This window comes from Lepidochelys kempii, chromosome 24 (genome assembly GCF_965140285.1).
Source record: "Lepidochelys kempii isolate rLepKem1 chromosome 24, rLepKem1.hap1, whole genome shotgun sequence".
NCBI classification, from domain to species: Eukaryota; Metazoa; Chordata; order Testudines; family Cheloniidae; genus Lepidochelys; species Lepidochelys kempii.
Window position 1 is genome coordinate 7,186,086 of NC_136403.1, and position 129,898 is coordinate 7,315,983.

At 55.4% G+C, this 129,898-nt stretch overlaps 2 protein-coding genes across 5 annotated transcripts; one reads left to right on the forward strand and one right to left on the reverse strand.

Moving 5' to 3' along the window:
* The first annotated feature begins 12,660 nt into the window (after positions 1–12,660).
* ADAMTSL4 (ADAMTS like 4) lies at positions 12,661–72,619 on the forward strand. 4 transcript variants are annotated; one of them, XM_073322868.2, is made up of 19 exons: positions 12,661–12,704; positions 13,538–13,647; positions 29,144–29,292; positions 37,295–37,364; positions 41,568–42,373; positions 43,091–44,417; positions 46,108–46,210; positions 57,710–57,846; positions 59,253–59,457; positions 61,760–61,938; positions 62,257–62,362; positions 62,785–63,027; positions 63,769–63,898; positions 65,003–65,207; positions 65,593–65,766; positions 66,602–66,775; positions 68,587–68,766; positions 69,464–69,608; positions 70,705–72,619. In XM_073322868.2, exons 3-19 carry the CDS (start codon positions 29,261–29,263, stop codon positions 70,842–70,844), a joined length of 4,356 nt encoding a protein of 1,451 aa, XP_073178969.1. In that variant the 5' UTR covers positions 12,661–12,704; positions 13,538–13,647; positions 29,144–29,260; the 3' UTR covers positions 70,845–72,619. The 4 variants fall into 4 exon arrangements, with proteins under 4 accessions (XP_073178969.1, XP_073178970.1, XP_073178968.1 ...); XM_073322869.2 differs by lacking the exon at positions 12,661–12,704 and adding an exon at positions 22,846–22,962 and having other exon boundaries at positions 12,842–13,647; XM_073322867.2 differs by lacking the exon at positions 12,661–12,704 and adding an exon at positions 12,842–13,086.
* Positions 72,620–111,385: 38,766 nt separating this feature from the next.
* MCL1 (MCL1 apoptosis regulator, BCL2 family member) lies at positions 111,386–117,830 on the reverse strand. The gene is made up of 3 exons (XM_073323497.2): positions 117,161–117,830; positions 114,761–115,008; positions 111,386–114,150 (listed from the first exon to the last, which is right to left on the reverse strand). Exons 1-3 carry the CDS (start codon positions 117,789–117,791, stop codon positions 114,034–114,036), a joined length of 996 nt encoding a protein of 331 aa, XP_073179598.1. The 5' UTR covers positions 117,792–117,830; the 3' UTR covers positions 111,386–114,033.
* Between the last annotated feature and the right edge of the window lie 12,068 nt (positions 117,831–129,898).

Below are 129,898 nucleotides of genomic sequence, written 5' to 3' on the forward strand. Positions count from 1 at the left end.
AGCGTGGGGCACAGGTCACGTGCAGGTTTAAACTAGAATAAATAGTGGATTCTCTGTCACTTGAAGTCTTTAAGCCATGATTTGAGGACTTCAGTGACTCAGCCGGAGGCCAGGGGTCTGTTACAGGAGTGGGTGGGGGAGGCTCTGCGGCCTGCCGTGTGCAGCGGTCAGACTAGATGATCGTGATGGTCCCTTCTGACCTTAAAGTCTATGAGACAAACCCATGCTAGCTCAGGGGACAGTGGGTGGCTAATTTGCACAGAGCTGTCTCCTCCACCGGTGGACCACAGGGAGAGCTTGCAGTGCACATGGCCGGGGGGAAGGATTCATCACCAGCACATCGCCTGGTGCCTGCCTGGGAGCCTGGCGTGGAAGGGGAGGGCAGGAGAAGCAGAAACCTTCTCTCCACTTTTCTCGGTCCAGCCCAGCCCTACGTCCACAGGACCGTACCTCCAACGCCGGCCCCAGCCCACGGGCTGTGTATTTTGGCCGAGCCCCTTTCGGGGGCTGGAAGCCACTTGCTGAATGAAGCTGCCGTGGGCACACAAGGGCGCACTGTTCCCAGCCCTGCACAAACACAGGCCGTCCGCGCCCCCGCAAGCCGCCCGTGCTGGATGCAGTGCCGCAGCAGTATGACCTCCCTCGGGGGATGAAGGGTCAGGAAGCCGCTGGAGATAGAAGAGACCAGCTGACCAACCAGGCTGGGTGCAAATCAAGGTGGCTCCCGCTGCTGCGCCGTGGCCTAGTGGGTGGAGTGCTAGCCTGGGAGTCAAAAGACCTGGGTTCAGAGGCAGATTACAGTTTTGTGGGGTGCTGGGCCAGAGCAAGTGGGGCCCCTCCCCACCTCTTCCGCCTGCAGTCCCCCCCGTCCCCTCCCCGGCGCTCCTGCCCAGGAGTGGGGTCAGGTGCTTCCCCTGCCCACCCAGCGCTCCAACCCTGCTCCCCGGCAGGAGCGCCAGGCAGGCGGAGCGGGTCGGGGCTCCCCTTTTTCCCATCGCCCCGCAATTGGCCAGGGCCCCTGGGCACAGGTCCCCTTGACCCAGGGGTTAATCTGCCACTGGTTCTACTCCTTCCCTGCTCTGTGCCTCAGTTTCCTGGTCTCTTTAGATGGCAAGTTCACAGAGACAGGGGCTGTGTTTGTGCAGCAGCCAGCCCCCCGGGGCCTCGATGGTTTCTGAGGGTTGCTGGGGATGCTACTACTAGCTAATCAGCCCAAGAGACAGAATTCCCATTGCTGGGATGTTTCTGCCTTTTCTCCCCTCTGAGCCACAGGGAGAAATAGTCCAAAAGAGAAAAAAGGAAAAAAAATAAGCCCCAGGCAGCCGCTAACCTCAGCTCCCTGCATGCCCAGACCACAGTGGCTCGAGGGTTTTACTCAACACAGCAATCCCAAGCCCTTCTCCATGTGCTACTGATTACGTGCAACCCCCGGAGCCTGGCCGCAGAGCTGGCAAAGGCATGCGAGTGCCAGCGGGCAGGTTGGTCAGCCGCCCTGTTACTCTGTGGCCTACCCCTAATCCCACCACTAATTCAATGACCGGAGTTGGCTGCCAGGATCCTGCTCTGCTAACCCCAACTATTCGACTGTGGGGGGAGGAGGAGGAAAGTGGGGGGTGCTTCCTTAAAGGCAGGAAACCCAGAGGCCTCTTTAAAACGCTCCAGAGAATTTAGCGCTGGTGAAAGGTGCTGGGTCGTCAGCCCCGGAACCTGGATCCTTTGGTGAGCCAGGGAATAGCTACAGGGCAGGCGGGGCCAGCTGCCCACCCGCTGGCCCGCGCCCAATGCACCTGCCATGGGATGAGGGAGGTGGATCAGTCGGCCTGGATCATTCAGCCCTTGGTCTCTCTCCTCAGGAGTCCAGCGCCTTAGCACACTGGGGTCCTGGTCTGTGATTTTGGATCCCAGGTGCTACCATAATACACCTAATAGCCATAAAAATATACAGCACCTAACACACTGGGGTCCTGGTCTCTGATTGTGGCGCCCAGGTGCTACCATAATAAACCTAATAGCCACAAAAATATACAGCACCTAACACATTGGGGTTCTCATTACTGAGGTGCCCAGGTGCTACCGTAATACACCTACTAGCAATAAAATGTACAGCGCCTAGCACACTAGGGTGCTGCTACAATACAAATAAATAGTATTAGATAATAACGATAGTGAATCCAGCTCCTCGCCCCCAGGTAGATACGTTCCCACTGGGGAATGGCCACTCAAGCCCCAGGTCCCGGGGAGCCTGCAGGTGGGGATATTGTCATTTAGATTGTCAAAAGGGGGGATTGGTGATGGAGGGGGGGCACTGACTTCATCTGAGATGCCTTTAAAAGGGCCTGAGTTTTGGAAAGGGCGGAGCCACCACCCTCCGAGAGCCAGGCCCCTGTAGGGACCCATAATACAGAGACACCCAGAGTCATTTCTGAATGGCCTGGCCTCGGCTGACAGCCAGCAGTGCTGGATTCAAACCAAGCGGCCTGCTCTTGGTCTCCTGAGCCAGTCAGGCCCCTCACTCACTATCTGCCAAGGCATTTTTGCCTGGGCCTCCCGTGCGGCAAAAGCCCCAGGAGGGACATGCTCTGAGACCTCGTCCCACGTCCCCGGGGTCCCTAGAGCACCAAGCCCTGGGGGCTGGGTTCTGTGGGGGTTGGCGCATTACAGATGCCAGATTAGTTAAGAATAGATCTGGACCGCCAGGACAAGCCGTAGCTGGGGGACTCGGCTGAGGTCTTGGGGTTTTCTCTTCCCCAGAGAAACGGCCCCTTCAGTGCGAGATTGATATTCGGGGTCTCAGGGAGGCCACCAGGGTAGCACAATCCAGCTGCCCTTTGAAGAGTCTCTGTCTTTTTTTATCCTACATTCTCTGGCCCCAGATCAAAGTGCGATAAGCTCAAACTTTGTCAAATAATAAAAAATCCCCTTTTTTCCCTCAGGTCTCTGTGACTCACTCGCTTTCTGTTTCCTCTGGATGGGCGCAGGAAACCAGCCCTGCCAGAAAAGTGCTAATTTTAGCCCCATCGTGCTCACATCTTCGCTGAGGGAGCGTTATTTATACGCTGCGGAGAGGCTAGTGTCTGGCTTATCAGAAGCATGCTACCTCCATCCTCTCCACATGTCCCCTGGACCCCTGGGGTGCCCTCTCGCTGCATGTCGGACCCAACGACTCGGGGGCAGCAGGACAGTCTCTAGAGAGGCAGAGTTGTTTAGTGGTTAGAACAACACGCTGGGAATCAGGCGCCCTCGGTTCTATTCCCAGCTGTGCCAAGTCACTTCCCTTCCGCGTACCTCAGTTTCCACTCCCAGTCTTTGTCTGTTTAGATTGCAAGCCTTTCAAAGCGGGAATTGTCCTGGCACAACAGGGCCCCGATCTCTGTTCGTGCTACCGTTAATGCAAATAGGCACCAACAAACCAGGACACCTGACCCATTTCATCCAGGACAACTCCCTCACAAAAGGGACGATGCTGGGAAAACCTGGACAGGTGCCAGCCCTAAATACAAATGCTCCTCACTAAGAGTGAGGTCGACTACAGCAAACACATTCGAGAAAGGGTCCCGCTAACGCATCAGCTTAAGGAGGGATTCCCCCCCGCCCCCCCCCCAACAGCGGTCAGGTTTGCATGCCTGCCGTCACATCTGGTTGCAGCAAACCTCAAGCCGAGGTGGGTGGCCTGGGCGTTCTCGCTGCATGGCCTGGTCTGTGCTGAGCCTGCCAGTTGGTGGAAGCTAGTCTTTGGACCAAGCCTGGTCAAACCACTGCCCATCAGCTATCAGGTGAGAACTGGAGAGACTTGCCCTACACCTGGGCTGGATTCAGACCTGTGGCTTTGGGTTCCACCACCACCGTTCAGGTCTCCATCTGGCTCTGGTTCAACCAGCAGGTTCCCATTAGACCAAAGCACCAAATTGTGCTGGGCTTGTTTTCCCATCAGTAACGGGACCCTTCCCCACACTCCGTAACACGCCGTGGAACCCAGGAAGGGAAAAGAGTTGGCTAGTGTGATTACCCAAAGCCAGCTTGACTTTCAGATGCTGAGCACTCTCTCCAGTCTGAGGAGAGGGCTGCTCAGGGGTGTCTGGGTCCATCCTGACCTGTGGAGGGGGACAAAGCAGGGATCCATAAATCAGGGATGAAATATTCACTCTCTTCTTCCTCCCTACCGGCCATGATCCAGTCCCAAATCCAGAGAGGACCAAGCAACCCCTGGAATCCCATTTAGCGCCCTTCTCAGAGAGCAGCTCTACAGTGCTCTAGCAAAGCAGATGGCAACAGCAGGACGGGGTGTTAAGAACGAAGCCGGACCGGCTGCCATGACATCTATGCAATGGGCCAGCTGGGGGGACAGGCTCGGACAGTACGCAGAATGGGAAAGCATATGGGACTTCTTAATGACAGAGAGGACATGCTAAGAGCAGCCCAGGGTAGACGGGTGGCAGACCCTGCTTTGTGTCCAAATCCTTTGTGTTCCTTAAAAGAACTCTGTGAAACTGGGGAATCCCGGTGGGAACAGCCCTCCCCCAGGACTTCTGGCCCAGGGCCCCAGGACTTGGGATGGAGGGAGGCCTCGCTGCCCACAGAGGAAGAGCCCCAGGCAGGGGCAGGGCAAGCTGTCCTCCCAGGGCACCACAATATGCCACCAGCACAATATGCTATAACACCAGGGTCCGCTACACCGCGTGATCATGACCCCACTGCCCGGCTTTATTCCAGGCGTCTGAAAGCACCACAGGGTTATTGCTAATCTGCTGCAGTCAGGTTAATCTCAGCTGACCGCGGGACCGCCGCCAGTCCATGACCAGGCAGCGTCCCCTCCTGACCTCAAGTCCGGCTTGACGTGTGAGCTCTCTGCAGCCGAGGTGGGCAACGTGACCCAAAAGATCCGGCCAACAGCAGCCAGTGATGAGTTCCGGCCTCTTGAGGCCAGTTCTCAGTGGTACGTCCCTATTCCTGACATCATCAACCCGTCTCGTGCTCAGTGTCACCTCTGGCAGCGGATGTGAAATGCCCCCAGCCTCCCGATGTCTTGCTGAAGCAGGGTCCAGGTTGCAGACCCATGGAAGCAGCTCTGAAACACGCAGGCTTGACAAAGCCCTACTCATGTATCTAGTGGTAACTTCTTTTGGCTCTACACCCTAGGCAGGTGGTCTGTGGCTGAGGCTGCTAAACAAACTCCCCTTAGGATGTTTGGCAGACAGCCCCGTTGGAGGACAGTTTCCTGCCTGGAGAGATGAGGACATCCCCTGCTGCCGTGGTGTGGCCGGAAGCACGGATATCTGCATCATGCTTTTTGCACCGACGGGCTGGGGTTTTTTTGGTTTCGTCCAGAAACCTTTAGCCCCAAGTCAGCTGCCTTGTGCTGGAAGCTCTCTGCAGCGTCTTTGAGATCACCTGTGTCCTGAGCAAAGAGGACACCAGCGTCTGCATAATCCAGGCTGGTAAAAGAGGTCGAACCAGCGGTTATCTCGGTATTTGCAAGGAGTCGTCCAAGGAGCCAATCCATTGCACAACGGACCTGGGCTGCGGCCAGGACACATCCCTGCATCACCCCGGATCGAGCATGAAACTTGTCAGTTCCCCAACGCACCCGGGCCCCTGAGTCATTAGCTAAAGCTTGAACCAGTCCCAGCCAGCTCTCACGACCAAATCGAAGGCTGCCTTTAGGTCTGTGTATGCGGCTGTCAAAGGCCACTTAAATCCACAATGGAGGCAGACAGGGCCCCAGCAGAGGAGAATTCACCTTGGCTTTCCTGCCGGGACCATCCCAAAAGGGTGGCAGCACTGGAGATGCAAACGCCTGTGCACCGAGCACCAACCACGTCGTGCCAGACGGTCACCGCAGTCTGAGCCCAGACAGATGCAAACTACTGACGAACACCAGACGCTGACCCAACCCCTGAGTCACAAGGCGAAGGCTCCACGAGCTCTTCTTCCTGGAGTCGCTGGGTCCCTGGCCTAGGGGCACCTCTCCCACCCCACTGGCCTGTATCCCACCTTTTAGCCCTCGGCCGCACCCTAGTGGGTGGAGGGCTCACGCCCGGGGCTCTGTCTGGGCAGGTCAAGCAGCTGCCTGCAGCCCACAGCCGTAGCAGCCCCGGGGCCAGGGGGAACCCCAGACTGCAGGCCCGGAGCCAAGAACCAGGGGGAGAGGGGGCAGCACAGACAGAAGGGGAGCGAACCTTCGGAGACCCTGACTCCCAGCGGGCAGGGAGGGGGCTGGGAGCAGCCTGAGCCAGCTTTTTCAAATGCTTTTAATTGCTCTGTTCTATTTTTGGCAAGGGAATTTGCTGGACGATTTGTGGCTTTGACTTGACATGCAATTACCTGGGGCTAGGGGACCCACGGGTGCGAGAGACTCCCCATCCCTTAGCCCATGCTGCCTCTGGGAGGAGAGATCAGAGGGCCGCCCCAGACCTCACCCGTCTACTCTCCTCTCTAAAACAGTGCTTGGGAGAGGAGTCCCATGCACAGCCCGGGCACAAGGGCTTTATTCTCCTCCCCAAATGCTTCCTGGGAGTAAAAAACCACTCGGTTATAGGGAGAAACGGGGAGAAATTAGGAGGCCCTGCCAGGGGGAGAGGGTTACAGCTGGGGTTGGGAAAGAGATGCAGAGATGCCGGAGCTGGGGAAAGATACAGACAGGCAGCAGCCATTCAGAGGAGAAGGCTCTTGTGCCAGCAGGAGTGGGGGATGCAGAAGAAAGTGGCACTAGGTGCTATGAGAAGAGGAGAGAGAGAGAGACAAAGGGCCTGGTTTCCCAGTGCCCTGCACCTTGTGCGGTTATTTACACTGCCAGCCCGATGGTTGCAGTGCCTTGGAAGAGGGTGGTATCCTTTTAAATAGCTTGTGAACCCCTTGACAGCACTCACCACGTTTTATGTCTCCAAAGGTGCCAGGCACCAGGCAGAGCAGCAGCGTGCGTGCGGAGCGAGGCTTGGCACGCAACGTGTAGTCAGCAAACAGGGCCCTTGTCATGCCGTGGGGTTCCGTCACATTATCCTCATCATTGTGTACAAGAGCAAAAAGACACAACCGTGTTGTAGGGACCCCATTCGCCACTGCCCTGCGAAGAGAAGGTCATTGACAGCAGTGCCAAGTGGGGGGACGCCCTGGCCGTGAATGCACTCTCGTGGCCCTGGTGCAATGGTGCCAGCCCTGAGCTTTTGAAAATCAGGAGTCAAAAATCACGAGACTGACTTAAAATCATGGGATTAAAAAAAATACATGTTTTAGACTCTCTTATTTCCTTTCCGGGTTTAGGGTTCACATTTTTAAGCTTTTTTCCAGAATCACAAGGACTTAGAAACTTGCTTTTTCTTTTTCAAAGGAAAGTCAATGTTCTCCCAAAATCACGGGAATCCGGGAGCTGGGGCTTTCAGAAAAATTTCACAAGAATTGCAATCATTGTACACCAGCCACGATGCCATAAAATGTGACCCAAGGGGCATGATTCTGAGTGGCCCTGATCCTGTGTTGAGGTTTTATAAGTTATTCAGGTAATGATATGTTTTCTAGTACAAGAGTTTTCCCTGGGAAGCATCCCGTTAAAAGCAGAGGTGATTCCCAGCTGCTGCATCAGGTCTTGCCTGTACTAAGTAAATTGGCATTGGTAGAACTGTGTTGAAGTGGTAAGACCAGGCTAAATGTCTCCAGCAGAGGGGGTGGGAAATTTTTCTTGGAAACCTATTTTTAGCCGAAACTGCCGTTTTTATCAAAATCAAGACTTTTTTTTTGGGGGGGGGGGGGGGAGTGTCAGTTTTAATCAAAGTTTGTTTATAAAGAAAAACCCTGCAGCATTTCAGTAACGTCAAAGCTTCCAGTTTCACCATCGCCCGGACAAAAAGTTGTGATTTTTTGCTTAGAAACTAAAGCCAGGGAGTTTTTTTAAAATCTAAATAAACATTTTTTAAAAAAAGTTTAAAAGGCCAAAATCAAAACGAAATGTTTTGCTGGGCCTGCAAGACGAAGCGCATTCAAACAGGAGCCATTTGGGGGAAGACCTGTGGCCTGTATGATACAGGAGGCCAGGCTCCTTCCCCTCCCCGCTGGGAGATCGACCCTTTTGGTCTCAGGCAGCGCCCTGAACGTGTGCAGACTTGCTGCAGGGCCGGAGGGCTTGGATTTCCCTCCTTGCAGAGGATGCAGATCACGTCTCTGAAATACAACAATTCTGCCTCCAGCCGCACCCCGGTAGTGCCAGGGCTGAAGGGCTTTTCGACCCCAAATGCGGGGGTTTTTTTCTATTGTTAACTCTGGCAGCATGGTCTGGTGGTTAGAGCAAGGGGGTGGCACGGGAATCAGGATTCCTGGGTTCTAGTCCCGTTGCTGAGAGGAAGTGGAATGGGTTAGAAGAAGCGGAGGGGATAGGGCCTGTGGGAGTCCGGACTCCTGGGTTCTATTCCTGGCACTGAAAGGAAGTGGAGTCTGGTGGTAGATCAGGGTGACCTGGGAGTCAGGACACCTGGGTTCTCTGCGTATCACTGTATATAAAATGTGTGTGTTCCGTTTATTTGTAGTATTCGGTTAGGATCCTGGGATCAGGTCCTGCTCAACTGCATCTAGGCCAGACCCTGCCCAGTGCAAGCTTGTTCCCTGCAAAGTACTGTCTGCTCTCGTTGTAAGCGGCTGGAGCAATGCGACCTTTACCGCATCCCTGCACAGAGCTGCCCGCGAGGAAATATTTCCAAATTCAGCCTGCTTTTAGCCTCCTCCTGTCCCCTTCTCCTCCTGCTGGCAGGGAGTCATTGACCGCTGAAGTCAATGGAAGCCCGACGGGTTTTGGATCAGACCCTCCTGGCATGCGTCTCGGACGCCCTCCCAGGCTGCAACCGGAGAAAGCCCCAAGCGCGGAGGAGAACGCCTGCGCTAGGAACCTGCCGGAACGCGTTGCGTTCACTGGGTTCTGGGGCTGTAAGTCCTGACAGGGCTTATTCGGGGCCTGGGCGTGATCCAGCCCCCTGGAGAGCAAGAGCAGCGGCGTCCAAATCCGTAACCACAGGGCAGCCAGTGACCCGCCTGGCAAAAGACCGAGTCGTACTGGGGAGAGCGAGGGAGACTCCGTCTCCCTGTGGTATTTGAAGCCTTGTCAGACATAATTGTCACCACGTCTGGCTGGCTCTTACCCGCTCTTGGCCAGCTGCTCCCTGACACACTCCGTCTGTCTAGCTCTGGGCCTGAGCTGGTTCCCGTCACCCGAGTAGCTGAGCTCCTCATAGACCTCAATGGACTTAAAGGAGGCAGGGCAGTGCCATTCCCCACATTGTACGGATGGGGAAACTGAGGCCAGGACCTCCGGCTGGGCCCCTAAATACCTCTGAGGATCTGGGCCCAAGAGACGAAGGGCTAGACCATGAATGGGATTTCGAGTACTAGAGAGGGATGCTTACCCGGGCTGCCAGCATTATATTTGAGAACTACAGGGCAGTTTTCTTAGCACCAGGATCCCCTTTGCCTCCCCAGGTGAGCAGCCCAGAGAGCCTGCTCTGCCCACACATATCCCACTGCAGGCACCAGCACTGGGCACACGCACGAGGCCCAAATGCTGATGCCTCCTGTGCCATTCAGCCGTGTCCCGGGTAGTGTGCGTCCATGTTCAGCCATGCCCTAGCCCCTCCTGTCCCCAGGAGCTCAGCGGCCAAAGGAGAGTGGTAAGAGCTGCAGAGATCAAAGGCATTCTGGGCTGCTTTAGTATGGGGCAGGCAGTATTTTATTTCTAGAAAGGCTCTCCCTGATAATACGGGGCTTCTGGCACCCCTCGGCACCACTGACCTTGTCAAAGCAGCAGTGCACCCCCTCTGGTGCCTAACTCCCCATGGCACCTACATTTCTGCTGGTTGGCAATTTGAAAGCAGCCTGAGTTCTGTGTTCACCCCCAGCTAAGGAGCAACTTGAAGCCAGTGGGGCCCAATCCTGTAGCTGTGCTTTGAGCGCTCCTGACCGCTGATACCTGCTGGCTCCCACAGCAGGAGGGCCGGATTCAGGCCTCCGGTAAGTGTGGGGCCAGGGGAAGGAGCAGCACACCCACAAAAAAGACAGCCAGGGGCATGTAAGGTGAGCTGGAGGGGTGGGACTCACCACTCTCCCTCCTTGGGGTCTGCTCAGAAGAAGAGTCAAAATGAGCCTTTGCCAGCGGTGCATGATTCATCCATCCCAAGGCCAGAAGGGACCCTGGAGACCATCTAGTCCAACCCCTTGTATGACACAGGCCAGAGAACTGCCCTCAAGTCATTCCTAGAGCAGATCTGAGCAGGAGGCCAAACCCTGACAATCTGCAATCTGGACACCTTTGGCTTCACGTTCTCTCTCTGCTCTTGTGGCTCAAACCCGGATTTCCACGTGGCAGTTGGGACAGGAAGCAGGAGCAGAGAAAGCTGTTTCCCTAGCCTGTTCACACGCAGGTAATCTGTGAGGATTGCCAGGCCGGGGGCCAGGGGCAGCCCCGCTAAAATCAGAATCCCGTCCTTGGCCGTGTCCTGGAGCTGATGCACTTTAGCGGGAGATGCAGGATGCCCCTAAAGCAGGGTGGGTTGTTAAGACACTGAGCTGGGCCATAGTCAGAGATCTGGGCTCTCCTCCCAGATCTGCCCCTGATTTCCGATATGACCTTGGGCAAGTCGTTTAGGCCCAGATCTTCAAAGGCATCCCAGTGAAATCAAGAGGCATTGGGTGACTTAAATAGCTCCGAGGATCTGGGCCTTAATCGCTCTGGACCTCAGTTCCTCAGCTGTAGAATGGAGCTAATCCTCTTCCTTCCCCCCGCCTTTGTCCGGCCTGTTCAGACTGCGGGTTAGGCACTCACTCTCACGATGCAGATGTGCAGCGCCCAGCACCAGAGGGCGGCTAATAATAATTAGGCCGGACCCTTGCTGCAGAGGAAGGGTTTTCCAAGCCCCCACCTGTTCGAGGTTGGTTTGTGTCCTGAAGCCCAGATCTGCTGAGGGATTTTGTCCCTTTGCGAGGCTGATCCACTTCCACATACTCAGTCAAAAGCAGCCAAGTGTCCAGGTTTACACTCTAGCTCAGCCCTAGCTGGGGAATTCTGCTTGGCAAATACACATGGTCCAGCCTCTCGGTTGTGAGCTGCAGCCCTCGTAACTCGGGTTATGACCTTGTAAGCCCCACAGGATGGGCTGGGCTGGTGTTTGGAGGGGAGCCTGCCAGGTGCAGCTGGACCTGTGTGTGTGACTCACAGGTGGCACTCCCCAGGGCTGGGTTTGGGGGCTGGCTCTGGCTTGGCTTGAGACATAAAACGCAATTTCGAGGCAGGGTTTATGGTCCTTCCCTCCAGAGCAGGATTTCCCTGTGCCACTCCCAAGTTGGGGATCTAGTTATTATCGCTCCAATTATCCTAGCCATGTGCTGCCAGGGTAAGACCAGCTTTCTGTTTAAAGAGCAACTCGTCTAAGTGCTCTAAAATCCACACGGTTGCTCGGATTGCCTTGAATTTAGGGGTGCCTCGTGGGGGCACTGGCGAGGGTCAGTGCATCACATTTGGGCTAATTTGAGCAAGGGTTTCCCAAGATACTGTTGTTGCTTTACAGCACCCAGAAGAGAGCTGGGTACTTCCCAGAACTGCATGGGCCCTGCTCAGTCTGATGTTAGGGCTGTGGAGATCGGTGGAAAGGGAGTGAGGGTGATGGAGGATGAAGGGCTCTAGCAAGAGGCTCCCAGGGATCCGCGGCGCCTGCCTGTGGCCATTTTGTCGCCTCCAATGGGCTTTTGAGTGGTAAGGTTTATTTGTGTGATGGTGGCAGGCCGAGTCTCCCCAGGGCCGCTGCACCAAAGACAGACAAAGGCTCTTGTAGCCCCGGTTGGCAGCTGGGGAGCTGAAACCCGGAGAGAGTCAATAATCCAGGGTCGCAAAGAAGGGGCTGTAGCAGAGCTGGGCACATACTCCAGGTCTCCATGGCCACTTTTCTGACACTGACAATGGCCAGCTCCTGTCTGGCGCTTTTCAGCCACAGAGCACCAGGCGCCTTCCAAAGCGGGCCAGTGCCATTAGCTTGGCCTTAGAGGTGGGGAAACTGAGGCACCAAGGAGGGGGAGGGACTTGCCCACGCTCACCCTGCAGTCCAGCGACAGAGCCAGGGACAGAACCCAGGTCTCCCAGTCCAGTGCTCTATCCACTAGGCCAGGCAGCCTCCCTAACCACGCAGCTTGGCGCGTCCTGGTCCTGTAGCGCTTAGTGCTGGGGCCTGAGAGTCAGGACACCTGGGTTCCCTTCCGATCGCTGCTGCTGAGTCGCTGTGCCAGCTTGGGCAAAAATAGGGGGACGAGACACCCCGATATTAGGGGCTTTGTCTTGCAACTATACCTACCCCCCCCCCCCGCAAGAAAAAAAATGGTGCTATTTTTCACACTTGCTATGTGGTCACCCTGGGCAAAAGTCCCTCCCTTCTCCGTGCCTCGGTCCGTCCCCCCTCCCGGGAGGGGATAATCACCCCACTTTGGGGGAGGGGATTGTTATTGCCTTTGAATTTCCAGCCCCTGGGGTGCAGGGGTCAGAGGGTGGCTAGGCGGAATGTGTGAATCGCAGCTGGCAATTGGGGGGCGGGCCGGGGAGCGGGGGGGCAGGAGTCCAGAGCGGCTGCTGCTCTGGGGGGGAGGGGGTCTCTCGGCTCGGCTCGGCTCGGCTCGGCTTTTCTCTTCCGTCCTTTTTCAGGCCAGGCGCTGGGAGCCTCTCGCCGGCAGCAACTTCGTGCGGGGAGGTAGGAGGCCGCGGGGGGCCAGGGGAGCCAAGCCCCCGGGCGCAGGGGAGGGAGCGCGGCCGGAGGCGGCGGGGGGAAGCGGGCTGGGGAGGCGGAGCGGCCGGGGATGCATGGGGAAGGAGGCGGAGAAGGGGCAGGAGGAGGCAGGGCTGGCCGGGCGGCCGCTGCTGCGATCCGCGCCCGGGGGGCTGCACCCGGGGACCGGCTGGAACTGACCAGCCAGGCAGCGAGGGCTACCGGGAGCCGGGGCAGCGGTCGGCGGGGTGAGCCGGCCCCGGTGCACCCACCCTTGGGGGCGAAAGGGGCTCCCATCCGGCAGCAAGAAAGTTACAGCCAGGTCCGGAGCGGCCGCTGGACCCCTCTGCCTGCATTGCACTGGGAGGTGGGCGCAGACCAGAAGTGGGGTGAGGGGCTTGCAAACCGCCCAGCGCCCCCGGATCACCAGTACTGGACTGGGGGCATCCGTAGACGCTGGAAAAGCGAGTTTTCTGCCTTGGAAAAGGAACCCAGCTGTTTGAGCCCAAGCAAAATATCTGGCGTTACCAGCTACTTAGTGGATTTCCCTCCCAAAATATTATAGCCGTCTCCCGTTTCTTTCTATCCTTCCATTCCCCCGTTTCTTTCTATCCTTCCATTCCCCCGTTTCTTTCTTTCTTTCTTTCTTTCTTTCTTTCTTTCTTTCTTTCTTTCTTTCTTTCTTTCTTTCTTTCTTTCTTTCTTTCTTTCTTTCTTTCTTTCTACTCTCCATACACCCCATCTATTTATCTATTTATCCCTATACAACCTCTCTCTCTCTCTATCTCATCTTCTTCCCCGCCCCCTTATTTCTCCAGGAGCATATTTCTTTCTCAAAACAAACCCGAGAGCCAAGGGGTTAAACGTCCAGTCTGCAGCCCCCTTGCCCCAACCCCTGGATGTGACTTGGGAGCTCTTCAGAAAGAAGGTAAGTGACGCCGGTTGATTATTCTCTGTAGATAAGTGGATTGCCATGGAAAAGCAGCTCTTCTCCATTCGGCCCCTGTCTATTACTCACTGGAACTGGGTCAGTTGCACTGTAGTTTGAAACCTGTTGCCTGGGTGTGCTGCTGGCTAATTGTCATACACCTGTTGGGTTTTTGAGACTATCTTTTAGCTGCTACTCCCCAGAAAAATGCCAGAAAATTGTGTTGTGTGTGTGTGTGTTAAAATGGGTCTTGTTGTACCAACCTTGGTTGCAAATGAAGCTTTCATCTGCTCGTAATATTTCACCTTGCACTGATGTCTGTCTGAAAGAACCACCGGGTGGATTGTTGTAAAAGCAATGGGGTGGGGCGGGGGTTCATAATATTTCAGACACCAGATGCTTAACAAAAAGTCAATCTGACTTTTTAAAGTTCCCCTTTTTTCTGCCCATCGTGGGTGTGACATAGTTACCAGGATGTGTTTATTTGTGTGCACCGGGGTGTGTTGAAAGCAGTGGCTGGGAAGTGGCAATGAGAGCCGGGGCAATGCTTTAGCAAGCCACACACACAAAACAGCGCCCATCAAGTTTGTTTTAACTTTTATTTCTTGCAGAGACAAAGCTTTGCCCCATCCCTGCCTGGAAAACAGCTCAAAATAAATTGTTATGGAATGTGCAAGTGAAAAATTCTCCCCCCTCCCCAGCGGTTTTCTCCTTCCCAGTTGTGATTCTCACACTTGAAGGCTTTGGTCCTGATCCAAAGCCCCTGTCGAAGTCAATGGCCAGGCTGCCCCATTGATTTTGGGCCTCTCTGTGCAGTAGCAAAGAGCAAAATGCTCCATTCTACTGTTTCACTTTGGCATCCAAAAATACTTCAGATTCTTTCATTTCAAAGGGCTCAGGGAAGGGGGCAGGGAGGGGGATGTTTACAAACAAGGATGGGTTACAGAGGGGAAGAGAAAGGTGCATGCAAAGCTCTGGCCTTTAGCCATTTCTGGGCCCAGCACAGATCCACCCTGAGGGTCCGGGTATTTACTGGGCTGCGTTTTCCTTTTTCTAAGATACTCCAGTGAGGAATCTGGGCAGTGGAAGCCACTGGCAGCTCTGCCGTTATCACTAAAGGGGCAAAGGATTGTGTTGAGAGAAATATAAAAGGACCCTGCATCGCATAAAGGAACCTAGAGAGTGCTGTTGGGTTTTTTTAACCCTGATCTATAGCCACTTTTGGCTGGCACTTCCCTCCCGTGATATATTCGAGAGTTAAAACCTATGACCTCTCTCCCATTTGGTCCTCGGTGCCAGCCTGGGTGGTCCTCGGTGCAAGCATGGGATTGGGTCTTTTCTCTGCGATAGATAGATCCATATTTTTATGGGACACATTGCTTCAAACTCAGCCCAATTTGGTGCCAATCCGTCGCACCCAGCCCAGGACTCTGTTCCCAAACAGACTAAAAACCACCTCTTGATGCGTATCACCCCATTGCAGCAGCTGCTGGGGTGACTGGAACCTCAGTCCTTCCAGGAGTACGTGTGCTGGACTCTGTTTTCATTCACACGGCACGGCTTAATCCCCGAGGGAAAACGTTAGCGGGCCGTAATCCTCTGGGAGGTGGCAAGCGGAACCCACCTGCTGTCAACTCCCAGCAAAATTCCCTTTATAGAGCCATGTGTCGAATAAAGGCCCAGATTGTTTCACTGCATTGCAGTGTGCTGATTGGGAAGCTCCCGTGTGGAGTGGAGTTGCTTGGTGGAAAAAAAATGACTTCACTATAAATGTGTTAGTGGGCTTTCTCTCCGGTGCATATGCACTGTGGTAGCAGCTCGAGCAAGGTGGAGTGTGGGCCACATCGGGACCTCCAGACACTTTTGAACAGACCCCCCAAAATCTTTTTATTTGCTTATTATGATCATTATTGTTGCTGGCTGTTTTTTTATTATTTTCTCTGGAGTCTGGACCTTGGCTATACCTTGACCAAGAAGTTTGGAACTTGACAAAAGAAAATAATTGACTACCCCTGGGATAGACTTTCTAGAGCTAGCTTTCACAGAATCATAGAGTTGGAAGGGACCTCAGGAGATCATCTTGTCCAACCCCCTGCTCAAAGCAGGACCAATCCTCAATTTTTGCCCCAGATCTGCAAATGGTCCCCTCAAGGATTGAACTCATACAACCCTGGGTTTAGCAGGCCAATGCTCAAACCACTGAGCTATCCTTCCCCCCATTTGGAAGAGGAGAGGAAGAGGAGAGTTTGTTTAATCATCAGATCAGGGACCGGGAGTCATGACACCTGGGTTCTTTTCCCCGTTCTTCCATTGTGTTACCTTGTTCAAGTCATTTGCCTGCTCTTCAGTATTGCCAATGACAAGTGTTTGAAAATTATGAGTCATCTCTCCACCCCCACTTGCGGGCAAAAAATAAATAAATAAAATCCACCAGATTGGTTTAGAAATGATGAGATTTCTAAAGAAAAGAATAAATTTTGTGGGCTTCCTGTAAGGCCTCGGGATTCTGAGACTTTGATGTTCATGACTTGCAGCTTTTTTCATAACCATGAGGGCGAGTAATGTACTATAAAAAAAAAAACCCAAACAAACAGGAACCTGAGATTCTGATATATTCACATGACTCCAGCAGCTGGGTCTGCAAGAAAAGCATCAAATAGCTCAAGATTCTCAGTTAAATTAGGAGAGCTGACACTACAGGGTTTGTGCCTCTGTCTTCCTAAGGGGAGAATATTCCTTGCTTTTACAGGGGAGTTGTGAAATATAACTGGTTAGGGTCTCACGGGCTCCCATGGGAAGTTTGCCTGAGTGGGGAGTTCAGATCCTGGCTATCTGTGAAAGGTTTTGACCTCCTCCAATGAAAGGTGATCTATAAGAGCAAAGTATTATTTAACAAGGATATGGGGATATATTGTACGCTTAGAGGAGGTGTATATTTGAGTGGTAATACCAGCATTAACCCCTGCCCACGCATTAACCCTAAATCCTGCCCCCAAGCCCCCAAATCCTCTGTCCGAGTCAGTTTAGAACCAGCACGGAGTACTAGAGACTAAACCTCATATCTAGCCTGATCTCCTGTAATCTAAGGTCAGGAGCAGCCCCAGAAGCTTTGAGCGGTCCCCAAAATAATGTGCAGTGGCATTTGCTAATTGCGGCCTGGAACGGAACAAACTCTGTTTCTAGTGGAAGAGAATGGAAAGCCAAAGCTATTTCAGTGCCCTGCAATGTTCAGATTGCAATCCATGCCTGTGACAGGGCAGGGTGTGTGTGTGTGTGTTATGACTTTGCTGTAGTATAAAATCCCTCCTAATTGATGGTTCCATGCACCTGGATTATTCTGTGTATTCTGGAGCACCACCCTTTGTGCTGGGCACCATCCCAACACATAAGAGATGGTGCCCGAGACATCATTAGATGAGCTGCAAGTAGCATTTCCCTGCCATATTTATCCCTTTGATTGGAGTAAGTGCGCAGCGAGCCTAAATGTCACGTTTAGACGCTTCCTTTTCACACCTCTATCCATGGGAATCAAAGAAAGTAGAGACAGAAGAACCATATGGGTTCATGGCCAGCACTGGATTTTTCCCTATGCACACTGGCGATGCTCTGGTAGCTTTCCCTTGCAGGAGCCGCCACCCCTGCTAACAAGCTGGCTTGTCTCTCTACAAAAGTGTACTCAGCCAGAGATAGTACAGCGGTACAAGCGTCCCCTCGTTATAGAAAGGGGCTTACAGGAAGGGGCAATAAACTATCTCAGCATCAGGCACTTTTATACCAGGACAACAGCTAGGTGTGAACCAGGCTTCAGAATGTTCAGTTGACCGCCCTCTTGAGAAGGGATAATAGACGACCGAGGGTACGTCTACACTGCAGAAAAAACCCTGTGGCAGCAAGTATCAGAGTATCAATTGTCTGGGGTTCACAGGGCTAAACATTGCAATGTTAAGTGTTCCCGCTCAGGCTGGAGTTGGGGCTCTGAAACCCAGAAAGGGGGGGATTGAGTTGACCCAGGCTCTGGGACTCGCTGACGTGGCTTTTGTTTTGCAGTGTGGATGTACCCTTAGGCCCTCATTCTGCAAACACTTAACACAGAGCTGCTGGACTTTATGACCAAGAGAAATCATGCTGAAATCCAGTTTGTGAGGGAAAACCTGGAAAATTTGGGAGAAATGTTTCATGGGGGGGTAAAAATCCCCATTTCCCACTCAGCTCTGGTAGTGACGTTTCTGCCACGGATGCTGATTTGCACCAGTTTGCAGCATGTTCTGCTTGACCGGCCCTTGTCCCCCGGTGGATGGAAGCTGATTCGGTGGATGGAAGCTGATTCGTTACTTGGTACATCTAGTTACAGGTGCTTTCAGCAGCAGTGTGTGATCCTGGCTGTGGGCCTGCAGCTGCAATGACATCCATGCAGGCGGACTCCTGCACCCAGATCTGATTGCAGGATCGGGGTTGGCTGATCTCTGATTTAATGCAGATGGTGAGGTTGTTAATATGAAAGGCTAGATTCTCCCAAGAACGCAGGGCCAGATTTCCAGGGGATCAGCAGTGCACCCCTGATTGGGGCTAGATTCTCCAAAGCACTCAGCACCCAGCAGCTCCCATGGTGAGATTTTGCAAAGATGTTGGCAACCCGCCCCCCACGCTGAGCTCATCTGAAACTCTTGGGCTTTAGGAAGACGCAATCTGTTCTTGTGTTCCAAAACGTGAGCAGCGCTTGGACGCTGGTGTTGAGGAGCCTTGTAAAGCAGATGTGCAACCAAAGGAAGGCAGGGACTTTTAATGGGACTGAACTAAGCGGAGCAGTTTGGCTCCAAGCGGGAGCGTTCTCCTGATGTTGGCTCTTCGTTTCCTCTTGTCTCCGTGTCTCTGCTTTATTTCCCAGCGATTTGCCTCCTTTTCCAGTGTATCTCCAAGAAAAGAGTACGTCATAGTATTAAGGAACATATGTGAGTGTAATGAATTGGAACAGGTCCGGGTCTCCAGGGAGGCGGTGTGGCAATCCGGAGGATCTGGGGCCTAGTCCTAGACCTGACACTTAACGTCTGCCCTTAGGCAGGTTATTCAGGCCCAGATCAATCGATGGAAGGGAAATCGGTGGCCGTCAAGAGCCGAAATCCCTTTGAAGAGCTGGGCCTTAGAGCCTGTGATACTTACGCTTGTCCTCAAGTCTATCCCCGTTGGGCTAAGCCTGTGTTTAAGCGCTTTGATAAATGGTACTCAGGTGTTTTGCTGAATCAGGGCCAAAGTAACTAGTGATTTGGGGGGCCCAACGTGAGACAGGCTACAGGATGCTGGAGAGGCCCAGTTCCTGTTGACTCTGATTGGTGTGGTGGGTGCTCAGTACCTTTGAGGCACTAAAAATCCAAGGCCCCCTCTGGAAATTTGGCTTTGAACTTCTGTGATGTGTTATCACCAGATGGGGAAAATGCCTCCCTGAGTCAATGGGGAGGAGTGGAGGATGGGCTATAAAGCTCAGGCTGCAAAACTGGGTTCCCTTAACCCCTCAAAGTCCCAGGGCGTTTGAGGTGTCAGTCCCGGGCTGCCTCTAGTCATTCCTGGTAGATGAAATGCCTCCTCCCTGGAATGGGCTGCCGATGTGCTAAGTGGCGGTCCTGCTACTTCGGACCCTGCTGTTTTACTGTCAGATGTTGCTGTGGTTTGAAAATCCCACAGAGGAGAAAGTCTCTTTTCAAAGACACTCAGGCCCCTTATATGTGATGGGACAGGCCAGGCAAAAAGAGCTGGGACTGGGTTTTGGTCCCAAGCTACACCCCCTTTTCATCAGTCTCCCATCCAATTGGTCAGTTCTATGCTGACCATAGTCTCGGCAGGGGGCCGATGGAGAGAGGAGGTGGAGCCGTAATACAAAGCACTCCGGCAGTCCTTAGCTGGTGTAAAGATCCTTAGGGGGCGTGTGGCTCAGAGCAGCCCTTAGGCTGCTCTAAGTTGTGGCATGGGTTGGCCCAGCCCTGAGTCAGACCGAAGATCAGGGGAGGAGGGAGATGGCTTAGAACCACTCTTCTTCCCCTCTTAGGGTCCCCTCGCTCTTTGCAAAGATCATGGATCTCCATTTTATTGTGATGACCTGGCTTTTGTTTAAGGACTGAACCACTGCTCTTGTCCAGATATTCGTTACTAGGGAATATGAAACAGCTTGTCCAGTGAGAAAGGGGCAGAAAAGCTATGATGCTGTGTGGGAAATGGCTACAGGCAAACAGTCCTGTTTTGAGCTGGCTAGTTATAATATGGGGTTTTCCTCTCCCTTTTTCTTTATTACTGTCAGGACTATTTGCCTGAAAATGGGGTTTTTGCTGTTCTCTGGGGCTCCCTTTCTCCCTCCTGACATCATGTTTCTCATTTCACTGTTGTAGTGTTGCCAGCTCTTGGCATTTTATCGTGATAGCTGGTGTTTCTTTCCATAAAGCCCCAGCTCCTGGAATCCTTTGACAGTACAAAAATCTCACCTTCAGTGTAAAAGAAAAAGAAGGTTTCTAGCCCTCACAGTGGCAGATAAAAGCTCGTGTCCGGAAGGCTCAAAACCCAGAAAGCAAATAAAAAGAACTCAAAATGCATTATTATTTTTAAATCTCGTTATTTTAAGCCCATCTGATGATTTTGGAGGGCCTGAAGAGTGATTTTAGGATGCTTGCAGTTGGCAGTCCTGTAGCTGGCTGCCACAGAAATGACTCTGATGTTATAACTTCAGGTAGGGAATTTATAGGCTTTGGAGCCAAATTCCTGAGTTCTCATGCAAAAGTTCTCAAATCCCTTAATAATAGAGATCAATAAAAGGAGTGAAGGCAGGATCTTTTCCATACAGAGTGTTCCTGAAAGTTTTTTCCACTAGGCATCAGCTGTCTTGGCATTCAGCATTCGTTTTATTCATTGTTTTTTGTGTGTTATTAAAATGGCTTGCTAGACAGTTAGCTCACAGCATCCAACTTTATCTGCAAATCACCTCCTGTTTTCTGTGTGAAAACATCTGTCTTAGCTTTCTGCTTTCCCCGGACACTTAATTCCTCTAGCATATTTTTTTCCCCTTTGCCCCCTCCCTTCCCCCACCTCCCTGCTGCAAACGACTGGTGGCTCGTATGAGGTTATCAGGAACTTTGTGCTCTTGAATCTGAACAAAACCGAGCAGGGCTGTTTCTTTAACAATGGGGGTTTGGATTCAGTTCATAACCCAGATCTGGGCCCCACCCAGAGAAACTCTTCCAAGCCCTGGTGTGTTTTGGAATCTGGATTTCATGGTTGGCTCTCTTACTATAACAAACCAAATGCAAAATCCCACATCTCAAATTTTGGGGCGTGTGAAATGCACGTTCAGATCGGGTTCCAAATTTTCCAGCTTTCTAGTTGAAAGAGGAAGCATCTGGTAGTTTAGATCGCCAATTTAGGGTTAGGGTGGGATTTTCAAAGGGTCTGGAATAGGAAATATTATTATAATCTCAAAAATTGTGTTCTATCCTAGAAAGGTTCCTATACCAGGCCCATCACCATGGCGCCTGGTCCCTTTGCAGTAGTGCAGTAAGAGATGGGGCTAGCATGTGTCACACTTTTTCTTTAATTTTTCTGTGGGACCAGAGACCCAAACACAATAAACTTGCCTTGACCTATGAGAACCAGAAAGTGAAACTGACTAAAAACATGAAGTGAAATTGACCAGTCTGGTTTTACAGTCAAAAGTGAGCAAAATATTAAATACCCCAATAGCATCAGGGATGAAAGCCGAACTGGACACAGATTGCTAAGTCCTGGCCTTTTGACTCCTGTTTATTCCTGTGGCGAGTGATGGCGCAAATAAGAAGCTCCCATTGTCATTCCTATACAGCCCCTTTATAATATCGTGTCCTCATATTTAACAAGTTCTGGTGAAAGTTTAGCAGCTGGCATTCCAGCACCGACCAGCTGACAAGTGCAGCTATGAGGGTTTCTCGTAGCTCGAAGGACAGTTCAGATTGTGGGGAGAGTCACTGTATGGTCTGAGAAGAGCGAGGTTCTCATCCCAGCTCTGACAAGGATTCCCTGAGTGAGTCACTGCAACGCCCTGCCTCAGTTTCCCCTTCTGTGCGATGGGGAGGATAATGCTGTCCTTGTTCACGGAGGCCTTTGGGAGGGTTAGTTAGTTCATGTCTGAAAAGTGCTGTAAGCGCTAAGCACTGAGAGCTAAGAAGTGGTTAAATAATGTGCTAGGGAGGACATAGGAGGAGAGGCAGGCAGGATACCTTTCTCTGCCTTGCCCTTAAATCCAGGGCCAGATCAGAGGGCCCATGGGCGACCCCTGTTGGGTGGTATCTGATGACGTAACAGGTGAAACATCACTTACAACGTGATCTGATTCCCAACTACCTTCACTTTTCCGATTGGCCTCAGCAGGCCCGCCCTCCGCTCCCCCAGCCCCTTACGGCGTTAGCTCGGTGGAGGGGTGGCCGGGGACAGACATGATCATGGCTTCAAGCCCAGAGATCTGGTTCCAAAGTGATTAGCACTAATTGTGTTCCCCACAGACAAAAACCCGCTGCGAGAAGTCTCCGGGCTTCTTTCCGTCCTTTGCATAATCTCCTCTGAAACCTTGAGGAGGGATTGTCTCCCTCTTGATTCTTAGCTGAACTGGCAGGTTCATAGAGTCATAGACCTTAAGATCTGTAAGAGCCATTAGATCATCCCGTCAGACCCCCTGCTTAACTGTATCCTCAGCATTGCAGGCCCCTGGAGCTCTAGCCCTGGGGATTAGGTGCTGCCGGAACTAGGGGGCTCCCATCAGAGGAGTCTTTTAATGTCCCCTGGTTCCCAGACGTTGTGGTGGCTCAGCTATCTTGGAGATTAGGCCTGGTCGGCCTGAGTGGTGGTGACGGCTGCTGGATTGACGGTGCTGGAGAGCTCTGTGTCTTCAAAGGACAGGGGCTGCGTCCGTGTAGGCCTGATCTGCAGTGTGGCTCAGTCCTACCCCAGAGAGAACTGTCTCAGGAGGGGAGGCAATGAGCCCCTGAGCTCCCCATTCAGGCGTTGACCCCCCAGGCCCACTGGGATGGCAGTGCTCACTGCCGTGAGGAATCGATCTCACCATGCCATACTCTGATCCCATGGATATTTGCAAGGTTAGGCTAGGCTGAGAAGGAACGACGCGGGTAGGGATTACAGGCAGGCTGGGGAGATGCTTCCTGAGGCTAAACGCATTGTCCTCCTTCTCCACAGCAGCATCTGCTCAGGCGATGTGATAGACACGGGCCTTTGAAGTCCAAGGTTCTGGAGTGGATTGCGCCGGGCTTGGGAGTTCCTGGCAGAGGTCGGGCTGATCAGAGAGCTGGCAGGGTGAGCGGTGACTAATTTGCAATGCCAGGGAGTTAGTCCTGCCAGCCTTGGCACAATCATCAGTCAGTGAGGCCTGATTCTCAAGCAGTGTACAGGAAGGTCATGTGGCTTAGTGGACAGATCACTGGGGTCGGGTTCAGGACACTTCCGGTCTATTCCCTCTCACCAAGAGATGTGCCTTGGCTGAGCAGTTGTCCTGCTGCCTGGCCGTGGCTTGGTGAACCCTCCCACACCCTGGAGAGATGGTGCTATTTCTAATCGCCCGCTTGGTCACGACCGATTTGGGAAGCTAAAGGGGAATGCAGGGGGCGCGGCGTATTTAGATCCCACTTGGCCATCTGAGCGAGTGCCACATAACAAGGAGCTGGAGACATCCCAACTAGATAAAAATACCAGAGCGTGGATTAGGGGCTGGTTGGCCAACAGGGGACAGAGCCAAAATCTCACATCTAGCACAACCACCTTAAAGTTAAGAGAGCCTAACTTTCACTAAGGCCCACTGTTGAGGTATCAAGGGAGGCAGTGTGGCCTCGTGGATAGACATGTGGGTTCGATTTCCACCTCGGCCACCGGCCTGCTGGGTGACCATGGCTCTGTGCCTCAGTTTCCCCATCTGTAAAACGGGGATCATCATCGCCACCTCCCTGGTAAAGCGCTTTGAAATCTACCAATGGAAAGTGCTAATTAACAGCCAGGGACTAAGTGTAACTGTAATTCATGCCCACTTTAAGGCCCTCTTGCTCTGCCAGAGTGTTGTAAATGGGAATCAGGCTCTTGTCTTCATGACAGGAAGCTGTGGTTTATCTCAAGATAGGATCTTGGTATAAGATCCTAGTGGACAGGGCAGGAATGGTTTTATCCTGATGGAGCTAATCAGGCTCAATAATATACTCCCCATCTGGAGTTTACCTGGGCTAGCTACATGCAGGTAAAAACCCCTGAGCCCTGTCTCTGCTAGGATTGTACACTGAGACAGCTAGCTCTGTGTCATGAGTGTTTTAAAATATTCCCAGCCAAACTCCGGATGAGACATCGGAATTGCAACAATGTTTACAAACTGAAAACATTTTTGGTTTGTGTCGATTGAAAAATTTAATTTCAATTTGGGCCCTTTTTAACCTTTCTTTAGTATAAATTAAGTTACATTTCGAACCACCAAACCCCAAATTTGGGTTCCAAGAGCAGCAAAATGAGAGATTTTGAAACTTTTCCCCAAGTGTTTTTCATGTCAGGAAATTGGTGGAAATGGACCTTTTCCTGCAGACAGGTTCGGTTTTGGTGAATCAACATTTTTCAACAAAAAAATTGTTTTGTCTCAAAATTCCCAGCCAGCTCAATATAAAAACGCACCTTGTTTTTGCAGTGAAATGGCCAGAGGCCGAGGGGAGCTGGTCTGATTTTACCCGAGAGTAACTGACTGCAGAATCTAAGCCAGCGATGTGGAGTGTCAGCCCCACGTTTGGGGCGTGGATTTACATGGATGACTTTTTAAATAGGGAGTTGAATGCAAATAGAAATGTGACCATGGGGTTTATTTTTAAAAGCAACAAAAACATTTGTGGTTGTTATGGAAACAGTTGCACTCCCCCCTCCCCCTCCCCTCGTCATTTTGGGAACCTAAACATAACAGCACAAGACCCAGGAAGAGAAATTGTCTAATGGGGCTGGATTCTGAATTCCCTTGCACCCCTGGGTGCTAGAGATGGGAAGCCAAAGGACCATCGTCCTCCTACTTCTGAGAACCTGAACTCAGCGGGGTGCAACGGAGGAGGGGGGCAGGTCCCCCTCCTTGGCCCCTGACCACAGCCAGGTGGCATCCCAGCAAAGCCCCTTTGCTTAGCCACATAGGGGTGGCTGGGCCAAATTTATGTGGCATTGTGACCTCATGCACCAGGTTGCAACGCCACTCATTCAGATTTGGCCTGGCCCCGCCTCCACCATAATGGAGGGCCGGCTGAAGCAAACTTGTCCCCCCCCACCACTTTTTCAGTCCTTCCAGAACCGCACCGCCCCCCCACCCCAAAAAAAAACAGAGAGGAAGAACCACACGCAGGACAAAAAGCCAGTCTCTGCCCCAAGGAGCTTGCAATGGCTGGGGACAGCCAGCCGGGTGGGCGAGCACAGGGAAACGACGAGACGATTGTGGTCAGTGTGGCGGCCGGTGGGGATGGCACAGCAGCAGCCTGGCTAGTCTCGGGTGCTTTGGAGTCACCCTGGTTAAGTAGCGTTTTAAGAGGGTTTAGAAGCAGATAATTTTGTGGATGTTGACAGGGAGCTTCCCCGTCGGCGTGAGGAGCAGCAGGGGAGGAAGGACAAAGGGGCTCATTTGCCTGCGCATCACGTGGGCGACAGAGGCTGGGATCGTGGGTCGACATCTCGAGGGCACGGGAGAGATGCTAGGGAGGGAGGGGCCAGGCCGGGAAGGGCCCTGAAAGTGAAGGCAAGTAGCCGACCTTTGATGCGATGGAGAAGAGGCAGCCAGTGGAGGGATGCAGAGTAGGGCCAAGCGACGGGCTAGGAAAACCGTCTTTGCAACAGCCTCGTGAATGGCTCTGAGCGAGGCCAGACTGTATCTGTCCGGGCCAGAGAGGAGAAGGTTGCAGCAATTGAGATGCAAGATAAGAGCCTGCCTGGTCTGGTCCTCGTCGGGGCAGGGACTGTCTCTTGCTCTGTTCATGCAGTGCTCAGCGCGAGGGGCATCTAGGTGCCACCATGCGACAACAGCCGACGGTTGTCTGCAGTGCCGGTCCCGGGATATGAGAGAGACGAGGTGGGTGAGGAGATATCTTTGTTTGGATCCAGCTTCTGATGGTGAAAGAGACAAACTCTCATCTTCTTCAACCCGAACGTTTCTCTCTCTCACCAACAGACGTTGGTCCAATGAAGCCGAGGTTCTCAACCTTATTCTCTCTGAGGGTCCCCCAAGATACTATTAAAAACTCCACTGCTCATCTCTGCCACAACAACTGTACATAAAAGCCAGGGCCAGCATTAGGGGGTAGCAAGCAGGGCAATTGCCTGGGGCCCCATGTCTCCTCGGGCTCCGTGAAGTTAAGTTGCTCAATCTTCGGCTTCAGCCCTGGGTGGCGGCTTCAGCTTTCGGCCCTGGGCCCCAGCAAATCTAATCCTGGCCCTGCTTGGCGGCCCCCCTGACACCTGCTCGTGGCCCCCCAGGGGCCCCTGAACCCCTGGTTGAGAACCACTGCAATAAAGGATATTACCTCCCCCACCTTGTCTCTCTCAACCATCACTAGAGGGAGGAGTTGGTTCACCTGCAATCCAGGGCCTGACCCCACCCTCCCGCGCCCGAGTCCCGTGGGCGACAGTGGTGTTACACTAGTGCCGCTGAAATCAGGATGGGGCCCCGAGTCTGCATCCGGTGCTGAGGAATGCACAACCGCTCAGCCAGAGGACAGGCGCAGGGGGACAGGGCCCTGGACACAGTGCACCCGAGATCTAGTGGGGATCGGTTCTGATCTCCCTGACCCCGGGCGAAATCCAGCGGGACCCTATTGGCTTCAGTGGCGCAGCCATGTAAACAGAGCAGAGCTTATCAGGAAGTGCTCCAGGGACTGACTCGGAGACGTGCTCTTCCCGGATGGGTGCAGAGGGGGGTCATATGGAAGCGGGGGGGGGGGGGGGCAGGTAGTCCCAGTGCCAGCCCATCTGGAGCTCCTCAGCCCAAGGTGATGGAAGATGATTTCAAGGCTGGGTGGTGAAACCTAACAGGAGGGATGGAAGGGGTTAAACTCCTAGTCCTGAGAACGCTGGAGTCTCCGGGGAAGTGATCAAAGCTTATAAATGCCGCCCAGGGAGCCATCTAAAGGAAGGATGGAATTAGCCTGCGTAAGGAGCAATGGCCCCAAGCGGAGGAAGGAACTGTTCGGGCTTTGCAGGGGGAATTCTTTATCAGGACAGTTGAACAGTGCGCAGCCATCCTCCCCCGCAGCCGGGGGACGGGGCCTCGGCCCTGCAGGGACGGGAACTCTGGGGGCGTGCAAGCTGCCGTCCTGCCTGGCGAGCGCCAGAGCCCCCCCACTCTGCACGGGGGGGTGGGAATGGTGACATGGGGCGCAGAGCGTACAAGGCGGGGTGTCCACGCGCGCTGTGTCTCTGGGCTGGGTACGCAGCTCTGTGCGTGGAAGCAGAAGTGGGTCTGCGTGTGCAGTGTGTGTGTGGGGGGGTTGTGTGTGTGTGGGGGGGTGCGCGCACCTCCGCCTGTGGACATCTCGGCTTGCTCTGGGCTGCTGGCTCCCGCTGTGCGGTGACCGACTTTGTCCCACTGGCTGCAGCGTGTTGCCAGCTGCCCAGATTCCTTCCACAAAACACACAGGCCAAGAAAGAAGCCTCCAGCCCGGGCTGACAGCGTCCTGCCTCGAGGGGCTGGGGCCAGGCTTTCCCCCAGGATCCTGACACAGCGGGGATTCTCCTGGCAATTGCTCTGGGTAGAACCAGGGGGCAAAGTCTCAGGGTTGTGCTGAACTTCGATCTAAGAGAAAGTCCTTATTTCAAAGGCTGGTGGGAGAGCCGAGCTTGTGTGTTGCACTGCCCGGTACCTCCCTGGATGGGACCATCTGGGAGAGCAGCAGCCCTGACTTTGGTTTGGACCTCCCCTCTGTATAACACGGTCCTGACGGGCCCTGGCTCTGGGGCAGGGGCTGGGTGGCTCAGTGGGTTGAGAAGGGGCTGCAGTGCCCATCTCCCTAGGTTACCTGTTCGACACCAGCCCAGAGCAGCAGTAGCCAGCAGGAGGGACAGTCAGGTGCCCTTGTTCTCGAACAGGTCGGGTGGGTCCAGTTCCCGGGGAGACGAATGCTGGTGAGGGTGGCTGTTAATTGCCCCCCAGTCTAGTGGCCTCAGTGGAAAGCCCGAGGGCTGAACTGGCCCATGGAGACTGCACACGAGACCTTAGCCCCTGGCCCCCCTTTCTGATGACCTTGTGGGACGTTGACAAGAGGCAACCGATCCACAAGCAGCTGTTCTTGAGCCGGGGTAGGGCAGAAGCTGATCCCGTCCCCAGGAGACCTGCCCGCCCCAGCCTGGGCTTGGATCCTCCGGAGGTGTCTCAATAAAGCCCATGTTTGAGATGGGATGAGCCCGTCCCATCCAGTCTGCCAGGGGGCCTGCACCCTGGAGTGACCCTTGTGGAAGATATTTCCCAGCTGCTGTTCAGTGTTCCTCAGGCGAGCCGTTCTGCCGTCTCAGAGATCTCACAGTCTGGAAGTCGTCCCTGGGATCTAGCCTGGTCTCCGCTTTATCCTGGTGATGCCTCTCCGCCCCTGAGGCATGGGTCACCGTACTCACTGATGGCAATTTAGGCGTGGAATTCCAAAGGAGATTAAGGGAGTCCGGTGCCTAACTCTCACTTCAGTAGGATTTGGGCATTGATTCCTATAGGTTCCTGTGAAAATCCCACGCTTTGTAAGCACCCGTCCCATTGAAACCCTCCCTCCACGAGGGGCAGCTGCACTGAGCGACCCCCGCTGTGCTAAGAGGCGTGACAATGGATAGACGCGTTCCCTCTGAGAATCACAGCCGCCACTGGCGGGGCACCAGTTCTTGGGATTTTACTGGGAGTCTCGCGAGATTTGTCGTTTTCCTCAAAGCCCCAGCTCCTGGAGTCAGGTGATGATGAGCTCTCAGCTTGTATTTCAATAAGAAAAGACATTTCCTAACCTGCACAGTTGGAGAGAAAAGCTGGAACATGTGACCCCCCCCAACAAAGGCTCTAAACCCAGAAAGGAAATAACAAGATCCCCGAGTTCATTATTTTGTTTCAATCTCGTGATTTTTTGAAGGCCTGTCTCCTGGTGTTTGAATGCTTGGGGGCTGGCAATGCTGCATCTGAGATGGCTGGGAACCTCACAACAATCCCATCCTCCTTCTCTGAAAGCACAGGCCTCTGCCACCTGAGCTAATGGAGAATCTTCACTGCAGTGTGGCGTCTAAGACACACAGCGAGCAGTTCCCAGTTCTTTCCAGCAGAGAGCCACATTTGCAATGATGCTTCTCCCATGCAGCTGGTTCTTTGATTATGAAATGTCCCTAAGGGATTCAGTGTTAGGTTTAAGAACAGAGCCACCCTTAAAACCAGAATTGCCTGGACGTGCCGTCAATATTTAAGGTGGAGGTAAAGGGTTTATGTAACAATTGACTTTTGTCTCTTACTATTTTTACGCAGGGAGGCAAGGACGCCTTAAAAAGACTCTCAGGACAGCCCAGATGCTGAGAAGAAGAGGAGGTCATTTGAAGAAGTAAAGCAAGGAGCTTCCACTTCAAAGGAAGGAACTGAGGCAGGATGGGATCTGTGCATGGAGGCTGGATCAGCAGGTAAGGAGGTATAGTCCCTGGGCTTCTCTGTAGGTTTAGATGTTGTGAAGTGGGAAAGAGAAAGACCTGGAATCCAATGCACAGGGACTTCAGTCAATCTGTGGAACTCACTGCTGCAGGCAGTAGAGCCAACCCCTGCTCAGTTTATTTATATGGCTTACTGTGTCCATAGGGGTCCAGCCACCGTCATCCCTCACTTTACAGCTAGAGGGACAGCACTTTGCTCAAGCACACCAAGTGAGTCAAGGGCAGAGCCAGAAATAATCTCTCTGAGCAACTCACAGTCTGCAATGCGTTTATCTCACAATCCCCCAGAGGCAGGGCGGTACTACTATCCCCACTGTACAGATGGGAAACTGCGGCACAGAGCAGCTAAGGGACTTGCCCAAGGTCACACAGAGAGGCTGTGTCAGAGCAGGCAGTCCAGCCCAGCCAACCCAAATCCCATGCTACTGTCCTAATCACTAGACCATCCTTCCTCCTGTGCTCTCTGCCTCCCAGCCCGTGTCCCATTCACTGGCCCATGCATGTAAGCCATGCGAGCTCAGGTAACATGGTTAATCAGATCTCAGGCTTCAGGGTGGCAAGTGACCACCTGCTGGGGTCAGGAGGGAATTCCCTCCTTCCTCACCACCCCACGTTCCACGCTGCACAGTCAGCCAGGTGCAGTGTGGAATGTTTTTTATTTCCTTTGTTTGGAGCATCAGGTCTCGGCCATTGCCGGAGGCAGGGATGCCAGACGTGACGAGCCGACAGTCTGATCTGCTGGGGCAACTCCTCTCTTCTCCCTCACCACGCCCCAGCTCCTACTTCCTGGGCATTACTGGGTGGCCGTGGTCAGAAAAGTGACAACTGATGGCCCCTTCTTATCCAGACATTGGCGTGCGAGTGTGTGCACACGTGTGTGAGCACATGTAGAACCAGAGCTCCTTTAGTGACACAGATTAATATTTATCTTGCTAGCCCCCCAGAGCCATCTCAGCTCTGGGGAAGGGAGCTGGCCTCTGTCTGTTACCATTAGCCCAGCCCAGCTTCAGGATCAGGTGGGTTCAGTTCTGTCTCAGCCCCTCCAGGTCAGGGTTACGTGCGGGATGGCGCGTAAACCACACAGAACGTGGCGTGATTCTTACGAGCCTGGGGGAAGGTGTGGGGATGGTGGGTAGAAAGCCCGTCCTTTTACTTGTCAGCTGAGCCAGCCAGACCGAGGGTCTTTGAGACATGACAAATGTGGGTCCGCCCCCTGTTAAGGCCGTTCCCCCCCAAGAACAGAAAGATGCTCCCAGCTGGCTGGGTCTGCAAGGCAGGGATCCTAGGTGTTCACAGGGAATTTTACAACATTGATTGGACACACAAGCCTGCCGGGTGCTAAATGCCTCTGGTTCAGTCCTGGTCCCACGGAGCATAATGCAAGGGTCATAAACAGACCAAAAACCAGGGTGAAGGGAAGAAGGTAAAGATCAGGGAGGATTAATAGGCTCATGTGGCCACTTAGATCCAAAGCCCACTGAAATCACAACAGATCCGCCAGTCCCTGGGGCTCTGGATTGGCTCTAGGGCATGGACACATGGTGGTGGCTTCCCTTTAAATCTCACTTCTTGTAAGGTTTGCAGGAGTGAGTTTTATGAGGGGGTTGGAAGTGAGGCCAAGGCAGTGGCTTGGCAAACAGTTAGTGTCCTATTATATAGGGGCAGCCTAAAAGACTGGGTACGTGCCCCCATCTCTCCCTCTGGGGGCTGGTGCAGCTAAAGGATAAAAGCCTGCTGTTGTTGCTAGCTAGTGGAGTTGCTGCTATAGCGTAAGACCGTGCTGCAGATCCAAGCTTTGATTTTGCTGCTGACCAGTTCTAGAACGGGACGGGGACGGGAAAGGAGACCGGCCCGCACCAATGTAGTCGCATCGTTGCCGTGACAAGGGCACAAAATGCACCAAAAAAGGGACCACCAGCTACCAGCGTGGGGGTGAAGCAAATTCAGCTCACTTCTGCCTCAGGGATGTGGGAGCTTCCCTGCTGGGACGCAGCCCCGAGCCCCCGGTGCCCAGCACGACGCACGTCCCTGCGAGATGAAATGGGCAGCCGTGCCTCTGGCATCGCTTGGAGCTAAGGGGCCCGTGGAGGGGCCGCAGATTAAACTAGAGCCCACGGGAAACTGCGACGCCGAGCATCCCATGCTCCGTGTCGGGCTGAGATTGAGCGCCACACTGCATGCGGGGACCTGTTTGCTGGCGAACTCCATGCTCAGCACCTGGCCCGTGTGGTCTGATGCTGCTCAAGCTGGGCTGGTCGGCTCCACAATGTCTCCTGGTGCTGAGATGGTGACCCAGAAAGTGTCCGCTGGCCTCCTAGCTTGGGCTGTGTCCTTCCCTGGCTGCATTCCTTCGCCTCTAGCTCCCTTCGCGTTCCTGGTAAATGCCGTGGAACTTGCCCTGACAGCCCAGAGGGCCCAGCTGTAGCCAGGATGGCGAGCAGAACTGGGGCCAGATCCTCAGTAGATCTCTGCTGAATCTGAATCTGCATGGGTGTAAATGACAGCACAGGCTGCCGGGCAGCAGAGAATGAGACCCAGGGAGTTTCTGAGAGCCGCTGTCCAACCCTGAGCCTGACTGATCACATTTACACTGGGGTAAATCAGATTCTTCTAGCTCATGGGATGAGTTCTCCTTAGACCCTGCGCTACCATCCTGAGCTGTTTAACCCAGGAGCAGCCGGATTGCAGGATCGTGTGAGCAGCGGCAGAAGGGCTGGTGCCTGAGTGCGGAGTGGAGGTGCATGGGAAATGTTCTGGCGTTGACTTTCTAGTGGGAGTCCTGCTATGGGACCAGGAGTCAGAGCACGAAGGGAGGCATGTCGTGATACCACATCATCAGCCATTTGGGACCCTTGAATGGTTTGCTGCTCGGGCTCTGAGACGCAGAGATCTCGGCTCCACGTTGGCCTGGGGTGCTTCTCAGGCTGGGAGCAGATGAGACACTGAAGAAGGCGCCCTCTCCAGGGGAGGTCAGGGCCAAGGGCCGCGGCTACTTAATTCCAACCCTGCCGAGGTGGTGGAGCAGCTCCCAGGAGCTCTCTCGAACAAGCCGACCTTTCAGACCATGGCTCGACGCGCCTGCAACTCCCCGTCCAAGGCGGGGGAAACAATAATAAACACAGAGCGCGAGAGAGTTCATCTGTGTCGACAGCGCTTGAAAAGACCAGCAATCTTTAGTCCTCCTGGCTCGCACCCGGCTTCCGGCTGGGGACTGGGCTTTGCCACCAATTCCCTGCCGGAGACCATTGCCCGAAGCTGAATGAGATCTAACAGGGGCACCTCGGAGGAGAAAGAGGGGAGGGTTCGGCTGGGATAAGCGCGCCAGGCGGTCAGTCTGAGGCTCTGAATTTGAGACTTTAATCTGAATCAGAATTAGAATCTGAATCTACTCCGAATCCAGATTTTTAATCTGAACATGAATACATTTCCCAAGGGTGGAGGAGCATTCACCAGCAGTGGCAATTTAAAATTGGCTGTTGTTCTAAAATACACGCTCGAGTTCAAACAGGATTTAATTCAGGGCAGTTCTCTGGCCTGTGTTATGTGGGAGGGCAGACGAAAGTGGTCCCGTCTGGCTTTAGAAGCTAGGAATCTATAATCAAAACCACACATCTTAATTTGAATCTGAATGAATCGAATTTGAATCCTGCATCTTAATTGGAATACATTTAAAATGAATCGTAACTGGAATCAGAACTTGATTCTTAGTCTTAATTTGAATACGTCTCATTTGAATGTTACTTTGAATAAATGTAATCTGAATTCTACTCTGGATTTGGATTTTAGGCCCTGATCCTGGAGAGATGTTCACAAGAGCTTCGTTTTATGTACGTGGGCGTTCCCATTTAAATGAACGAGACTGTAAAGTTAAACAGGCTTAAGGGTTTGCAGGGTCCTCCCTTCATCTTAATTTGAACCTTAATCATTTGAATCAGCGTTTTAATAAACTTGATCTGAATCTTATTCTGAACTGTAATTAGAATCTCAGGATATTTTAATATGAGTTTAGGGCTAAAATGTCAACAGTGCCTAAGTGATTTAGGAGCCTGCATTACATTGGTATTTAGACTCCTAAATCAGTTAGGTTACATCTACACTGCAAAGAAAAACCTGTGGCACTGAATCTCAGAGCCTGGATCAATTGACTTGGGCTTGCGAGACTCGGGCTGCAGGGCTAAAAATAGCCGTGTAGACGCTCCCATTTGGGCTGGAACCCGGGCTCTGAAACCCAGTGAGAGGGGACAATCTCAGAGGCCAGGCTCCAGCCCGAGCAGGAGCGTCTACGCTGCTGTTTTTAGCCATGCAGTGTAAGCCCCACGAGCCTGGGTTGCTTGACTTGGGCTCTGAGGTTTTCCTTTGGAGTGTAGACGTACCCTTAGGTGCTTATCAAAACATTGCCCTGAATCAATTTAATTTACCTCTGCATCACTCCTTGATCAGACTGATTTTAACCCAGCACCCTGAGCTCTGGATCCCACATTTGCTCCGCTCTGGCTGCAGGTGCTTCCCTGAATAATCAAGCAATGCGATCACCTCAGTTCTCTGGGCTGCCTTCGGGGCCCCCGCACTGCCGCCAGCTCTTGCTGGGGGAAAGATGGAGCCTTGAACTCGGGGCTCGGTGGGCGGATGTGCGAATCCTCCTGGAATGTCTGCGTCGGTTTCGTCCACCATCAGAGACCTTGGATGGGGGGGTTGGATTCCCTTGAGGCAGAGCTTTTCCGGTCTTCTTTGGACAACGACTTTTCCCCAAGTGCTGCCCAAGTGTGGCCACTGGCCACATTCCTCCAGTCTGAAAATATCCCGTGCCCTTGACCTGATGGCCTGGCGGAGCAGGGCTGGGCTGGCTTTCCCAGGCTGCTGGCTGAAGGAACGCTGTGGAGGATGTACCCTCTCCAGCTGGTTAACCCCTGGGGCCTCGGCCGGCTCCCGTCCTCAGTGTGTGCGGAGGATCAGGGGTCTCGCCCCTCATTTCCCAGGCCAGGGATTCTGCAGGCAGCTCCGGGCCAGACACCATGGGCAGGCCGCTGGGGCTGTGTCCAACCCTCCCTTGGCTGCAGCAGGAGTCACAAGCACCGACTAGCATTACTCCAGATGCTGGCCGAGAGCTCGATGAGGGCCCCTGATGCATGACGTGGACTGGCCCAGCCCGGGTTTACTCTCCAGTCACCCGCCCAGCTGGCCGCTCTTTACATCCTCTCGCTGTGTTTGCTGCCTCTCCGGTGCCATTTCTGCCACCTGGGTGTGAAACTGCACGCTCCTTTGCTGGCTGCCCCTGAAACCCAGCCTGGTGCTGCAACCTCCCCGCGCGAGTCACCCTGGGCACCGGATTCCCGCTCTGTTCCTGGCCGGGCTGGTGGATCATCTGGCAAGTCCAGGAAAGGGTCAGGAATTCCAGACCCCAAAGAGCAAATAATGGGCTGAGAGGGGCCCTAGCCCTAGATCTTCATCGCTGCCCTGGTAGGTGACTGATCGCTGCCTCCCTGATGCTGCTTCTACCGGGATTTCACTGGGAAAGGCCTCTCCACGGACCCCTCGCTTGCGATCGCACTAGCCCCCGGGACAGACACCGCTGCGTCGACAGAAGGATTCCTCTATTGACTCTCCAGCCTCTCGCAGAGGTGGGGGAAACCTCTTCCCTCGCTGGTGGGATAGTCTAGACTATGGAGCTGTGCCGCTGTGGGGTGGATGTACCACTCATCCTGCTGTCCATGGGGAGGAGACATGGGCTGAGGGGGCTGTCAAGGAGCAGGTGTCTTGGAAGAAGGAGGGGCACTGATTTACCATTCTATTTCCCATGTTCTCATCTAGCTCCTCTATCTCCGGGTCTTTCGTCTAGTCACCGTAATGATGCCTCTCCAGTATTTTATGTCCATAGATCTCCCAAGTTCTTTGCAAAGGAGGGCGATAACCTTAGCCCCATTTTAAAGAGGGGGAAAACTAAGTCATGGAGCAGGGCTGTGACTTGTCCGAGGTCATGCAGCAGTAGAGCTGGGAATAGAAGGCAGGTCTTCTGAGTCCCTAGCTCAGGGGTGGGCAAACTTTTTGGCCCAAGGGCCACATCTGGGTATGGAAATTGTACAGTGGGCCATGAATGCTCATGGTTCCCAGCCAATGAGAGCTGCGGGGGCAGCGCTTGGGGCCGGGGCAGCGTGCGGAACCCTCCAGCTGCCCCTACGCATAGGAGCCGGAGGGAGGACATGCCACTGGGTCTGGGAGCCACATGGAGCCCCAGCATGTGCGGAGCAGGGCAAGCCCTGGACCCTGCTCCCCGTCAGGAGCTTGAGGGCCGGATTAAAACATTTGAAGGGCCGGATACGGCCCCCGGGCCGTAGTTTGCCCACCCCTGCTCTCGCTGGTGCGTTAGCCATGAGGGCACGGTGCACTCCCACTCTCTTGGGAGGAGCGGTTGGCTTTGTAACGTCCAGCCAGCCGGAGACAGGCACTGGGGCAGCTCCTGCCTCATTGCACTGGAGCTGCAGCCCCCTCCTGCAACCCTCAGGCGAAGATGTGCTGTCCAGAGCGGCCCTTGCTCTGTCAGACTGACGCCGTAGCTGCCAGGCTGTCCCAGCCGCCCCCGGCTGACTCAGGGTTCACGAGCAGTTCTGGTTCCCGTTTTTGTGCTGAAAGGAGCGAGGGGGGCTCTTCCTGGAGAGTGGTGGGGGCTTTGAGTGGGGACGAGCGGGTCAGAAAGACAACGAGCAGCTCTTTTGCTGTTTGGAGGAGAAAAAAAAAAAAGAGAGAGAAGATACTTGGCCGATTTGTGTGAACTCATCATCTGGGAGGAGAGTGGATGACTCAGGAGGCAACAATGGAGAATAACTAGGTCACTGGTTCAAATGGGAGCCCCCGTTCAGATAGTTCCGGGGGTCATGGGGTGAGGGTTTGGGGCCCCCTCCAGATTATTCATAGGTCTCTATGCTCCATGGTGGCCCCTGCTTTTTGCCAGCCCCAGACTTTGGACGTGGTTATTAGAAAAGCAAACTTTGCCTTCCCCCCCGTTTGAATTTTTCGGCAGTGACTCCCCTGGGAATTGGGATTACGGGAACTTTTCATCTCCAAGGTGCTGGTTCATCTCTAGTGCTGGTCAAGGAGCGTGGTGGGATTGGGGTAGGGAGCTGCTTGCTACGCGGCCGCCCGTTCGAACCCCGCCTTTCCCCACCCCCAGGCAATGTGGGAATGGGAGGTGGCTCAGGGCTCCGGGTTCAAATCCAACCCAGGTTGCTAGTGACACGAAATTGTCACCAAATTGTTCCTGAGTTGGAGGTGCTTTTCTGAGTGCTGCTTCGAATGCTGGAGTCCTCGAGGGGTTTGTTATTGTAGAGTTGCTCATGGGCATACTGGTTTGTTATTTTCTGGTTGCTCCTGGGCGTTGGGGCTGCCTATGCAGGCTTGTTGTTGGAGGGTTGCCGGTGAGCACAGGGGCAGCATGCGCAGGTTTATTATGGTAGGGTTGCGGTGGCAGGGTGCCTTGCTTTTATAGTTTCACAGACTCCAAGGCCAGTAGGGACCGTTGTGATCCTCTGGTCTGCTTTGTTATTGTAGGGTTGCTGTTGATCACTGGGACGTGGGCACTGGTGCAGAAACAGGGGCTCCTAGCCACAAGGCAAGAAAGCAGCGCTGTGGTTGGTTTGGATAAAATCTGTACAACGGATTACATGGGCCGATAGCAGAGACCCATGGAGACGGGTCTCACCCATTCTGGGCCGTCCAGCCGGGGTGGGGTGGAGCGGGTAGACACCCCTGTGTTACCGTGAAGAGCGGATTTGGGCACCTCTCCTCCTGGATTCGCGTGTGGAACCATCTCTGAACATTAGCAGCTGTGAGGTGTCGGGATAATGGGGGGGCTGGGTGGCCTGGAATCCAGCCCTTCCCAGGAGAGCGAGGGGTTAACAGCGGCCGAAGGGAGCTGGGCATTGGAGCCAGCAGGGTGGGCACCTCCTCTTGCTAACGGCCGCGTCTCTGGTTTTCTCTCCAGGCTTTGCATGGCTGGACTGGCCCTGGCTCTGGTCCTGCTGACGGCCCAGCTCTGCCAAGGCAGCCGGAAGGTGAGTCACCAGACCAAGGACCTTACAGCTGGGCGGGAGGATCGGGGTGGGGGCGGCTTGGGAAGCACAGACGAGTTATCTCGCCAGCCCCAATGTGCATCGCCACCTCCTGGAGTCACAGGCTTCATCACCAGCAGGGAACCTGCCTGGGGCGTCCCTCTTGGGATCTGCTGCTGGGCTAGTGGAGATAGACCTTGGCCCCCTCCCCCGGAGCCGGGCTGGCCCGCAGGGCTAACGGGGATAGACCCTGGCCCCCTCCCCCAGAGCCGGACTGGCCCACAAGGCTAATGGGGATAGACTGTGACCCCCTCCCCGGAGCCGGGCTGGTACATTAGGCAGGGTTGGTGACCTGGAGACCTTTCTCCTGGAAAGCAATGGGGAGGTGCCCCTTAGGGGGTGCTCTCCCTTCTGTGGGGGTGACGCCAAGCGTGCTGGCTGCACCTGATCAGTCACAATCTCCTGGTGCTTTTTGGGGTGTTATACTGGCCAGTCCCAACTGGAGGTAGATGGTGTTCTCCCTCCATCAACTCCCTTGGGGCTGGGTATATTGTACTCCAGCACTGCATTGCCTGGGGTGTTGCTGTGGGCTGTTAAACAGCTGCCATGTTCTTCCCCAGAGGTGGCTAAAATCAGGCAAAGCAGGAGCAAGTGGGAATGGTGGGGCAGGGATAACCCCCTGGGGCCTGGTTCTCAGTGACGGTGCAGCTCCTTTATGCTATTCAGGCAGGAAACATTCCCCTGAGAAAGCCCTCATCCTGGGGCCTCCACTGTGCTCTGGCTAGTCTCTGCTTCCCCCAGCTCATATGGGGCTGTGAGAAGCTGAGCATGAGTTAGAGCAACCTCAGGGCTGCTCTAAATTACACCGAGGGCCAGGCAAGGCCCTGTGTGCAGGGATCACAAGTGTAGTGTTGCCAGAGCAGCTGTGGGGGGGCTGTCTCCTGGGTCGGGACTCCTGGGTTCTATTCCCAGCTGGGAGGTGGGGGGAGATGGGGGTCTAGTGGTCAGAGTAGGAGGGATGCTGAGAGTCCGGACTCCTGGGTTCCATTCCTGATTCTGGAAGGGAAGTATAGTCTAAGGGTCAGAGCAACCCCCCCCCAACACACACCCGGATCCCACCCTTGGAGGAACAAGTAAAGATCAGGCCTGGGTTAACCAGTAGCAGAGGAAGGTACAGAAACAAGTGGGAGAAAGAGGCTTAAGCTTGGCTCCAGATTCTGCCCTGGGATTTGCATACGCTGTGGGAGCTGCGTGCACGCGGCACCAAACAGGGATGGGAGAGCACCAAGTGAGCGAGATGGGCAGGTTCTCCAGGCAAAAGGCCGCTTCCTTTTGCCAGATTCTCCCCTGGAGGGGCTCTGCAGGCAGCCTGCATGTCAGGGCTGCTTGCGGGCTTGGGGAGAGGCAGGGGCAGGGGAGACGTGCATTAAAACACAGCGTCACATCACGGGCCAAGTCTATGAGGAGCGGGATGCTGGAGGGGAGGGCGGGAGCTTCTGAACGACCGTCATCGAGGAAATTCCCAAAGAGCCGAGCCAGCGCGGAGTGTCCTCCCTGCGGCCTTGGTATGTTGCAGCGAGCACTGGCCGGGGCAGGAGCAGCATCTTGTCCGCTTTAGGAGTTTACAGCCCGTGGAAATCAGCAGCAATCTGGGCTGAGGGGGAAGCCAGACGCTCTGCGGGGTGGGGTGGTTCTCTGTGTGTTTTCTCCGGGGCAGCCTTGCTAACCCGGCCGCGTGTTGCAAAACGGAGCTTTCCCTGGCTCTGCCGAGCAGTCCCTGTGCCCCCCCCCCCAGCCCTTCCTCCGCCAGCGTCCTTAGGAGCCAGAGGCCCTCAAGCAAAAGCCAAGTCGTGAGCCGATGTTTGCTCTTTGCCCTGCATGTTGTGCACAGTCAGTGAGCGCCACACTCAGCCGCTCTGATCTGCTGGCGTGCTACGCCCTCTTGGGCACACCGCCGTACGAGGCACCAACAGTTGGAGGATTGGGCCCACAGCTGGGGGAGTTTGGGATTTGGATTGGCGGGCCCTGCTGGTTGGGGTGTGTGGCTGAGGGTTGGGGACAGGGGCTCTGGGTGTCACTCAGCAGCTGGCAAAGCCCCCCTTTTTACAGCAGGGGAAACTGAGGCACGGCACGGGGCCGTGATTTGCCCCAGGTCACCCCGCAAGCAGTGCTTGGACTAGAACCTGCGGGCCAGGCCAGTGCTCTGCCTAGTCGGACACAGGGTTACAGTAGCACCGAAGGGCCCCAACTGGGCTCTGCAGAGACACAGAGTGCGAGGCAATCCCTGCCCTCTTGCTCCCAGTCTGAACAGCCAAAGGGGAAACTGAGGCACGATAGCCGGCCACAGTCGCCCAGCGGGTCAGTGACAGAGCTGGGACTAGAGCGCTGTAAGCAGCCTCCCAGCTCTGGCTGGGCAGTCTAAGGGCTGCCCCAGTGCTCCAGGGTGGTATCCTTGTGTGAAGGGTCAGCGGGGCTGTACTCAGCCCTGCCCCCACGGCTTACACTGCACAGGTAGCTATGCTTCTGAGCGCTGGAAAGGCTCTGAGGCATCGTGGGCCTGAGCCCCAGCAGGCGTAAATCCAGATCGACTCCAGTCAAATGGCGCCCATTGATGCCAGCAGCAGACTTGGCCCTCAGCTCTCAGCCTGACTGTGTCGGTCCTTCAGGTGCCGTTGTTCTTGGGGGGGAAGGAGAGGGGGCCCCAAATCCTTTGAAATCTCTTTCCCTCTGCCCGTCTCCACTGCTTCTCTGGCCCAGGAGGGGGCAGAGGAATGTGCTGGGCACAGGGCAGTCAGGGCCTTGGTGTGGAACGCCCGGCCGGCGCTTTCCAGTGTCCCTGGAAATGAAAAGAAAAACATGGGAAATTTCTGATGCGGACACGGGGGCCTGGACAGGCTCGTGGGGGGAGGTTGTGTGATGGGGGTGCTAGATCACTGGTTTGAATGCAGCCTGGGGCGTTACTGGGAGACAGTCATTATGCCCATCTAGCAGCTGTTTGCTGTTGGCCTGCATGGAATGAGTTGCTAGTTCTCAGCCTAGGACCAGTGTTTCCCAGCGGCTAGAATAGTGGAGCAGGACTCAGGAGACCCAGGTTCTACCCCTGACCGCCTCTTGCTCTGCCTCAGTTTCCCCATCTGTCAAATGGTGATAAGATCCTGACCTGCTTTGCACTGTGCTTTGAGATCTCCTAATAAAAAGTGTTCTACAAATGCTAGGGGTCATTGATGCTTCCCCTGGAGATGCTGAACCTTAGCTGAATCTCCTTCCATCTTTTTGATGAATGAGCCATACAAAATATATATATAGCCCGCCCAGAGAAGCTCGCGGGCTGTAGCCAGGCTGGCCAGCTTGATCCGAGCCACTAGAGCAGAGGCCCCAACCTGTGGGGCGCAGGAGGAACGTTTGTTGGGGGGCAGTGGCAGTGCTCTGCTTTGCACTGAGTGGGTTTAACAGGCCTCTCCCCGCCCCACGGTACCTGTGCCCTCGTTAAAATCCAGCCAAGCACTAGCGTCTCCTGAACCATGCCAAATATTGGCGAGCACGTCTGTTTTCTTAATTTCCTTTTTTGGCGAAGGCTGAGCCCTCCAGCCCAGGGGCCTTTGGGATGCTGTAGTGAGGAGCAGCGAACAGCTGGGCAGCGATAAACTCCCCAGCCTGCTCCCCACAGCTGGACCCGCCCCGGCTGGCGTGGGATTGTCCCTCTGTCTGAGGCACCCGGGAGAGGCCAGGCCAGGCAGAGCCAGCTGAGGTGGGGGGAACAGGGAAGGACCCCACGTTTCGCAGCAGGGACACAGAAGGAAAAGCTGAGTGGGCAGGTCCGTGCCCCTCGTCCCAGCCTGCTTCCCTTCAGCCCCGTCTTTTGGCTTCTCTTCCCCCGTCTCCGGTCTCTTCCCAGGTACCAACCCGCTCGCCGCCGGATCCAGGAGGCTCTCCCTGCCCACCTACGTCTTTCCGTCTGTCTTAGCTCCAGAGACCTGGGCCACAGCTACCCCTTGGCACCCAGCGCCATCCCTGAGTCCTGGCTGGCATGGGGCTGCTGGGTCAGGCGTTCAGCTGTGTAGAGGGGATGCGAGCCCCTGGTCAGATGCTCACGGGGTGGAGGTGGGAGGCTCCGACTGAGGCCAGGCCAGTGGAGTTGAAGTCCCCTGCTCTTCAGAGCCATGGCCAGAGCCCCCCGGTGACGGCTGTCTCCTTGTGCCCTTGCAGGTCCCACAGCGGACGTCTCGGCAGGTGCCCGAGGAGGACGGAGATGGAAACCAAGTGGCGGGCACCTGGAGCGGCTGGGGCCCGTGGTCGTCCTGCTCCCAGCCCTGTGGGGTGGGGGTCTTGGAAAGGGTCCGCACCTGCCTGCCCCCCTATCTGCGAGCCCCCTGGGGGGGCCCTCATGGCCCACGCACGTACGCTCAGCCCCTGTACCCGGAGGAACGGGCCAATCCTTACCCACCCCGGCCGTCCTACCCCCTTCACACTGATGGGGAGTCAGGGGCGCCTCTATCCCCACCGGGGCCTGCCTTCCCCCTCCACACCGGCTCTGCCCTCCCCCTCCACAGCGGCCCCAGCCACACCCGGCCGGCCCCCCCTCCCGCCCGCTTCGGGCCCCAGAACAGATACATCCGCCGCGAGTCCTTCCCCTCCGAGCAGCTACCTTCGTCCCCGCTGCGGGACGCCTCCTCCCGCCCCTCCAGCCGCGGGAGGGACCCAGCCCTCGCCCCCGGAGCCCCAAGGCGGGAAGAGGACCCGTCTGGCAAAGCAGGCACCTCCAGCCGCAGCCTGGCCCACTCTTCGCGTCGGCTGCGCCACCCGGATGCTCCCGCCACCTCCAGCCCGCAGAGGCCCTCCAGACATGGCGGCGCAGCCCTGGCGCGGCTGCCCGCCCAGGACTCTCTCCCGCTCTTCAAACCCGAGCGGCGAGGCAGCCACCAGGCGGGCGGCACAGCCGGCAGCTCCCAACACGGTGCCCTCGGGTCCAGGTGGGCGACATCCCCAACACAGGAGTCCCGCGCCGCCAGGAGGTGAGAGCCAGGTTCCCCCGTCGGTCCCCCGTGGCAGAGCCTGGGCTCGCAACCAGGCCGGGGTGGGAGGCGAGGGAGAGGGAACCGGCTGGCTCTGGGCGTTGGGTCAGGTGCCCTTTGTCCGCCAGTCACTGACTGGAGGGCGGGGGTCCCGGCACTGTTCCTACTGCCCTGGCCTCTGCTCTGAAGCCCCCCTCCCAGCGGGGAGGCTCGGATCCTAACTCCCATAGGCACCAAAATACCTTGGATCTGGGCATGGAGACCATGGTGGGGGTGCAGATCCCGTCTCTGTCCTCGCCCTGGGAAATGGAAATTCAGGGCCTGGGTCCCCAGGGCCGCCCACCTGCCACGGTCCCCAGGGCTAAATCCACTCAGAGACTGAAAAGGAGTCAGCTGATCCTCACTATCATATGTCAGGCCTTATCTGGAATGCCCCGGTGGCAACAGCAGGGAGAGAGCTCAGATCCTCCCACTCCAGAAGCCTAGTCCCACCCCCACTAAACTGTGGGAGAATCCCCTTGAGCTGTGTGCAGTACAGGGCACGTGACACAAGGCGTACCATTCTGAAGCCAGTAGGCACACACGTTAGCCAGCTCCCTCCTTGCCCACTGTCCTGGGTGGGATGCCCATTCTAGGGGCAAGAAGACAGATGGGTCCCTGGCTCCCCCTTTGCTCTGTTTATGCAGGGCCTGTAACAATACTTCCCCCCCATTGCAGGTCTCGAATTCGAGAGTCCATCAAACCGGGTAAATATGGCTACGGGAAGGTGCCCTTTGCGCTGCCCCTGCACAAGGAGGTGGCGGAGGGGGGCACGCCACGGTTCAAGAGACACCGAGGGCCCCCGAGCGACCAGCCACCGCTGCCCACCAAGACTCCCAAGCGCAAGGCCAAGGAAGCCCCCCGCCGGGAGAAGGAGCCGCCGGCCAAGGGCGAGCACCATCCGCACCACAAGCAGAGGAAGTCCGTGCCGGCGGAGGACTCTGTGCAGCCCCGGCTCCAGGCTGGAGAGCTGGCAGAGAACAGCTCCGAGCTGGCAGGGCATAGGGCGAGGCCCAGAGGTGGGGGAGACGGGCCCGCTCCACACCGCCAGCCCCACACGGCCGAGCAGGGCAGCGCTGGGCCACTGAAGGCCGAGGCCACAGCGAAGTCCCACGCAGGCCCCTCGGCGGAAGAGGCGAGTCCTGGAGAGAATTGGGAGCCGGCAGCAGCGCCCCCAGAGCCACGAGGGGCCCGGCATCGCACCGCGGAGGGCACTCCCCAGCCAGGCCCGTCTCCCACGGAGCAGGTTGGCTGGGCTCCGTCGGCCACCGTAGGGCCTGGCGGGGGAGAGCCAACGGCTCCGGAGGAGACAGGTTCACGGGAGTGGCGCCCGAGGGCGGGTGTGCAGGCACCCACCGAGCGAGGAGGAGGAGATGGGCTCGGGGGCGCCACAAGGGGCACCCAGCAGTCTTCCCGCCCTGGGACACCCGTGGGAGAGAGGGCCCCAAGCAGCGGCCGCGCCCCTCGGCCACGGGGGGAGCTGCGCCTCACGCACAAGGTGCTGAAGAACCACAGCTCCACCGTGGAGGCTCAGCTGGAGCCCAAGGGACACGGGGCAGGGGGTGGCCACAAGGAGACACCAGAACTTGGCCACCCCCATCCCCGCTCCCACCATCGGGCCGCAGGAGCACCAAAACCCTGGCCTGAGGCCACCCACCTGGCCCGGCCAGAGGGAGCAGGCCCTGCTGACCCTGCCGCACCCTCCCATCTCCGCCAGCCGGCCAGGCCCCGTGTTCAGAGACAGAACGAGTACCGCCCAGGCGGCTACAGCACCCGGGCCTCCCAGAGCCTCTTCGTGGAACAGCCCTCGCCTCACCGGCTGGCAGAACCGGACATCTGGCTGCTCCACCGTGGCAACCCCGTCCAGTTCCAGGCCAGGGGGCAAAGGCCCAGGCTGGGCCTGCACCCAGGCCGCGAGGTGCCCCAGTGGAATCTCTACGACCCCGGCACAGAGACCTTCCACTGCGAGGGGGAGAGCAAGCAGTTCAAAGCCTGCAGGCAGGAGGTAAGGGCCTCTGCTTTCCCTACAGGGGCGCTGGATGCCTCCCCCTGGTGGGACTAGAACTTAGAGCCCCATGCTTCAAACCCCCTACAGGAGAATCTCCATTCTCCATGAGCAGTATAGGGCATAAGACACACAGGTGATCAGCTCTGCTTCCCTCCAGGAGAGGGCAGTGCTGGGTACACATGCCCACCCATTTTATTACAGTATTAGCCACCCCATCTTACAGGCGAGAGGGGCAGCAACTTGCCCAAGGTCACCCAGCCCATCCCAGGAAAAGAACCCAGGAGTCCTGACTCCCTCCTCCTCCACTTTAGCCAGCGGGACCAAACTATCTTGTGGGGCCTGCGTCCATTTAACAGTAAAAGGCTTCGAGTCCATCTAGGGAAGCAGCCGCCAGCGAAGCGGAGAGCGTCTGAGCTGGGAAGGCAGACAACGAGCGATTTGGTTGCTAATGGGGTTTTTTGTGCCAATTTATCCTTTTTTTTTTGGTTTAATAAACAGTGAAAAAATACACAAATGTCAGGCCCAGCCAGTTCCAGGCGAGCCCCGCTGCCGTGCTCCGAGAGCACAGGGCTTATAAATCACCCATCCCGCTCGTTTATACAACCCGGGCCAAACCTCCCCCATTGGCTGGCGGGAACTTGCTCCTCTAAATAGCTGTGAGGGCTGGAGGTGCAGGACGGGGCCCAGGGCATGCTGGGTGAGTTACAGGGGCTGTTCGGAAGAAGTTATTTAGGGGCCCCATTGTCTGGTGACTTGAGGTCATGTGGTTAAGGGGAGGGAGCCAGGACACCTGGGTTCACTCTGTGAGGGGAGTGCGTTCCACTGGTTAGAGCAGGGAAGGGGGCTGAGCGGGGAATGTGGTTTGATGGTTAGAGCAGGTGACAGGGAGGCATAAGTCCTGGGTTCTGTTTCGCTGGTTCTCTCTGTGGCCCCGGGCTAGTTGCATCCCTTCTCTTTGCCTCAGTTTCCCCCCGTATAATGGGACAGCCCTCTCCTGCCTCACTGAGTGCAACTCCAGGAACATTTTTAAAGCACCTGGAGATCTTCACAGGGAAGGTGCCCAAACAAGGCAAGCACTCCATGGCAATGGCTCCCCCTTTCTGGCAAAGAACGTGCATTCACGGCCCATAGCATCTTTCCCCACAGCTGGGACCTTGAGGGCTTTGCGGACACAAGGGATTGATCCCTTCCATTGAGAGATGGTGGGATGGGGGGTGGCTAAGCAGTGTAAGGAAGAAAAAGGATGGGCAAAGAGTGGAAGGAATGGGGTAGGAGAAGAGGGGAGGACGGATGCTGGGGAGGAGAAAGAAAGGATGATGAGCATCACATGAGCAATCCCTGGTGAACAGCTGCCATGTCCCACCCCAGAGGTGGCTGCATTTTGCCACTGAGTAAGCAACCTCTGTTACAGCATTGCTATGTGGCCCTTGACCAAGTGCTGCCCCCCCCCACTCCAGAGGAGGCTGCATTTCGGCAGTGCACAAGTGATCTCTGTGCCGCGTTGCTGTGTGGCTGGTAAAGACCTGCCATGCCCCACCCCAGAGGCAACTGCATTTCAGAGCCCAGGGTATTTGTATCTCATGTTGGTGGCGGGCACTGATATAGCAACACGCGCCACCATGTGGAGACCTGCTTGGTGTCTCCTAGCGCCAGATTCAGCTGCATCCCAGCTTCCTTTCCCTTCCAGCCGTGCCCAGCTGACCAGCCCGACGCCCGAGCCGTGCAGTGTGCTGCCTTCAACACCCAGGAGTTCATGGGCCGCCTCTACCAGTGGGAGCCCTTCACAGACGGTAGGGGACTGGGAGCCGGGACTGGCATTCGGTTACGGGGCAGGGGGAAGTCCAGTGGACCCTCGTGCGATACCATCTCATTGCTCTGCCATGGCTTGGCGTTCCCAGGGGGTGCCTACGTCTTTGGTGGGCTGGCTAGGGGCCCCCTCTGGGCCCGCTGCCTCTCCACGGCTCTGCCGGTGCCCCTCAGTCCTGACCCGCAGCCCCCCTGCTATCCCAGCCCTCCCCCCTCACTCAGATCTGCCCGTGCCCCTCAATCCTGACCCGCAGCCCCCTTTGCGGGTGGAGTCTGGGGCTCCCCACTTGCACAGCTTTGCAGGTGCCCCTCAGTCCTGCCCGGCCACCCCGCCCTCCCGTTCCAGCCCAGGGGCTGGTGCACGGCGGCCTCGTGCCATGGCCAAAGTAGGAAAGCACCGGGCTCCTTTCGCACAGCCTGAGACCAGGCTGTGGACCAGCCCCCCACTCCTGCGTTTAACCCCTCAGTGCTCCCAGCTGGGATGGGCAGCTTTGCTCTCCGATGGCTGTGTCCCTGAGACCCCGGCCTGCAGCTGGGATTGGCCTTCGCTGCTTTCCGCTCCCTCCAGGGCCCTGTGCTCAGCTTCATCCTGGACTGGTTTTATCTCGGGGGCTGTTGGCTGCGGCCCCTCTCGCTCTCTGGGTCCTTTCCCCTTTCTTTGCTCCCGCGCAGGCGCAGGCAACTGCTCCCACCCCGCCTCGTTCCTGGTGGCCGGGTTTGGTCTCTGCACCTGGGGGACATGTTCTCCACGGCCAAGGGGCTGTCGGGCCTGTGTACACACACGGTGACGGATGGGCCCCAGCTGGGCCAGGGCGCGTCTATCCTGTCGGCTCCAGGGTGACCCATGCTGACGGGTGTGAACCAGAGATGTGTCCACATCTCCCAGCCAAGGGAGTGGGTCACGGCGCTGTCTGGTGGCGCTCAGCTGAACCCAGCAAACTCATTTCACTGGTGATGGAAGCACACTGCCCTGCTCCCTTGGCCGAGCAGGGTGTGTGCCGGGTGTCCTTGAGAAGCCTTTCCCACAGCCTGGGTTGCTCTCTGATGAGCCGGTTAGTTCTCAGTGCTCTGGAGCGTAACCCGGGCCTGGGGTTTGGGCAGGGGGCAGTTTCGTGGGTGTCCTGTTGAGCACAGCAGCAGTTCGGGGGCTGGCGTGTGCAGAAGCGTGATTGGGTGTACCTGTGTGCGGCATGTGGGGCGAGGATGGTGCCTGGATGGATCTCCCCGTATGCTTTGTGCGTGTGTCTCTGGCTGTGTCCATGGGCTCCTCCCTGCATGTACCGCATGGATCTGCGTGTGTGTTTCATGCAAGCATGGACTGCGTGTGCCTTGCTGGCTGTGAGCATGTCTGCAGGGAAAGGGCCTTTTGTCTCTTAAATCACCGCATCCAGGGCACTTTGGAAGCCAATTAGCTGGAAAACTTCTCTCCAGGGAGGCTGTTGTACTAAGGAAGGGGGTGGAGGGTTCCTCATGGTGGGGGCTGGGGTCCCAGCAGGGCGCTGGGACATTCCCATTTCCTGCCTCGGCCCCTGACTCTCTTGCTCTGAGTTTGCTCACTTCCTTTCGCTGTGTCCTCAGCAGGAGTGCGGGAGAGGGGGCACGGACTGGAGGGGGTGAGGGGTTGCAGGGGGTGGGGGGGCACAGGCGGGTGGGAGGGCAGGACCTTGACACCTCTCAGGTCTCGGGGGCAGCTGCAGCAGGGCTGGATGGGAATTAAATAATAATCCGTAAGAGCACAGTGTCAAACTTTGGAAAACAATTTGCTTTGAGTTGGAGACAGTTCTGATCCAGAGAGGGTCCGGGGGGCGGTTCTAATCTGGGGGGACCAGGCACCAGTTCTGATCTAGGGGAAGCCAAGGGCTGGTCCCAATCCAGGTGTTGTGTTTCAGGGAGCAGTTCCGATCCAGAGGGAACCAGGGGCTGCATCTGATCCAGATGGGCAGGGCTAGTTCCAATCGGGGGAGGCGACGGGCTTGATTCCAATGCCGATCTGAGGAATCTGATCTCGGTTCTGAGCCAGGGCATCGCAGCCAGTTCTGACCCAGGGCACTGGGGTCACTTCTAATCTCATTCAAACTGGTTCGTCCGGTCGCTGCTGGGAACCCTGGGGGATCTTCTGTGAAATTAGTCACCACTTCTGGGTGCAGGCAGCAGCTGCAACCCCAGCCACTGGCTCCCTTTCTGAAATGCCAACCCCTGGGCCCCACGCCCCTCGCAGAACCAGAGATGGAACTCAGGAGTCCTGACACCCAGCTTCTCCCACTCACAGCACTAGCTGATTTGGGGGTGAGGAGTGCCCAGGAAACCCCCTGAGAGGAGCCCCTCTGTGCCCCACAGTCCTCGGAGGCCAAGACCCAGGCTGGAATATTTCAGCACGAAGTGAATTGGATGGAGAAAAGTCGAAGCTGGCGGGGGGTGGGGTGGAGGTTGGAGTCAGCCCCCCATCTCTGTGCTGCGGTGCCCACTCCATCCTCCCTTCCCGCCCCTGCTGTCTGTGCCAGGCCCCCTCCTCCCCCGTGTCCATGGCACGAGGGCTGGCAGGTGTTTTTTGCCGAGTTCAGCAGATCCAGCCTTTTCGGCCGTAATCCCCTTTCTCATGGCCGATGGCCTGTGCAGTAATCACCGAATGGCATCAGCCCCACGCCCAGTCTGTTATTCTATGCCCTGCCGGGGCTCTCTGCCCAGCTCAGTCATTAGGCAGGGCAGGGGCAGCAGGAATCCAGAACCCACTCTGGGTGCCAGCGGGTGCCCCCATGCCTTGGGCCCGCTGGCTGGCTGCCTTCCCCGACTCTCTTCTTCTTCGTTCTTTTCTTTCATCTTCTCTTTTATGTCTCTGTCATTCTTTCTCTCCTTCCTTTCCTGCATTGTCTCTTCCTCCGCTCTCGTCTCTCTCCTCCATTCACGTTTCTTTCTTTCTTTCTTTCCACTCCCCCCACCCCCAGCTGGCACCTTCCATCCCTGCAGGACCCCTTTGCAAACAATCCCCTGCCAGAGCCGCCTTGCCCACGCTGCTGTGCTCTCCCTTCCCTGCCCTCCCCCCACCCCAGCCATGTCCCCGGAATGGCCCAGGTCTAATGATGTGCGTAGCAAATTGATTAAGCGCTGGAAGATTTATAACCAGCTGACGCTACACTGTTCATTGTGCACCGGGTGCAGCAGAACCAAGGACTGTGCACATCTGAGCCGCCAGCCTCTCTGCCTTCCCTGGGGAGAGCCCATCTCACGTCTCCATCCTGCAGCCGTGGGGTTGCCCCTCTCCCCATGCCCTGCCCACCGTGGGTCTAGCACTGGGGTGGGGGTTGTTAGCCATCAGGCTGCTGCGAAGGGGGTCTTTATCAGATTCCTTTCTAAACCCAGCCGAGCAGCTGGCAGTAGCATCTCTGTTAATGACTCTTCATCCCTCTCCGGCCCCGCAAGGATTTCAAAGTGCTTTACACAATGAATCAAACTCCCTGGGAGGCAGGGATCAACCATGTTACAGGTGGGGAAACTGAGGCACAGAGCAGGGGGATGCGATTGGCCCAGTATCACACAGCCCGTCAGTGGCAGAGATAGGACTAGAACCCAGGAGTCCTGGTGCCCAGTCCCCAGCTCTAACCACAGGGCCACACTCCCCTCCAAAAAGCCAGAAATAGAACCCAGGAGTCCGGACATCCAACCCTCCCTGTCTGTATCCCGGGGCTCTGGCATGGGGTGTGCTGCTCACGAGTGGGGGTGCCAGTTCCAGGGCAAATGGATCTCTGAGCTTGCCCCAGAGCCAGGTAGCAGGGCCCCCTCCCGCTTAGCTGAGCCCCTGAGCCAGGGTGTGGGGGACTGCAGGGTAGCTAACAACGTCCTGAGCATTCATTAAATAGTGTTATCAGCAGGTGCCGGCCATTTCCCTGCGCTCGGTGCCGCAGGCCGCCTAAGCAGCTTTAGCCAGTTAATACAAGGACACGACTTATTAACGGCTCTGCACGGCCAGGGCTGGACCAACCTGGAGTCCATGATTAGCTCAGCGCAGCTGGGGCCTTTCCGAGGACGGGCTTTTGCTAATCCAGTTCCACGGCAGCATCAAAGGCAGCCACCCCCACCCGGCGCCTCTGGGGGATAATTTCCAAAGTGAATTTGCTGGTGCCACTACAGTTTGGATCCAGCGCTGCCTTATCCCCAACTCCCAGTGATGGGCCCATGGGGCGAGAGGCTCATCCCTGTGGATTGGGGCCCAGATCTCCAAATGAGTCAGGGCCCCAGATCTGCTGGTGCATCCCCATGGGTCAGGGGTCAGGATCTCACAGTGTGTCCCAGTGGGGCAGGGGCCTGGACCTCCAAGCATGTCTCAGTGAGGCAGAAGCCTGGATCTCTTGGCATGGCCCAGTGCGGCAGGGGCCTGGATCTCCTGGCGTGGCTCAGTGCGGCAGGGCCCTGAATCTTTTGGGGTGTCCCAATGGGGCAGGAGCCCGGATCTCCTGGGGTGTCCCAGTGGGGCAGGGGCCTGGATATCCCAGCATGTCCCAGTGGGGCAGGGACCCAGATCTCCCTCAGCTGACCAACTGCTCCAACCCTCTGTGCTCTGCTCAATGTGGGCCCCCCCATCTTGCATTGTAAAGCTGGCCCTGTAGGTTCAGAGCCATGCACTTTGATTTGGGGGCTGGGGGAATTGTTCTGTCTCTCAGCTCCTTCCAGGGGCTAAAGCTAGCCAGAGCCCATCCAGATGTGCAAGGTCCTTCCCCTTCCCATCCAGATGTGCAGGGTCATGCCCCGCACACGCACTCCCCACGCATCTACCTTTCTACCGTCCATGCCCAGCCAGCCCTCGGCTGCCGAGCCCAGCCGGGGGGTGAGGACGTGAGGGATGAATAGCGTTTCTGTTCAAACACTGTGTTCTTTCCAGTTGGCCGGGGGTAGAGCCGTGGCCTCCAGCCGCTGAGACAGCACGTTGGGAAAATAAACCCTGGCTGGGTTATTATTATTACTAAAGGGTCCCACTCCGGCTGTGCCCACCCCTCCCCTGAGCTGGCACCAGAGGGCACCAGCATCTCTAATCACTCGCTCTGCTGTGGAAGGGGTGGCACCCAGGTCTTGCAGCGCGATCCAGGGCAGAATTGGGGCCTCCCGCCTGTCCCTCAAGTTGATGCCTTGTGTCCAGCTGCTGGGACGCACCCTGGCTTCTGGCCAGCGTTAAACCAGCCCTGATACCCACAGCACACCAGGGAGAGGGGAGGTGCCAGGTTGGAGGGCAAGGCAGGGTCACCCAATGGGGACTAGGACAGAGCAACTCTGGGCTCAACCTCGCGTCCACAGCACCCCTCCCTTCCCCCTGAACTCTAGGGGAGGTCAGATCTCAGTGGGCTCAGGTCCATCTGGATTGGGGTCAGAACTTGGTGGATTCAGTCCATCAGCATCAGAACTTGATGGGTTTGGGTCTACCTGGATCTGGATCAGAACTTTGTGGGTTCAGATCCATCTGGGTCAGTACTTGATGGGTTTGGGTCTGTCTGGGTCAGTACTTGGTAGATGTGGGTCCATCTGGATCGGGGTCAGAACTCGGTGATTCTGATTTGTCCCATCTAGTTTGAAATATCCCACCTGATGAGGTTTCCACCCCCGCCTGGCGACGATTCTGCTGTCTCATTAGACCCCCATCGATACCAAACACCCCCTGCTGACCCTCCCGAAGGCTGTCTCCTGCCCCAGCCCCTCTCGCTCTCACCCCTTGGACCAGCCTCAAAAATCAATCTTCCCTTAACGTGGTGGCAACCACCCTTTGCCCCTGCCAGCGGGGTTTGAGCCCTGGACCGCTGCCCCTTGAGCTAAAGGAGTAACTGTCAGTTAGCAGCAGTTGTAGGATGTTATCCTTGGTGAGGGCTCTCCTGTCCCCCTCAGCCCCCAGTGCTGCGCTCAGACCACACCCTTCTTGAGTGTTATTCACCCCCATGCTCCAAGACGCTGAGTGCCCAGCAGCTTGAGGGGCGGGAGGGTCAGGCAGATAGCTCAGGAGGAGACAGGTTGAAAAAGAGGCTGTCAATCTCTTTGTTTTACTGCAGGGCTGGGGGGAGTTGCGAAGCGTGCAGCACAGGAATAGGGCAGCATCCCTTTAAACAGTTTGTGAACCCTCTAACAGCGCTCACCATGCTCTGGACTGTAGAAGATGCCACCCGCCTGCTGCTCCGGCCGTGTCTAAAACAAAACACGGTGAGCACCAGTAGAGGGCCTACACAGTATTAAAGGGGATACCAGCTTATTCCTCTGTACCACAAAAGGCTTTCGGGGGCGGGACTTCGCAGCCGGAGGGGAGGCCGGCTACAGAAAAGGCTGCAACCCACTAGCCTAATGCAAAACCCTGACTGGAAACAAACATTTGCCCCAGTCCGTACGTATCCAGCTCCCACCTCCGCTGTCCCACGCGCCTCCCGTCAGCGCCCACGCTCCATTTACAACCGGAGCGGCCTGGACTCTTACCGCAGCTCCACAGCCGGATTCAATCACCCAGACTGGCGTGGGGCGGGAGCGAGGCCGGGGGTGGGGGAGCTCAGGGGGCCCTGCAGACGTTTGCTTCGAAGTATGCGGTGATCTGTCAGGCTGGGGAGCTGTGCCAGGAACTTCCTAGCCTAACGAGCCCTGTCCCGCAGAGGGGCAGGGGCTGGGAGATCAGGTGCCGATGACCTTTGCTGGGGGGGGTGGGATGGGGTTGCAAGAAACGACTCGGGCTATGGGCAGGAGCCCTTGCGCTCGACCTGGAACCGCCTCGAGACCGATCCTGGGGGAGGCAGAGAACGTGACACTCAGTGATTCTCAACCTTTCCAGATGACTGTACCCCTTTCCAGAGTCTGATTTGTCTTGCGTACCCCAGGTTTCACCTCACTTAAAAACTCCGTGCTTACAAAATCAGACCGAAAAATACAAAAGTGTCACGGATTACGGGAAAATTGCTTTCTCATTTTTCCCATATAATTCTAAAATAAATTAATTGGAATATAAATATTACACTTACATTTCAGTGTGAGCCTTGTTCACTTGCGAGACTTGTCTGAAGCCAGAGCCCGCGGCAGCGGGGCTGAAGCCTGTAACTCAGCTTCATGGGGGTCTCCTGTGGCCTGGGGCCCTGGGTCAATTGCCCTGCTTGCCACTCCCAGTGGTGGCCCTGCATTTGCGAGCCCCCAGGTTGAGAAACACTGATCTAGATGAGTTGACTACCTCCTGGAAGTCCTCTGCGTGCCCCCAGGGGTACATGTGCCCCTGATTGAGAACCACTGACCTAAGAGCCGAGGGCTAAGTCTCTTTACTGCCCTGTTTGCCCAGGGTTGTGAAGATCACGGGTGGGCCGTAGTGGATGGCTGGGGCTGCGCCGTGAGACTGAATGGGGGTGGGGGAGGAGGCGGTGCAGCCTGGCACCTGCTTTTGGGGGTCACTTCAGGCCTGAGGTAGTGGATGGCTGGGGCTGCGCCGTGAGACTGAATGGGGGTGGGAGAGGAGGCGGTGCAGCCTGGCACCTGCTTTTGGGGGTCACTTCAGGCCTGAGGTCATTTTCCCAAGAAACTTTTTTTAGAAGGCATTTAGGAGCCTGGCTCCTGCAGTGGGAGGAGACCGATGCAAGGAGTTCGTTTACTCTGCAGCTGGGGGTGTGACTGACACCTGTGGAGAGGCCCAGGGACCACGTGCTGCAGCCATGCACCCCAGCTGCCGGGGAGACGTACCCCAAGTGTCACTGCAAGCCAGCGGGGACGGGGGGGCTCTGGCTTCAGACGCCTCCGTGCAAATGAACAGCCCTGCAAAGGTGCAACCGCTGCCAGGTAAACCGCCCATTTGGCTCCCAATGTGAAAGGGCGGGGCTTTGATTATGTTGGGGGGTTGGTGACTCAGTGAGCTTGGTTACCCAGAAACCACCCGGCCGTTCTGCCCTGTGATCTGCCTCTGCGATCTGCGGGGTGGGGAGGGAAGCAGCGGGCCTGAGATTCTGGCCAAGACTCAGAGGCCTGGGGAAGAAAAGAGCCCAGACGGATGGGACCTTTACGTTGGAAACGGGAGAGCAGAAAGTCATCCCAAGTGATTAATGACCTGTGAAGAATGATAGTGGTGGAAAAAGATGGGCGGCCAGCCAGGCTGGGCTGGAGTCTTCTCCTGCATTTGTTCCCCATCCCTCCATCTTCCATTTTCGCTCTCTCTTCCCACTGCTTTGTTCATCCCTGTTTTCTCCTTCTCTCTCTGGTCCCCCCTCCATTTTCCCTCTCAGATGCCTGGAGAGCCCCATAATCAGCCCTTTCCCCACTCTCTGCAGAATGGGCCCAGAAGATGCTGGGGAGAGCGGCTGCTGGGGTCAGACCCTGAGGCCGGCTGAGAGCAGAGCACACGGTGTGTGTATGGAGGGTTATTCTGGTGAACCCAGAAACTCCCAGTTTCCAGCCTCTTGGACTGATGCTGTGTTGGTATAATCCCCTCTCTATCAGTGTAACTCCACTCACAGTGGGGAGTGGGGCACTGCTTTAACTATGCAGCTACAGGATAGTATAGCCCTCAAAACCAGTAAGGTGCCACAAGTCCTCCTTTTCTTTTTGCGAATACAGACTAACACAGCTGTTACTCTGAAACCTGTGGTGTGCGATGCTCTTACATTGATTTAAACCTGGCCCAGCTCCTGCTGGGGAAATGTACAGATGCAAGTTAAACTGGGAGAAACAGTTTGACATAGAGACGAGCGTCCGCACCCAAAAGCTGAACTAAAAGCCATTTAACTGGTGCAGCTTCTGGCAGATCTTAAATTGACGGGGCGACGACTCTCTGTAACTGCAGCCGCAACACAGGGCCGGACCCACTTTAACCCCGCTGGTCTCAGAGGGCTGTGGGTAGGGGTTAGTCCCGTGGCTTAATGCACGGCTGGACTGTCCGAAGAACCTGCCTAGACCAGAGGACAAAAACTTTGCCTAGATAAGCCCTTCGTTTCCTTTGTAGCTTTCTTTGAAGGGCTTTAGCAAATGCATTTGGAAAGTCAAAAGGGCTCCTCTGCCCTTTCTCTTATCCACTGTGGTGCACAAAGGACATGGGTCTTTGCCAGCCCACCCACGTCAGGGCGAGACGTGGCTCGTCTGAGCAAACAGCAATTTGCGCCCCGCTTGGCCCTGGTGTAACTGATTTCCCAAGGTGTCTGGCCCACAGAGAAGCAGCCCCAAACCTCTGCAGGATTTAGAGCCAGGTGGTTTTCCTTTCCAGGAGCTGGGCTCGCTATTTACTGGCTGCTACTGTTGTAGTACCAGAGCGTCTCCCAATCTGTAATGGTTTTATCTTCACACACACACACACATCCCCCCCGCTTGTGGGCAAGGCTAATTAATGGGAGTGAGGCATCCAACGACCTTGGAGAAGCTGGGCCTATGTCATGTGCCCAAGGGGACACAGGACGCTGGGGAAAGAGCAGGGAAACAACCCTAGCTCTTCTAAGTTTGAGGCTACCGCACTGACCACTGGGCCATCCTTCCTCCTCTCCCTGCGCCCCAGTGACAAAGCCGGGCTGGGCCCTGGCTGCCATCCAGCCCCCCGGCAGAGCTGTCACCGTCCAGGAGACGCACTGTGCGGCCTTTAGCCAGGAGCTCAGCCACCACGTTCTCGTGTTCCCGGGGCAATGCCCTCCGGTCCTGGCTACGCATCATCCCACGGGGCTAGTGATGATGCAGGGAAAAGCTTGGCAAGAACCGAAAGCTGGACGTTCAAGCCAGACCCATCCCAAGTAGACCATGATTGGCCCGCGACCCTGGGGTAAAGCCGGAGTAAACAGGAGGCAACGGGGTGAAAGCAGCTTCCCCCGCCCAGCCCCTCCCCCTCTGTATTATTTCTGCTCCCGGCCAATATTTGGATTTCTGCTGGACGCGGTGGGAGTGGGGACGCGAGGGGAGGGGCTCGCACAAAAAGCCCTTTGTTCCCTGCCCCACTGTCAGCCCCAAGGCTTTGCCAGCCAGGGCTGCCAGGGGAGATGGGGCAGCGAAAGGCCAATTGCCGCACGTCCCAGGGGGCAGGGGGGAGGGAGCCATGTGGATGGCCGGGGGGGGCGGGAGGCGGGGGGACCTTTGGTGATAAATCACCCCCGGAGCCAGCAGCTCTTAGTAAAATAAACTGTGGAAAATGTTAAAAAGCCTTGGCTGCTCCCCCACCCCACCCTGTCCTGAAGCGAGGTGGGGGCCGGCAGAGGGGGGTTAACCCTTTGCGGGGTAGCATGCAGCCTGCAGGGTGGGGAGCTTGGGCAGGACTAGACAAGGTGGGCATTCGATTCCCCCCCCCCACAACCCTGTTTCATTAACGAGCCCTGAGAGGGTTTGGACATTCAGCAGTGACGCCAAAATGCCCCGGGCCGGGCCCCCGGGCCCCAGTACTCAGAGCCAGGCTGGGCTAGCGGGTGGCTAGGAGATCTTGGAAACAAACCGGGGTTAGGGGGCAGGAGCCCAATAGAGGGCGCTCTCCCCTCTGAGTCAGTGCCCCGCTAGGGGGCCCTGTGCTGGGGGGGGCGCTGAGGGGGCTCAGTAGGTGGCGCTCTCTCCTCTGAGTCAGTGCGGGGGGGGGGGGGGGGGGGCAGATGAGCCCCCAAACCCCGGTCTATCATTAAAGATCCCCCAGCAATCTCCCCAAGGTTGCCGCCTTCTGCAAGCCGAATTCCCCAGCAGTCCCCCCGGACGCGATATTTTCTTTCCTGTCCCATCCCGAAGAGCGAGCGCCCTGTTTGCCCTGTCTGTGCCCGCCGGGCACGCGCCTGCAGCCCTCCGTGGGCTCCTCCGAGCTCCAGGCAGCACACGCTGCCAACGATAACGTGTCTTTGGTTTCTCTGCGAGCCCCCGGGCGGCTCCCAGTGCGGCCCCTGGATCCCAGAGCGACCCCCGCTGGGTCCCCAGCCTGGTGTCTCTCTGGCCCCTTGCCTGGTCCATGCCCTGGGGTCAGTCCCAGCTGAGCGGCTGCTTTTCAGGAGGGCAGCTCGCCCGTGCCCAGAGCTGGGGTTGGGGTGCACGGCCCACCCGCCAGGGGCACTAGCCTGAACCTACCATCCCCTCTAGCCTCATGCTGCTTCACCAGCTTGGGGGAGGGGGGGCAATGCCCTGATCTGACCCCTCCCCCCCCGAGAAGCCCCCTTAATCCCCCTCCAGGATATAGTAAGTCCCACGAATGCTTGTCAGCCTCCCCATGTGCTGTGGGGGTCACCCAGGCCGGCCAGGGCCCACCCCTGGGGGCAGTGGGGCAGCTTCCCCACCCCACCCTTTAGCTGTGCCCTGGGTAAGCCGCATTTTAGGGCTGAGCGGGCGCTGGGTTGCCACCAGGACACCTGGGGTCTGTTTCCACGGGACAATGGCAGGGAAAGGGGGCGACGATCCAGTCTGGGAGCTCTCCAGGGCCAGGCCGGGCTCCCACTGGGGCTGCCCGGCGCACGGTTTCCCTGTTCTTGGTCGGGGCTCGAGGCGCGGCCATCGCCCGCGCGCGGGTTCTCCCTGGCAGGGCCGCCCTGAACCCCGGCTCCGTGTCGTTGCAGTGCGGGGCTCCCAGCGCTGCGAGCTGAACTGCCGCCCGGTGGGGTACCGTTTCTACGTGCGGCACACGGAGAAGGTGCAGGACGGCACGCCGTGCGAGGCCACCTCCCTCGACATCTGCGTGGCTGGAGAGTGCTTGGTAAGTGAGGCGGGGGTGGGGGCGTGTACGTGCAGGGGGGAGCTCTGTGCTCTTGGACAAACCCCCCCCCGCCCCCCCCGCCCTGGACCCACTGCTCTAGGCCCTGTCTGTGGCTGGAGTTGAAGGGAGAGGGGCTGGGGAGGGGGAACAGGGCAGACTCTGGCCGGGAATGGGGCATAGGGACGTCTCTGGGTCTGAGCAGCAGGCTGGGAGCCTGGACTCCTGGGTTCTCTTCCTGTCTCAGCCACTGACATCCTCAGTGACATTAGGAGAGTGGCACCCGTGCTCTGTGCCTCAGTTTCCCCCTTGGTGCAAAAGGAGGGAGCCATGGGGCAGCCCCCGGGGGGATATACAGAATCTGTGATCCAAGCCCCCGGGGGAAGGACGCTGTGGGGGAAGCCCAGAGCCCGGCCCCACCTAGCAGCCCTCGCCCACCAACTCAACTCCCTCTGCCCTTCCCACGCACCCCCTTCCCCTCTCTGATGGCCTGTCCCATCTCCCAGCACCCTCCCCGCCCTGCCATGTACTCCTCCCTCGTTAACCCCTTCCTCCCTGACCTTGAGCACTGATTGCATGGGTGTGGGGGTGTCATTTATACCCTGTGTTTAACCCCCAACTTTAACATCTGGCCCAGTGTGGGTCCCCCTCCCTGCCTGGCTCAGCTGGGCTCTTCAGGGGTTGGAAACCCCTGTGCCCTCCAAAACTGGACCAGCTGCTAGGCTGCCCCTAGGAGCAGCAGCACCTCTTGGCAGAGCAGGGGTGCTCCCCTGGCTGCAGTCGGGGAGCCCCCCTTGCTCTGGGGTCCCTCTGGGGAACAGGAAGGAAATGGGGGAAGCGCTGCAGAGGGGCCTGTGTTGGGGAGGGGTGCGTGGGGGATGGGGCCACTGTGGTCACATATCTCTAAGCTTATGGAGTCCGGCTGAGACCTGGGCGAGAGTTGGGGCGGCCCCCTAATTTAAAGCAGGCCCTGGTTAGTTTCTCAGGGGCTCACCCTGGTTCGTTTCTCTGGGACTCACCGCCTCTCCCCATGACAGGCTGCTCCAGGGCCTATTCGGAGAGGTGCGGGGGGGTCCCCCGGGGCTAGGGGGTCGGGCAGTGAGTGTGTCGGGTCTCGGCCCAGCTCCTAGCACGATGTGGGTTTGCTCCCGCCTCTCCAGGCCACCCTCCAGCCAGGCCAAGCTTCGCCCAGGGAGGGGAGGCCCCGGGGCTCAGTCGGAACATGGCCAGGGCACTGGGGTACTTGTGCCACACATGGGGGGGTCTGTTCTGCACAGGGATCACGGGCAGGGCAGGAGAGGCGGGGGGCTGGCAGGGATGGAGCTAGGTGGCCAGAGGGGAGGGCCCTTGCCGCGGCTCCGTCCCATCCCAGCTCACATGCCTGTTTCTCCCTGGCCTTCGCTCCGCAGAGCCCTGGCTGCGACGGGATCCTGGGGTCCAACCAGACGCTGGACAGCTGCGGTGTGTGCGGGGGCGACCACTCCACCTGCAAGCTGGTGGTGGGCAACTTCAGCGACTCCAACGTGCCCATCGGCTACCACAAAATCCTCGAGATCCCCCAGGGCGCCACCAGGATCAACGTGACCGAGATGACCCGGAGCCCCAACTACCTGGGTAAGGGCTGGGTGGGATGGGATGGGATTGGGAGGATGGGTCCCTCTTGGGACTTTGCTCGTCACACCAAGGGACTCTGCACTTGCACTGGGACTTGTGCAAGCTCGCATGCACACACGTGCGATATACACACACCCCGGACTCACACATCTTGCATGCACACACACCTTGCACGCGAGCATGCACACACGTGTCTGTGTGCCTTATATGTGCGCACCGCTGTTGCACACACATTTTGCACAAGCATGTGGCTTACATATTGCCTGCACACTTCACGCACAGGTATCACAAGCACATGGGCACCTAGCTCGCCTACCTTACACGCTCACGTGTCTCATATATGCACACCTGGCACGTACATTTTGCCTGCTCGCTCCTTGCTCATGCCCAGCCCACATGCACTGTCTGCACACCTTGCACGAGCACGCTTTGCACAGATGCATTGCACGTACGTGCCTAATACACGTGCACCTGGCATGTACCTCTCCTGCATCACCTGTACACTTTGCACATGCAGACCTCGGGCACGTGCCGCACATGCACACCTTGTGTGCACACGCCATATCCTCATGCAGGCACGCCGCACCTAGCTGTCACACACCCGGACACGTCACACCCAGCTTGCACGCACACCCAGCTGAGATGAGGGCAGGCAGCTGTCCTGCTCCAGGGTCTCGGCTGATCGCCTGCATGGTCAGGAAGGGGTTTGGTAGATTCCTTCCCATGCAGCTCTGTGCTCTAGGCAAGAGTATCCTCTGGCGCACCAGGTGTTGGCGCTGGCTAGGGGCATGAGACAGGGGCAACGAGCTGCTGCGTTGGGAGAGCCTCTCCCAGGCTTGGAGGAGTTTGGGTCCAGATTGGCACTTTGCCGCTCAGGCCATTTTCTGATGGGATCTGGGACAGCCAGTGCAATGCACCTACACTTGTGTGCAGAGAGACATGCACACACATGCACAGGTACACGGATACATGCACGTGTGTGCACCTACCCACGCACTCGTTCGCAGACGCACCCACATGCAGGCCAGGCTCACGGACACACGGGTAACCTGAAACCCATCCACTGCCACAGACCCCTCCATACGGGCACATAGACCCACACATTCACACACACACACACGTGTCCTGCACAATGACACACAGAGATGGGCACGCAGACATACACGTGTTCACTGACACACACAGTCGTACACACACCCCTGTACCCTGACACACGCTGACATGCACAGACACACGTGGACACTGACGCACACAGACATAAACACACCCACACCTGTACAATAAGACACGGAGATGTGCATACAGACATACACGTGTCCACGGCAAACACAGACATATGTACCCCCCCATTACACTGACACCCACAGACATATACACACCCATGTACACTGACACGCACACAGACATACACACGTGGACATTGACACACATAGATATACACACACACACACCCCTGTACACTGACATACACACACATACACACCCCGGTACACTAACACACACACACCTGTACACTCACACCCACACCCCAGTACACTGTCACACCCACCCCCTTGTGTGTGGTTTTTGGGAGGGGGGTGAGGGGGTGAGAGAACCTGGATTTGTGCAGGAAATGGCCCAACTTTATTATCATGCACATTGTGTAAAGAGTTGTCACTTTGGATGGGCTATCACCAGCAGGAGAGTGAATTTGTGTGGGGGGGTGGAGGGTGAGAAAACCTGGATTTGTGCTGGAAATGACCCACCTGATGATCACTTTAGATAAGCTATTACCAGCAGGACAGTGGGGTGGGAGGAGGTATTTTTTCATATTCTCTGTGTATAAATAAAGTCTGCTGCAGTTTCCACGGCATGCATCCGATGAAGTGAGCTGTAGCTCACGAAAGCTCATGCTCAAATAAATTGGTTAGTCTCTAAGGTGCCACAAGTACTCCTTTTCTTTTTACCCACCCCCTTGTTCACTGACACACACCTGCACGCAGATTTATACAGGCACACCTGTACACCGACACACAGAAACATGCGTGCAAAATCTACAAGGACATGTGCACACACACACACACACACACACACTGAGTGCACCTTTCACTAGCATGCAGGCTGCCCGGGCTCCCCGTTCTTGCCAGGTTGTGCTGTGACCCCAGCCCCACAATGCGGCAGCTCTCCCTGTGCCCCGGAGCGTGGGCTCCAGGCCCGCAGTCCATGCAGAGCACGCCGGGGTCCCAAGCGAGCACGGGGGAAGTCCTGGAGCCCCAGGCTCAGGACGCTGACGCAGCCCCTCACCCACTTCTGTGCGCTGCAGCCTTGAGGGGCCGCTCCGGCAAGTCGATCATCAACGGGAACTGGGCAGTGGATCCCCCCGGGCGCTACGAGGCGGGCGGCACCGTCTTCATCTACACCCGGCCGGGCCACGAGGAGCCCAGCGCAGGGGGAGAGTCGCTGACGGCCGAGGGGCCCACCACAGAGCCCATTGATGTGTATGTGAGTACGGAGGGGGGCCAGGGGGGCTGGAGAAGGGGGCCACTGTGTGCCGTAGAGGGGAATGGGGGAGCTGGGAGGGATTTTGGACCCTGGGACCCATGGGGAGCAGTCTAGGGGTGGGGGGGTTCCTAGGCTCTGGGGGGGGGGGGATCTTGGGGAAGGAGGCTCGCAGAGGAGCAGCCGGCTGGCTCCGAGCATGGCAGGCCATTGCTGGCTGTGGCGGGTGAGGCTCAGAGACCGGCTGGGCGGCCTGTTGAATGGTGGGTGCCTCTCACCCCTGGGCCCCCTGCTCGAGCCGCTCTCTGTCGTCTCCCCCAGATGATCTTCCAGCAGGACAACCCTGGCGTCGCCTACCGCTTCTTTCTGGCGGGGGCCAGACCCGACAACCCCGCCCACGACCCCCCCGGCCGCCGGCAGGACGTCAGTAAGGAACCTCCTATCACCCTCTGGACGCCCTTCCCCCCCGTCAGCCCTCGGGGGCCCTTCACCCTCCATCATCCCCTGGGGCCCTTCACCCCCTCTGTCACCCCTGGGGGCCTCCCCCCATCACATCCCTGGGGGCCCTTCACCTCCCATCACCCTCCAGGGGGCCCTTCACTCCCTCCCCAGGGGGCCCTCCCCCCCCCATCACCCTGCAGGAGCCCTTCTCCCCACATCATCCCACGGGGCCCCTTCAACCCCCATCACCCTCCAGGGGGGCCATTCCCATCCACCCCTTGGAGGCCTCCCCCCATCACCTCCCAGGTGGCCTTCGCCTCCCTAACACCCCCTGAGGGGCCCATCCCCCCTGGGAGGCCCTCCCCCCCATATCACCCATCGAGGGCGCCCTTCTGTTCTCCCCTCCAGGTGCCCTGACCATGTTGTCGCCGAGCGACCAGCTGGTGCCGCCCACCTCCTACAATCACCCCATGGGGACCCGGCACCGGGCGCCGGCACCGGCCAGCCAGTCGGGCAGGACCCCCGGGACACTGCAGCGTAACGTCCGCGTCCCCCCACTGCCGCCCCCACCCGCCCTGCCCCGGCCCCAGCCGCACGACGTCTATTGGAAACGGGTGGGGAGCACCGACTGCTCCGCCTCCTGTGGGAAAGGTGAGCGACCCCCGCGCCCCGTCCCCCGCACAGCCTGGCCCCTCCTCCGCCCCGTCCCCCCACGACCCACCCCAGTACCCCCATCCTCCCCACTACCTGTCCCCTCCTTCGCCTCGTCCTCCTGATTCCTGTCCCCTCCTCCGCCCCGTCCCCCCACGACCCATCCGCTCCTATGCCCCATCCCCCAAGACATGTCCCCCTGATCCCCATCCCCGCCATGACCCGTCCCCTCCTACACCCCGTCCTCACTCCCTGTCCCCCTGATCCCCATTCTGCCTCCTTCCCATTCCCCCACTGCCCTTCCCCCCACTCCTTGTCCCCTGCTCCCCAATCCCATTGCCCCATTCCTCCCTGCCTCCCTGATGCCCCCCCCCGACCCCCAGCCGGGTGCATGAGCAAACTCTGTGGCTTCCCCAACAACTCCAGCAGCCCGCAGCAGCTCACTCACCGCTGCAAATGCTGCTTTCCCTTGTGTCTATGACCCCCAGGTTATCGGGGGGCCCTCCCAGCCCCCGCTGTCCCCCCCGGCCATGTCTATGACCCCCAGGTTATTGGGGTCCCCCTCCCTGCCCATGCTGTCCCCCCGACCGTGTCTATGACCCCCAGGTTGTTGGGGTCCCCCTCCCCACCCACGCTGTCCCCTCGGCTGTGTCTATGACCCCTGTGTTATATGGGGCCTCCTTTCCTTCTCCCTTCCATGCTGACAGCCTCTCCCCCACACCCCCCGCCGTGTCTCTGCAGGGCTCTGGCAGCCCGTATTCCGGTGCAGCACGCGCCACTCCCAGGAGCAGGTGGGGGAGGAGCAATGCGCCGATGCCCCCAAACCGCCCGCGCCAGACGAAGCCTGCAACACGCAGCCCTGCCCGGCCTAGTGAGTGTCTGCGTCCCCCGGCCTGGCCAGAGCCCTCTGCGGGGAGCCAAGGACACAGGGCCCTGGGCACGGAGGGCAGGTCCGGGGCTGTAGTGAGTGCAGGTCTCCCCCAGGACTGTAGTGAGTGTGGGTCCTCCCCCCCCCCGGGGCTGTAGTGAGTGTGGGTCTCCCCCCACCGGGGCTGTAGTGAGTGCGGATCCCGCCCCCCCCCCCGGGGCTGTAGTGAGTGCGGATCCTGCCCCCCCCCCCCCCCGGGGCTGTAGTGAGTGCGGATCCCGCCCCCCCGCCGGGGCTGTAGTGAGTGCGGGTCCCGCCCCCCCCCCCCCGGGGCTGTAGTGAGTGTGGGTCTCCCCCCACCGGGGCTGTAGTGAGTGCGGATCCCGCCCCCCCCCGGGGCTGTAGTGAGTGCGGGTCCCGCCCCCCCCCCCCTGGGCTGTAGTGAGTGTGGATCCTGCCCCCCCACCGGGGCTGTAGTGAGTGCAGATCCTGCCCCCCCACCGGAGCTGTAGTGAGTGCGGATCCTGCCCCCCCCCCGGGGCTGTAGTGAGTGCGGGTCCCGCCCCCCCCGGGGCTGTAGTGAGTGCAGATCCCGCCCCCGCACTGGGGCCGTAGTGAGTGCGGGTCCTCCCCCCACCGGGGCTGTAGTGAGTGCGGATCCTGCCCCCCCACCGGGGCTGCAGTGAGTTCAGGTCGTCCCCCGTCCCCCCCCGGGGCTGCAGTGAGTGCGGGTCCTCCCCACCGGGGCTGCAGTGAGTTCAGGTCGTCCCCCGTCCCGCCCCCGGGGCTGCAGTGAGTGCGGGTCCTCCCTACCCGGGGCTGCAGTGAGTTCAGGTCGTCCCCCGTCCCCCCCCGGGGCTGCAGTCAGTTTGGGTGTGTCCCCCCCTGGGGCTGCAGTGAGTGCGGGTCCTCACCCCCGGGGCTGCAGTGAGTTCAGGTCATCCCCCGTGTCCCCCCTCGGGGCTGCAGTGAGTTTGGGTGTCCCCCCTGGGGCTGTGGTTCCCGCGGGCGCCCCATGTGCAGGCTCCCACGGCCACAGGGCAGGGCCTGGAGTCTGGAAGGCCGCGGTGCCCAGCCCGGGCTGACCCTGACTCTCTCCGGCCGCAGCTGGGACGTGGGCGAGTGGTCGGCCTGTAGCAAGTCCTGCGGGCCGGGCACCCAGCACCGCCAGGTCCTGTGCCGCCAGACCTACGCCAACCGCAGCACCATGGTGCACCCGCAGCACTGCGGCCAGCTGGACAAGCCCAGCCCCACCCAGCCCTGCCAGCTCCGCGTCTGCAGCCACTGGGAGGTGCGCACCAACTGGAGCGCGGTAAGGACGGGCCGGGGCTCGGGGCCGGGGCTAGCGCCGGGAGCTGGGCACGGAGGGGGGCGGCCCCCATGCGTCAGGGCCTGACCTCAGCCCTGGGCGGGGCTCGAATGTGGAGGGGGGATAGGGGGCGGGAGGGGCCATGGGTCTGATCTGGGGTGGGAGGGGGCACGTGGGGTAGGTGGGCCCATGGGTCTGATCTGGGGTTCCTGGGAGGCGGTGCTGTGGAGGGGGGATGCCTCGGGGGGGGTGCCATGAGGGAGGGGAGCCCCTGGGGGGCAGGACTGTGTATGTGGGGGGGGTTCCCTCCCATCCCATACAGGGAGGCGTTGTCGTGGTGACACCAGTCTCCATGGTGACACCACCTCCGGCTCCGCCCTCCCCCCAGTGCTCGGTTCTGTGCGGCCTGGGCCACCGGACCCGCCACATCCGCTGCATCAGTAACCGCGGCGACCTGCTGAGCGATGGCGAGTGCAACGGCAGCCACCGGCCCCCGGCCAACGAGGCCTGCGACATGGGGCCCTGCGTGCGCAGCTGGTTCCACAGCGACTGGAGCAGCACGGTCGGTGACCCCCCCCCGGCTCCGCCGGTGCCCCTCACTCCCGACCCACAGCCCCCTGCTAGCCCAGCCCCCCACCTCCGCCGGTGCCCCTCACTCCCGACCCACAGCCCCTGCTAGCCCAGCCCTGGGAACCCCCCCGCTCCGCCGGTGCCCCTCACTCCGACCCACAGCCCCTGCTAGCCCAGCCCTGCCCCATCCCAGCTCTGCTGATGCCCCTCAATCCCGACCCGCAGACCCCTGCTAGCCCAGGCCTGGGCCCCTGGAGCAGGGACAGCCCAGTCATGCCAGATTTTGCGGTGATCTTGCAATGCTGAAGCCCTTCCACTAGGAACAAGGTTGAGGCCCAGCAAACTCACTTCTCTTGTGACCTGAGATTCTTGGGAACCCCCCAGCCTGGCCCGGATAAGTTCAGTGGGTTCCTCAGGGGATTCCCCATAGGAGAAGCTCCCTGCCTCAGGGCTGGGGCTGCGGCATCCCTGGGGTCGGGGGCCAGGAGGGGCTACGTGCAGACCCTGGCCTGTGGCTCCCTGCCTGGAGAAGCCCAGCCATGGCTTCCCTGCGATGCTGGGCAGTGCTGCCTTCTAGCGTCCCAAGGCCCCAGGAGTGCAGCTGGGTGGATCTGCTGAAGGATGGATAATAAGCTCCATCAGCACCCCCCTGCCCCTTGCAGGGCCCAAGGAGCCATGGGGCCAGTGAGGGGTGGATCCCTGTGTAATGAACCAAGGTGCAGGGGTCTGAGCCGTCCCAGGCTAGATAGCACCAGGCCCCAGGAGTCCTACGCTGGGAGGTGCCCCCGGCCAGGTTCCCTGATGGTGTCTCTCTCCCATCGGCCCAGTGTTCGGTGGAGTGCGGGACGGGGATCCAGCGCCGCTCTGTGGTCTGTCTGTCCAGCTATGCCAACGGGCAGGTGGAGGAGACCTGCGCAGGCACCAAGCCAGCCGACATGCGGGCCTGCAACAGCGGGCCCTGCCACCGCACTGTCAAGTGGTACACGGGGCCCTGGAGCCAGGTGAGGAGGGGTGTGGGCGCCGGGCCGGGCTGGGTGGGAAAGCACCCTGCTCTTGGGGCCAGGCCTGGGGACACTTCTCTGCAGCCTCCTGGGATCATTTGCACTCAGCATGGGGTATGTGTGCTGCACACGCGTGTGCCAGGCAGAGCAATCAGTGCTGTGTGTGTGCGCTCACGGGCCCATACGTAACAGTCAGTGCTCTGTGTGTGTGTGCATATGTATTGGTGTGTATTTGTGCCCATGCATAACAATCAGTGGTGTGTGTGTGAGACACATATCCAGCATACAGTCCAGCCTAACGAGTAGCTGTGTCACCCCTGCCCTCTAACCTGGGGGCCCTTTACACTGCTTGGCGTCTATAGCCTCCAATCTGGACCGCTCCAAAACAACCTCCGGTGTGCAAGTCACTCCCAGCTACGTCTGTGTGTGCTCCAGCCAGACACACCTTGGCCCTCACCAGCCTTGGCTATACTGCAGGGTGACCCCAGCACTCCCCTGGTCCTAGATTTCCCCCCAGAAATGTATGTCCTGTCCTGCCCGGCCCTCTGCTGGACAATACAAGCGAGTATAAAGTCCCTCCATTTATTACTAGAAGTGACATGCACACATCTCGTTCCCCCAAATGGAGTTTCGCAGACACTTCGATTCCGACACGTGGATTAGATAAACCAATAAAACAAGTTTATTAACTGCCAGGAGAGAGATTTTAGGTGAGTTACAAGTCATGAGGCATAACAGTCAGAAATGGATACAAGAAAAGTAAAGAGAAACACTGCAGGTGCCTAACTTCGCAATCTCTGTTTAATTCGGGGCAAGGTTTACTCCCCACGTGTTCTCTGCCGTTTTACTGAAGAAGCTTCTTAGGCCAGGAGCCCTTCCCCAGTTCAATGGCGGCTTCCTTTGTCCCTCTGGTGCAGAGAATCGATGGGCAGAGAGAGAGAGAGAAGGGGAGCCTTGGGGTGTCTGTCCCCCTTTTTACAGCATCTCCCCTCCTCTTGGAAAACATTTCTGGCTGAGATTCTGGCGACAGAGAGTCTGTGTGGAAGGATGTTCCCTGCTGCTTTTCCTCACCTGTTTGGGGTTTCTGTTTCTACCCGCCCTGCTTGATGTCTCTGTTTGCTGCTTAAATGCCAATTAAGCAGAGCCCATGTTCCTTTGTTTGAGACAGGCCTGTTTGCCGGGCTCCCTTTGGACCATGTGTTAAGATCCCCATGCAGTTGGAATCTATCGCTTCACAATGTGGCCACCCATATTTTATCAGGACAGTATTGACCAGCAGACAATGACTTTTCTGATGATACCTCCCAAGGCATAACTCAGTACCCAGATTGTTACAGTAGTGTGCAGGGTGTGCACATGGGGACATTCTGTCATGGGGTGTATGGCTCCCCTGGTCTGTGTTTGCACTCGCCAACCCCAGTTTTGCCCTCCTGGGGGCCAAGGTCTCTCGCAGACCCCATAGGGACACACCGCAATTCCAGGAAGCACACAGAGCAGCAGCTGCTTTGCCAGCGAACAGAGACGGAGAGATTAGCGTCTCCCATGACCAGCTGGGCTGGTCCCGCTAGGACATGCCCTAATGACGAGCACTCCGGGTGGGACGTGGGTGGTGGGTGGGTAGCGGGTGGGTTTTCCCTCAGTGCCGGGTGGGTGACATGCAGGAGCCCTGCATCCGATAAAGTGAGCTGTCGCTCACGAAAGCTCATGCTCAAATAAATTGGTTCGTCTCTAAGGTGCCACAAGTCCTCCTTTTCTTTTTGAGTGCCCCCAGTGGCCTGAGCCCTTTCCCTCCCCTCCCTTCCCCCCCGCAGTGCTCGGCGGACTGTGGCACCGGTTCCCAGCGGCGGGACGTGATCTGTGTCAGCAAGCTGGGCTCAGAGTTCAACGTGACGGAGGCCTCAGAGTGCGCCCCCCTGGAGAAGCCGTCCTCCCTGCAGCCCTGCACTGGAACTGCCTGCGACGCTCGCTGGTTCTCCACCTCCTGGAGCGCGGTGAGAGCCTGCAGGCCCCTCCCTGACAGACCTGGGCTCCCACCCCCAACCCAGGCCCCTGCCAGCTGAGCCTAGGGAGACTCCCCTTCAGATGAGAGCCATACAAGGGCTATGACATGCAGTCGAACCATTCCGATCCCATCCACTAGAGGACAGTGCAGTACGTGCCCTGTGGCCATGCCAATCTGGTTGCCCATTTTTCCAGGCCCTGGAGGTTTGGCATAGCATGAGTGGCTATTCGTTTGCCAGATACTTGAGAGGCAGCGTCTCCTGCAGGGCCGTCAGGGAAAAGTGGGGGCTCAGCTTCACTCAGTGCGTCGGCTCTAAGCTGCCCCCAGCCTCAGGAAGAAAAAAATGGCATAAAATGGCATAAAAAATCCCAGCATAAAACCTAGTGTCCTGGCCAAGTCGGGTTGTCCCCTCCCCCTCTCTCCCCGTACAGGCCCCAACTTCACTTCCTCTCTTAAACTGCTGTTCAACAGCTGCTGCACCCAAACCATTTCAGCATTGAGTGAGCCCTGTGCAGCATTGCCGAGTGGCTGTTGCCAGCTGCCACGCTCTGCACCAGAGGTGGCTGCATCTCTGTGCTGGGTGGGGAGGCCGATTCCCCTGCACAAAATCTGCAGAGCAGTGCAGGGGTCCTTATGGTTCGGGGGGGATGTCGGTCACTCTCCTAACCCCCTCTCTGCCCCCGCAGTGTTCCAAGTCGTGTGTGGGGGGAGTCCAGGTGCGGGAGGTGCAGTGCCTGACCCAGAACAAAACCTTCAGCAATCTCTGCCAGTCGGACCTCAAGCCCATCAAGAAACGTTCCTGCAATACCCAGCCCTGTACCCCTGAGCTCGGTAAGGGATGCCAACCGCCTGTGTGGTCAGCCACCCCCTTTTCCACCCCACTTCACCCCTGCCTGAGTCCACCTGTATACCTCTCCTCTACAGTGCCCTAAGCAGAGAGCAGCCAAAGGGAGCCCAGGGCAGGGGGAGTGTCTAACAGGGGAGGTGGTGCAGACGCTGGGGCCAGGACCTGGTGCAGACTGATACGGAAGGGATGGACTCCCTGAGTGAGGAGTGCCCCTCCCAAGCCTCATGAGAGGTGGGGGCTTGGGGTATGAGCAAAGGACTGGCAACCAGGACTCCTGGGTTCTATTCTCAGCGCAGGCTAGTGATGAGAGCCAGGACTCCTGGGTCCTATTCCCAGTGCAGGGAAGGCTAGTGATGAGAGCCAGGACTCCTGGGTCCTATTCCCAGTGCAGGGAAGGCTAGTGATGAGAGCCAGGACTCCTGGGTCCTATTCCCAGTGCAGGGAAGGCTAGTGATGAGAGCCAGGACTCCTGGGTCCTATTCCCAGTGCAGGGAAGGCTAGTGATGAGAGCCAGGACTCCTGGGTCCTATTCCCAGTGCAGGGAAGGCTAGTGATGAGAGCCAGGACTCCTGGGTCCTATTCCCAGTGCAGGGAAGGCTAGTGATGAGAGCCAGGACTCCTGGGTCCTATTCCCAGTGCAGGGAAGGCTAGTGATGAGAGCCAGGACTCCTGGGTCCTATTCCCAGTGCAGGGAAGGCTAGTGATGAGAGCCAGGACTCCTGGGTCCTATTCCCAGTGCAGGGAAGGCTAGTGATGAGAGCCAGGACTCCTGGGTCCTATTCCCAGTGCAGGGAAGGCTAGTGATGAGAGCCAGGACTCCTGGGTCCTATTCTCAGCTCTGTCACTTTTCTTCTCTGTGCCTCGGTTTCCCCTTCTGTGCAGTGGATGATACTTCCTGCCCCGCCCCCATCTTGGTAAAACCCCTCTGAGAGCGAGGGCTGCTCCCTGGGTGCCGAGCAGTGATGATGGATTGGAAGCCCGCCAAGGGCGGGGGGTGTGGGACCAAACGGGGTTTCCCCACAGTGTTAACCCCGAGTGCGCCGCACCCCCGGCTCCTCACCGCTCCCCTCCTCTTTGCAGACGAGAACTGCAGGGACAAGTACCACAACTGCCCCGTGGTGGTGCAGGCCCGGCTCTGCGCCTATTCGTACTACAAGCTGGTGTGCTGCGCCTCCTGCACGCGGGCCGTGGCGCGGAGCAAGGACTTGCAGAGCCGGTAGCGGCGCCGGCCGGCCAGAGACGGGGGCCAGGCTCTCGCACGCTCATCATGCGGATGGGCGTGTTCCTTGGGGAGGACTCGGACGGACCTGGGCTGCTCGTCCCCCCCAAGGCCACCCCGCAGCATGTGGGGAGGGAGCAACCAGACTGTGCCCAAGAGGCCGGAACGGCTTTGAACGAGGATCATGGCCAGGCCGCATGCCTGGCTCGTCCCAGGGCCACACATCTTCCCTGTCGCTGGAGAGGCCAGTTCCGCTCGCAACTCTAGGGCCCAATCCTGGGTGGAGCTGAGTGCCGGGAGTTTGTCCCCGCTCACTCCAGCAGAGGCAGTCCTGCCCAGGATCAGGGCCCTTGTGTGTTACTGACCAATTCTGCGTACGGGCCCAGTGGTGAGGGGAAGGGGCCGCCGCAGGCCGCGATACTGACTGCTCCCTGGGGCCGGGATGCTGTAGGGCCCCACCCCCGGCCCGGCTGCCCCGTCATCACGTAGCCCCACAGGTGAGCCCGGAAAGCCCGCCACCCACCCTCCACTGGAAGGAATTGGTGCTTCCTGCTGGGTAACGCGACTCCCAGCGCTTCCACGGAGCCTGACCCTCGTGTTGCCTGCATCCCATGGAGCTGCGAAGCCCAGTGGTGCCCCGTGCCGGCCGGCCTCGTAATGGTGCAAAGGGACCCATGTGCTACGTGTCCCACCCCAGAGCCTGGCCTGGGCGTCATGTCTGAGGCCTCCAAGCCCCCTCTTTGGGCATGGAGGTGACACAACTCAGAGGCTGGGGGAGCTCCCAGTCCAGCTTCTGGCAGACACAAGTCACCGCCCCGATTAGCACCAGGCCGAGGACCGAACGGGCAGCAGGAACCTGAACTCCCCTCTCACCCCTAGGGGGTGCCCCTGCACGTGGGGAGCTTGCCCTGCACACCCAGCTCAGCAGCTTCTGCCGGTGCTGACGTGACCCCTGAATGCGTGTCAAGCTCGAGTGAGTCCCCTCTAGTTGTTTCCCCATCAACTTCCTTCCCTGTCCCTGCTTTGTCTGGGGAACTTACAGAGCAAACCTCCTCTGTAGAGCCCACGCCCCCAGGACGTCTGCATGGGCTGGCTGGCTGGCTGCTTTGGTGATAGCGTCACTGAACTGCTTCTCCCTCATGTCTTTCTGCTTCTCTTGAGACCAATGGGATTCTTGCTGTTAACTTCATGGGCTACAGATCAGCCCCTAGATTTCCCTTCACTTTTATTGTCCATGTGTAATCCCCACCTGCCTGCTTGAGCTATACACAGGATTTGAATCTGGGAGCTTCAGGAGAGAAAAAAAAAAAAAGCACACACGTCTACCAGTTGAGCTAAAGCATCACCTCTCTTAGGCAGTGTCTGTAGTAGACCTTTAACCTCTTGTGGACCAGCCATTGGACGACAACATGGACACACCATGCTGGAGCATTGCAGGGCCACATTTTATGAGGCTGGGTGAAGAAGAGGGTAGCAGGGGGTAGAAAACCCCTGACAAATAAAGGCATTATATTAAAGACATTTTATAGAAAATTTTTACTGCAAAGCCATTCAGAGTGTCCAGATTATATAAATATATAACTATATATTATAAAGATTGTATCTGGGTTTTTTTGTGCAAATCTAATTTATTTTGTATTAAAGATGAGCTGATGTTTCCCTGTGGGCTTATATTTCCCCCCCCTTTTTAAGAAATATGTTACTTTTGCCAACTTGAAGAACACAAAAAAGAGTATTCAGGATTAGTTACCTGGTTAAGGGTTGGTTGGTGCAGAGAAATCTTAGATGGGAGGGGGGAACTGGGGCTGGGAAAGACTGTGTAAAGAATAATAATGTTTTATTATTGTATTACAATAGGATCTAGAGTCCTCAACTGAGTTTGGGGCCCTGTTGTGCCAGGCATTGCATAGGCTGAGTGAGAGACAGTCCCCAAAAGGTTACAATCTAAAGCCCTGATTCAGCAGAGCGCTTAAGTCAGAGGAGCATGAGCTAACAGAGAGCTGGGCATCAAGACACCTGAGACAGCGGTAAGAGCAGGGAGCCAGGATGGTTCTGATTCACATGCTTGAAGTTAAGGGCATGTTCATGTGTGTTGCGGAATTGGGGCCTTAGACTCTGCGCTCTGCTTGGCTGGGATGGTGGCATGAGCCTGGTGAATTTCACTCTCTGTCAGGGACCAACCTGGCTACAGCATCATTGCAGACAACAATGGGAGACAACTGAATTTTGCTTCTGAAATGGCCACTCCCCAATACGAAGAAAAAGGAAGCAAAACTGAACAGCAACAGTGACTTCCTGAGCAATGGCAGGAAACAAAACATCTCCAGAAGACTCACTCTCCACAATCCTTTAACCCTGACATACAGCCCCAAATACGCTGACCAGCTTTGCAGAACTTCTGAAAAATTGAGGAACCTTCACCAAGACCTCACGTACTCCAAAAGGGACCCTCTCAAACAAGAAATCAGTGTATGGTGCCACACATGGGAAGGAAAAAGATCAGGAATCCTACGTGGAGACCATGCAAGAAAACCAAAACAACTATCAACTCCCTCTGATGCCAGCCATCCAACACAAAACAAAACCGTGGAACCAACTCCAAGAACTCCACAACCCACAGAACACCACCTCCAGGAGAAACCAGGGCACCAGGACCCACGTGGACGCTACATGACACCCCAACATCATCCATCTATCAAGACCACCCGTATCTGGAGCTGAATTGTCTCTACTCTACAAGGGACTGAACTTTGCCCAACTGCAAAATCTGGTATTGTACTAACGTCGAGAACTAGAGGAATTCTTTCGCTGACTCTGCTTCAAAGAATTTCACAACAATAGCAACACCACCCACAACTATCACGTCCCCACCGACAGGTCATAAGGGAAAAGAATCATATGACCCCCCAGTAGACGATATCACGCCATCATCATTACACTGATTGTGTCAGGGAAAAAATTGAAATCCTTAGTAAAACATCACATCCACCCCAATCTCTCTACCACCGAGAGAACAGCTACACAGTCCCTGAAAGCTAACCACCAGATACGGATCAAACCCGCATGCAATGGGGGCACCATTGTAATACTCAACCGTGATGACTACGTTAACGAGGCCAGCCAACAATTCTCTGACGCCGCCTACTAGGAAGAGATCAGAGAAGACCCCCACCACAAGTCACCCAGGAATTTAATCATCAAATCCTTCCCCAAACTACTCTCAAGAGAAACTCTACAATCTCGTTCCCCACAATTCCACCCCAGGGACCTTCTGCATGCTTCCCAAGAGGCACAAGAGACCCCAGGCAGACCCATCATATCTGGCCATGGCACTCCTACTGAAGGAATATTGAGACCCATAGAGACCATCCTCAAACCACTCACCTCACAAAGGGCCAGCTTCCTCCAGGACACAACTGACTTCCTCCAAAATCTCCCAACATTAACAACCTCCCTCAGAACACCATCCTTGCCACTATGGAGATTACTTCCCTATATGCCAACATCCCACACAGTGATGGCATAGCTGCCTGCCTCAAATATCCACAAGACAATGGACGACTCTCAGATATCCACCCCAAACATGTCGCCAAAGTCATCCTTTTCCTCCTCACCCATAACAATCTTGCCAAGCTCATCAGCAGAAGCAAGCTCCCCACAGACCCACTCAGAGTGGCACCAGACCCCGCCAGAACAACAGATGCAAAACCTACAGACCTGTCTCCACTGCTACAATGATCAACACCTCCCACAACACACCTTTCAGAATCCTTGGGTCCTACACATGCCCATCACAACATGTGACGTACCTCATCCAGGGCACTAAATGTCCCGGTCCCAACTATGTGGATGAAACCAGACAATCACTACACTCTCAGATGAATTCACACAGGAAAACGCTAAAAGACACAAACACCACATCACCTGTGGCTACCACTTGTCACAAAGTGATCACAATCTGACCTCTCAGTCCTCAGCCTTGAAGGAAACCTGCACGACATCTTCAAAAGACGAGCCTGGGAGCTTAAATTCATACCTTTGTTAGATGCTAAAAATCATGGTCTTAATAAAGACAAAGGATTTATGGCTTATTACAACAATGTGTAACCCATTCACCCACTTTTGGTCCTGCAGGGGTGTTAACGGGCCGCATCTCTTTGAATGGTCCTTATGCTAAACAATCTGTTCCACGTTCTGTTTAGCTATGAGGTGCTGACTACCTTTCCCAGCCCTGCAGAAGAAGCTCAAAAACGTCTCTCACACCAACAGAGGCTGGGCCAATAAAATATATTCCCTCCCGCACCTCGTCTCTCTACCATCTTTCTAGTCAGTTTCACCTCTGCATTTCGTCCTTCTATCCAGGCTGCATAGGGGGAGGAAAAGCCACTCTGCTCCTGAGTCCCATCATATCGTTCCTATCTCAGAGTAACTGCATGGCCTGCAAGGGCATCACGCCTGATTTACACCAGGGTAAGCAGAAACTCAGGCCCATTGAGCTCAGTGGAGTTACTCCGGATTTACACAGGAGCAAGTGAGAGCCGAATCAGCCATTCTCCCCCAATTGCCTGCAAACTTAAGGAAGGCAGAGGCCGGACAGTGCGTAATCTGCATCCTGATGCAGCCGGATCCTAGTCCTGAACTCACACTCATATGGTCTCACGTGGCTGATTGCACTGTAAACAATCCACCATCTCTAGCTGCCTGTCCGCCCACAGGAGCTGTCTTCTCCCAGACACACCTGTCACCCGTCCAGCTAGTCTCCTATTCCCATGACAGGCTCTGGCGGCAGAACCTAGCACATGCTGGCCAATCGGACTCAGAGAGCTACGCTTCTCTGCTACAAAGAGGGATGGGTCTTCCAGAGGGCAGACGCTGGAGGGAACCTTGTGGGGCGGAAGGGGCAGTGGAGCATGAGCTAACAGAGAGCTGGGCATCAAGACACCTGAGACAGCGGTAAGAGCAGGGAGCCAGGATAGTTCTGTTTCTATTCCTGGCCTGCCATCTTCAGTTAGTCCCATCCCTGCTCTGCGCTTAACATCTCCAGGGGCAATGTGGGGTGGATTGGGAGCCTTCAGTAATGAATGGCAAGGTGCTTTGCGATCCGTGGCGAGGAGGTGACGGAGGAACCATCCTTGCAGCCTGAGGGGTGCCCAGCGGTTTGCCTCTCGCTGCAGGGCCTGCCGCCGGACACATGGTAGCTCTAAGGAGCACGTTTGCTTTGGTCTGGTGTGTTATTGACATCTGGCAAGGACAGCTGTCCAGCCCGGCTTGCGGCCTCTGAGCTGAGCTCCGTGGGACGCTTTTCTGCTGGTGCAGGCCGGTCTGCAGACTGGGTCTTCTTGACACGGTTACTGCCCGAGTTTAGCAGAACCAAACACTGCCCCTGCTAGTGGCTGGGCTCTCGTTAGAGGCAGCAGCTCGGCTGTAGGGTCACCCAAAGCTGCTCTGAAACAATCAGCATCAGCAATCCTCCCCACCCCTTCCCTAGCAGCATGAGAAGCTGGTTGCTTTCGCTGGGCAGGGCCCGTTAGCAGCTCACGGACCTCACGGTACTGTGATTTGCTCTGAACTGCTGCACTCCAACACCCCCCCGCCACCCCCAGCACTGCTGGGCCTCCTAGTTGCATGGGCCTCCACTGCTGGGCCTCCTAGTTGCATGGGCCCCCACCCCCAGCACTGCTGGGCCTCCTAGTAGCAACTAATCAGCATGCAAGCCCTAGAGACGCCCCCCTGCCAGGAGTGGTGTCCTGGTACCTGACGCAGCCCTAGGGCAGCGGGATGCTCTGAGGTGACCTGCCACTGCACTATCAGCTGAGAGGGGGCAGCAATGAGCTGGGGGGATCCCACGCTGCCCAGACAGCTGTGGCCACGGTAGCACACACGGGAGATACAGCACAGAACCCAGCAAAGCACATGCCCTGAGCACCTGGAACCAGCACATTGCCAGCAAGGTAAGTAGCCCTTCCCCGCCCGGGGAATTCACCTCCTCCTTCAAGCCTGAATTCTGCCCTGCCTCTTTGCTGGTTCCCAGTGCAGTCAGTTTATAGGCACACGGCTCTGACCGGGCTCTGCGATGCACAGACCTATATGGCGAGTGAGCCCAACGGGGGCCCACCAGTGCAAAACCTATGTGAGAGAGCGGACTCCAGCCCCCGCGTTTCCTGCCCCCCCCCCCCGGCACAAACCAGTGAGTTATACGTGCACTTGCCCTGGCGTAAAGATCTGCAGGGCAGGACAATGGCTCCTAAGGCCCTGCTCAGGAACACCCTGATACGAGGCCAAAATGGGGCTTTGTGAAAACTCCCTGTGCCAGCGTGCAGGGGGTGACCAGGAGCCGGGGGGCCGAGCACTCAGCTGCTAATTAGTCCCCGGAGGAAGCTGATGGGGTAATTGTCTGATTGGGGGCTAGTTGGGATAAAGATTCAAGCAGTCCAGCAGCGCTAGGATTGGAAGGACATGCTCGGGAGGGGGGCGAAGGACAGGACAGTCACACAGCGGCCCTCTACCCTCCAAGCCCTGAGCAGAGAGCCACACGCACGGCAGGTTTTGTATATCGACTGTTGCCCAGGGTAAAAGGTCACTGAGCGCACACCCTGGGGAGTGTGAGGAAGAAGGCGGGCGGGTGAGGGCACCCCATCACCCCAAAGCACCGCCAACAGCTGGGACCAGGAAAGGAAGACTACAGCCAGGACAAAGCCAAGCTGCCCTGAAACCGACTTATGCCACGCAGAGAGGCCAGGTCATTGTGAAACCCAGCCCAACCCCTGCAGGCTCGGCGAGATGGAGAGGAAACCAAGGGAATTCGGATTCCCAAAGGGGGCAGCAGCAGCCGGATATCCTAGGGCTCGGCTCCCATCGAGGCACCAAAACAAGGGCCCAAGTCTGCAAAGCGCCCGGCACACAGCGCGTCCCGTGGCGCCGATTTTTAGCACCCAACATGCAGCGCCCTTGTGAACATCTTGGTGAAAAGAGCCACAACCGCTGGTTTCCACGGTAAACATCTGATGAAGTGAGCTGTAGCTCACGAAAGCTCATGCTCAAATAAATTGGTTAGTCTCTAAGGTGCCACAAGTACTCCTTTTCTTTTTGCGAATACAGACTAACACGGCTGTTCCTCTGAAACCGCTGGTGTGTTACCTGTTTCAGCCACCAGGGGTCACCAGCGATCAGCTTCAGCGGAACACCGCGCCCAGGGCTGCGCAGAGTCTGTCTACACGGCGCCCTAAAGCTGGACTCTTGACTCAGGCTTGCGCCTAAGGTATGGGCACGCTAGCACAGCTGGGAGACGCAGCCCCAGCCCTGGTAAGCCCAGGCTGAGCGTGCGGTGTGGACGCTCCAGTGCGGTGGTGGAATCTAGGCTGCAGTGCAGACGCTCCAGCCAGGGTCCGGGCCCCTCCAGCTGAGGACTCAATCCACGTGCTGTGATTGTACCAGAGCATGGGGCGGGGCGTCTGACCGATGGTCACTCCACAGCAGCCTGGGGGCGAGCAGCAAGGTGTAGACTTCGCCCCCCCATCCCCACGGGCCGCAGGGCTCTGACACAGCCGAGGCGCTCCTAGGAAACGCACGTCACACAGCCCGGCCCAGACCGTCCTTTGCTGGTCCTACCAGTTCCCCGAGGTTGACATTAGTCCCGGCTCCTAGGAAGGTTGCACACAACCCGACAGTAACATGGCCACAACTGCACTTTTTTAACGCAAAGGTAGTAAACATCATTCAGGGACGGGAACCCAGGATGTCACAGGCAATTGCCCTCCATCACAATTATCCCCATTTTACAGCTGGGGAAACTGAGGCATGGGGGGGGGAAGGGCCTTGCTCAAGGTCAGCCAGCAGGCTGAGCGAGGCATAGAATACAACCGAGGTCTCCTGCACCCAAGTCCAATGCACTGGCCACTAGGCTGCTTCCAAAAGGAGCCTAAATGAATTGTGACTCCAATTCCCATAGAATTTCTATAGGATTTGACCACCTAACTCCCTTAGGAACGTTTGAAAATCATGGCTGTAATGAATGGTTTTGTGCCCAGCAGGCATGTGGCACCGTTACACAAAGCCTCTCCAGTCCGCAGCGTGTGAGCAAGTTTTGATTCTTGGGATGACATGAGGTGGGGTATCTGGGAAAGAAGTGGGGTGGGGACTAATGGTTGGAGCAGGGAGGGCTGGGAGCCAGGGCTCTATGGAAAATGGGAGCCAGGACTCTTGGGTTCTAGTCCCAGCACTGGGAGGGGAGTGGGGGCTCGTGGTTAGAGCGGGGCACTGGGAGACAGGACTCCTGGGTTCTGTTCCCGCCACTGGGAGGAGAGTGGGGGCTAGTGGTTAGAGCGGGGCACTGGGAGACAGGACTCCTGGGTTCTGTTCCCGCCACTGGGAGGAGAGTGGGGGCTAGTGGTTAGAGCAGGGCACTGGGAGACAGGACTCCTGGGTTCTGTTCCCGCCACTGGGAGGAGAGTGGGGGCTAGTGGTTAGAGCGGGGCACTGGGAGACAGGACTCCTGGGTTCTGTTCCCACGACTGGGAGGAGAGTGGGGACTAGTGGTTAGAGCAGGGCACTGGGAGACAGGACTCCTGGGTTCTGTTCCCGCCACTGGGAGGAGAGTGGGGGCTAGTGGTTAGAGCAGGGCACTGGGAGACAGGACTCCTGGGTTCTGTTCCCGCCACTGGGAGGAGAGTGGGGGCTAGTGGTTAGAGCAGGGCACTGGGAGACAGGACTCCTGGGTTCTGTTCCCACCACTGGGAGGAGAGTGGGGACTAGTGGTTTGAGCAGGGCACTGGGAGACAGGACTCCTGGGTTCTGTTCCTAGCTCTGGGCAGGAGGTGCCCGTGTGGTGGTGCAGAGGCCAGGATGCACAGGGCTTGTTTTCTATCTGCACTGTAGTGTCCACGTGCTCAGTCCTATCTCAAATATCCTGTTATGAAGCCATTCAAGGGCAATCTCCTGGCTATAAAACCCTAAACACCCGCCCATGCCCTGCAGACCTGCCATGGGAACGGCCAGGCCCCAGTTCCTGCAGTGCAGCCCGGCGGGCAAGGGGGACGGCCGGACGGTGACTGACCACCCAGGTGCTCTGCCCTTGTGGTGAGGGAGGGCTCAGCTGGGAGCAATGTACAGAGGCTGCTGGACATGGGCAGCCCCTGCAGTTCCTCCCATGCCCAGCCAGCTGCCTGCATGCCACCTGGGGACGTCCACACTGCAAAAAACCCGGCAGCAGTGAGTCTCAGAGCCTGGATCAGCTGGCTCAGGCTCACACTACGGTGCTAAAAATACCAGTGTAGACGTCCCCCCTCGGGCTGGAGCCCAGGCTCTGGGGCCTGCCCTGGGTCTGAGACGTACTCCTGAGCCCTGGCCTGGGCTGAGAAATCAGCTGCTGGGGCTGGAAAAGGACAGTGGCCACAGCAAAGGAGCATGGGAGGGGGCTCAGATACTGCAGCCAGGGGGAGCGTGTAAAGAACAGAGAGAGAGAGAGAGGGAGAGAGAGGTGAAGGGTGAATATGGGGCTAGCTAGCTCACGATGGGTGGGTGGGTGGCTAAGTTCCCTCTAAGCTGTGTGACCGTGCAGCAGGCTATCAAGGGCCGTGCAGGCAGGGAGAGGCACCTCTCACCTGGCCTGAGCTGCTGCGGCAAGAGAGGGCTGGGGTGGGAATCCCCTCTCCCCACCGCAGCCCCGGGGCAGCCTGCACCCCAAACTCTTCATCCCCGGCCCCACCCCAGAGCCCGCACCGCCAGCCAGAGCCCTCACCCTCCTGCACCCCAGCCCTGTGTCCCAGCCCTGAGCCCCCTTGCCACACTCCAAACCCCTCAGCCCCATTCCCACCACACATCACCTCCATATTGGTGCAGCTAACAAAATTCATTCTGCACATGGTCATGAAAAATTAGAGGAAACAGTGGATGGATGGATGGATAGAGGGGGTACATGAGGAAGGCTGGATGGCTAGACAGGGGTTCTGTGGATGGATGGGTGGGTGGGTGGATAGAGGGGGTACATGAGAAAGGCTGGATGGCTAGACAGGGGTTCTGTGGTTGGATGGGTGAGTAGGTGGATAGAGGGGGTACATGAGGAAGGCTGGATGGCTAGACAGGGGTTCTGTGGATGGATGGGTGGGTAGGTGTGTATATGGAGACATCTTTTATTCAGGCTGGATCAGGCCCTGAGACCCTTCAGGAGCAGGGCAGGTCCCGTCCAAAGGACAAGCTGGGCTGGGCATGTGATTGGCACAGAGCCGGGCACTCCCTTAAAGCCCTCTCCTGTCCCAGCAGAGCAGCAGGGAGGTGCCTGCGTTCGCATTTGCAGCCCCGAGACCTCTCCCATCACATCACCAGCACCAGCCCACTCCTTGATGCCCTGCAGGGAGCAGCTGCTGCTGGAGGGATGACCTTGGCCAGCCCGTCTGCACCCCTTGCCCAGCCCCCCGGCCTCATGGGCCCGGCCCCCACTCCCACGGAGAACAGAGCCGCTCTGGGCCGACCCACGTTCGGGGCTTGTGCTGAGGCTGCTGCTGGCAGGTCCCCCCCTCCCAAGTTGTGTTCCTGGTTCTCTGGGATGCTGAGGCCCCACTGGGAATCTAAGGGGCATTGGAGTGGGGGGAGGCCGATCCCTGAGAAGCCTCCCCCCATCCCCTGGCACTGAAGGCGACGTAGGGTGGTGTGGCACTGATATGGGGGGCTCTGCACCCGCCCTTCTCCCAGCCCCAGTGCAGGGGGTGGATCGGGGGCGTGGCCCGAGTGCCCTGCGCTGTGGCTAGTCTCTGCTCCCCAGGGGCCGTAGCAGAAGGTAGAGCAGCCCTGAGGCTGCTGCAGTTGAACCCCGGGGCTCAACCCCAGAGCATGGGGCGCGCGAAGGGGGCTTAGCACTGCCTGAACCCCAACCCCGCCAGGCCATGCCCCAAGCTCAGGGGTGGAGGGGGTGGGAAGCAGGCGAAGGGTGATTAGTGAGCTGCGGGAGCGGGGACTGCTGGGAACTTGGCGGCTCATGGGCCGTAGGCTGGGGGCTGCCAACCAGCATTCCTGAGCAGTGACTCAGCCGTCGGCCTGCCGGGCCCCAGGCTCCCCAGGGTCAAGGCAGATAACCCCAGCGCATCCGGATTCCTGCTGGCGCATCGGCCGGCGAAACACCAGCAGGGGCCTGTCCCGAGGAGCGGGAATTGCTGGGCGGGTGGCTGGAGTTTGGATTTGTCGCAGGAAATCCCTGGCCTTTGAAACAGATGAACGAAGGGATGGCAGGCGACTCCGGCAGCCCGGCTCAGCTCTGCCATCGCCCTCGGCAGCGCCGCACGGGGGCAAGCCAGGGGCTGGTGTCTTGCACACGCACACACGCATAGGCACAAGTGCGCACACCTGCATTCTCACACACACACGCACACATGCACCTTGCAGCAGCTGGGAGACCTCCCCCCCCCCGATCTGTGCCATGCCCAGCCCCGGGGTGGGGGGGCTGCCCCGACAGGCCCCCGTGGTGTAAGCGAGAGGCTTTTGGTTGCTCAGCTCAGGGCCATCCAGCCACACCCTGGTGCCAGTATCTGGGTGCTCCTGCTGGTTGGTTCCAAAGGTGCCCGGCGCTGGCCGGGGGCACGGCCGGGCGGGGCGGGTGACTCCAGCCAGGCTCCCTTGGCAGGGTGTTTTCCGAGGCCCTGCTCTGGCTCTGGGGTGGGCTGGGGGGGGCTCCCATTCCAGCCCATGGTGGGGCAGCCACTACTGCCCCCTCGCCTTGCACAGTGAGAGGGAGGCGGGCCTGGGGCGCCCCCCCACGCATGGGGGGGGGCAGTGTGTGTGTGTGTGTGAAGTGATTTTTTATCCTAGGTCAGGCCTGACCGTTTAAATGATGGTGGGGGGGGAGCTGCAGGTCGGGGTTCAGGGGCAGCGGCAGAGTTGGGGGAGTGGGTGCCCAGGGGGCTGTGTTGGGCGTGAGGGCGACGGCAGAGCTGGGGGTGGGTTGGGGCCGTTGCTGCACTGGGAAGGGAGCTATGTCGGGTGTGGGGGGGATGATAGGAGAGCTGGGGGGTGGGGGCCATTGCCGCACTAGGGAGGGGGGCTGGAGACCCGCGCAGCCCCCTGAGAGCTCTGTGCACGGCCTGACCTGCATTTGCTCTACCTGGGCCCTCTGGGGATGTCTCTAGCTGCAGTTGCTGGTCAAGTGCCTCGTCACAGACCAGCCGAAAGGGGAACTTTCCCCAGACATGATGTGGAAACCTCTTCTCCCCTCAGCGCTGCGTGGGCTGAGCCCAGTGCAGGGAGGTGCCGTGCACCCATGCACGCAGAGCTCCCCTGCACTGGAGAGCCAGATGGCTGCTTGCGAGGTGCCCACGTGAGATGAGTTTGGCAGGTCTCAGCTCGGTCACTAGCAGAGCCCGCGGACAGAGACAGAGCTGCACCCAGCCCTGGAGCCTGGATGCCCCCTGGAAGGGGTCACTGCTGTGGGGACCTAAGTCCCTGGGGCTGCCAATCCTACGCACTGGGTATCTGAAGTGCATCAGACGAAATGCAGGGGGCCCCAGGGCTGGGATATCAGGGGCTGTGGGTCGGGATTGAGGGGCACCAGCTGAGCTGGGGGAGGTGGACCCCAAGGCAGGGATAGCAGGGGCTGTGGGTCGGGAGGGGGACTGGCTGAGCTGGGGAAGGGGGACCCCAGGGTGCGGATAGCAGGGGCTGTGGGTTGGAATTGAGGGGCACCAGCAGAGCTGGGGGAGGGGGACCCCAGGCGGGGATAGCAGGGGCTGCAGGTCGGGATTGAGGGGCACCGGCAGAGCTGGCGGGGGGGTGAGGGGATGTCCCAGGCTTGGCTAGGGCTAGCAGGAGCAGGGAGCCGTCCTAGGAGCTGTGTGTGGGACTCGTTTCTGTTCCTGGCCGTGGGCTGGGAACTTGCCGCTCGGCTGCGTTGCAGCTTCCCCTCTCTGTCTCTACCGCAGCCCGGGGCTTTTCACCCCACTCGGCCCACCACATCCTGTCGCTTTCGTTTTCCCTTTGCCTTGCAGCTGAGCCCGTCCAAGGCCGGGAAGTTTGTGTTTGTGTGGGGGGGGGATTTGCTGGAATTCACGGCAAAAGTCCTGGCTTCCCCACTAGCCGCTGGGCAGCTCTGCTGAGCCAGGTGGAGAGAGAGGAGGCTGCTGCAGAGACCCCCCTGCCCCCCAGCAGGGCTCATTACCTCTGCAACGGCCCTGTCTTCTCCCTGCTCCGCAGACCAGGGCCGAGCCAGGCCGGCCAATCTGGATTGTTGCGAGCTGTGTGTAACCTCGTTCCGGGGTGAGTTCAAACCTGCTCGAGATTGGCAGGTGTGGACGCACCCGGCAGAGGCTGGGACAGAAGGCGCGTGTGACCTCGCGGGGGTGGGAGCTGCGCTGCCGGCTGGTTTGAGCCCGGCCATGTCAGTGCCACAGGCCTCGGTCCGTTCCCTGGAAATAAAAGAGGTTGCACCAAATACCCGACTAGGCCTGAACAGTGCCTAGCTGCAAAGAGGGGCACCAGGAGCAAGCTTCCCCCCTTGCCCGGGCATTGTCCCGCTGCTCTCCCATGGTGGCATCCTGCCCCCGTCTTCCCCACCCAGCCGCTTCCCACTGGCGGGCCCTGTGCAGAGCGTGCTCCAGATGGCAGATGGCTGGGAGCTGGCACACCCCCCCCCTTGGTGCCAGGCATGGCTGGCAGCAGACACACAGAGCTTTATCTTGCTTGTCTGCTGGGTTCTGCACACAGGAGCCAGAGGCAGAGATGGCCTGTTCCCCAGCTGCTGCTCAGGGGGGCAATGGGGTGCTTGACGGAGCAGAGTTGCCACGACGCCCCATTCAAGCCACCCGGAGAAGGAGCAGGGGGCAGAGTCGGGTGTGGGGGCAGCGTCCTGTAATGGGGTGGAGGGGGGACCCTGCCCCACACACTATAAAAACTGTTCCAGCAACCACTGCATGGGGGCGTGAGGGGATCCCAGGTTTACCCCCTGCAATTTGTACCACCTTGGGTTACGATCCTGCCCCGAGCAGGGTCAGGCAGGGCCGGGCGTGGACGCGAGACCACCAGGGAGCAGCTGATTGGGGCAGACGCACATCCTGGAGCAGCACTAGCCGGGGCTGTGACGCCCGCCCCTCGAGACGGGTCTCTCAGCTGAGAAGTAAAAGCCAAGAGGTTACTGGCCCATAAAAATCCCTTGAACCCTGAACCCTGATGGCCCGGTCTAATCCCCTCCCCCTCCCCATTCTTCAGCTTCAGCAGGAAATAGGAGTCTTCCTTGCTTCCTATCCTGCACGGCTGTTTGCCTGTGACAGGCCGGCTGCACCCTAGCCCAGAAGTGGCTGCATTCCAGCGCGGGGGACGTGATCCCGCACCAAACGTTTCAGGCTGAAAAGCATGTTTCATACATGTTTATGAAGCTTTAGAAAATCTTAACCCGCCACGGGCCTGTACACAGCCTTGGGGTATGTTCATCCCACTGGCCCTAGCCACAGCCCCCCAAGAATCTCCCCTGCAAAGGTGGGGGAGGCGCCTCAGGTGAGCCAGGGTAGCGCTGCCATAGAGGGGGCATGGCTAGTGAAGGGGGGGTCGCAGCGAGTCCTGGGACGGCTGGCGTTGGAGGTCGTCAGCTCTGTGCTGGCCGTGTGGCACTCACCGGGAGAACAGAACTCCCCCGCCGGCGAGCATGTGGGGAGGGCAGGGCTGGAGGGCGCTGGTCTCGCTGAGCCAGGCAGTTCTGCAAGCCCGGCGCTCGGCCCCTCCAGCCCACACTGCACGGCTCAGCAGAACCCGGCAGCGAAAGCAGAATCTGCGGCTGCCAACGTGCTGGACCAAGGTTTGGGGCAGGAAATAGCCGGCCAGCCTCTGAGGCCAGGTTCCACATCTCGATCTCGCAACTGTGTAAAGGCAGCAAATGCTCCGGCAGGCAGCATGGGCTAGTAGGCAGGGCAGTGGCCTGGAGGCCAGGACAGCTAGGTTCTAGGCCTAGCTCAGCTACTGACCTTCAGCACATCAGGGCCCCTCTCTGTGCCTCAGTTTCCCCTCCTACCCATTAGCTATTTAGCTTGGAAGCTCCTTGGGTATGGCCTGTCTTTCCCTTTGTGTCAGTGTAGCATCTGGCCCGGCGGGGCCCTGAGCTCAGGTTCTTCCTCACGTCCTGTCCCATACTGTGGCGCTGCACAGCTGTGAAACAGCTGCCACGTCACACCCCAGAGGTGGCTGCATTTCACTGGTAGCTGCAGGTCAGATTTCTTTCTAAAGCGCTCAGCGCCCTGCTGCCCCACCTGCGCTGGGTGCTGAACTCCTTTGGAAAAGCCGGATGCTTCATTTGGGTCCCTCGGCAGGGTCTTGTTCTGAGCTCAAGGAAGCAAGTGGCTTGTTCACAGGCGGGTTGGCAGCCAGCGTCAAGGACCTGACTTTGTCCAGGCAAAGTGGGGACAAGCCACTGCCCATGAGAGTCGGGGATTCTCAGCGCTGGGTTGTGCCAGGCATGTCAGCGCTGGAGAGCAGAGATTGCTGAACAGGCCGGACGCCTAACGAGCCGCTGTACATATTTCCACAGCCAGCAGGGGTGATTCATCCCCTGCTATTTGTTCCTGGCGAGGCCAGGAATCTGGCGGTTTCGTGGGTGTAGCCAGTAAAGCCGGGCTGGGGACTGAGCAATGCTTGGAATGTACCTCGAGCCCCTAGGGGCATAGGTGTAGTGTGCTGGAGAGAGTGGGGTCTAGGGGTTAGAGCAGGGGGCTGGGAGTCAGGAGTCCTGAAATCTAGTCTGGCTCGGGGAGGGGACTGGTTTCCAGTGGTTGGCGAAGGTGGGTCTGGGTGTCAGGACTCCTGGGTTCCATTCCCATTTCTGAGCTGGGACTAGGAGTCAGGACTCCTGGATTCTGCTTTCATCTCTTACCCTGGCTGGTTGCATGACCTCGAGTATTTTCACCGGCCCGTGCCTCAGTTTCCCCTTCTCTAAAATGGGACTAATGATCCTGCCCCATGGCACAGGGGAATTATGGGGGGGCTCATATATTCCCAGGGTAGATGAGAGCAGAGCCAGGCCCATGGCACCTGCCAGAGGAGGACTGGAGGACTTCATTATTGAGATAACGACCCCCATCTGTGTAACGCCAGAGCTTCTCCCAATGAATTACACCCAGCCACCCCACCCCCTCCAGCATGATCGCCTCTTGATAGAAGAGGAAACTGAGAGCCAGCGAGCAGAAGCTAAAGATCTAAAAACAAAATCTAAAAAGAAAAAAAGCTTTAAAGCGAAACCAAAAAAACCCTGTTGGTTGCTAGCAAAGTGTTCGCTCTGCTTGTATGCTCCCCCCCCATCCCACCCCTGCCTGCAGCTGGGCTACAAGACACCATTGTCTCCTTGTTTCCGCGGCCTCTATCCAGCTGCTCCTCTTGCCTTGTCCTGAGCCTGGATGCTCTTTGGGCCAGGGGCTGGCTCTTTGCTCTGGGTTTGTGCAGCACCTGGAGCAGGGTCCATGATACAGGCTCCCAGCCCCGGTGTGAATACAAACTGTAAGAAGAAAAACAGCCAGGAAGGCAGCGGCAGAGCTGGGCTTGGAACCCAGGAGTCCTGGGCTGATAGTGACTAGCCATAAAGGCTTTAATGGTGGGCAGCTGACCAGATCGGCACCTTCTGGGCAGGAAGTTTCTGGGACAACCCGGGGAGCTGCTCTGCCGCTTGCTTTGCAATGTGGTTATCGTGGCCCAGAAGCTTCCTGCTGGGTCTGACTCAGTGCCCTGGTGTTTATGGGGGGGAAGGAAAGGGAAAGGGGGGGGGCTGCATTCCTTTGCAGCTCGGGGACCCCCTGCAGCTCCCAGGCATTCCAGAGCAAGCCCGTACCTGCCGCTGGCAACAATGGGGGAGCGGTTTGCCGGGACGGGAAGTGTGCGGGCAGACAAGAGCTCGCGGCCAGCCCTGCTCGCCCGCCCCCCTGCCCATCTGAAATGCACCAGCTCAGCTAGTGAGTGCAAAGTGCGGGGGCCTTCAAAGGCAGTGATGTCTAGCGATTAGAACAGGGGCCAGGGGCGGGGAGTGAGACTGGGAGTCAGGATTCCTGGGTTCTTTTTCCAGCTCAGGGTCGAGAGTGTGTCTATGGTTACACCAGGGGACTGGCATTTCGGGACTCCTGGGTTCCCCTTCCGACACCGACTCGCTGCGTGATCTTGGGCAAGCCCCTTGCCCTCTCTGTGTCTCAGGCTCTCCATGGGGGTTACTGATCCTGGGGCCGGCCCCCGGGGCAGCTCGTGAGGTTTAATCCCGTCGTGTCAGCAGAGCCAGGTGAGCCCCTCGGGCTGACGGCCCCACCCTGGGGCTGATACAAGCTCGTGATGCCCGTGTGATACGGTGCGTGCCAAGACTGCTGAAAATAGCCCGAAGAGAACCCGCTGGGCCATGACAGCTCTTCCTGCCTGCGCAGTGGCCTGTGTCCGGCTCCGTGGCTGGGAGACACGCCGGCCGTGTGGCTGTGGGCTGCATGACGTCAGGCCGTGCGGGGCTCCCCCACCCCGCCCCAGGGCCCGGCAGGCTCCGCAATCTGAGCTGGACGCCCCAGCCTCGGCTGCCTTGCGCTACACCAGGGGCTCCAGACGGGGCCTCCCGCCCACAAGCCTCGCAGCCCCAGCCTGTCCCCCTGGCCTCCTTCCCTCACCTCCCGCAGCGCCCCCACCCAATCTCCTTCCCCCGCCTTCCCCTCCCTCTCCCAGCCGCCTCATCCTCAGCCCCACGTCCTCCTAACCCCCACCCCCTTCGTCTCCCTCTCACCACCTCTTCTCCTTCCAATCCTTGCAGCCCCCCAGCCTGTCCCCTCACCTCCCCTGGGACTACCCCAGTGGCATGGCTGGGTCCTGCACAGGCCCACCTGAATCCAGCGCAGTGTGAACTCTGCGCAAACCGACTAAGCCAGAGACAAAAGCCGCCTTGGCCAGCAGGCCAGCGTCTGCTCAGGTTTAGTGCCCGTGTAAACAGGGCTGGGCCCACAGGGCTCCTAGCAGCACCTGCCCCAATGGCGCTTTGGGGAGATTCCCAGATCTTTCTCCCTTAGCGTTTGACCGCACAGGCCTGGATGGAAGATTAGGATCTGGCCCCTCCCTCCCTCCCCCCGCTATGCTCGGGAATTTTGCAACTGGATCGTGACCCAAGCTTTGCAGCGGGGACACATTTCCCAGCTCCCTGCAAGAGGGGGAATTCGCCTCGCAGCAAAATTACCGGCGTCAATCCTTGTCACAACGGAGCAGCCCTGACTCTCGCTAACACGAGTGCCGTGGCACTTTGCTGGGGCGCTCGCACTGGTGTCGTGTCCGTTCGTAGCCGTGCAATGAGTTTGCGTTCGTGTGACTGAGAGGAGAATTTGGGTTCGTAACTCTGCAAATGCCCCAGGATGGAATAACGTCCCGGGTACAGAGAGCTCAGAATTTCCCCTGGACTGTTTGCAACTTAAGCTGGGAGTCGCTTTGCTCGCTGGCTTTGCAAACTTTCCCCGCCTCGTGCTTTCTGACAGAGCTCTCCCACTCCCTCGGCAGCCTTCCAAAGCGTTTGCAGCCGTGTGAGACCGAAAGTCCCTGAGCTTGGGAAAATGCAGAGGCTCATCTAGGAGAGGCGGGGTGAAAAGGGACCCTGCAGACATAACTGCTCTGCCCTACGCTTCCCCTCTCATCAGCTGGGCAGGGCTAGCCCAGCTCTGGGAAGGGAACCGGGTCTAGTCTGGCTCGTGAGTGGTCCCCAGCATTGGTGACTAAGGCCTCGATCTTCCAACGCAGTGTAGGCATCTAACTCCCACTGGAGGTTTGGTGCCTAAATACTTTTGGGGATCTGGGCCTAAGAACCAGCTCCACCCCCATGCCTGAGCTGCACAGGGGTCGTTGAGAGCAGACAGTGAAAATCCTGCGGGTCAGAAGGCTGACGAAAGGGGTGGTGCTCTGCCCCAGCACCAGCCGCATTTAAGTGCAGGCAGGCAGGCGGCGACTCTACCTGGTACAATGTGAGCACGGGGCGAGGAGTCAGGACTTCAGCTGTCCGTGCCTCAGCTTCTCCACCTGCACAACAGGGACAATAACACTGGATTGCGAGGGTTAATTAGCAAACCGTCTGCAAACTGTTTCCGAGGGAAGCCTTGTGCATTGTAACGCATCTGGGGTCACTTGGAAGATTATGGCAACAACAGGGGTCCTCTGGTTCCCAAAAGCCCCTACATTCCCTGCACCTAAAGGAGAATCCCCATGTGCTGTCAGCAGTATAGGGCCTACGATACACAGTTGAGACGTTCTCATTGCATCCAATAGAGGGCACTGCCACTTGTGTATATGTGTGCGTGCATTATCCAGCTGGTTGCATTATCATCGTGTGTTGCGGGCAGTGCCAGGCGGCTGCAAGGATGTTGACTATAGATGGGGGAAGATGGGGAAGGGCAGTGATTGGGTCAGAGCCCTCTCCTGCAAGAGCCCGCACTGCCTGGGCCCCAGCTGCCCTGCAGGGAGGCTCATGGGGGCTCCTGCCCCACCCTCCCGGCTGGAGTCAGAGAGGGGCGGGGATTGTGGCTTCCTTCCTGGCTGTTGTGTGCAGCTCCCTGACCTCGCCCCAGGCCAGGCTCAGGGGTCAGCTCTCTGCCACGTGTGCAACTGATGTCTATGAGCAAGTGATGATTGACCTCTGTCCCCCTTCCCCACCCCCCCAGCTGGGTGTACGTGAGGTTTCACATACTCCTACAATGCACTGAGCCCGTCAGGGCCACCAGGGGTCCCAAGCACACGCCGGCAGGCACGGATAACATGCAGTGTGCATGCTCCCCACCACACCCCGCCCCCCCCCAATCTTCCTGCAGCCCTGCACAGACCCCTCTGCTGCATTCTGCAGCTCCCCCCGCTCTTCCAGACCTGGGATCCCACACAACCCTGCCGACGCCCCTCCGTGCTGACTGTCCCTCATCCCCCATGGGCTATTCCAGAACCCTCCAGTCCACGGGGCTCCCATGCTCCTCTGGCTCGACCCTCCCCCCTCATTTCAGTCCTGGGCTCCCCCCAGACAGCTCTTCTGCAGCCCATGCCCCTGGCCCTGCTGTTCAGTCCTGACCCTTACCTGAGCGCAGCTGGGGAACCATCTCTGGGCCAGCAACTAACCGGAGCTGGACTGAGAACGACCAAAACTCATCTCATGTGTGACATAAGCCATGGGGTGAACAGGCCTCCAGGGGTGGAGGCCAGTGGAATGAGACAGGCTGAAGCTGAGGCATTCTCTACTCTCACTGGACCTAGAGCCTTTCCTGGCTGCCTCAAGGGCCACCAGCAAATCACAAATCCTTGTCTTTGCCCGCACTGAGCTCACCCAGCCTGCCCCCAAGCACCTGCCCCTGTGGGGGACTCAGCGCTCAGGGGCCTGATCCCTTCCATGGGGGGACTCGGCTGGCTGCAAAGGCGTTTGCTACACCAGGGATCCATTTGGCCCTCCGCCTATTTTCCGCTGACACTACCAGCAGCAGGAGCGTTTTAACTCCACGCTGGGGGTTCTGGTGCATCTGGTTACATATAAACAGGAGCTACAAAAGGCCTTTTGTCCGGCCCCCTCCCCCGCCATACAGGCCTCCCTTGTTTCACTTTTCACCGCTAATTTCAGCCAGGGCAGAGCGGCTGTGTCCTTGCACGGAGACCCGCCCTGCAGCCGTGGCATCCCGCGCCGATGTTTCCAAGGGCCGCTCCTGTATTTAACACCCGCTGCAGGAACTGGGGTTAGCAGGACCGGACAGGGTAGCAAGGAAGGGCTGAGCAAGTGGTAACGCGGTCTGGCTAGTGGTTAGAACAGGGGACCGGGAGCCAGGACTCCTGGGTTCCCGTCTCAGCTTTGGGCAGGAGCGTGGTCTGGTGGCTAGAGCAAGGGAGAAGGACTCAGGACTCCTGGGGTCCATTTGTAGCGCTGCCACTGACTCATGGTATGACTGTGCCTCCCGGCTCGCTTGGTGCCTCAGTTTCCCCAGCTGCAGACTAGAGATGCGTACGCCACAGCGAGTGGCGTGAGACCTAATAAATATTTGCACAGCACTTTGAGATCCTGTAGCACCCTTTGGAGGACACAGTACTCCTGTTTACCGGAGGAGCCAGAATGGCTTTGTAAGCGGGTCCCAGTGTGACCTAGCGGCTTGAGCACCAGACTGGGAGCCAGGAGATGTGGTTGCTATTCCCAGCTCTGTCGCTCACCTGGGACAAGGACTTTCCCCTCTCTGTGCCTCAGTTTCCCTTCCCAATTCTCCGTGCCTGCACAGCAGCTGGGGGCCTGGTCTCAGCTGGGCCTCTAAGACCGACCGTAAGAATCAGTGCAGCTCAAACGGCTGCAAAATATTGACCCAGGACACACGGTGCCCCAAGGTCATGACTTTTTACAGCGCTTGTGATTTTTAAGCCCGATCTGCATTTGCAGTCTCTGCGTGAGTGGGGGGCTGGCGCGGCTGCTGGGGGGCTGGCACGGCTGCTGGCGGACGGTGTGAGAGGATGGACCGAGCGTGGGAGCCACGCGGAGGAAAGCGGGAGAGACAGGGCAGCCGGGCGAGAAACAGCCATAAGGGGCCCCACGGCGGCTGATCCCCAGCCTCTGGGGGAGTTACTCCTGATTTACACCAGGCTGAGGGGAGAGTCAGGCCCAGGGGAATCTCTCCACCTAGCAGGACAGGGAGCAGCTCCCCTCCCCCTATGTGATGCAGGAACTGGCTTCCTGGAAGCCGACCCATGTGATTTCCCTCCATGATGCTATTACCAGCACTGTTGCTGGGCAGAGCAAACTGCCTAGTAGGCGTGTGTGTGTGCAGGCCGGCGTGTGTGCACAGGCGTGTCGGTGTATGTTCAAAATGGGCCAATCAGAGCGGAAGCAGCCCCGGCCGCAGAGCAACACCCTGTCCCCATGTGGGGGAATCTTCCCTTTGCACTGGGACTGAGAGGGGAGTGGGTGCTAGTGGTTAGAGCCGGACGAGGGCTGAAAGTCAGGGCTCCTGGGTTCTGTCTCTAGCTCTGGGAGGGCAGTGGGGTCTAGTGGTTAGTGCGGGGGAGGCTGGAAATCAGGACTCCTGGATTCTGTTCCGAGATCTGAGAGAGGAGGGTAGGGTGATCAGACAGCAAGTGTGAAAAATCGGGACAGGGAGTGGGGGGTAATAGCAGCCTATATAAGAAAAAGCCACAAATATTGGGACTGTCCCTATAAAATTGGGACATCTGGTCACCCTAGAGGAAGGGGGTCTAGCAGGTTACCTCAGGGGAAACTGGGAGTCAGGACTCCTGGGTCCTCTCCCCAGCTTCGGTTTTCTCCCTGGAAAAAGCACATTGGACGCCCGGTTAATCTGGTGCAATGGCCCCTGACGGGCATTGCAGCTAAAGACAGCCTCTGGGGCAACACTTGCACTGATTCAATATACAGTGTGATCCGAGCTAGCCCTCGGGTGGGATGAACCTCCCATGGGACCGTTCACCAGGACAAGCCCTCGGGGAGAGCCAGACCCGTGGAACGTCGTGTGTCCCAGATGAGCTCTGCTTTTGGCCCAGAGGCCCGGGCGCCAGCCCTGACCTGAAACGAAACGAATGGGAGCACACAAGTCCGCTAGTGTCGGAGCGTGTGCAGGGGGCGAACGAGAGTGCACAGGGATGTGTGTGCCTCTTAGTGCCCATGGCCACGTGGGTCCGTGTGAGCACACCAATGCTGTGCGTGTAAGTGTCAGGATGCACGAGTGGGAACAGGGTGGACGTGTCAGGGAGCATGTTGCTGGGCAGAGCAAACTGCCTAGTAGGAGTGTGTGTGAGCAATGCATGCCTGAAATGACATGTGAGGATGTAAGTGTGCAAATCTGAGAGCATATGGGACTGCATCTTCACCACAGTGCATGTGTGTGAGTGCCCATCTGAGTGTGTGTTCATCGGTGAGTGTGAGTACCCAAAATCAGGTGTCTGCATGACAGTGGGTGTGTTTGTGTGGGTGTCTATGTGCGTGTGTGTGTCCGTGCGCATGGGTGTGTGAAACCTGTACATCAAGTACTCCCTTGGGAAAATATTCTGCTGATTCCTGCAGAAAAGTCCTGAGTCAATTGTGGGAAAGGCGCTAGATACCGCAGGGACTGCTGGATTGCTGCTGTAAATAACCTTTCTAAATATAGTGGGGAGGGAAGTTCTCAGTGCCATATCCCACGATCCCGGGGACACGATCGCGCCCAGGGTAATATATTAATAGCTGAGTGTGCCGTGTTGCATTTCGTTATCATTCGATGCCCCCACGGAGGGGGATGGACCCTTTCATGCATTTTCACCTATCTCGGTTGGGTGATCGCTGAAGGAACTTCTATAAGCAGCTGGGAGAGCCATCCCTGTCCAGTGGCACGATGCACTGTATCAGCTGTTCTGCTCCACCCCAGAGGTAGCTGCATTTCAAGGCTGGATGAGCAATCCCTGTGCGGTGTCATGGTGCACTGTATCAGCTTCTCTCCTCCACCCCAGCGGTGGCTGCATTTCAAGGCTGGATGAGTGATCCCTGTGCAGTATCATGCTGCACAGTATCAGCTGCTCTGCTCCATCCCAGAGGGGGTTGCATTTCAGTGACAGGTGAAGTGACTTCTATATGTTGCTTGTAATCACAGCTTCATCAAGGCCAGAAGGGACCATTAGATCCTCAAGTCTGAGCTCCCAGACCAGAGAATTTCACCCATTTACCTCTGTATTGCGTCCAGGATCTTGCAATGGGCAGGGAAAGGGGGCTCCCAGCACACTTTATGATGGCAAGTTGCAGCAGGACCATGCGAGAGATGACGTTCCGTGATGAGTTTCTAAGAAATGGCCCCCCTTGGGTTTCAGAGAACCCGGAATTGGCTCTCACCTGTGGTCACTTCCTTCTTCCCCAGCTACACACAACTCGCAAGCACTAGCCGCAGCATTCTCACTGCTGGTGCTTTCCAGCCCATTTCACGCTCATGCAAATGACGGCACAAGAGGTTGGGTAAGGGAGACTCATTTCCCCGGTTTTCAGATGAGGCGTACAATCAGGGTGTTGGCCACCTCGTCACCGTAAATCCCATGGTATCTTCCACAGCCCGGGGTAAATTCCAATCTGGGTAATTACCCTTTAGCCTCCTTCAATCCCCCTCCGCGGTTTCAGCTGGCTAAGGTTCTAACCTTTTGTATGGCGCTGCTGTGAATTGCTGTGAATTGTTCGAAAGCTGCCTGCATTCCGCCCCAGAGGTGGCCGCATTTCCACGCTGGGTGAGCGAGCTCTGTGCAGTGTCGTGGTGTGTGGTATCAGCTGCTCTGCTCCACCCGAGAGTGACTTCATTGTAACAATATGTTCCTTGCCTTCGATTTCTCAACTTTGCTTTGGCCTGTTTGGCTACTAATAAATAAACCTTAGCGCTTCTACAGAGCTTTTCATCCATCGGGCGCAACATGCTTTGCAGAGGAGGGTCAGGATCATGCCCCTCATTTTGCAGATGGGGAAACTGAGGCACAAGGAGGGTAGAGGTGACTTGCCGAGGGTTGCACAGCAAGTCAGTGGCAGAGCTAGGAAAAGACCCAGCAGCTCTGACACCCAGCCATTGTCCTATCATATTGCCTCGTGAAAAGAAATAATCAATAGTTAATGATGCTGAGATGTTCTCGCTTGCAAAGCCCAGCCAGACATCAAGCTTTTACCAGATGCTCAAAGTAACTTTGCTTGTGGCTGCTGGGACAGTCCCCTGCATAGAAACCTCGGAGAAGCAAAAAGTACCGGGGAAATACATCTACAAACGTCCCCCAGGCTGCAGAACTACCAGAGGCTGCCTTCGTGTCCTACCGCCTGGCTCTTCGGATACCTCCCTTGCAGCTGCCCTTCCAGCCATGAGCTGCTGTTGCCACAGGGATGGACAGCTGCAAGATCCTGTCCCGCTGTCCTGGTTGGGAGACCTCAGCTGTCTGGGCTTAGCACCTGCAGAACATAAGGGGAAACAGGCCCAAAACGGAACCAGCCACATCCCCGCAGGGGGTCTCAAATGGCAGCACTGGTGTGGCTTAAAGCTGCAATAGGCTCAGCAAGACAGGATGGGGGAACTAGAGGCGGATCTCAAAGAGGAAGCTATGAGCTGGCAAACCAGGAGGGACCATCCCATCTCCAATGGTGCCAGAGATGGATGCACAACCCACCCACTGACACCTGCACTGTGCAATACGATGGTACCAGGAGGAATTCCTTCCTGATCCCCCTGTTGGCTGTCACCTTATGCCCCGAAGCATGAGGATTGCCAGGCCTTCAAATCTCTCTCAGCATTGGTGCCAGTCTTTGCTCAGACCAACATCTAATTAACGAAATGATTCACTTTGGTAACAGACACAACAGGAGTTAAACCAACACGAAGATCAGCAGCTAAAAACACCAGGGGCCAGGCGGCTGCTGAACAGCAGGTGTCTCTCAGAGGCAGTTTTGTCTAGTGGTTAGAGGACAAGTAGCTGTCAGGACTCCTGGGTTCTATTCCCAGCTCTGCATGAACAAAAATGAGTCACTTCACAGGTTTTTTAGGGCAGAAAGAACCATTAAACCACCTAGTCTGACCTCCTGTATAACACAGGCCAGAGGCTTTGCCCAGCATCTCCAGTGAAATTGAAATCAACATTTTGTGCTTGGCTTTCGGAGAGGCCTCCAGTCTGGATTTGAAGACATCAAGACATTGCAAATCCCTTGGTAGTTTGTTCCAAGGGTTACTCACCCTCATTTTTATTTCCAATGTGCCGTGAGCTGGCTCCAGCGTCTGAGGAGTGTAACCCTCAGTGCGTGGGACTGGTCCCACACAAGCTGCATTCTGAATGGGCCCAGCCCGCCCTGCGCACCCACGGCACAAACTCAGCCGGTGTGTCGTCCTGGCTGCCTTGGCTGGAGAACAGCTGCCCCAGGACAAGGAATGAGTGGGGGGGTGCTCACTGAAGTGCCTTTTTTTGACATCCCCCCCGCCCCCAGCAACATCTGCAGGCACCAGATGGGTGATCTCCCTGCATGACACAGATGGCACCTCGGATCTGGTGGTGGGGATGGAGGGGTTCAGCTCAGCCTTGGGCGTTTTGTACACAGAGGGCTTCAGATCAGTGGGGTATGTGTGAACCAGCTCTGGTAAAATCAGATCTGCCCCAAATCCAACCCAAGCTGTTTTCCACGCTCAATCGCTAAGGATTCTCCCTGGCTGATTCCCCGCCCGCCCTCCTTCCTGTGAGCTGGGATCTAAAGAGTGCAAATGGGAGAGGGGCCCTGGGCATCCACCCAGCTCCAAATCCTAGGGAAGGAGCAGAAAGCCACTCGATGGGATACTGCTCAGTACTGAGGATGGGGGCGATACGGCAGAGCCTGCAGCTGTGCAAATTCCCCGCTTGTTCAGGGCACGTCAGCCCCGCACTGCAGCTGCCCCTGCTGGTCCGTATCCTGGGATTGCTCTGCTAATGCACCTCACGTCCAAGCCCCCGGCCCCCTCGGGAATCCAGTCCCGATCGCTCCACTCATGTCTCTGCCCACGGCTCCATCCGGCCTGGGGTTCCCTCAGCCCAGCCAATGCATCTCGGTCCAGGCTTCCAGCACTCCTTCCCCGCTATTTTGGCCCAGAGCCCGCCGCTGCTCCTCAATCCACGGCTACAGCATTGCAGGGCCTGGTGACAGCACGCTGCTCTGCCAGCGTCCATCATTCCTGAGCTCCGACAGCTGGGTATTAGCCCGGGGCCCCGACATGCATTTTTCCCATGGCACCTCGGGGCCTGTCTGCAGCGCCCCTTGGGCCAGAGGCACCCGCTCCATGGGTGCTCTGGGGCTCAAGCACCCACGGGAGAAAATAGGGGGTGCTCGGCAGGCACCAGTCACAGCTGTTGGGTGGGCCGCCGATCAGCTGTTCAGCAGCTGGTGGGAGGCGGAGAGGGGTCCGGAGAGGAGCCAGTGGCAGGCTGGAGGAGGGAGTAGGAAGAGGCGGAGAGAGGGTGGGGCCTCAGGGCGGAGCACCCACAGGGCAAACCAGAAATCAGCACCTATGCCTCAGGGGACCCTGGGAAAGGGGCTTCCAATCCCATTGGACATTGTGGGCCCCCTGTGCATTTGGCTGAGACCCGGCAAACTCGAGACAGGTGTGAGGCTCTGGCGACAGGCTGGGGACGCTGACAGCCCACAGCGCATTCAGCCCAGGGCAGGAAGTTTGCTCGGATTTGTGAAGGAGGTAGCCGTTAGTTCGGATTCAGAGGCTGGTTTCATTGAGCTCCCCTGGAACAACTCCAGTAAAAATCTCAGGCACCATCTGGAAGCAGGCACCGTTAGCCTGCGGTTCAGCTCGGACGGCGTTAAAAAAGCGACATTCTTGAGCTCACATTTCACTAGCACTTTGAAGGCTCCCCCCCAAAGCGCTTCTCAAGCTGTGTATTCAGACAACACCAGGGTAATGCACCCACCTCTGGGGTGGAGGAGAGCAACCAACTAGCACACAGCCGGGGAGAGAGCAGAAATTATGGCCAACAGACCAAATCTCTGGTCCTATGGAAAGTACTAGGGAACTTTAATATTTACTTAGATCTGACAGGTCTGCAGCTGCTAAGATTTCTCCCACAGGGCATCTCTAGAGAGCATGTCCCCACAAAGTCAGTATGGTCTAGTGGATAGGGCAGGAGACCCTGGGTTAAATTCCCTGCTGCTGGGTAATCTTGGGTGAGCGACTGCCCTCTCTTTGTGCCTCAGTTTCCCCATCTTTAAAATGGGTCTAATGATACTGACCTCCTCAGGGATGTACCGATGAATGGTGGCATATTAGGACTAGGTACTGTTGTATGGTGTATTGCCCTGGGAAGATCTGTAGATCTTTGAGCCTCCAAAGACAGAGAGTGGCTGAATCTACGCCATGCCCTCCACTGTGAAGGGCTCCTCGGTAGTTTCTTTAATGTGCATTCCACTGCAGTCCGGCCCTCCGAACCATAATAGCATGAGCCATGTAGCACCATGCTGCAGGCCCTGATTACCCAAGCTCTGTAATCGCATCTTCCGGGGTCAACAGCCTAGGAACTGCTGAGCCCAGTGGGGATCAAAGCCCTGTTCCGCTGGCTTGAGCTGAGCCAAGTGTTGTTTTATTCATGGCCCCACCGTGGTGTCACTGTGGCAGACAGAAACACGCTGAGCTGCCAAGGGGAAAAGCTTAGTCAAGCGCTAAAAAAAACACTTCATGCAGCCCGGCATGGGACTCAAGCGTTGAGACTATGGATGCATGCATGGTTTGGGGGTTCCAGGCCCTAAGGGAGCTTGTGGGAACAGGTCCAGAATGGGATCTGCAGCTGGCATTGTCAGCTCCACTGGCCACAAGCAACCCTAGAGAGAGGGGCACATTTCTCCAACTCTACTAAACTGGCTCGCAGGCATCAGAAGTAGCAAACGGCTCTTGGGGTTAGCAATGGGGCAGAGATTTGGTTTCCATGGGGGCTGGTTCTGCTCTGGCTTGGTGGCTGGATCAGAGCGTGGCTCATCTGGCTCTGTAGCCTGCCTCTGACAGTGGCTGTGTGCCGGCTGCTTGGGCAGGGATGGTGGAGGACACCCCTTAATGGGCAATACTAGACTTGAATGGCCTGTGGCGAGTGATTGAGTCTTTCAGGCTATATGTGATTCCTCCAGAGCTGAGGAGGCAGTAGGGTCTAGTGGTTAGAGCAAAAGGGTAGCCATCAGCTTTGGGCAAGTGGCCTGCTTGCAATGCCTCAGTTTCCCCATCTACACAATGGGGCTAATAAACCCTGTCTACAAAGTGGTTCAAGGTCCTCAAGTGCCATAGAAGGGCTGTGTAGAAAGAGGGGCTAATACGACTGGGGACTCAGACACCTGGGTTCTACTCCCATCTCCGCCAGTGACCGTGTGCAAGTCAGTGCCCTTGTTTGTGCCTCAGTTTCCCCTTTCGCCACCTGTCTTGAACTCCATGGCTGTGTGATGCCTAGCACAATGGAACCTCTAAGCACTGCCATGAGACTTGGCGGAGGGTTCACATGTTGGCTGGGGCCATGTGTATAATGAGGTGAAATATGCCCAAGCCTGGCCTTAAAAACCCCTCTGAGCATATGGTTTCCTCTACTCTTTCCCCGGCCACTGCTGCCGGTAACAACCAAAATATTTGTGTTCTGTGGAAACTCTTGTTTCTAACCCAGTTCGGCTTAGTCATGGGCCTCGTGAAAAGGTCAGCCTCCCCCGGCTGCCCTGAGGTGAAAAATACCCACTCGGTTCAACGTTCCAGCTGCATGTCAGGGGGCCGGATGACTCATGGGGAAACCAGATACAAAGCAAAGCCGCTTCCCTAGCGATGGCGGGGAAAATCCGGGGCTCAGCTGGTGAACGCTTGGCAAGACCACTGATTGGCCACTTGGCTCCGTAACCTCGAGGAGGCCTGGATGCTTATAGATGCCCCTATGGCACCCAGCAATGCCAGGGGATTGACTGTTAATGTGATAAGCCTCCTGCGTTCTCACCCAGGGGGTCCCAGAGTAATGCCTCAAAAGGCGAAGCTGAACCTCTGGGAGGTCCCTGGTGAGAAATGCATTCAAAGCAGGGCATGTGAGAATCAGCTGATCAAATTGATCCGTCCAAGATGTTTATATGACTCCGTGGGCACCCTCGAGATACCCTGTGATCCCGTGGATATTTCCTGGGGACCCAATGATACCACCCCAAGATATTCATCCAGTTCCATTGGTTCTTCCAAGAGACTCACTACTGCCCCCATGATGCTTATCTGACTCCACTGATGCTCCCAAGATGTGCCTCTGACCCCCATCTGACCCCAGCAATAACCCCCAGATGCCCATCCAGTCTCACCAATCCCTCTCTGAGCCCGGCGTTAACCCTCAACCTTGTGTTAATGTTCAGGAGACTGACCAGTTTCTCCTTGAACCATGGTGAGATGGATCCTGCTGAGGCCTTGCTGGGCCTGAGTCTACCACCCTCACTAGCCCTTTATATTCAGCACCGGGCAGCTTCCATCTAAGGATCCCAAAACGCTTTGACCAAAGCCAGGTCGGTATCACAACCCCCATTTTACAGAGGGCAAAAATGAGGCACAGAGAGGGGCGCTGACGTGCCTGAGCTCACATGGTGCAGGGAATCCAGGCCTCTTGGCGTGAGCCTTATCCACAAGACCACCTTCCCCCCCCGCCAGATTAAACTGGGATGGAGGACCAGTAATGTCCAGGCACCCCCATGCTGCAGGAGAGAGCGGCTAGCAGGGAAACTGGAGGGGACGAGGGAATTTTTGGCTCCTATTGAAACAAGCCACTTAAGGGATGATCTAGCAGATTTCCTTTTCCCCAAACACCTACCCCAGGCTGAGGGCATCCTCCCAGCTCGCATAGATAATGCCCTGGGATGTGTGGAGCCCAGACCTCGATGCTTCAAACTGCATGACCCCCGCCCCTCAAGGGAGCAAACCGCACGAGAAATATCACTGTGTCTGCCGCAGAGGCATGGAGGGCTGGGAGTCAAGCCCGTAACTAAAGAGACCACAGTCCATCCTGCTGACCAGTAGCGTCTCGTTGCTTCCTTGGGCTTCCCCACCTGTCTGTCTCCTGTCCTAGGATATGTCTGCTCTGCAGTCACGGGGCGTGAGCGCAGCTTGTGTACACACAGCCAAGCTAGCTCGGGTCTGTCTACATGAGCTGCGACAGCACCTCTTGTGAGGCCTAAGTGACTAACCCATCCCCTTCCAGCACGCTCCGGGGTCTATACTTGAGAGGGCTGCTTCCATTTCCTTCCCCTCCCTAACCCAGCAGCTGTCACACACTTCCCCTCCCTGTGCAGGAATAACGCCCTTTGCCCTCCGCAGGGACTCAGCCAGTTTGCAGAAGGCGTGGGAGGGCCCAGCCCTGGGCAGAAGCCCAGCTTGAGGCTGTTAAACACCCCCGGGTTTCTGGGTGGTGCCCAGGCCTAGCATGGGGTTCTGCAGCTGCCAGCCTGCCCCGCTCCCCCAGTGCCACCCTAGCAGCTCCAGGGTGCCTAATGGAAACTGCTCCTAGATGCAAGATCAGCTGCAACAGGGGCTCTGAAAGGCAGCTCAGAACAAGGGGCGGTGCATCTTGGATCTCTGTGTCTAAGCAACCCAAGGGCCCCCCATACTCCATGCGGCTTTGATAGCAGGGCGCAGGGTGCGTTTAACTGGGTCAGAAGACAGGAGAGCCCCTGGGCACAGGGCCTGGGGGCCTTGAGCTAGGACTGCCCCTGTGATAACTGGCAGCAAGGGCTTCCCAGAAGGATCGCTCGGCCATGGACCTGGGACAAGGGTGTGTTGCTATAAATGGGTGTGGTGTGTTCCGGTCTCTGCCTGTCAGGGTGTGTGTGTGTTTGTGCTGGAAGGAGGTTGTGTTTGTGTGTTTGTGTGTGTGTTAGGCTTGGGGGGAGGTGCTGTGTGTAGCAGGAAGCTGTGGGAGTGGGGGTTGTGTGTGTGTGTGTGTACAGAGGGGTTGTGTGGGCTGTGTATAGGGGTTTTTTGGGTGGTATACAGAGGGGGTTGTGTATGCAGAGGGTTGTATAGGGGGGAAGGGATAGCTCAGTGGTTTGAGCCTTGCCCTTTTAAACCCAGGGTTGTGAGTTCAGTCCTTGAGGGGGCCATTTAGGGATCTGAGGCAAAAATTGGGGATTGGCAAAAAAGGGGGTTGGACTAGATGACCTCCTGGGGTCCCTTCCAACCCTGATATTCTATGATAAGTTGTATGGGGGTGGGCTGTGTGATATAGAGAAGGGGTTGCATAAATTTTGTATGCAGTGTGTGTAGCAGGTTGTGTGGTGTATAGCAGGGGTTGGGGCTGTGTGGAGGGGGTAGTATGTGGGGGGAAAGAGCAGTGTTAAGGTGGGGGATTGTGTGTGTGCGACTGTGTTTTCAGGGAGGGGGGTGTTTTGTGTGTGTGTTTGCAGTGCCTAGCACATCAGGGCCCTGCTCCTGGTGTGTGTAATCTATATCCAGCTGGGAGAGCCAGACTTGTGTGTCCACATGCAGCTGAGATAGTGCAGGCTGGATCCCCCAGAGATGGACTCAGGGGCGGGCTAACCGCCCCCCAAGGCTGCAGGTGGCCTCCAGCCAGCTGGGCTCTGGTCCCTTTGCTCACGTCCAGTGGGGGGCAGGAGAACATGTGACTGTCTCCTGTCTCTGCAAAGTGCTGAGTGGAGGAGCAGGAGGTGCAGGGATGGGGAAAGCAGGAGATCCCATGATGCTGAGCTCACATGCAGAGGGAGCATGCAACACCCACGGGGTGGGGGGGTGGATTAGCTCCCTCCCAGGTCGAGCTTCACTCTGCACAAGTGGGGAGGGGGAGGGGATCTCTCCACTTGCCAGCTGGACTGCTCAGGATTTCCAGGCCGAAGCAGATTTCCCTTGAGCCCCTGGGTGCCGAGAAGGAACAAGGCAGGATGGGCTAATTAACTGGCTGTCGATTGGCTGGGGAAGTGGGATCCAGGCTGCCCCTCGCAAAGGGGCAAACAAAAGGGGCAGCTGTCGCCTCCCGGGACGGGTTGCCGCTGTTTGGGAACAGATGGCAGGCCAGGCCTGCAGCACCAGCTGCCATCCGGCCCCAGCTGGCTCTCAAGCGCTGCATTGTTCTCGGTTCTGTTTGACGTTTACCTGCCAGCCCAGGCCTGAGTTGCTTTCTTGTCCCCTTTGATCTCCTCCCCCAGGCTGTTTATTTGCCAGTCCCCCTCTTTTCCCTTTGCCGGGATCCGATGAACCTTCTCAAAGGTGATGGGGCTGGGGAGAAAGGGGTTGGAACCGGAAATAGCACCGGGAAGGGGAATTCCAGCCCGAGACAGCAGGAAGGAAGCCCAGTGAGATAAATTCAGCTCAGCTGGGTTCCTGGATGTGCTTCCACGGCCACCTTACCCCATGTGGGCTTTGGGCTCCAGATCCCTGGGTTCTGGCTCTGATCTAGGGCATGTCATTTCTCGTGCTCTGTGCCTCAGTTTCCCCATCTGTAAAACAGGGCGTGGTGCTACTTCCCCTGTGTCGCAAAATACTTTCAGACCAATGGATGAAAAGAGCTAGGTTCTGCCAGCCCTTGGGCGGGACAAACATCCAATTGGAAATCATTGGGGGCTTTAGCCTGCATGTAGAATGGAGCCCTGCTCCAGCTCTGGGGCTTTGTTATATCCCACAGGGAGCCAAGCCTCTCTGAATGTGAGCTATTCGCTGCCACTTGCATCTGATGCCCAGTCCTGTCTCTAGCCCACCCCCTCTCTGCTCAGCAGGCCCGCTCTGCTCACGGAGAAGCGATAAGCTGCAGCTGGCGTTTTATCTCTCCTGGTCCTTTGCTGTTCCAGGAAGTGGGCCCTGATCTCTTGAGCGAGCTCGCCTTCTGCCTGGGGCCCCAGTTAGGTCCATGCCCTCTTTCCTTCAGATTTCTCAGTAAAACCGAAATGTTTCACTTTATTCTTAGCAAGAGCCTTCTGAATTCTGAGAAAGCAGGGTCAGCTGGGCGGGCCCGAGCATGCTTAAAATGAAACTGACTCAGCTGTAGACACAAGGCGGATGATAAGCTACCTCTGCACCTTCCCTTAGAGGTGGCCACGTTGTACTAGGTGCTGTGTGCACCCAGTGAGGAGCAGTCCCTGCCCCAAAGAGCTTACAATCTCGTTGCCCCATTTTGCACCTGGGAACTGAGGCCCAGAGAAATTAGCTGATTTACCCACAGTGGCAGAGCCAGGGCTAACACACAAATCTCCTGAGTTCCAGCCCAGTGCCTTACCCACAAGCCCTGTCATCCATTGAGTTCAGTATCCTGTCTCTGACCCTGCCTAGCACCAGATGCCTCAGAAGAAGGTGCAAGAAACTTTTCGTCAGGCAGATGAGGAATAATCTGCCTCCCACATTAGGTTTCCTCCTGGTCACTTTAATTCAATTCGTTTAGACCCTGAAGCATGAGGTTTAATATCTCTACCAAAACATACTTTAGCATTAACTATTCCAACTCATTCGTCCTTCCTCGGCAGCTAACCCAGTTCCCTCGGTGAAGCTCCCTTACCACTGACCTAGAGTACCCAAAGCTGCCCAGCTCCCAGCTACGTGGCGAGAAACGGGGTCTGCATTTAGAGCAGGAGAGATGACCATCCAGCGCTAAAGCCTGGGATCTTGCTGCAGTAGACATATCTGCGCCGTCAGGCCAAGGACAAAGCAGTGGAACATCCCCTGGATGGTCCATGGAGTGGACTCAGGACCCCAAATGTGTTTTCTGACCTCCGATTTCTCCAAGCTCCTGGGCTTGCTTTTGTTTGTTGACTCAGGCTTGGTCTACACCATGAAGTGAAATCAATCTAACTACATCGGCTGTGAAAAAATTCACGTCCTGTGTGATGCACTTAAGCTCTGGGGTAGATGCTGCCAGGTCCGCGGCAGATTTCCAGGGCGGTGGGTTAACTACAGCGAGGGAAGAACCCCCCCCGGCGCTGCAGTGACTCTCAACACTACTGCATTACTGCAGCGCAGCTGCGGTGTTTCTAGTTTCAGGGACCTCCTGGGAACTCAATGCACCCGCAGGAAAGAGAGGAGGTTCTCGGGAATGAATGGGCAGCGCTGGAGGAAGGCCTTGTCCGAGCTCGGACTAGAACCCCGGTGTCTTGTATCCCAGTCTGTAGCACAACAGGCAGAGCAAAGGCTGTAGCTGTTCAAGTGTCCTACCTGCGGCCCTGCCAACGTACCTTAGCCCTGCCCTGGAGGGGGTGAACAAGAGCAGGGGGCTCCGGCTCTGTGGCCCGTTCAACCTGGAGCCTGTCCTCTAAGATCACCAGCCAGGGACCCTGTTGTTATAGTTGTTGCCTAGATTTTGTGACCAGGCCGAGAGCCTTTGGCACATTGCACAGATGTTGTCAAACAGCCAGCAGCTGGTAACGACTGACCGTGTGGAACCCATGCCTGTAATGACTCGAATGGTTCCTACTGGCCTTTGAGTCTATGAAAGTAAGTGGGGGTGACCAGGGATTTCTTTTATTGCACCTTGAAGGGCAACTGAAATGAACCTGGTTTAAAAGCAACCCAGGCTGTTCAATGCACTATTTACACTCGAGAAAGGAATTAAAATGGGAGCCATCACACATTGCAGCCCTGGCTGGGACCCAGGCATGAATTCATCCTGATGGAATGCCTCCCACGCTCACTTCTATGTCCATCCTTGAACACTCTGGGCCGGACTCTTTGGCCCTAGACTCTGCACTTGGGGCAGGGACAGGGGTGGAGAGAGAAGGTAGCACTTCCTGCATCGGGCGCCATGCAGGGCGGCGCTCACATCGGGTACATCCACACAGCCGCTGGGACGAGCGACGCCCAGCTCGGGTAGATGATCATGCACTAGCTGGGCTCAAGCGAGCGCCGAAAAAAAAGAGCGGTGTAGCTGTGGCAGGAGGCGAACCACTCAAGGACACGCTTCGGGGGTCAGGCAGGGTAATATTCAGGTGGCTATCCCATGCCACCCTGCTGGTTTTAGGCACCAGCTCAAGCTAGCACGTGCATATCTACCTGAGCTAGGAATGACACCTCCCAGCAGCTGTGTGGAAGTATCTATACATTCTCCTCTATTCTGTTCTACTGGCCCCCGAGAAGCACAGAGTAGCCACAGTGCAGTGTGCTCTTGCCTGGCACCCTATGCTGAGGGACTGGGAGCAGGGCTGGTGCAGCGATAGACCAGCTAGGGAGGCCCCCTGCCCTGAGTGGACTCTAGGGGGCTATTTACACCCATTTCAAGGCAGCTTTATGCAGCCAAGGTGGCATGAAACACCCTCAGGGCAACTCATGTCAGTTTTACATCAATGTAACTCCAGTGAGACCGAAGAACCAGGCTCATGCATACTTGTACCAGCACTCGTACGGTCATGCAAACTTGAACCAGTGCAAACTTGTTGGGGGGACAGAATATCTTCCCCTCATCTCAAGCGATTATTTCTCCTTCTTCTTGGAAGGATTCCCTTTGTTGTTGTTGCAAGGCCCTGGGGTCTCTTATTACAGTATGAGCCAAGGCAATGATCTCATTGGAAAGCAATGGTGTTAACAGATGGGCAGCATTCAAGTGTTTGTTCCCAGGATGGAAAGTTAAAAGAGGCGGTGTAACTTAGAGAGGCTCCCTTGCAAAGACAAGATCCCATATAAGTCAGCTTTGTCCACTGGACGATGCTTAGGTGCAAAGCACTTTGGGGGTGCTGAAGAGCGTTCATCGCAGCAGCTTTGCATGAACCCCATTAGTCTTGGGGCAGCTTTCATGGCTTTCTCAATCCTTACTCTTTCTACTGAGACTTCCAAGAAAGGGAGTCTGCTGGCCAACATGCCGGGGATTTCTGGGACACTGGCATCTGCTCACTGGCAAGAGAACAGAGCAAAGGGACTTTCTAAGAACGCGCTTCACAAATGGCAGCTTTGAAAGGCGAACAGAATGTCCCGCCTGGAGCCGGCGGGCTGGCAAAAAGGAAAGGCAAAGGGACCTGAAAAACAGGTGCCAATCCAACAGTCGGGACCAAGATGTGAAGTGAGAACATTGCGCACAACCAGCTGTTGGGGTGGGTTGGCTCATGACTTTATCTGCTCAGCTAGTGCTAAAAATCTGTAAATGGGGATCACAGGCCTGCCTCACAGGGGTGAGAATAAATACTTGGAACATTTTAAATTGTTCAGATACTACAGTAATGTGATAAGTACCTAAAATATCCAGAGTAGAAGGATGGACAGCAAGGTTAGGGTCGCACTTCAATAAAGTACCTTTCCTTTGATGACTACTTCTGAGAAGAAAACTGATGTGAGTTCGTCTAAGGAAAGACTCAAAGTGGAGCACTTTAGAGAAGGAAGTTGAGGCCGTGCGTGGAGATTCAGGAGATCTGGTTCTGCTACAGACTCCGGCTTTGTCTACACTGCCACTTGCAGCGCTGAAACTTTCTTCTCTCGGGGTGTGAAAAAACGATGCACGTTTCAGTGCTGTAAAGTGGCCGTGTAGACCGTGCTAATCCCAGCGCTGGGAGCTATTCCCCACGCGGAGATGGTTTTATTACAGCACTGCTCTCTTTTATTACAGAGCAGCCACATTCGGCAGCGCTTTAGCGTCGGCTGTGTAGACAAACCCATAGTTTGGGATCTCAATCACGTCACTTCATCTATGCGCCTTGCTCTCCAGTCTTGAAAATGGGGATAATAGTACTTCGATACCTGATCGGGAGTTAGGAGACGTTCAGATATTATGGTGATGGATGGGAGCTATTTAATGGAGTCTAACGGGAAGGTGAATACAACCATCTACAAAGCATTGGAGTAGCCTCCCAAGAGAAATAATGGAAGGCTCGCTGTTTGGGGCATTTAAAACTGAACAGACTCTAGGAAAGAATCCAGGAAAATGGTGCTGTTGGGGTTTTGGAAATTGCTGGATTCGATCACATAACAGGTTGCCTCCCTCTCCAATTTCTATGAACGCCTTAGGCTGTCTTTTTGTCACAGTACTGTCCCGCTACCTGCGGAAGCATGCATGCCAAGAGAGATTTGCACAACGGTTGCAGTGCAACACCAAAAAATTTCAGGCATGATTTGCACATTGCTGTTTGCATGGTATTTCAGAAAACCATCTTCAGCTTGCATCCATTAAAGGAAACGGGCCTAGCCTCATGCCACAGGATGAAGTAAGCGCTTTAGCAAGAATGCAAAAAAACACATTGCTGAGTGTTTAGTGTGTGATACTTTGGAACAGCGTAACTTTGGTAGATGGAGCCAAGCTATGGGATTTTAGTTGGGAGCAGCAGTGAATAGCTGGCAAAGACTGTTGACCACTGCTGTCCTCTGTTTATGGCGTCTGTCTGTCACTATAGAAACTATTACATCATGCCCTGAGCATTATAATTGGGAGATCGAACAGTACATTTGTTAGCTTGAGAACTTGCAATGTTTCGCTCCAAACCAGTAGTACAAAAGCACTGCTAGACAAGGGCCCAATGAGAACATCAGATTAACCTTTTGTTAGTGCTGAGATTGCTACGTTTGCAGCACCATAAAGTAAGTTTCTAGCCATAGCAGGTGGCAAGAGCTGGACCTTTAAACATCACTTCTGATTACCATTTTGCTCCTTTCCCCACTTCAATCCTGACCTGAAAGTTGTAGTCAAGGCCGAGTTCCTCAAAAGGTATTCAGACTCCTAACTTCCAAGCCTTAATACCTTTGAGGGCTGGGCCCAGGGGCCTAACAACCACTTTTGACAGAAACGAATTCTTTGTAAAGTTACAAAGCGATCCCCTCCCTCCTCGCCCTTCAAAGGGTATGAAGCATTTATGCCTGAGCAACAACTGCCGTCAGGCTGCATGTGGTGGATGCAAGACAGTAAACAGAATGAATTGATTTTAAAAAGGTCCAAAGACACATTGCGGGCAGACCTTTTCGGTATTCCAGCCACGTACCAACTCTTCATGGTGCACAGTAAGTCCCTCTGCCTCTGGTGTTAAATGCAGAGACATGTCAATGGGGTACAGAATAAAAATAATGGTTGCCCCATAGGGATTGGGGGGGGGGGAAGAAGGGGAGAGAAGAAGTGTGGTGAAGTTTTGAAGAAAAGGTGAGTTTTGAACTATCCCCAAAGTGGCAGGCTGCCATTTCAGCAGTTTGAGGACACTGCTGTCACTTTTAATTCCGTTATTAGCATCCTGGGAATATATTCCGTAGTCCAGTTTTTGACTGAGTTGCAAAGCTTCCTGAAGTGGGGGAGGGGTTGGAAACCCCACTCTGAGGTCCAAATCCCAGAGCCAGCATTGAAAATCTCAGCCCCAGTTTCTAATATAAGAAAGTGAGCGGAGATTGGCTAATGGGCTACAAACACCATCAGTGGTAGGGGAGTAAGGAATTCAAGTAGTCCAGGGAATCTTTATTAAAAAGAGAGAAAGGGCTGCGGATGGGGGATGATAGATATGTTCAAGATGATAGAGCAGGCATTGATAACATGTTCCTACTTCCAGGCACTGCTGGATCACTCTCAGAAAGGATAAATGAATGAATGCAGTGACCTTGTTCAAAAATTGGAGGAAACTCTTAGTTAATAAAGGTTCATGTTCTAAACAACTGCTTCAGAGAAGGAAAAATGGATTGTGATTACTGGCACATTTTCTGCTCTCTGAAAGCCCTTATTTGAAAGGGAAAGGAAGTTTCCACCCTTTTACCAAAGCCGAGATAGCCTGTATTGAATAGATAGCCTTCACAGTATATACATGGTTACCAGGAAGCAAGGCAGCTTTGACGCACTTTACACCCACTACCTAGAAACAGAGCAGCCAAGTGGTGAAGGGGAAACCAGTCTACAAATTCCATATTTGCATGTTTCCATAGCAAATCCCCACCTTTGCATGAAGCCACTGGACTTTGGGAAGGGCTTGCATAGAGAGCATTCCTAAAAGTAGCTTAAAAGGAAGACACAGCCAAACACTGCCAGATGCCTTGTCACCATATACAAAAACTGCCAACTTTCTTCCAGTGGCAGAGGCCCAGATTCTCAAAGGTGTTGGGGCCCTTAACTTCCATTGATTCCAATGGAAGTTAGGAGCCCAAATACCTTTGAGGATTGGGCCAAAGTGACCAGCTGCTGCTGAAGGTGGCCATCTGCTGCATTGTTCAATGAAAGCGGACAGACTGTTCATTCGAAGTGGGGGTGGGGAGAATTGCACTGAGCATTTTCTAGTTGAATCGTGACAAGGTTTCATTTTTAACAATGCTGTCAAGAATTCTGCCACTCTTTGCCTCCCAAGCAAGAGATGAATGCAAAGAAGCAGCAGGGAAAAGACCCCATGAGTTAGGAACACGACCATCCCCCGCTACACCACAAAATACAGCATTTGCCTTTTCAGACAGGCCTATGAAACAGCTGTTTGCCAGCGTGCCAAGTACCCTGCCTCCCACATTCCCCACCTATAAGCAATTTGTCATTAGCACCAGTAAACACAGAGCCAGCCTAAAGCTTTTGAGAGGGTGAGCAAGCATGATTCTTGGGTACACAGCACACTCTTAACTCATTACCCATACCTCGCACCCCACTCTCCTGTAATCTCATACAGCTGGTTGCTCCTTCAATGCCAGCACTCATACCGCAGGAACTCCCCGCCCCCCCAGTTGCTATACCTTTAAAAGCAGTCCTACCTACCACCCTCAGCTTGCAGTGAGGGAGGGCATCTGCGTAAGTCAAAAAGATGGCAGCTGTAGCACATATCCCATTGTTGAGAGGAACCTTTGGTAAGACATCATGTCAGTATGATCAAACATATTGCTTCTGCAGCAAGATGCAGCAGGCCAGTTGCCCTCATAGTGCAATCCCCTCATGGAGGAGAGAAGCTGGAGCAGTGAGGTACTTGTTTCTAAAGAAGCTTGTATGGGACAGGTTTCAGAGTAACAGCTGTGTTAGTCTGTATTCGCAAAAAGAAAAGGAGGACTTGTGGCACCTTAGAGACTAACCAATTTATTTGAGTTAATCCTGGGTATCTGCTTCAGGCAGGAATAATACTTGAATACCAATTGATGTTTTCTTGCCCTGGACAAGAAAGGAGGCTAAATGTATAGCTAGAACTATGCTGTTAGCTTATACAGTGGCTGTAATTAATAGTAAACCCTTGCCAGGTTATAAAAAGTGTGTGTGGTTTAAATACAGATATCATACTTACTATATTTGCATAGTTTATTTTAGCAGGGAACAGGCTACAGAAAAGCAGGCAGGCACAATTGCAGAATAGTTGGAATCTAATAGACCCGTGAAAAGCTATGCCTGTTTGGTGAAGGCTGTTGCATTTCTGGGGGCTGAGAAGAGGAGGAAGAAGAGGAACAAGTATTTCAGTTGTACACATTGTCTGGACCCTGCCTGAATGTCAGGGCAGTGCTGAAGAGACTAACCCTATCCAAGCTTAAACAAAAACTCTAAAGATTAAAGGCTATTTGTGAAATGTTACTGCAACTGTTGAATTAGCCTCTCCCTTTGTGGTTGAGCCTTTGAGTGCAGCTGTTAGCACTTTTTATGTAGCCCTGTGTGATGTTTAGCTGAACGCTTGCATGCGACTGTTGAAGAGGTAAATTGAGCTGCTTAGTGAAGAAAGACCCCCCTCCCCCTTCTCCTTTTAAAGAGAGCTGTGATCTGCTGAACACGTTAAGATTTAAAGGGTTAGAGATGAATGTGAGTGTTTCCTTACTAACACACAATTTTGGGTCAACTGAACATAATCATGGAGTAAGGGTTCTCACAACTTTTGCACTATCAACAGGATGTTGGGGATTTGTCTTGACACCTCCTCATTCACAGTTGGACACTACTGCTAAGACAGCTAGAGCAGCTGTACATGGAGTACTAGAAAAGCTACAATGCTTTGTCATCTGTGTAACTTGATGCAACAGCTGGATGCAAGCAGAAGTGGGACTGCGGTAATAGGTAGTGCTAAGCCCTGTGAGAGCTACCCCAGGCCCCTGTACAGTATATTCATTCATACTATAACTGAAGACTTCTGCTACCACTGTAGGCTGGAAATTACATGCACATTAGAGAGAGAAGTTCACTACAGTCACAGCATACACTTGGCCACAAAATACTGTTATGGGGTGCTACTGCCTTAACTTCCAGGCAGAGGAACAGCAGCAAGATTTAACTGTGCAGAAGTGAACAAAAACCACTTTATTGACAAGAGTAGGACGCTCATTTATTATGTAAACAAGCAAGCCTGATGCTAGCACCATGTTTGAAGTCTAGGCTTTGTTTTACATTAGCTTCCACTTCAACCCTAATTCAGTCTGAACAAGATTTTAAATACAGTGAAGACTAACATACCTCATTTTGCTGAAAACCCAAAATTTAATATGAAGCTATTGTGCATACAGAGAGGGAATCAACTGGCTCAGTTCAAAAAAAAAATTAATACCAGATTACTCCCTGCAAGCCTGTCCAGAGTGAATGTGAGAAATAGCTATTGAAGGATTGAATTGAGTATGTCAAATTAATGGATTCATGGTGCTAACTGCAGATTCAATCCAATTTAGTTGTTTTATTTAGTTTGAGAAAATGCTTACATTCAAATTAGCTTAGTTTTGAATCAAGACTAAAAAAATAGGTCAAAATAAAACATGACTAGGAAATAGCCAACAGTGGCTTCCAGAACACTCACCCAGCCATTAAAGAGTCAGGAATAATCCAAAGATTAAAACAATCTAATAAAAAAAACCAAAAACTCGTGCTGCGGCCAGCAAGTCATAGGGAACACAGGCATCAGTCACATAGCCAAACTTCGCCAGAGAAGCCTAGCAGTTTTACTAGAGTACATGAGGAAGAGACACTTTGTGGAAGTCAGGGTAAGAGAGAAGCAAAAAAGGAAATGCTGTGTACAGCATTTCAATAAAGGGATCTGGACTCACTCTAGCCATCTCTCTCAAGAGATCATCTCTGTAAAAATGTACATATTTTACAGACATTTACAAAGTTCTCTGTACAAGCCTCCCCACCCCCTGCGAAGTTGTTTTGTTTTTTTACATACTTACAACTGCACTCCCTCTCTTTATGACTGCAGGTGTTCTTTGAGAGTCATAACAGAGGTGGCAAATAATGGCCTAAGGAGCTCTACTGGCAGCCTGTTAAAGTTGGCTAGCTACAGCAAGGTCAGGGCTTCTCAGCTTTCAAGATGACTGTACCCCTTTTCACTGCTGATGGAATGTAGGCATATTTCAGCAAAAGTTCCACTCATAGCTGGTATATCTGGTTATACCCAGAATATACCTTTTTGCACTTCTAACTCAAGACACAAGCCACAAACTTAGAGACTCAATGGGTCCACAGGACCCTAGTCCACATTTCCAGTGAGCTATGATCACAACTCAGAGCGAAGGAAATGAAACTCATTCCGTATACAGCCATCATACCAAAACTAATAAAAGCCTCTAGACAGTCCGGAGTAAGAGCCGCTGGTGCTTTTGTTGACTTGAACAGGAGCTGTTCCCCTTAGTGACAAGACTGCACTTAAAAACAGTACTCTTAGCATCCTTTCACAAGGCTCTTCAAGGAAGCAGTATTACTTGCTTCATTTTCTGTTCTCTTTAGCAAAAAAATCCTCTTGTTGGTACTCTCAGTCAGACTGCACCACACTACCCTTTCAGGGGGGAAGGGGAGGGAGGGGGAAGTCACTCAGTGAGATTCCCAGATGTTATTCTCTATGTTCCCTTGAAGTACAGTGTCATAGGTATTCTTTCACAGCAGGAAGTGTGCAGTTCACTAACTCCAGATGCAAAGGAGAGCTAGTCCACCTCGCATTTAGGTCATTTATATCATTCCATGGCTCATCGCATCATGTAGGCCAAGCTTGCTCCCAGTCCAGCAAAGCCTGCAAAAGCCACCAGAACATTCCTGATGCTACCTTCTAGATCCTCTACACGGAAGAATTCAACAAATCCCTCCTGGAAGAAAGAAGTGAATTATTAATGTCTAACATTAGCCATTTACCTGGGGTGGGGTGGGGGGAGGGGGGGGGGGAAGGGGAAAAAGAGGTGCTCACAATGCAATTTGTCTTTATGAAGTTCTCATAACAGTAGCATCCCTGCACACCACCAACTGGGGACTAATCATGACAAACTTGTACCAAATACAGAAGCAATTCAGTACATTCTACCTGATTAAGGGAACCTGTCTAGTGGCTTGAGTGTGGAATTTGGCTCTAATTGCAGAATACTCATGGCATGACAGAACTCAATTCACCTTTGCACCTTCTGATTCCTATCTTTAATTTGGGGATAATGTCCACAGGGCTTTCAGATGTATGGATGAAAGTGCTCTAAGTGCAGAGTAACATCATAAAACACCATGTATCTTTATTACACCAATTAAGTGATTCATAATCCGCTTGCACTGCTCCAGCCAGTAGTTTTAAGTGGATTGGTAAATCATCCTGTATACCTTAGGCATGTACAAGCACAGGTGTCACCAAGTGTCAGCCAGAGATAGGCAATTACTACTAGACTTATGGACAACTTCATTAACCACATTCAGTCCCTGCAATCTTTCACTTACCCAGCCTCTTTGGTTAACTAGCCAATCTCGTTTGCCTGTGACAAGCACATCTGTGATGATCCCTGCTAGTGTGTTGATGCAATTCTCCTGGTTTATGCTCTTCAGGTGTTTTGCAACAAAGGCACCAAAAGAGATGAGTGTCACAATTCTACCCCAGTTTGTTACTCCATCATTGAAAACATGGGTTGCAACGGCAGTCACTGACTTCAGATCCTCCTCGTTCTTGATGTCTAGCTTCCGAAGCATTCCTGAAGTAAGAGATTAGCAGAAGAACATAGTGAGTTACTTTTGTAGTCTCAGTGTAAGCAACTGCAAATACTATACAATAGGTAGCATAAACACCAGCAAAAATATCTGCCTTAAAGGCTAGACAACTATTGTATATCCTTCCTCCCAAGAGGAAGAGAGGAAGATGGGGAAACCATTATCTCCATGCATGCAGGCATTAAGTCTGGAAGCTTTAGTACACAATTATATTAGCATGAGCTATTTTAGTTAGTTAAATTCTTTTTGAGACAGGGACCTAAAATGAAAGCGCTGTGACACTGCACACTTAAGCTTTGGGAAAAACCTCTGTATTAGCCAAATCACAGTACCCTCCTCCTCACTGGATTTAGAATGACAGATCAAACAAAACCAGTTTCTTTTCAGCCTGTCTTTTGGCCTCTCCTTGAACAGGCTAGGTGAGTTAGAACAATTATGAAACTGTCACGCCTTTATTATGTTTATTAAAAGGAAGTCCAACCATTCTGACCCCTTGATGAATTAGCATAAATTAGACATTTGAAGCTACTTTCTTGTTATAGTTAACATTTACAGGATTCTTCTCCAATATTAGTTCCCTATTCAGCACCAGGAGTTAAAAGATTAGTTATCCAAAAATACTGGTTTATCCCAGCATTACTCAAACTCATGAAAGAGGTACCATAATTTATTCAGGTGGCTTAATGCCAACTGTAAAGGCTAATGAATTCTATTCCCAGGGAACTAAATCCATTTGAAGTCCTTATCTTCTTTGATCTTAGTAAAAATATAACCCTGTGGAAAGTCTACAGTATCTCAAATACTTTAGACTCTTCTAAAATTTAATGAGTTATTTGAGCTCTCTCTTCAAAAAAGAAAAAAAAAGTTACAATATTGCTCAAAAGTAGGAGTTTTGGGACTTCATATTATGGTAAGTACTGTAACATGTAACTTACACAAATTTCATGAAAAAAGTTTTCAAAGTCTGGCATTTCAATAGAACCTGACGAACTCAGAGCTTAAGGTAAAACTGAAATTCTGTTTTGCTATTACTCAGACACTAGAATAGAACTGAAGAAAAATGTGACCTTCAGAAGTTCCCAGAAATTTTCAGACTGGAGTATTACTAATCAAGAAGATACAGGACACCCAGCCATGGACATGGACTTCAGCGTTCAAATTTCTGTAGCTATTTTAAGACTATTGTGCAGCATTACACACTCAGGGTGAAGCTGGTGTAAAATGCTAGAATAGTGTAATGAGAGATAGAAGTCAGAATAAATACTTGCTAGCACTTCTGTTCTACTGCAGCCTAGAAAACGAAGGCGACGAATCCATAACTGGCTAACCTTTGGACAAGATTTACAATATATTTGCATGTTTGCCCACTTTCTGCACCCTACTATGGTTAATAAGTGACAATCTAGTTTTGCAGAAGTTAAAGGGTTTTCCCCACCCTCTAGATAAACAAGGTTTAGTTTCGTTTTTGAAGGAACTAAGGTTATTCTTTCCCAACGGCTTCTGAAAGAATGCCCCGTAACTGGTGCCAAGAGCCCCGCAGCCCAGCCTGCTGCATTCAGCTGACCCCTCTCCCAGCCCTGCTTCCCGGGGCGGAGTCTCCAGTCCCTAGTTCAGTAGTTGGCAACTTTTTTCCATTTGCGGACCCCCCCCGGATATCTTGCAGGGCGCCCAGCTGCGGAGCAGAGGTTGAAAGCCACTAGCCTACGGCAAGGCCAGCCTGGCGCGGACCCTTTAGCCACAGGGGTCCACGGAGCACAGGCTGAAAAACCACCGCCCGCGATCGCCCCAAAACACCCCCCCGCCCCCGAGGTGACTCAACAACCGCTGCCTGATACAGGCCACCGGCAAGGTCCCCACCTCCGCTCGGCAGAGGGGGGCCCACAGCGCGGGGGGGCCCACAGCGCGGGAACGCCCCCCGCCCCCCCCCCGGCAGCTCCCCTCAACTGGGATCCAGCCAACAGCGGCAGGCCCCAGCCTGAACCCGGCTCCCCCAGGCGCCCGCCTCTCCAGTGCCGGGGCCAACTAGGAGCAACCCGGGTCCGCCCCCGCCGCCATCTTGGACGCCGCCGCCCCCTCGCCCCGCCCCTCTTCCCCCGCGGGCGGCCTGGCCCGGCCCGGCCCGGCCCCGCCCCTCACCTTGGAAGGCGATCTGGTGCTTCTCCATGACGCCGTCGCCGACCCTCCGCAGCGTCCCCAGCGCCTTTTCCATGGCGGCGGGGCCCGCGCCCCGCGGCCCGCTCGGCAGCCGCTTGTGGAGCTTCTTGCCGCCGGGCCCGCCGAGCTCCGCGGCCTCCCGCAGGTAGCGGCCGATGAGCTCGAGCGAGTCCCGGTACAGCCCGTCCAGGTCGTCGTCGTCCTCCGCGGGCGGGGTGCCGGGCAAGGAGCCGGCGGCGGGCGGCGGCGGGCCCATCCTCTCGGCGTCGGGGTCGCAGCCGTCCAGTTCCTCTTCCGGCCGCCACAGCGAGGCCGGCCGGGGCCCCACGGCCACCAGCGCCGGCGGGGCGGGGGTGGGGGAGCCGCTCCGCGCGCGGGGCCCCTCGCCAATCAGCGCGCGGGCCCCCTCAGAGCGGCCGTTGGGACCCCAAGCGGCTCCGCCAATCAGCGGCGCCGGCCGGCCGGCCTCCGCCGGAGGGCCGGGGTCCCGCGCGCCTGGGGCGGGAGGGCCCCCCGCGCCGCTCGGGGAGTCCGGCGGGGAGGGGGCCAGCGCCGGGCCGCTCCCGCAGTACAGGTTGAGGCCGATCACCGCGTTCCGCTTTAACGCCAACATGGCGCCGTCTGCACCCAGGTCGGACAATCAGTGAAGGCGGGCGGGGGCAGCGCCGTATATATAGGAGAGGGCGGGCCCCACGGGCCAGAAGGGGAAGTGATGAATGGACTGGGGGGGGGGCGAAGGCGGGGCCGAAGGCGGGGCCTGAGGAAGCGCTGGCGGCGGGTGGGGGGGGCTGGCTGTGATGAATGAGTGGGGGGGGGCGGCGTGGAGGGGAGCACGGAGGCAGGAAAGGGGGGGAGGAGGCAGGAGAGTCTGGTTCGGGGAGGGGGAGGGGAGAAGCGGGGAGGGGGGGGGGGAGGGGAGAAGCGGGGAGGGGGAGGGATCCAGACAGCGATGGAAAAATCCAGCCTCGCTGGCTTTGCGCCTCCTGCGGGTGGGAGGGGGGAAGCTCCTCTCTGAATGCCTGTGGGTTTCCCCACGCTGTTCCCGGAGAGGGGACATATTTTGGTTCTCTTTTAAAGAAGAGAGAGAGAGAGAGAGAGAGAAAAGGGCAATTCTGGACTTTCCAATTGTTCTCACCGCAGATCTATCAATCCTTAAACTTTAAAAAAAAAAAAAAAAAAAAAAAGGGTGTGGGGGGGACACCCCAGATCATAAAATGTTCCCTTCGTGGGGGGTGGGAGGGGGAAAAAAAAAAAACCACCAGGATTTAGAACCAAAAAAGAGCACTAAACGGGTAGGCGATGCCTGCGTTCTTGTTAGCGTCATTGCAAGGTTGGTCCCAAACAAGCCCACTTTACAGGGTGCTACGTAAAAGGCTTACTTACAGGCCTCGCTTCAAACCATCGTCAGGGAAGTGCAGCCTTCTCTGGGACGAATCCTGCAAGCCGCTTAGCAGCGCACAGCAACATCGTACCCAATTTCAGGACAGGGAGTGAAGGAAAGCATTGTAGCCAATGGAAAATGAAGGAACTGTGCAGGGTATAAGTGTCAGATTAGGAATACAATGAAGACACCAGGGATAACACACTAAGGATATGTCTACATTAGAGCTGCTACAGCAGCACAGCTATATACTTATGATGTTAATATTGTATATTATATATCATGGGTAAGAAATATTCAGTAAGCCAGATGTTTTTTGCACAAAAGCAATTCACTAGGTCACAATAGGCCATCAAGGTCTACCAATGGGTCGTGAGCCCAAAAAAGTTGAGAACCACTGCCCTAAGTGCCCCAGTATTGCCAAGGTGGACTACACCAAGTAGGGGGAATGAATTGTTTAGAGTAGGGGTCTCAAACTGGGAGTTGGGACCCCTCAGGGGGTCATAAGGTTATTACATGGGGGGGTCACGAGCTGCCAGCCTCCACCCCAAACCCCACTTTGCCTCCAGCATGTATAATGGTGTTAAATACACAAAACAAGTTTTTTTAATTTATGGGGGGGGGTCGCACTCAGAGGCTTGATATGTGAAAGGGGTTACCAGTACAAAATTTTTTGAGAACCACTGGTTTAGAGGTATAATTACGAGACATGTGGTGAAATTGAGCTAGATTTAACAGGTGGTGGAATAGCATCCCAAGCGAGGTGCTGGAAATGTCATTGCTTGAGAGTTATAGCTACACTGGACAAAACACTAGAAAATGTGGTGTATGGAATACCATGACTCTTACGTGGCTAGATCAGACCAAATACATCTTTTCCAGTTTCTGTGATTTCATGGGAAGGATTACTGTGCAAACCTAATGCTGCCTGCTCTTGTCTACACTGGAACATTTCCCTTAACAATTTCCACCATTGTAACCATCATTATTATTAATTACCTCTACTTGCAGTAGCAACTAGCAGCCCCAGTCACAGACCAGGACCCTGTTGTGATAGGTGCTGTGCTGTGCACAGGACAAAAAGGTGATCACTGCCCCAAAGAGCTGACAATCTAAGTAATGGTGCATCGCTACTGGTGTGTACTGTACTGTCCCAGATACTAAGTGTGATATGCAAGCTATCACTTAAATCCACTTCTGTACCAAATGACTGGAGGAGAGCTAATACGACACTACTTTTTTTAAAAGGCTCCAGAGGCGATTGTGGCAATTACAGGCCGGTAAGCCCAACTTCAGTACCGGGCAAATTGGTTGAAACTATAGTAAAGGACAGAATTATCAGACACATAGATGAGCATGATTTGCTGGGGAAGAGTCAACACAGCTTCTGTAAAGAGAAATCATGCCTCACCAATCTATTAGAATTCTTGGAGGGGGTCAACAAACGTGGACAAGGGTGATCCAGTGGACTGTACTTGGATTTTCAGAAAGCCTTTCACAAGGTCCCTCATGAATGATTCTTAAGCTAAGTAAGCAGACATGGGACAAGAGGGAAGGTCCTCTCATGGATCAATAACTGGTTGAAAGACAGGAATCAGAGGGTAAAAATAAATGGCCAGTTTTTAGAATGGAAAGAGGTAACTAGTGGTCTCCACCAGGGCTCTGTACTGGGACCAGTGCTGTTCAAACATGTTCATAAATGATCTGGAAAAAGGGGTAAACAGAGGTAGCAAAATTTAAGATGATACAAATTACTCAAGATAGTTAAGTCCAAAGCAGACTGTGAAGAGTTACAAAGGATCTCGCAAATCTGTTTGACTGGGTGACAAAATGGCAGATGAAATTCAATGTTGATAAATGCAAAGTAATGCACATTGGAAAATAACCCAACTATATATGCAAAATAATGGGATCTAAATAAGCTCTCACCACTCAAGAAACAAATCTTGGAGTCACTGTGGATAGTTCTCTGAAAATAGCCGCTCAATGTGCAGCAAAAAGAAAAGGAATACTTGTGGCACCTTAGAGACTAACAAATTTATTAGTCTCTAAGCTGCCACAAGTCCTCCTTTTCTTTTTGCGGATACAGACTAACACGGCTGCTACTCTGAAACCTGTCAATGTGCAGCAGCAGTGAAACAGGTAATGTTAGGAACCATTAGAAAGGGATAGACAATAAGACAGAAAATATCATAATGCCACTCTATAAATCCATGGTATGCCCACACCTTGAATACTGTATGCAGTTGTGGTCATCCCATCTCAAAAATGAAAAATTAGAATCGGAAAAGGTACAGAGAAGGGCAACAAAAATGATTAAGGGTATGGAACAGCTTACATATGAGGAGAGATTAAAAAGAGTTTGGAAAAGAGATGACTAAGGGGAGGATATGACAGAGGTCTATAAAATCATGAATGGTGTGGAGAAAGTGAATAAGGAAGTGTTATTTACTTCCAGGGATCACCCAATATAATTAATAGGCAGCAGGTTTAAAACTAACAAAAGGAAGTACTTCTTCACACAACACACAGTCAACCAGGGGATGTTGTGAAGGTCAAAACTACAACTGGGTTCAGAAAAGAATGTGATACGTTCCTGGAGGATAGGTCCATCAATGGGTATTAGTCAAGATGGTCAGGAATGCAACTCCATTGTCTAGGTGTCCCTAGCCTCTGACTGCCAGAAACTGGGAGTGGATGATGGCAATGGAGGTGTGAGGGGGAGATCACTCAGTGATTGTCACATCTGTTCATTCCTTCTGAAGCCCCTGACATTAGCCACTGTCCAAAGACAGGACACTGAACTGGACGGACCATTGGCCTGACCCAGTGTGGCTGCTCTGATGCTCGTACGTTACTCCCTGATCTGTAACAGTCACTGGGCAGTGGGATATACCCATGGGCAGCGGGTGAACCCCCATTTTGGGGAGGCTAACCTGCTGGCCCTGCCCCTTCCACCCAAGGCCCCGACCCTTTCATGCCAGAGCCCCAAAACCTGTCCCTTGATCCCAGAGCTAGGCCGAGCTGCTCCCGCCCCCCACCAAGTGCCAGGCCAGCCCCAACACCAGGTTGAGTCAAGTCGTGCCCCAGAACGCCAGGCTGAGCCACTGCCTCCTGCCTGAGCACCAGGCTGAGCCGCCCCCCACCCCTGTGCCGGGCAGAGCCGGCGCCCCACCCCCCATCCAAGCTGGTGGCCCCAGTGCCTGGCCAAGCCACCTCACTCCCCCGCCAGCCCCCTGCACCCGCTGCTTGCTCTCAGTGTCCCTCCTCACTCCCCTGCCCTCGAGGAGCAGCAGGGACTTGGGGGGTGGGAAGTGGAGTGCAGGTAGGCAGCAGCAGGTGGGGGGGCCTTCTGGGAAGAGGCAGGGTCACCGCAGCCCAGGTGTCCCGGGGTGGGGGCAGCTGTGCCAGGGAAGGCAAAGCCTTCCCTGACCTTTTATACCCGCCATCCATGGGTATACCACATAATGAAGCCCACAGATATGAACACCACATCATGGAGACCTACTTGTCCTTGAGTCACACAGATAATATGCAGTCCTGTCTATACTAGCACCCCACCACAGCAATGGTGAGAAATCAAACTCCTCAGGTGCACATTGCCTTTCTGGTCTGGGGTGGGGAATGAAGAGGTGAAATGAGAGCAAGCTGTGGAGAGGGGATTTACTCCAGATGACTGTTTCTCCCCTCCCTTTGCATGGTTGTGAGCATTCAGAAAGGCTTTGAAGTAGGTTTTGCATTTAACACTTGGCTGATGAGAGGGGTGGGGAGGGTTGCCATTCACACCTCCGCAGCTGCAGTTGTTACTTTGGTTACATCTACACTAGAGACCTTGCTGTGGCACATCGGTACCTATGCAGCTTCACTGATGTAAGATCTCTTGTGTAGCTACTCTATGTTGATGGGAGAGAGTTTTCCCATCAACAGAATTAAACCACCTCCAACAAGCAGTGGTAGCTATGGCCGTGGGAGAAGTTCCTAAAAGGCCTTACACATCCCCCAAGCTGCCATTCCCACTGGGGCATTATAAAAACACGCAAGTAAGCAGGAGAGAGGTCCATGTGTGTAAACTAGTGCAGTGTTCAGGATGCAAGCTCGAGCTCTGACCTTGGGCAAATCACTTAGGACATATCTACATGGGAACAGAAAGTAAAGCTAAATCCAGTGTAGCTGGACTGGAGCGAACCCCAGCTGTAGACTAAGGAAGGTGGGAGTGACACTGATGTAGTTCATCCCATCTTGAAACCCCACAGTAAGCTGCACTGCTACAAATCACAGCTTATTTTATGCCCCAGTGCCTCTAGACAAGGAGATTTGCCCTGATGGCTCTTCACCAGTGTCTGTCATTGTGGTAAATCCCAAGCGAAGAGAGTCCTAAGGTTCAGAACACAGGTTCTGGGAGGTGTGCACAATCCAGAGGGAAGAGAAGACTAAACACCGGAATGGAACTGATTGAAGGAGATGTCTGAAGTGAAGAGGATTTGTGGGCCATCAGGGAGGTGAGAAAAGGGGAACCCTGCAGCTGGAAGAAGCCTGCCATGGGGTCAGAGAAGGGGCTGTGAACCATGCCATTAATAATACATTAATTTGTTTTTCATTTGATAGTCCGAGCACACTCTACAAGGGTAAATAAGTATTATTGTCTCCATTTCATGGATGGGAAAACAAGCCCAGAGAGGGGAAGGGACTTGCACAAAGATCAGCAGCAGAGGCAGGAGTAGAACCCAGGAGTCCTGATGCCCAGGCCCTTGCTTTCTCTGACGGCTAGACCACACTGCCTCCAACTAGACAGCCACATGCAATTTGACATGAGTGAAATAATTGCTTTGTTCTTCCCCCTTAAGCAGACGTTAAGATTAAGCTAGGAAAATACTTAATCTAGGAAAATGCTGCTATGCAATAAACATGGATTGGTTTTGTGTTCAAGCTTTGAGCCTGGAGGAGATGAGAGGATGCCTGAGTTCTGAAGAAAACAGCATGACTCAGATCTGTATCTAACATAGCTCACATTCCTCTGCAAATGGAGGGGGCAATCTCTCACTCACCGAAGGCGTAGTTAATCACTGGTGAAATAAAATAAAGTAGATTTAGCAGTCACAGGCACTCTTTATTTGGTGCAAATCACTTCCTTTGCAACAATGGTCTAATGAGGGAGCATGGTAGGGTTCAAGACAAGCACTTCTGTGAATGAGCAAAATCATTAGGAAGCTACCAACTTCCCTTTACCCCTCCGTCTCCCCCAGTTTGGAGGGAGAGCCCTTGAAGCCCTGACTAGAACCAGCATGGGGTGCAGAGCGTCAAATCAGCATCCCGTGGATTGAAAGATCATCTTGTTTAGTTTGTCCCGGTCTCTGCTCACTTTTGGTCTGTATTTATTATTGGCAGTAAGGATTTGCTTCTTGAAGGCAGCTGTGTGGCACAGCTGTGCCCTGCTGTTTTGGTTGAATGCAGTATTTTTCACTTCCTGTCTTAAGCTCTCGGATGGTGTAAGGCATGCTCTTAAACAGCTGGCGTATTTTAGGGGTCCGTGATGATTCTTGTCCAATGCTGTAGGAGCAGGATGAATGAAAGGTGCTCTATCAATGCCAAATATTATTTGATAGACAGCAGAAGAGGCCGGATAATGGAAGCTAAGCCTTGATACCTGGGAATTTTAGCCATCAATCACCAACCACTGGAGTAACTGCAGCCGTGCAAACCTCTGATATAGACATGCAAAACTGTTTTCAGCCACATGTCGTAGTGATACAACTCATTCCTGCTTGATACCAGAGGCAGTTTGTCATCTTGGGGCTAGTAAAGTGGCTCAGGACTCCAGAGAGCTGGGTTCTATTTCTGACTGTACCACAGGCCTGCTTGGGCTTGGGCAAGTCATTTCCCTTCTCTGTCCTTCTATTCTCTGTCTCTTTTAGATTCTTCAGGGCAGTGAGAGACTGTTCCTATGTGGGGCCCTGATCTCGGTTGGGGCCTTCAGACAGTGCTGTAATATACATAAATATCAAAGCAAATCATGGCTCAGCCAGCCTACATTAGGAGTTTGCACTGCTGCAGCTATTCCACTGGCTGTAATTGGGGCAAATCCCCACTTTTGACTTCGAAGCCACTGCCTGGTCAAAAGCCTTTGTTTTAGAATTACCCAGTACAAGTGAGCCACGTCCACACAGGCTGTGTCTACGATAGCACTTTCCTGAGCAGGGGTAGAGAACACAGGGCTAGTGGATGGCTCCTGAACCCTGTATACCATTGCTACCAGATCATAGGAAAAAAGAACAGTTACTGACCCTACAGTAATGCGGGTTCTTTGACATGTGCTCTCCACACAGATCCTATTCTTGATGTGCACATCCCCCCAGCTGTTCCAGATTGCTGGCCAAAGGAACCCAGTGTGCGTGGGGGCCGCACCTGTCCCTTGTGTCCCCTTGTGCCCCCACCTGAGGGCATAAAGAACCCAACTGTCCCTCAGTTCCTTCTCCAGTACAGAATCTGATAGGAGCAGGATGTCATAGTAGGGGGGATGGAAGCAGGCCATAGAATCCATTTTGAAGAATTATATTTCCGGTAGGGCAGTGGTTTTCAACTTGCGGCCCATGGATCACTGCGGTTCACAGACTACATTTAAAATTTCCAAAGGGGTCTGCACCTCCATTTGAAATTTTTAGGGGTCAGTCTGCAAATGAGAAAAGGTTGAAAACCACTGCTGTAGAGTAAGTAACTGTTTTCTTTGCGTGGTGGTCCAAATGGATTCCACTTTTGGTGACCAACAAGCTGCTAATTGCTTGTTGGTGCGTATTCGGTGTCCTACTTAAAAAATGCCTGCAAGATCACCTACCTAAACTGGAATCCAACCTGGAAGGATCTAGTAAGGAACAGGGCCTTGTAAAGGTGTGACTCAAGCGCCTGTAGCCATCCTGTACATTTCAGATGCAGCAATATTCCTCAAACAAGCCGCAGAAGCTGCCTGAGCTCTAGGTTGGAGCTACCCTGGCTAACTCATAACACATCCTTATAACACAACACAGCCTTACGGTTGGAGATCCACTTGGATAACTTCTCTGTGGCTATAGGTTGCTCCTTAACACTATGAGCAAAGGCCAGTCTGAATGATCTGGTCCGTCCACATTAAAAGAAAAGGCCTGTCTGCCATTAAGTGAGTGAATTCTAGCTTCCCCCAGGGTTGAATGAGATTTAAGAAAGAAAGCAGGAGGAGAATGGATTGGTTCCCAAGAGCTCTGTGGCAACCTGATGTTCCTTCTCTCTTCCTGTCTCTCCTGTAATTATGGCTGAACCAACCGGCATACCTGAAGTGGCTTGATCTGTCTCTGTGGGGAGGGTGATTTAGCCTGAGAGACCAGAGCTAGTCGGAGAACAACAATTCCATTGTGCGACAAACTTTTGAGGTTTCAATATTTGTTTTCATTTCACAATGGACTAAAACCAAATATTTTTACAAGATGGGATTGTGTCTAAATGTCTGTTTTCAGCTCTGAAAGATTAGGTTTTTGATTTGGGTCTCTCTCAGTGAGCGAAAAGTTTAGGAATCTTCACATCGAAAATGTCATCAAAACAGATACAGCTCTGCAAAATATCTTAGCTTTGATGGAACCATAGTGTTTTTTGATAAAAAACACTGAGTGGGAAGTGTTTCAACCAACTCCACTAGAGATAGCAGAGGAAGTAGGCTTCCTGGAGGAAGGTTAGTCAGCCCAGGGGGTCAAGTAAGGCCAAAGGGTACTGTGGTGAGGGCACTTAGGGAGTATCAGGTGCCTCAGATCCTAGTGACCGCCCCTTCCTGGCCACCCATTAGGATTGCTATGAGAGGAATTCAAGCCTCTATAATCAGGATTCCTAAGGGTGTTTCAAGCTCCTGGAATTTGAATGGAGTCCAGCCACTACCCCAGTCTCGAAGTCCGTGGGCACACTCTCAGGGCACAGACCTTCTATCTGGAATCCTCCACTCCTGACTGTTAGAATGCACTCTCCAGCCCCCTAGCTCCTCCAGGTGCAGTGCTGACCCTTCAGGCTCCCTGGTATCAAACACACCCCACTCCCAGAACTGCATCTCAAAGCTGTGAAAGCTTCTGGTTCTCCCCACCCCGGCCGAGACACACTTTGTTCAGTCTATCAGGTTTATGCTCTTTATAGTTAATCATGTAAAGCACAGATCATACAAACCCAAAAAGCATCCTAAACTCAAAGTCCCTCACTAGATCACTCTTTCCTTGGGAGATGGTTTATGTTCAGACAGGCAGGGTCCTCCACCCCATTGCCTATCCTGCCCCTGCAGCAGCCTCCTTCATCTCAGGGCTTGTCTACACGGCGACGTCAACAAAACTTTTGTCTTTCATGGGTACTTAAAAATGCCCCCCCCGAAAGACAAAAGTTTTGCCGACACAAGTGGCAGTGTGAATGCGGCTTTATCGGCAGGACCGCTCTCCTGCTGACAAAGTTAACGCCGCTCGCAGGGCTGGAAGTATTTTGTCGGCAATACCAACAGCTTTTGTCGCTAAAAGCTGTGTAGTGTAGACAAGTCCTTAATCTGGTGCAAGGTGTTTCCCTCCGGAGTTCCACCAAGTCCCTTTATAGAGTCTTACTAAGGTCACCTTTTGTTCTGCCTTTTGGTCATTTTACATTCATCCCAACCCTGCCTTCAGACAAGGGGAGGAACAGGAACTGGCTTCTCCCACAGAGAGCAAATCTGTTCTCCCAAGCTGTTTCACTTTGAATAGGCCTTTGAGTGCTGATTGTTCACCATTGTTTCTGGCCTGTCCGAGACATGACAACCCTGCAAACTCACAGGGGATCCATATACATAGAGGCTTTCCATGATGCAGTAATTTTATGATCTGAATTTTGGACAATAGTATGAAATTGTAAGTGATCCAGACAGAATCCTCACTTTGTCACACAGGCAGGGCGATCCCTATGACAGGGCTGCAACTACATGGCACACAACACTGTAAAGTCAATCATCAAGTGATCAAACTACTGAGGTCAGCTGGTATTGAGCAATAATCTTGATTACAGTGCCAGTCAATAGGTGGGAAACTGACATCACTACAGAAAGATGATAAGAAGGGCAGGCCCGACGCAACTGAAAGTAAAAATACTCAAATCGTTATGTCATAGAAGACGCCATGAAAGTAGCTTTACAACTCTGAGGCAGTGGGATTGCCCCTCAGGGACGACAAGTCCCTGACTAGTGGATGGCCAAGTGACTCTCTGCCTATATATTAATCATTTCCTTTTCAAACTAGCAATAAAACTTCAGGCTTGGTGGCTGCAGGAAATCCTAAGCCTGGAGTTGTGCTGTACCCGAACATACAAGAGGCCATACTATAGGGCATGCTCCACCGAAGCACAAGAAAAGGGAAATTTGAAGGTGAGATCTGTAAAGGAAATGACTCTGACCCTGATTTTCCTTTGACACTGGGTTTTACATCAGTGTAACTGCATTAAAATCAGTGGAAAACACAGTAATAGTAACCGCATCTACGTGTATGCTTCTTCACCATTGCTACCCACAGTGAAGCCAGACAGGAGGAGATTTGCCTGAGAACACCGGAACCACTGAAACTCCATTGAAATCAATGGAATTACTTCTGATTTACATTAATGCCTGAGAGGAGAATCAACTCCAATGCCTGGAAGTGGAAGGGGCAGGATTTCTGGATAAAAATAGCACAGGCCCAAGAGTGGCCTCTCAACTGCACAGTGGGAAAAGGGACAGAAAAGGAGATCCTTGGAAAGCAGTAACACTGTGTGTAGCGAGAGTGGGTAGTAAACTCCCTATGTGGAGGGGAGAAAATCCAGGGCACCTGCAATTGAGCTGCATACACCACCCTTTGGACCTGATTTTCATATGGATTGAGCACCAGCACATCCCATTGATACCAACCAGAGTTGCAAGCACTCAGCAGTGCTGAAAATGAGACCTGTAACATCACAGACCATCAGAGACACGATACTGGCCTACACAATCCTAAGGTCTGATCTTGTCTGGCACTTCCTATGTTCTAGACCTAGGAGAGGATAGCCCCTATTTTGATAGCAGTGGTTTGACTGCATTCAGGATACTGCAGTCCAGCTCAAAAAAAGATACCAAACTGGCAACATCCTGCCAAGGGGTGGGGAAAGGAAGTAGAGCACAGTGCCGCCTGCTTTTTCTCAACTGCACTGCAAGCAGAACATCGGAGGGAAGCAGCATAGGTTCTAGGATCCTGAAGTTGTTGAAGCAACAAGGGTGCTAGGTGTCCAATAAAGGTTACATCGCAGAACCAATTACTTGCATCCAGGGTGGTTAAAGGAAGGCCAAGAGGCGATATGATTTGAAGGGCATCAGCAACAAGGAGAGAAAAAGCTATTAAAGTAATGGGATAAAACAGAGCGAGAAAAAATGTAGGCTGGAAACCAAGACCTGGCTACTGCTGAAGCTATGGAAAAATATAGAGGGGAGCAATGGGAATCCTGCTCATTACGTTCACCACCTTTTAGCTAGACAAAGCACTCTGGAATGTTTTGCAGGGAAAAGTTCTGTGATCAGCTAGAGCAGAGGATGCACTTAATTCTCTTTGGGGTCTTGTAATCTCTGTATTTCTTATTATGAGTATGTGCCACTACCATCCACTCTATGGGAGCTTCAAGCTTCATTATCAGAATGAGTCAGTTAGACAAACAACCTGCACCTTGGGAAGGTAACCTTGAGCTGTTCTTTGAGCCACCTAGGCCAGATGGATGGAGCAAAATTGTGCTTTAGCGGTATAGCTTATTCCTGCCACCAAGTGAAACAAGTGATACCAGCAAAAGCAGAGGTTTTTTTGGCCAACATCTCCAACAAAAACATGAGCCAACAAAATTCTTGACCAACCTGTTCCCTCTACCCCAGACACAGCTGCATTTCTGTAGGGCCAGTGGACTGTGCCTACAGTTGTCTGGGATGAAAGATACTCGACCAGTGTAAAACTAAATATTTCTTTTAATTAAAAATTGGTTGAGCAAGCTGCATTGGGTTGACTCCCCTCTGAAGCCAACTGAGTATACAGAACTCTGAACAGACTGGGGGTTTGTGCCAGCCCAGCCATGTCGGTCACAAATCACACCTCTGAGTGATACAACTATGCCAATAAAAGTTTGTAACATAGACGTGGCCCTAGTCACTTATCTTTTAACGGAGAGAATGTTCTTCTTGGCCTGGGGGTGGACAGCTCCTCTCCCACACCCAGGGTAAATGTAAAAGTTACACCTATCTTGCATAATTCTTCTTGTGCTGGTCTAGTTCACCAGCTCCTGTTTACCATTTACACATGGACAATCTCTACGTAACAAACCAAAGTTTGGCACTG

Excerpts from the sequence above, each read along its gene's own strand:
- MCL1 (XM_073323497.2), bottom strand. The coding sequence starts at position 117,791 with ATGTTGGCGTTAAAGCGGAACGCGGTGATCGGCCTCAACCTGTACTGC. Across the intron at positions 115,009-117,160 it reads GCACCAGATCGCCTTCCAAG|GAATGCTTCGGAAGCTAGAC; the intron begins GTGAGGGGCGGG and ends CTCTTACTTCAG. Across the intron at positions 114,151-114,760 it reads TAGTTAACCAAAGAGGCTGG|GAGGGATTTGTTGAATTCTT; the intron begins GTAAGTGAAAGA and ends TCTTTCTTCCAG.
- ADAMTSL4 (XM_073322868.2), top strand. The coding sequence starts at position 29,261 with ATGGGATCTGTGCATGGAGGCTGGATCAGCAG. Across the intron at positions 66,776-68,586 it reads ACACGGGGCCCTGGAGCCAG|TGCTCGGCGGACTGTGGCAC; the intron begins GTGAGGAGGGGT and ends TCCCCCCCGCAG. Across the intron at positions 68,767-69,463 it reads TCTCCACCTCCTGGAGCGCG|TGTTCCAAGTCGTGTGTGGG; the intron begins GTGAGAGCCTGC and ends CTGCCCCCGCAG.